Below are 142,619 nucleotides of genomic sequence, written 5' to 3'. Positions count from 1 at the left end.
TAGTTGTGTGGTTTTTCTCTATGCAAAATAAAACCTGACAATTGCAATTCACTGTGTTCAAATTCATTAAGTTAAAAGAGTTCTATGAAATTTGTTGGCTTAAAAATATCTTAACAAAGATATGAGATGAGAGATCTATACAAACCAAGATAGCTAACAAGCAATTTACATCAAACCAGATTTTATTACTGTTCCCTCACTATAACAAAATTTTGAGATAATCTACTTAAAAAGAGAAAACACAGCTGGGTGGTGGTGGTGCACACCTTTGATCCCAGCACTTAAGGAGGGAGAGGCAGGTGGATCTCTGTGAGTTCAAGGCTAGCCTGGTCAACAAAGCAAGTTCCAGGACAACCAGAGCTTTTACACAGAGAAATCCAGTCTTGAAAAGAGGAACCATTAACTTGGGGTCAGGGTTTCAGTGCATAGACACTCACTTGACCTGTTGCTTTTGGGCTTTGTGAAGAGACAACACATCACAGTGAAAAGCATATGATTCATCAGCGTCACTCGCCTAAAGCAGCCTGGGAGCAAAGTGGATGGGGAAGAGCTGGGGCCCCTGCTTTCTGTGACAGACACACTCCCAATGACCTCCCCTTGTCACAGTGCCACCTCCTCCAAACAGCACAAGCTGGTGACAAATCCTTTAGTACGCTAGTCTTTGGCACTTATTCAGAGTGTGACATTCTGTCCCTGCCCCCAAAGGCTTATGCCCATTTCATTATTTGTTTCTGCAAGAGTTCCCAAAGTCTTAACTGCTTCAGAATCATTCACTGGTTTGTGTCAGGTGTATTGAGACCCATGGAAACCCAGCTGAGAAGCTATAGATGTGTAGAAAGGATCAGACCAAAGATGGACTAAAAGGAAGCAGGGCTAACATTAAACTCTACATCTGCACATCTGGCACACACAGTGGCAGAGTGTGGAATCCCAAGGGCTCAGGCAGTCCTGCTCCTGCAGACTCGCTGACTGCAGCCATGCCCTCACACTCTGGGGCTGGCTGCATTCACCTCATGAAGTGTCCCTTGGCAGTTCTGTCACCTCTTGCTGGGGTCTCCATCATGGGATCTGCCTCACTCTCATGTTCCCAACACATTGCCAGCTTGAGAGCTGCTGATGGGGGTTCCAACTCCGCCATGCAGTGCTTAGCATCCCAGACTGACTTCTGGAATCTTTGTGGAACTCTCCATGACTCCACAACTCTTGCATTTTGAATGTCTGTGAAAGCAGCATAATGTGGATGATGCCAAGGTCTGCACAAGCTGGACTGCAGCTGCATTTGTCTTGTGTCTGAACATGAGGAAGGAGTTTCGGGACATTTTCTAGATGGCGCTGTGGGAGGAGGCTGCCCTGGGTCTCTTTAAGAAAAGTGTCTGAGTCCTCTGAGGTGGTAGTCTAAACAATTCTTGAGGTGCCTTCAAGGAATTCTAGTATCCTGATGCCAAGTACTGCACTCTGCTTTTTAAACATATTTTTATTCATCCTTTGAGACTTTCATATACATTTTGATCATATTCACCCCTCTTCTAACTCTTCCCAGATCCACTCTCCCTTCCAGACCACTCAACTTTGTGCCCTTCTAAAAATAATTAAAAAATACATATATCATGGCCAATTTGTGTTGCCCAAACTTTCTTGGGAGATGTGGCCTCCCACTGGAGTGAGGTCAACTTCACAGGGCTACACTCTTAGAGAAATAGGACTCTCTTCCCAGCAGCTAACAGCTGCCAACAGTAGTTCAGCTAGAGTGAGAGGGACTTCATGCCCAATGCTCCTTTTCATGATGAGATTTGATCTGTCTTGTGCACACTAGCACAAATGCTGTGAGCTCCTTGTTGTCATCCACCCCTCTTCTGAAGTGATCCCTGAGCCTTGGGTCCACTTAGGCCTGGATACTCTACAGCCTCTTATTCTCTACACCATGGCCAAATGTCAATCACTATAAAAGCATATAGAAGCTTCCCTGATGAGAGCTGAGAGATGCATTAATCTATGGGTGTTAACAATGAGTCATTAGGTGTCAGTTTACTATCATGTCCACTTAGCAGAGTAATAGTAATAGACACTCTGCTAGAGCCTATGACCTGTCTACCATAGCCTTGGTCTGCCAGTAATGGCAGGTATGGGCTTTATCTTGTGGAGCAGGATTTAAAGTCAATCAAAAGGGGTTGGATACTCCCATGATGTTTGCATACTATTGGGCCAGAGGGCATGTCTTACCAGGCACTCATTATTGTAGCTCATTAGGTTCACAGCCAGCTAAGTCTGACAACTACTTTCCTCCCTTGGTAGCCTGCTTAGCACCTTCCAGCAATATGAAATCTAACCAGAAGGGATGAAGCTTCCAAGTGGGTACCAGCTTGATTTTCTATGTTCTATGACTCAAATATGTGGTGCTTCAGAAATAGGGTCTTTACCTCAAGTTCTAGAGTATGGCCAGAGCATTGGTAATAGCCTGGGATGCCCAGCCTTGAGTCCTTACAGAAGCACCTGTTAATCCATATTTACATATCCTAGGCTTTCTCTAATCTGTTTCTTCAGACTTTTCTGTCTACAAATCAATTTCAAAGGCTTTGGAGCTACACCATCAGTTGTCATCACAGTAGCTATCCTATTGTGTGGCTTCCTCAATCAAATTGAAACATTCCCTCCTGGAGGGGAGACGGAAGCTCACCAGATTTATGAAACTCACAAAAGACTTAGCAGAACAGACAAGGTTCATTCCCGAGTTTATAAAAGACAGCAAACAATTGCCTGGGAAGAGGAAACTTCCTGCTGTTGTTACCTGCAAGTTGCACGGGGGACCCAAGTGATGCAGCTTGTATTAGCTGTTGCCCAGGCTAGGGTGGGCTTTCCATGATGCAGCTTCCCAAGTCATCTATGGTCCCGTAAGAAACCCCTCCCCCACATTCCTATAAGTAGAAAACAATAAACTCATTGGTTCTCCAAGTTGGATTCAAACAGAATTGCTTCTTTGTTCTATTCCCACCCTTTTATCTTGGGCAATTAGAAGTAGACTCCCCAGGAAAAGTCACAAAACAGTTTCCACTGTGGGGTACTAATATCCTATTAGCTGTCTATTCTACAGTCAATTACTTGAGATAATCAACTTAACCAAGAGAAAACTTTGCTGTAGCACATGGCTTCAGGCACCATGACTGGGTGGCCACTGCTTGAGGTCAGTGGCAATAGTGTACAATGCTGAGAGACACAGAGTGGAACAATGCTTTCTACCTCATGGCGACTGAGAAGCAAAAGAGCTAGGTTCTCAATGTCCTCAAGGACACACCCTAACATCCTTCCATTAAAGCCTGCCTGAAGATCCACTGCCTCCCAAGAGCACCACAGTGTTAGAAAATGTGAAGTCGACAGGGTCTGCCCTGCCCTCCAGAGAGTGCTTACTTGATTTTAAGCAGTTCATATGTTATCAATAATAAGTGAGGATTTTGCTAACTCAACAGCTAAGAGTTCTAAATCAAATACAAGGATTTGGGTTCTGGGTGAGTCAGGCCATTTGGCATGAAGTTTAACCATGAAATAGTATACTGTACTAACTGATGTAATAGCTGGTAATAGGCTAAAATGAAATTATATCTAAAGCATTTTAGCTGTAAGATTTTATGATTATAATTGTTGGGGTTAAAGGTAATTGAAACATTATTAAGAAAATGTGCTCACCTCAACTCAGAAGAGCAATTTTTGTTTAGTTAGCTTTTGAGACAGGGTCTAATAATGTAACCCAGGCTGACCTCTGTCTCCTGAAGTACAGATGACAGGTATGAGACACTATATGTAGCTTGGAAAACACCTTTAAGCTTGGAAGATGGTTCTTCCACAGAATCATCAAAACAGAGACATGCCATCATCCCATTTTGAGATGGGATCTATGACGCTGCAGTATGCTATTCTGAGGTCGGGGACAAACAATGTACCCAAATAGCTCTATTAACCAGAGGATGTGGATGAGGGGACTGAAGTCATTACGAAGGATATGCCACTGTATACCTGCAGTGCTTGCATGTTGTATGTTTAAAATGGAAGAGAGCTGTGAAATTGTTAGCACAAACACCATTCCATGTATGCATCTAAAGAATAAAGTGGATTTAAGGAGTTTCTAGTCACCATTTTTTGCTTATTAGGGGAAAAAAAACTTGGTAAAGAGCCAGGCAGTGATGGTGCTGCCTTTAATACCAGAGCTTGGGAGAGAGGCAGAGGTGGATGGATCTCTGCGAGTTCAAGGCCAGCTTGGTCAACAAAGTAAGTTCCAGGGCAGCCAGAACTTCTACACAGAAAAACCCTTTCTTGAAAAAAATAAACCAAACCAAACCAACACCCCCCCAAAAAAAGAATAACATCATCTTAAGTGTGGTGGTTTGGTAGTAATGGCTCCCATAGATTTATAGATTCAAATGTTTGATCACTAGGGAGTGGCACTCTTGAGGGTGTGGCCCTGTTGGAGGAGTAGTGTCACTGGATGTGGGCTCTGAGGTTTCAGAAGCTCAGCTAGACCCAGTAGCGCCAGCTGATCCATATATAGAACTCTGAGCTCCTTCTCCAGCACCATGTCTGCCTGCATGCTGCCATGCTTTCTACAGTAATGACAATGGATTAAACCTCTGAGCTGTAAGTCAATTCAATGTTTCCTTTTATGAAGAGTTGCTGTCGGGGCTGGAGAGATGACTCAGCAGTTAAGAGCACTGCCAGGGGTCCTGAGTTCAATTCCCAGCAACCACATGGTGGCTCACAACCATCTATACTGGGATCTGATACCCTCTTCTGGCATAAAGTCATACATGACAAAAAACACTCATATACATCAAACAAATAAATAAATAAATCTTAGAACAAAGTTGCTGCGGTCATGGTGTCTCTTCACAGCAATAGAACATTAACTATGACATTAAGTAACTATTAAACCAAGTAATTGGCTTACTTCATATAGAAGTATGATTATTACACATCCGTGAATATAGGACAGAGAGAATTTTAAACTATATACATTAGCTGGTCATATTGGAACAAGCCGGTAGTCCCAGCTACTCCAGAGACTGAGACAGAAGGGCCACTCGAGTCTAGGAGTCGGGGCCAGCATGGCATCTGAAAATTGAAAACCACACAAATATATGCCGTTGGTAGATTTGGGGAAAGTTTTGGGTGTCTTCAAATATAACTGTGTTCCCAGCACTCCAAGGTGAATGTCATCACTGATCCCAAGTCTTTTACCAGGGCAGCTGTCAAGGGTCTGCTGCATCTGCAGCTATCTCTTCAGCTCTATCGGACAATACTGAGCCAAGTTCGAAATTACTAATCTGTCACAGCCTATATCAAATTGTAAATAATTTTACATTTTCCTAAGAGACACATGGTTGCTAACTAAATTCATAGTAATTGCCTGGTTTCACTTAACTGTATTTCCAATGTGAACTGGGACTACTATATTGGCCCACTGATAAATAACAGGAACAAAAAGCCCCAGGGTCCCAATGACTGAAACCAGAAGAAAGGTCCACAGGAACATCCGATCAAGGACTTGTGCTATGAATTTCCAATCTTCGACAACCTGTTAAAAAACAACAACATTAAATATAAATATCAAAGCTGTAGACATACTTTAAGATAAAAAAAAATGTGTTAGAAAATAATCATTTGCTGTCTCCAAAGTGTAAGTGATCCCGTGCCCAGGTCTCTAAGATAGACTAGTATAATTTATTAAATTCAACTCCAGCCTAAATCATTGGCTAACAAATATCTTTACCTTTTAATAGTCTACTAATAGCTTAGACCCTTATAATGATAATTATACTACTACCATATAATACAATCAGCAAGCATTAGTTCGTTAGAAGTAAACTAGGATATCGTGGCACATGCATGTAGTATCAGTTTCTTGAAGACTGAAGCAGGAGGATCTGAAGTTCAAGGCCTGAACAACAGAGTGGAATCACATCTCAAAACAAAAACAACAAGTTCATTCACAGTTGTAACCTGGACATAGTGGTGTTCTCTGTAATCTCAGCATTCATCAGGCAGAAGTAAAAGGATTGATGGTTCAAGGCTAACCTGAGCTACACAGTGAAACCCTGTCTTAAAAAATAGTGTGTGTGTGGGGGGGGGAGACTATCAGTGTGGTGGTACATGCCTTTAATCCAAAAAGATGAATTTCTGCAAGTTTGAAGCCAGCCTGTCTACATAGCAAGTCCCAAGCTGGCCACATTATATAGTGAAACCTTGTCTCAAAAAAAGGAAGGAAGAAAGGAGGAGGGAAGGGAAAGAGGAAGGAAGAGAGGGAAGGAAGGACAGAGAGAGGGGCAAGGGAAGCTCAGGGAGAAGTAAGTTACTCAGAGAGATAGATAGATAGATAGATAGATAGAGAGAGAGAGAGAGAGAGACAGAGAGAGAGACAGAGAGACAGAGTCCTGGTTCAGACTCCAATAAGAAACAGTAGTAAAAGACAGTTATTTTGTCAGATTAATTTCATATATTATTCACATCTAATAAAAACTTTAAAAATTAGAATATGGGAGCTAGTGAGATGCCCAGCAGTTAGGAACACTCATTGCTCTTGTAGACCAGGGTTCAGTTCCCAGCACCATACCACAGCTCACAACCATCTGTGACTCCAGTTCTAGGAGCTCTAAGTCCTCTTCAGACCGCCTCAGGACCCAGGCATGCATGTGATACGCATACATACAGGTAGGCAAAACATTCATACACATATGAAATAAATAAATCTGAAAAAATAATTAACAAAAGGTAAATTAGAATTTATATAATCTTAATATGACAATTAAGTGTAATATATAAAATATTAAGCCGTAAATTTAAAACTATTATACCATAGAAATAAAGGAAAATACTAATGACTGAAAATTTGAATTTTGGAAAAAAAAAGTTCAACACTATACCTTGATAAAACACATATCCAATATTTGCATTTCAAATATCAACTAACCTTTACAAGCCAACCAAACATTTTTCTGTAAGGCTTTAAACAAATTTTGTTTTCTTCACATAAAAACCCTGAAGTATAAACATAACACATGAGAACACCTAACTCCTTTATTTTTATGTTTTTTAATTTCATTTTGCTTTTATGAGACATAGTTTCCCTATGTAGTCCAGGCTGACCTTGAACTTGCCAAGTGCCCCAAGATACCCCTTTTCAATCCTCCTGCCTCAGCCCCTGAATGGCAGGATTATAGATCTGCATCTTGTTCCTTTCAATTTTACTAATATTCTTTTGTAACTGAGCCACAAAAAGATGTTTTTCTAGAAAAGTATCTTGGTTGTACTTACTTATAAAGCCTAATTAGGCTTACTTTTAAAAAATAACTTTTGGCAAATTATAATGCCAAAATTCAGAACAAAGTTACTGAAGATAAATCTAAATCAGTAAATCATTCTGGAGCCAAAAACTATGGCAATATTATTTATTATCTCTTCAAATGCATATTGTTAAATTTTCTTTAAAGTCATTCAAGATGCTCTGGAGAAATGCAAAGGTCAGATTTGTGTAGTTGCCCCCATTTTGCAGGGGTTTGCAGGGGAAACACATTCAATACTCGCCACAGACCTCGCGGACGTCATTCTCCTTCATGACATGCCTTGTGATGTAGCGGATACAATCAAGTGCAGCTTCCAACGTGTTCCTAGATTTAGGTCCGTCATCATTCTCAGTTTCTTCTCTCTGAGTGAAGTACCTATCTACATGACTTCTCATGCAAAGCAATTTGGGAAGCTTGTGGAGAAATATCTTACGAACCCAAGGTGCCATAGCATTGTGCGTTGAGGAAGAGCGATGGTAGATGTTGATGACAAAGACAGTCACCATAATGGATAGTGTCACAAAAATCATGGTAAACACCAAGTACTCTCCAATCAGAGGTATGACTTTGGAAGATGAGGGTATGATCTCTTCAATAACCAGAAGGAAGACAGTCAGAGAGACAAGTACTAAAGTGCACAGGCTGATCTTTTCACCTTCATTTGAAGGGAGATAGAAGACAACCACAGTCAGAAAGGAGAGCCCAATGCAGGGTATAATAAGAAATAAGGTATAAAAGAGAGGCAGCCGCTTAATCACAAAAGAGTATGTGACATAAGGGTACCAGCAGCAGCTGTCAGTTCGGTTTCCTTTAATCCCCATTGCACTCATGATTTCCCATTCTCCATTGTCAAAAAAGTCTGTTCTGTCTGCATCTTGGTCCTCTAGGATTATATCAACCTGGGATCCATCATATGTCCAAGAGCCAAATTTCATGGAACAATTTTGGAGATCAAATGGGAAAAATGTGACATCTATAGTACAAGAACTTTTGTAGTTTGCTGGTTGTGTCCAAGTAACGGTGCCATTGTACCTGACAATTGTCTTTGTACTGGTCCCTTCAAAACGTCCATCTGCACTAAAGGAAACATACAATAATGGTGTCGAAATTAAACAACCCAAGCACACATTGTATAAGCCTAATACAAAAGGAACCTGTGGGTAATAGCATGAAATAAGTTTGAAATTACTATCTGCCCAAATGCCTGCTCAACCCATGGGGCCATGCTTTCTAGACATTCCTGACAAGTATGATTCTTCTGGAATTGAACCTACTCTCCTCTGTGTTTTATAAGATGGCCAAATCCATGTTTCTCAAAATGTTGAGATTTTATAGTTGAAAAAGACCTCACTTGTTGTACAAATAGAATCGAGCTGTTTATATATCGTGCATGCAGAGAGGCGGAGCCCAAATCTATATCCCCAGACTTCTTCCTCCACCAAAATAATAGATGCTTTCTATCCTAAAAGGAAAAGTTACACCAGGCAAGGCACACCTGGACCCTCCTGGGCTACAGAGGCACAGCTGCAGCAGCAGCCCCAGCACCGGCTTCCCTCACTTCAGGTTCAGGTGGGTTTGTTTGTTTGTTTGTGCACGGTTCTGCATAATATATCTATGTTTAATATAAAAATGTTTCAATCACAGAGAGCAGCCAATGCTCAGAGAGCTGCCTCATGCTATCTTACAAGCTTTCTTTATCCTTCCATATTGAGGAATATAGAAGTAAAAGGTTTCGAAAGATCGTTTTTGCACAGCATTTGCTCTGTCCTCATGCCAAAGCCTTTTTGCAAATAGGACAGAGTGCTTTCAGTTACTGAGAAGAAGGTGATGTGCAGGGAGCTGCCTCATATTACCTTAAAGCTTGTTTTGCATAGCATTTGCTTAAAAGCCATTGTGCAAATAAGAGAGGGTGCTTGGCATAATGCAAGCTTTCACATTTACTCTGAGATGGCCCTAGGTGAGGAAAATGCAGCTGGTACTGACAATTACCCTCAAAACACACTGAGATGTTAAAAATTAACCCAAACTCCTCACCACAGAAAAATGGCAAGATTGTGCTGACATGACAGAGTATTTAGGAAATATTAGGAGACAGTGTTAAACATAAACTGTAACCTCAACTAAAAAACAAGCCCCCCCCCACAAATGTGGAAGTCTGACTTGAATAAGGAAGTAAATGGGATGTTGCAGTGTCTTGGTGTGAAACCTTACTCTGCCACATGAGAGCTCTGTGATCATAGCATAGTGTAACTAACTTAGATCCATGTAAGATGGGTGGCACACCCTGCATACAAGGTTGCGGGGAACCCATAAAAGTTTCCCATGTATGTAAGTTAATAACGAGCGTGACCTCTCTCCCCACTCTTCCTTATTCCTTTCTGTTTGCCATGTCCTATTTTTCTTATTCTAGAAATCAGATAACGCTTTTATGATTAAGGGGGGGAAAACCGCACACCAAAAAAAAAAAAAAAAAAAAAAAAAAAAAAAAGGACCCACAGTATCCATGGCACAAATATGCACAAATTCAAATCATTTGATTTCATAGCTAAACAATTTGCAGATGAGAGGAAAAAATTACTAGTGCCTAGTAGCCATACAAGTTTTCTTTGGAAACGTAAAGTAATATTCAGAATACAACTTACTTATCAAACAAAACGATGTCTGGGATCCACAGAGAGTCTGAAGGGACACGAATCATTTTTATTCCGCCATAGTCTTCAGGGTCCCATCTTAGTTTAACATCTATCCATTCCTTTAAAGTGAGAAATTCACCCCCATTTCAATCAATAAAAATACATTAAAACTATACTTTTGCCATGCCCAGAACATTTAGATGTGAATTGTTTCTGCCTCTAATTCAGAAACTCTTCTCAACTAATAATACCCGGCCCCCTGAGCAGTGACCCCAGCTGGGTCTTGATGAGGCACAGGCAAGGACCTGTGCTGATGTATTTATGGTTCTCTACTCTGCAGGTATAAATAATCAGAGACGGAAAGAGTAAACAGTGGAAAATACTCAACGGCAGCTGGTGGTCCAGAATTAAAAAGCGCTCTGTACATTAAAGTAAGTCATCACAGAGGGATCACTAAGGAGTGGGAGGGACACAGGGAGAGGAGGGTGATAACATAAGGATGGAAGGACATGGTTAATGCATGGTGGATATGTGGATGAAAATATCACAGTGAATCCCAGAAATGTATACAGTTAGCATGTTAAGAATTATAGCAATAACTAGTTGCATTCCTGTCCATTCCTGTTGCACTCAAAAGCCAAAATCCTAAGGCTTGACAGATGGCTCAGTGGTTATGAGCACTTGAAGCTTTTGTAGATCAGGGTTCAGTTCCCAACACCCCCATGGCAGCTTAACAACCCTCTATAATGCCAGTTCCTGGGGATGCAATGCCCTCTTCTGGCCTCCTTGGGCCCTTCATGTATATGTGTATTTATACGCATGCAGACTAAACATTCATACACAAAGACAAATAAATCTTTTAGTAAAAGTACAAATCCTTGCAGGGTCCTATCAGTTACTATTTTACTGGCTTCTCATAGCTTCTTTGACCCCGTCTTCATACTTGTCCCATGACTCACATACCTTTAGCCACATTGATTTCCCTACTAGATGTGATCCACCCTCTGGGCCTTTTACTTGCTGGTCCTCTACCCAGAGCACACTTGACCCTTAGGTGTGTGTGCATCAGGCTTGCTTTATTTCCCCTGAAACTGGTTTGAACTTTGCCTTTTCAGTATGTTTCTGTGGTTTGTTTGGGTGTTTTGTTTGTTTGGTTGGTTCTTTTTGCTTACAAATCCAGACCCCAACACCCTCCCCATCCTCTTCCCGGTGTGGTCCCTCTCTCAGACTGTCAGTCTCTAAGGTGTTGTGAAACATAACCATTCCTTCTCTTCCCGCTAGAATGAAGTTCCCGGAGAATGAGTTTTTTCTGTTCCAGTCAGTCCTGGGGAAACTTCCCCAGGACTTAGCACATATTGGCATTCACCTATGATTCCAGAGCTTGGGAGGATGAAGATGGGAGTCTGAAGAAGTTAAGGTCAGCCCTGGTTTTATATAATAGAACCCTGGTTCAAAACATGTATGTATGCATATCATAGACATATACATGCATACATACATGTACAAGGCTCAAAACAAATACAGACATATGCATGCATACATATATACATACATGTACAAGGTTCAAAACAAATATAGACATATGCATACATACATACATGTATAGGGTTCAAAACAGATATAAATATATGCATACATACATGCATACTGAACACAATAACTCCACCTCTTCTCATCTGTGCCGCCTGACAGTCCTAAGAGGCCACACTCTTGTTCCTTTTTGCGCAGGGCCTATAATAAAGAGTGGGGGCTGCTAGCGGGGCACCTGTTTGAATAGTATACACACCTGTTTCAACCAGACGTTTGTTGTCATTAGTTGGTTTTTCTCATCCTATTTAAAAAAAAAAAAGGTTAGTTTGGTTCTTTCTGTTACACAGCAGTAGCACTTCTAGACTTTGTACGTTATGGCAGATGCTGATTGGCTGTCACTGCCAAGCCCAAATTCTAACTCAAATAAGGGTAACTTCCTTCCCCCTTTCTATTTCTTCTTTGAATATCAGCCAAAACCCCAGGCATGCTTTCCCAGGCACTCCAGCTTTCTCGGTTTTTCTGGAGACCCTGTCCACTTTCTGTAGCTGCTTGCAGTTTGCCCCTGCTGGCCCTAAGTCAAAAGGAGTGGTTTTAGTCTCCATCCCCCTCCTTGCTCTACCTGCTGAGATTACAGCCTGCCTGCCCTGCTCTCTCTCTCTCTCTCTCTCTCTAATAATATGGTCCTTAAGCTTAAAAAGATGTACATTTCAATACAAATGCTCTTCTCCATATAGAAGGAACACTCTGCTGATTAATCTGATTCTCTGATGAACATGATAAATCTCATATTATTCCTGTAAACATTCTGTGATTTTGGATAAAGTACCCTAAAGCATGGTCTGTGTCAACTACATTTCCTTACATTTAAGCGCATCTAAGATCTGAGTACAACATTATTCACTTTGCCCTAAAAGGATATGAAGGTATATGCTTTGTACTCGGCCTGCCTTTCTTAAAAGGAGGAGGAATTCAGGCGTTTGTGTATAAACATATCATCATTAGAAGAAAACTAGGCAATTTTCCACCAAAGAAATATGAATAAATTATATAAGAAATTTTAATGTATCCAGGGAGAAAAATCAGTCAGCAAAATTGTATCAAAAAACACATTCCAGGGGCTGGAGAGTTGGCTCAGGGGTTAAGAGCACTTGTTCTTGCAAAGGACTCAAGTTCGATTCCCAGCACCTACATGGAGAATCATCACTTCCTTAGGCCCCTGCCATGCATGTGATGTACAGACATAAATGCCGGCAAAGCACTCAAACACAAAAATAAATCTAAAACAATAAGAAAATTTTAAAAAAGGCCCACACACTCCAAGTTTGTAAAACTGGCATTTAAAAAAATGGCAAGAAATGCAACAATTTTTTTTTTTTATACAGGGTCTCAGTAGCCCAAGCTGGCCTCAAAATCTCTCTTTAGCAGGGGATAACCTAGATCTCCTGATTCTCCTGCTTCTATTCCCAAGTGCTGGGATTATAGGTATGAACCTCCCTCCCCAGAAATTACATCAGTCATCTGCGGATGGTAGAATTAAAACCACTTTTTATTTTATCTGTACTTTTTTTGTACTTTAAAAATTCTCTACAAAACCATGTGTTACTTCTGTAATCATTAAACAAATACACATTCATGTCATTTTAATATATGTAAATATTTGGTCACTATCCTAAAAATAATTATTGGCATGATCAGAACAAGAAGAAATTAGTTTTAAAAGTGTGATTTTCTTAGGTTAAATACCAAGAATCAAGAAAATCCCCCTAAGCAGGGTGGAGGGGCACATCTTTAATCCCAGCCCTCAAGGGCACAGACAGGCAGATTCTCTGTAATTCTGGTCTACAGAGTAAGTTCCAGGACTGCAGAAATACATGGAGAAACCCTGTCTTGAAAATATAAAAAAAAAGAAAGAAAGAAAGAAAGAAGGAAGGGAAAGGAAAAGAAAGGAAGAAAGAAATTCTCCTGATGAATGACACATAGAAAACTTTGAAATATTTATGTATATAAGTGTTGTTTTGCCTGCATGTATGTATGTGTGTGCATCATGTGTGCCTGATGCCTGTGGTGGTCAGAAGAGGGAATCAGATCCTCTGAAACTGGAGCTATCAATGGTTGTGAATAACTAACAACCACGTGGGTGCTGGGAAGCCAACATGAGTCCTGTGCAAAAGCAGCCATAGCTCTTAACCACTGAGCCCTCCCTCCAGCCCCTGGTGTGTTTGAAGTGTCATCTTGAGATAATCCTGGTCCTCAGAATCTATGATTCTCCTTTTGGACTATTACTCAAACCTTCCAGTGTATGCTTGCATCCATTTACAGGGGAACTTCAATATAAAATGTTAGCCAAACGTTGTTGGTATGCACCTTTAATCCCAGTGCTGTGAGTTCAAGGCCAGCCTGTCTACAGAGTGAGTTCCAGACTGTTACACAGAGAAACCCTGTCTCAAAAAAAACCAATAATCGAAGGAAGGAAGGAAGGAAGGAAGGAAGGAAGGAAGGAAGGAAGGAAAGAAGCAAAGAAAGAAGAAAATATTTTACTATCTTTGAATCTGATTAAGGATAGACCTAATATTAGCAAATGAGATAAAATAATTTCTAAGCTACACAACTACATATAAACAGAGTATTGCTATTCCTGTGGCATATTGTCATTGTTCCCTGGAGAGTTCCTTGAGGCAAAGGGCTACCTCTGGTGCCTGACACACGTTTGGGGGAAAAAAAAAAAGACAGATCTACTTAAAATGGGTGCAAAATGGAATGTGTAACGACATGCATACTTACCACATCTACTAACTGAGATATTGCAAGGCCAAACTTGATATTTATTTTGTCACTCAGGTGCTCCACAGGACGAACCCATCTCTCATAGTCTTCAAATAAATTCTTAAACAGACGGTCTGCATGTTTTGCAGCAGAAGACAGCTCAGGCAATCCTGCATTAACAAGCTTGAATAAATTAGTGTCCTGGCTGCTCTCCCCAAAATACCTACACTTGAAGAAAATCAACATTGTTAGTGATCTAATCAAAACTGAAGTTATAAGTTATTTAAGTTTTAGGTTTGTTTATAACAGGATTATCATGTAGCCCAGGCTATCCTTTCCTATGTAACCAAGTATAGCTTCAACTCCTGATCCTCCTGCCTCCACGTCCCTAGGACTGGAATTATAGGCATCCACTATTGCATCCATTCAGCTAATTTTTAAGATATATTTTTATTTTAAATTGTATGTGTGGGGGTGTGGTATGAGCATGAATATAGGTGCTCAAAGAGGTCAGAGGTGTCCAGTTTCTCCTGGAGCTGGAGTTGCAGGCAGTTGTGAGCTGCTTTAAGTGGGTGCTAGGATTCGAACTTAGGTCGTCTGCAAGAACAGTATGTAATCTTAATGAATGCACCATCTCCCCAGTCCCATAATGTGGCTTTTAAACTGAAATATTAATACAAACACTATGGTCAAATTAGAGACAATCTGGTTCAGATATAATTCTTAGTTAAATCAGATTACTCACTATAGAAATACGCTGAATTCTTTTAATAAATATTCAGTACTTAATACAGAACAACTTAACATAAATGGCCTGTGGGGTGTTTTTCTGTGGTAGACTGCAAGAGTTGGAATGCAGTTTAGGGTTCAATCCCATATACTGCCAAAACAAAGAGTAGAGTCTTTTCAATTGTCAGGCTAGAGGGGTTGATATAAAAATTCTAGAAAAGAAATATACTGAATAAATTATAACTGCTTCATAAAAAGCAAATAGACATACTGAAGTAAAATTTATTATTAACTAGAAATGTAAAGGCATGTACTTTAGCTGGCATGATTTTATATATAAAATATTGAATGGTTTGTTAGATTTGTATTGCTATATATTTGTATAAAACTACTTAGGCCCTAAGCCTTAAGGAGACTCAGCAATGCTGAAACATCTACTCATCTGTTTACAAAGAGAATCCCACAAGATCGTTCCCAAGAGCCCAATCGTATCTTCCCTGACACTGTTCCCATCACAGTGAGCAGGTCCACACCTGAGCTACACTTGACACCACTTTCTTCCTTCCCCTATACATAATCCACCAGCATGCTGCCGACCTTGCCCCTAAAAATTCTCAAATGTATGTATTTCCTACTTTCTCTGTTGCCACCCACCTTACCAGAAGCTATAGGAATCTCCCCTCCCCCTCCCCACCCCCCCAGGAATAGAAAAGGTCTACTGCTAAAAGTAGTCTCCAGGGGCTGGAGAGATGGCCCAGCTGTTAAGCATTTGTTGCTCTTGCAGTAGACCTGGGTGTGGTTCCCAGTACTCATGTGGTGGCTCACTACCATCCATAACACCAGTTCCACAGAATCCTGACACTGGTCTCTAACTGTTACAGATGAGGGGACTTCCCCATGCCCTGGGGTACTGAGTGGCACTAAGTGCTATTAAAATCAGTTACCACTACTAGTTAATGATAAGATCTTTAAATGTATATTGTAAACAACCCTTCTGCATTCATTGTCCAATTAAATAAGTACACAATGGGGCATGGGGATATCTGAGGCCCTAATTAGCAGCTCTTAGACTCTGCCTTGATCCTCTGGATGTCTTAAACAAAAGAATTAACCAGATTGCCCTGAACACTCCACAGATGACTTGAGGGTGTCCTTCTGTATGCTGTGATATATGTTTCTCTTGTTGGTTGATGGATAAACACTGATTGGCCAGTAGCCAGGCAGGAAGCACAGACGGGGCTACCAAACTAGGAATGCTGGGAAGAGTAAGAGAGAGAGGGAGTCGACAAAGAGAGGCCATGTAGCTGCTGAAGGAGTAACATATTGGAGCATTATGGGTAAGCCACGGCCTCATGGCAATACACAGTTGAATAGAAATGGGTTAACAATTAAGAGAGAGATAGCCAATAAGAAGCCTGAGCCATCAGTCAAACAGTTTATAATTAACATAAGTCTCTGAGTGTTTATTTGGGACTGAAAGCTGGCAGGACTGGGCTGGACAGAAACCCCATCAACGATACCTCAAGAAAGCTATAGGATGACTGCAGCTGATCACTCTGGCTGCCGATGGGGCAACCTCAGCGCTGTCTAAAGCAACTTGCACCAGACTGTTTGTTTCTATAAGCCTCAATGAACTCTAAACCACCTGTAGCCATTTCCACTTTGGCCAGAAGGGAAGAACTCCCACTGTTACTTTAGCAGAGGGATTTCTGTGACTGCTGAGATGCTGCCAAACATAAAGACCTGAGCTCCATCCTTGGGTCCTGCATGGTCGTAGAAGAAGAAGACAGGCTCCTGAAAGTTGTCTTCCCGAGTAGCCTCTACAAGCATCCCAAACAGTATCTCTGGAAGCAGGCACCCTGAATGGTCCCAGCAGAGGCTGAGCTGGGGCAGCCCAAACAAATCAAGAATGAGCAGGGAAGAAAAAAGAAAGGCAGAAACAGAAGTAACAAGAGAACAGAAAGCTGAAAGGAAGAATACAGGCTGTAAGGGGGCAGAGAGGAGAGCCTGCAGGCTCTGGCTGACAGAAGAGGTCCAGAGAGCTGTCAAGTCTTCAGAGCTAAAGATCTCCCATCCCCTAGGTTGAGAGCTGTAGGCACGGGCACTGCTGAGGACCAGGAGTTCTGATACTCAAAGCCTGAAACATGTCACACTAGAGGATGCCATCTGACTACTGCCACCAATCACTGCCAGAGTGAAAGCCATTGGGTACCAGCATTGGAAGGGCTTCTCTGCCTGCTGGAGGCTTCTGTCCAGGCAGAGAAAAGAACCATTAGCCAACCGAGCTGTGACAGGGTCATCTTTGCAGTACCTCGCCTGCTCACCATGGCTTGGTTCTCTGCAGAGACCCGGACAATCTTCTCAAATCATGTCCTAACAACCTTCTTGAGCTTTTCAAGGGTGTGTCCCTGGCACCTGCTCTCCTGGCATTGCTCCCCTTGGTCCCAATTGTACTGAAGTGTCAATCAGCTCTGCCCCATGCATTCCCATCTATGAGGGACATGTCCTCCCTTCCCCCACGTCTTCCTTATAACCTCTTTTCCTGCTCCAGTCCACACTGGCATCCCACATAGAGCCATGTTCCTCATCTTTACTGTAGCTATGCAGTCCTCGTGTGTATATGATTAAAGTCTGTCTGCCCATCACTCTCTCTCTCTCTGGCACTTAGCAACAGAGACAAATGTAGCTGTTGAATCTGTTCAATGAACAAATATGTAGCTGAATAAGTGAGTCAGTATTCACTTATTGCCATATACAAAGCCTCATTTTTCTCTAATGATTTAGAATGTTATCTTTGGTTATGGAACAACCTGCATGAGAGCTATCTTTATTTTCCCTGCAGTTCACTAGACTCATCTCAAAATTAGAGACCCTGTCCTACTCAGATTTGAACATAAAGAGCAACGTAACACAGTTGTTAAGAGTCCAAGTGAGAAGGGCATAGTGGTTCTCAACCTTCGTAATGTGACCCTGCAATACAGTTCCTCATGTTGTGGTGACCCCAACCATAAAATTGTTTTTGTTGCTATTTCATAATTTTGCTACTGTTATGAATGTAAATATCTGATATGCAACACTGTGAAAGGATCATTTGATCTCCCAAAGGAGTCAAGACCCACAGATTGAGAACTACTGCTCAAGAGTCTGGGACAGGAAGATCACTTGAGCCCATCGAGACCTCATCTCAAAAGCAAAACTCAGAATCTTAAAATGTTCAGGCCAGATCCCATTCTGGTTCCTAATATTTATAATGTAACTTCAAGGTAAGTTATCTAACCTGTTTACATCTTGGTTTCTAAACCCATAAAACAGGCATAGAACAGGAGTGCCTACCTTTAAAAGGCTATTGAGAAGGATACAAGTGTGTGTGTAAGTGCCTGCACCAGCTCACTCTTGCTACAGTATTAAGTAGAAAGCTATAGACCTACATAGGCAATCATACACAAACACTGCAGTAAAAGCAAGCCACCTCTGCAGAGCCTAGCCGAAGCCTACCAATGTCCAACAAAGATGATCTCCAGGCAGTGTTTGCCTGGAGTTGCAAAAGTACAGAGGGAGAATGTGTCTGTTGCACAAGGGCAAAGCTTTCCCAAATCTCTTGGGTGGTTGTTTAGGGTTTTTTGTTTTGTTTTGAGTCAGTGTCTTACTCCATAACCTATGCTAGCACCCAATTCTTGTTCTAGCTGACTCTACTTCCTGAGTGCTGGGGTTAGAGGTATGTGCTACCAAGGCCTCTACTCATTAAAGCTAGTAAGTACATTATTGGTGTACCAATGGTTCATAAATCACATGTGCCAAAGAAGAACAGGGAACCAAGTAGTTAAGCAGACTAGGAAAGGAGCATAAACATTTCATGGAGTCTTTAAAAGAACAACAGAAGAAAAACTAAGCTGAACAGGTAACATGTGAAAGTGTGTACCATTAACACCTTGAAGACTTATATTTTGGTTTTATACAATCAGGTCTAACTCTGAATATCTGTCTCAAGTTTGAAGTACTGGAATAATGACATTTAAATGCTTTAATAAAACCAGGGATGGTGGCATCTGTATGTCATCATAGCACTAGGTAGTTAAGGTAGGAACATCAGACTTCCAGTCCAGCACAGGCTACACAGCTAGTTCAAGGTCTAAAAACAAAAGCCAAAGTCATGCAATTTAGTAAAACTGCATTTATTTTTAAAGAAATAGTCTTGCTCCTTAATTTTACTGTGGTAAAGAAGAAAGAACAGAGGACTGCAGAGCCAAAAGCTGTCACTGAATGCTTGGCATTCTTCCAAAGCATGCTACAATTGCTAATCTATTTAAAATAGGGATATCTCATTGGAAAAATGTAATAGTTAATCATGTATGGCAAGAACTCTGAATTCATCATACTAGACCTTCCCTACCCCCTTCAAGCTTGTACTCCCCAGGTACAGAGACTTGAGCCTAAGGCCTTTTACTTGCTAGGCAAGTGTCTATCTACACCCTTACCCCTCCTCTTGCTTCCTGAGGCAGGCTCTCAGTGAGTTACTCAGGCTTAGCCTTAAACTCATTCTATAGCCCAGGCAGGCGCAGAAACTATGACCTCCTGCCTAAGTTTCTCATATGGGTGATACTACAGGCCTGGGCTACTTAGGACCGACTACACCGGACTAATTTTTGTATGTTTTTTTTCATTATAAAACATTAATAAGCTTGATGTGGTGATACACACCTTTAACTCCAAAATGAAGGAGACTGAGATAGGAGGATCATGAGTTCAAGGCCAGCCTGGGCTACAATGTAAGTCCCTGCCTCTAAATAAACAAAAAAAGGCTAACCTATGCTTAGCTGTTTCACTATTGTGCAAATCAAATCAAATAAATTTTCTTACTCTATCAGGTCTTATTTAAGTAGTTTAAATATTTATTTATTTATTTTTCTATATGGTTGCCTGTGTGCACAGCTGTGAAGCGTGTGTGTGCAGTGCCTGCAAAGGCCATATGAGGGCATCAGATCCCCTAGAATTACAGACAGTTGAGAGCCACCCTATGGGTACTGGAAATCAAGTCCCAGTCCTCTGGAACAGCAGCCAGTGCTCTTACCATGGAGCCAACTCTCCAGGCCCATGTCTAAGAAATTTCTTAAAACTTCCATCTTCTCCACTTTTAATACTATGTAGTCAAACAAACAAAAGGCAGTTAGGATTTTAAAAGTCACTTTTAGGAATACTTGAAAGTTTTCTCCATGAACATTTTTTTTTTCCATAAGGAATAATCATTTTTCTCATTAGAAAGTAAGAATTCTGGGGAAAGTCAACAAGATGTTCTGCAACTAACTATGACTATTACTAATTTTTTTCAACCTATAGACAAAAATTAAGATGTTTCTTCCAAAGGCTCTTAAGTCTTCAGCATCTGCTACAACTTGGAAATCCCAAGGTGGTACCTACCTCAGTGTATCCATTCAACAGATTCTTGGTGGCTGTGACCGTAGTAGCCTCTGCACTCGAGGCAGAACAGAACACAAGGACACTGTACCTGTCCTGGGATGCAAACTTGCACGTGCCATAGATAGAAATCTGTGGCCAGGCAGAGGGCACCCCACTGTGAGAATGCTGCTCTCTGGCATTTGTCCAATATCTACAAGCATAAATATGGCTGCAACCTTCTAATCCAAGCCTGAGATTTCTTGACTTGGCATTACTGACATTTTGAGATGAGTGAGTCTTTGTTGTGTAGGAGCTCTCATGGACCTGAGTATTTCAGCTTCTACCCACCAGATACACTGTCTCTATGCATCAACCAAAAGTGCACCTATACACTGCCAAATATGTAGCGGGGCGGGTGTGTGTGTGTGTGTGTGTGTGTGTGTCAGAACAGCCCTCTGAGAAGCACTGCTCTATCAGTGCCTAGTAAGAAGCAGAGGCAGGGCAAGGGCCCAGATTTATTTTCTCTGGATGATGCTTTTGTTACAAAAATAACACATGATCACTGTTACAATCCAAACCCAAAAGCTCATTTAGTAGGGAATCTTCCTGCTCTCTTCTCTTTCTTCCTGACTCAAGGGCTAACCATTGGTAAGTTTCAAGTGTGCAGATTTTAATTACAAGCACGCATGTATACCACAATGCACAGAGGATGGACAATCAATGCCCTTGCAAAGTTCTATGGCTTTAGTTTTTCCATTCTAATATGTCTCTGTTCTTTCTTCATAAGCACAAAGTGGTCTGCATTATGGGCATATGTTATACTTTAAGCTTTCATAGGCAGACATCTATGCAGTGTTCATTTTTGATTTTTACAATAACGGTACTATGGAAAATGCTGCAGCATCCTTGTGTGTCTGTCTTTCCCTTCTTATGCAGGCACTGACTCTTAGAAGTGGGACTGCTGAGTTAAGGGTATGCACATTTAAAATTGTGCTAGGTATGGCTAATAGCCTTCCCTAATTTCTTCAGGGGTCACCGTGAGAGTGAAATAAATCATGTTATCTAAAAGATTCCTAAGAATGATAGATATACTATAGCCCCAATCCATTACCAGGGCATCCCTGCAGTAGTTAATCTGCCCCTCTAAGTCTCCTTGTATCTTTTTTAAAGTTAACAAAAAAGTGACTTTAATACCTTTTTAAAAAGTTCTCCTCGATGTAGTCCTAGAAGAGTTACTTTGGGAAATACCAAGATAAAGCAGCGAACATAACCATTTAGTTAATTTAGGGAAATAAATACCTACTAACTCAGCACTTTCAATGTGTCAAATAAGGCAAGTATGCTTACTAATCATTATTTTAGCATTACAGATGAAATACAGAGGGTGTTGTTCTCACTCTATTTCATATTGATTTCTAACACAGAATTACAGCACTCGCTACACTCTAACTGCTATCCTTTACTAAGCTCAATCTTCCAGCTTTTCCTGACTCTCAGAACACGAGGAGCAACACAATGAATGACCTCATGTGGTGTTAAATTTAGGCCCAGTCGATAGTTTTTAAGGAGTCCAAAAAAAGTTAAAACATTATCAAATCAAATAAATGCAGAAGTCACTGTTTTAGTTTGGCATCAGAGATCTTTGGAGAGGTGACAAATATATATTTGAATCAGTACATTTACAGCATTAGGAAATAAAACATGCTTATATGACCTTGATATGACTTGCAGATTTCTTCCCAAGAGCCAGGGTGGGGCACACCCCTGTAATCAGCACTTAGAAGGTAGAGGCAGGACAATAAAGAGTTGAAGGTTATTCTTGCCTACATAGCTGAGACTGGTCTGTGTTACAGTAGACCTTGCCTCAAAAATAACTTTTCAGGGGCTGGAGAGATAACCTCAGTACTTACAGGGCAGAGGCAACATTGGCACCTGCCTATAACCCCAGCACTCATGGGGCTGAGGCAAGAAGATCTTCCAGGGTTTTTTGTTGTTGTTTTAGACTTTAAAATTTTATGTGTATGAGTATTTTGCCTGCATGTATATATGTGTACCATGTGAGTGCCCGGTCCCCTCATAGACAGAAGAGAAAGCTGGATCCCCTGGACCTGGAGTAAGAAGGTTGCAAGCCACCATGTGGGTGCTGGGAATTGAACCCAGAGCTTTTGCAAGAACAACTGTTCTTAACCAATGAGCCATCTCTCCAGCCCCAAGACCTTGAGCTTGAGGCTAGCCTTATCTAGCCAGTGAGTTTAAGGCCAGCCCCGGCTACAAAGTCATAGTGAGACCTTGTTTCAAGAAACAAAGAAGAAAGGGAAAGGGGACAGGCAGCTGATTTGTGTGTAAAGGGGCCGATGCTTATTTTCTTGGTTTCTATTGGTTTGTTCAGATTTTTAAAAACCTATGCGTATGTGTGTGCCACATTGTGAGGGGGCCTATAGAGGCCAGAAGTGAGCCCTGGATTCTCTGGAGTTACAAGTGGTTGAGCTACCTGATGTGGGTGCTGGGAACCAAGTTCATGTCTTCTGGAAGAGTAGCAAGTACTCTTAACCACTATACCATCTCTCCAGTCCAAGATTTGTCCTAAACTTTGTTTTTTGATTTTTTTTTTTTTTGAGACAGGGTTTCTTTGTGTATCCCTAGCTGTCCTGGAACTCAATCTGTAGGTCAGGCTGCCCTTGAATTTACAGATATCTGCCTGCCTCTGCCTCCCGAGTGCTGGGAATAAAGGTGTGGACGGCCACCACCTGACTCAACCCCAGGTTTGTATTATTAGTCTTATGTCATTTAAGAAAAAAATAAAACACTACCTGCATAGTTACTTTCATTGGATCCTGAGACTGACACTAATTGACACAAATTGGGAATTACCTAGATAGCTTTCCTGCTTGCTACAAATAAAAATGGTGTCAACCTGAGCTACAAGAGACCCTGACTCAAAAACAAGAAAGCAAGCAAACAAACAGAACTCTAGTATAGCCAGTACACCATGAATTCTACAGATTTCCCTTGGAAGCTTCTGAGACATTTGAGCCTCAGGCCTGCCTCTGACCTTCTGAATTGCCATGTGTCTTTAGCAAAAACCCAAGTTTTCCCTTCACACAGCCAAGTAGGAGAAGTCTTGCAACAAAACCACAAGTGGGACCCTACATGGGATGGAGAAGAACAATTCCGTCCACAGCAAACACCTGAAAAAAATCTCTGGAGACATTTTCCAGTGGGATACTGGTGGTAGCTCACAAACAGAGGTCAGGGATGCTGTAAACCCACTAGATGGCCAGGACCCTTTCCTCCAACAACAAATAACTGCTTCTTAAGTCCAAAGTTTCAAAGGTTGAAAAACTTTGACACAGAATAAAAGTTCTGCTTAATTCAACACATATCACTAACAATTTTGTTTTGTTTTGGTTTTTCAAGAGATTCTCTGTGTAGCTCTGACTGTCCTGGAACTCTGTATACCAGGCTGACCTTGAACTCACAGAGATCCACCTGCCTCTGCCTCCAGAGTTCTGGGATTAAAGGCATGTGCCACCGCTCTCAGGCTATATCACTAACAATTTTTAAAGGGATTTTTTTTTAATCCAAAAGTTCTTAATTATCCACTTTAATGGGGGATGACCTTCTGTATATATGTTTCTCTTATTGGTTGATGAATAAAACACTGATTGGCAGATAGTCAGACAGGAAGATAGGTGGGGCAAGGAGACAAGGAGAATTCTGGGAAAGGTAGGCAGAGAGTTGCCATGTAGTAGAGGAAGGAGTAATAGGTCTGGACCCTTCTCCAGTAAGATAAAACCACATGGAAATACTTAGATTAATAAAAATGGGTTAATAATTAAGACAGAGATAGCCAATAAGAAGCCCTAGTCATTGACCAACAGTTTAATAATATAAGTCTCTGTGTGCTTATTTGGGGGCAAATTGATTGTAGGACAAGGCAGGAAATAAAACCAAAATTATGTGAGGTCATAGAATTCAAGGCCATTGGAGAAATGATACCATGTTGTTTATTTAAATTAAAATCATACCTGGGCATGGTGGCTCATGCCTTTAATCCCAGCATTCCCAAGGCAGGTGGATTTCTGGGTTGGAGGCTAGCCTGTTCTACAGATAGAATCACAGAATATCCAAGACTACACAGAGAAATCCTGTCTTGAAAAACAAACAAACAAACAAACAAAAAATTCCAGAACCAGGGATTGAGTACTTGCAGGTCTCTCTCCTAGAGGACCTGACTGATTCCCAGCACCCATACTGGAAGGCTCACAACTGCCCATAAGTCCATCTGCAGAGGACATGACACCCCTGGCCTCTGTAGGCACCCACACTCATGTGCACATATACATATATACATACATACATACATACATACATACATGCATGCATACACACACACACACACACACACACACACACACACACACACACACACACCATACACACCACACACCATTGAAACTAGATTTAAAAAATGATTTTCTGGTCTGTAGAGATGGCTCAGCAGTTAAGAGCACTTCCTGCTCTCCCAAAGGTCCTGAATTCAATTCCCAGCAACTACATGGTAATGAGATCTGTAATGAGAACTGGTGCCCTCTTCTGGCCTTCAGGCATACATGCAGACAGAACACGGTATACATAATAAATACATCTATAAAAAATTATTTTCCATCACACTGTTTCCACTGCTCCAGAGAAAATTCCTAAAGAAACAAATTCTAACTTCTTTCTAAACTATTCTAACTTCAATATGCCTGTGTTATTTAATTTTAAACTTGCTTATTTAATTTTAAACTAAAAGTATCACATAAAGAATTTAATTCCAACTGTTTTAAAAGAAAAACAATGCTACCAGAAGAAAAAATGCTACGCTGAAATTACTAAAAATCAACCTAAGCCTTAAAATTTGTTGGTATAATTTGTAACTATGGATCAAAAGGAACCTTCTATTCTGACAACTGGTTGACAACCATATCAGAGTCCCATCAGCAGGTACTATGATAAACTCTGGCACAAGCACAGTGAAACACAGCATTGGGAAGTGGAGGTAAGATGAGCAAGGGTTCAAGGCTAACCTGGACTACAGGAAACCTGCCTCAATAAGTAGATACAGCTGCACCATCTGCTGACTTGTGACCCTACCTTCCAATGTTCACACTCCAGGTTGTACTGTATATTCAGCATTCTCAGGAACACAATTATTTTCTTTTAATAAGCCCAGGTCTGTTTAGCCCAACATGACCATGAACTTTTAAAAGATTGTTATTGGTGTACAGACATTGTGCATAGTGATGAGTTTCACAAAAACATTTTCATCCAAGTATGTCATGTGCATTGACCATGCTCATCTCCAAATCCTTTTCCTCTCCATCCCCTCTTGCTAACCTCCTTCCCCCAGACAATCTCATTTCTCTTTTCATGTCTATTTCTCTTTCTCTCACACCCAATTTTATGTAGATTTTATCTATGTAAAATTTAGAATCACAAATAAGAGAAAGCACAGTATTTGTCTTTGTGAGTATATTTCATATGCTCTCCGGTTCCATTCATTTTCCTGCAAATGACACAACTTTGTTAGTTTTTAAGGCTGAAAAACACTCGTGTGTGTGTGTGTGTGTGTGTGTGTGTGTGTGTGTGTGTGTGTATGTGGTGGGTATGTGTGTGTGTTGGGATCCCAGCACTGAGAGGGGTTAGTAGACAGGGCTCATAACCAAGAAGCTACTGTCTATAAATGTTTGTTTTCATTTAAATGGACTTTGTTATATAAAATAAATTTTAAAAAAATTAAAAAAAAAAGAAAAAAATTAACAACTTCTTTTAAAGAAAAATTCGTTTTCTCCAATGGAGTCTCACTGGGTTCATTAACCACACTTAAGGGTAGGCCTTGTGCCCAGCAATTAATGGACAAAACAAAACAAATTTAATGGTATTCTTGTCTCATATTTTTTGTTTGGGTTTTTTAACTGCCTTTTTGCTTATATAGTATGGTTTCTGATTTAGTAGTTTCGCGGGTTTTATGTGTGTGTGTGTGTGTGTGTGCTTCTGTGTATATTTTCTTAAATTTTGGTCAGTTTGCCTGTTTTCTAAAGAGAGGGTATTTTTTCTCAGAAAGGGCATGGGGTTGGGTGGGTGGGGAAGCAGGGAGGTGGGGAGGTAAGGATGGTCTGGAAGGACTTGGGGGAGGGGAACCTCCAAATGATCAGAATTTATTATATGAAAAAATTATTTTCACTAAAAATATACATATATATATATATATATATAATTTTTAAAAATTAACCTCCCCAAAATTAAAAAAAAATCTGATTTGGCTGCTTCATCTATGTTGACTGATTAAAATACAAGGTTAGCTGGGACTACTAATTAGAAGCAAAGCCCCAAGCAGACTACCCAAGTTCAAATCCAGATTTTCTCATTCATTAGCTGTGGCCTAGATCAAATCATATAAATTGCTAGTATGTCAGCCTCATCATTTGTTAAATCAAGCTCTAAAGAGGCAGAGGCTTTGTTTACTGCCACATCACTAGCATGCAAAACACTGACTTGTCTCAAATAAATGCTGCAGTGTGAGTCAGTGGAAACGTTTCACGTACTATGGGTTGTTTCGTTAAAACATACAAAGCCAGAGCACTAGCAGCATGCGCAATGAATGGCAAAACTTGCTTTAAAAATGAGTAGATGATAAAGGTAAAGCTGATGGCTAGCATGAATGCATTTCTGTGAGTTTCTGGAAGTATAAATGAAAACAACCAAAGGTGAGAAGAAAAAAAAAAAACTCCAGAACTCAAACTTTTTAAGGATTATTTCATCTTATATTCCAATATAAAATGTCATACAGCTAAGAACTACACCTAACTAATGACTGATTAATTTCCATAAAAGTCCTCATCACAGGCCAGTTCAAAAGACCCAAATTATCTTAATGTATTAGTAAATTATATTTCATTGCAGACAAAATTGCCTTCCAGGCTACTTTCCATAGCTCTGTGACCTTCAGACAGCCAAATAGGTATGGCCGCTGGCTGACTAGACAAGAATTCTTTTTGTCTGGGAATTGGTTTGTAGGAAACCATAAGAGAATCTAAGATAAATATGAAAACATAAAATCAATTTCTGAAAATTATCTACCTCTGCTCTATCATCTTAAAGGGTGAGAGAGAGGGAGTCAGACAAGTTGAATATGCCCCCCCCCCCAAAAAAAACAGCCAGCTAATAGGTCTCTCAGCTCCATGGGGTACTTCAGTCACTGTGAATTCAAGGGCATATTAGCAATTAGTTGCAAGTGTGCAGATAATCACTCCATGTCTGGTCTTCTTCATGATGCTTACTTGGAAAGCACAGAACTTAAGTTTAGAACCATGTTGGGGAATAATTAATGGTCTTTTCTTACAAGTGAGAGACTATCCAGGATGATATTATTGCTCCATTCATTCATTTATAAACATTTACTGGTCTCCTATAATAACCTAGGTATGAGGACACAAAGATAGACAGTGAAGCATCACAGCTCTTGGGGGCTGGAAGACAGCTCAGCCTGTGAAGTGCTCGAAGCACAAGCATAAAGACCTGAGTTTGAACCACTGCAAAATGTGAAAGACCTAGCAAGGAGGCCTTTTAATCTGGAACAGCTGCCTGGGTAATCCAAGCATTAGGAAGGCAGAGACAGGCAGGTTCCAGAAATTTAGCAGGATTGTCATCTCGCCTATCCTAATCCACGAGGCCCTGGGTATCAGTGGGAGGCTGTCACAAACAAACAAACACCAACCAAACTGGATGCCTCCGGAGGAACAATACCCACTGGCTGACCTCTGGCCTCGAACAGTACACGTGCATACCCCCACACAAAGGAAGTTCTTAAGGCACTCACATGGGACAAACAAAGCAAAAAACTATAATACAACAAGATGGTTATTATTGAAGAAGGGCTACTGTATGGGAGCCCAGAGGAGAAGGCCATCAACTTTGGATAAAAAAAACCAAACGCTGCAGAAGAGAAGCTATGTACACCAACGAAGACTCAGCAATAGTGGTTTATCTTAAAACTAAGAAACCTGTTCAAACTCCCAGCTCCATCAAAGAGATGGGAACCACCATGTTCTAGGCTGTGAGACACTGCCTGGCTTTTTATATGTACCAATCAATCCTGAAAATAGCTGGGAAAAGTAAACAGTGTTACCCTCATTTTCCAGAATAAGGAATGTAGCAGAGAGAATTCTGTCTTAAGGCACACTGGAGACATAATTTGAGACCAGGACATCCCTTTCCTTCTCTAAATTGTAACACTAGGCAAAGATTTCATTGCTTCAGGTAGACCCATCCTGTAACCAGAAATTTTAGTTCACAAAGTTACCACCTCCTAAAATATCAGGAATCACTATTTAAGAATCTTAACGAAGCTGGGCGGTAGCGGGGCATACCTTTAATCCCACCACTGAGCAGAGGCAAGTGGATCTGGTGGATCACTGTGAGTTCGAAGCCAGCCTGGTCTGCAGCGAGAGTTCCAGGACAGTCAAAGCTACACAGAGAAACCCTGTCTCAAAAAAAAAAAAAAAAAAAAAAAAAAAAAAAAAAACCCACAAACAAACAAAAAACAACAACAACGAAAGAAAGATAAGTAAGAGATAAGTAAGGGTCCTCCAGGCTTTCACTAAAACAGAGTTTCAGGGGCAGCGACCCTCTGCTCTAGTATAGAACACACCACAGGTGCTCCAGAAACGGTAGCATTTTTCTCCAAAGTACTGAAAGGGCTGACTAAAATATGCTAAAGCACTGGAAATTCAAAGTATTAGGCTTTGTTTGTCCCAATCCACAACATCTTGAAACATTGACAGGAGGGCACCATGCCCCAAAGGAGAAAGGAATCCAGGATGCAAGCAATGAGTCCAGAAGCCAGGGGTGTGGACTACCTAGCATTACTTCAAAATGTTTCCATCTTCTGGCAAAAGGAAAGATCTCAGGCGCTGCAGAAAGGAGGCAGGAGAAGGTGGACTATATAGTCTCAAAGGCAAGCATTAAGCCCAGAGTCTGAACTAGCAACGAAGTGGGAAGCCCGATGACAGCGGCACACTCAAAGGAGAAGAAAGTTGTTCTGAGGCACACCCTACACCAGCCGCGATCTACAGACCGCCCAAACTGGAATCTCCTTTGCATTTAGATGAACAGTCCTGGGCACTAACCTGGAACCTCACCCCGAATTCCCAAAAGAAAGGGAAAGGGAGCAGAGTCCCGCTGCGCGACCCCGAGGCCCGCGACCCCGCCCGGACTCACCTCCCTGCGCGCCCCGCGCAGCCCCGGCCGGCCGCCAGCGCCCCGCCAGCAGCTGCACCATCAAGAGCAGGCGCAGCGCGCGCCGCCGCGACCCCCACGCCGCCATCGCCCGCCCGCCGACGGCCGCCTGTCTGAGAACGCCCGGACCGTAGCGACCAAGCCGCCGCCGAACGCCTCTCGTTCCTCGGGAGCCACCTGCTTCTGGCTCTTCAGCTCCTGAACCAAACCCAACTCGCAGCGCTGTGTCGGGTCCGCGGAGCCCGAGGGCGGAGCCCAGGGTACTTGGCCCCGCCCCGACGGCCTGCAGCCCCGTCCCTAGAGGCCACACCCAGTTATTCTAGGCTCCGCCCCTGGTCCAGCCTCATCATCTCATAATCCCGCCTTTTCCACACTTGGCTCTGTTTTGTCAACCCATCCTCACCTCCAGGTGCGAATTCTGACAGGTGCGAAGGCTGTTGACTTTTGGTGAGGTTTTGTTTCATTTTGTACTGTAGCTAAGTCAGTTAGTGATACACAAGGCCACCGTGGTCAAATCGTCCTTCCTTATGGATCTATTTTTCTCTTCCTTTTAAATGAGATGGATAACTAGAGTTCTCTGAAGACTGACAGTTCTGACATTCCTTCAAATCATCCACTGAAATAATAGGCAGTCGCTTCCAGAGTAGGGCATGCTGCCCCTGCTGCCGCGTCAATCAGTATTGTAAATATTAGTAGTTTCGACTTTCATAGCCTCCTAGAAACTTTGATGGAGATTGATGCCGACTGTGTCTCAAATCCCTCCAGACCCTTATACTGTACCTCACTGCTTCTGTTCATAATTGATTAGGAAGCTTCATTTGGTTGGAGAGATTCAGACAAATTATCTTTAAACTTCAGTGGCAGAGCGTGCCAGATTTTTTCACACAAAATTATGAAGTTGGCACCTCTACAATTCATTATAGGCAGAAATCTCACTCTGAGCTTCAGCCTGCCTAAGTCTGTTAAAAGTGAGATCTGGTTGCAAAGAATCTCAAAGGCAAAATCCATTTAAGACTCTTTTCCTGTATACAAGTATAGCCAGGGAAGTGGAAACGACATCCAAAGGAGCTAGTCTGTTTAAGCAGGTCAGTGAAGGAGCCAGAAAGTAAAAGATGCACATTGTGCTAACAAGGCCAGTCGGTAATTACACCTCTGCACGGGAACGAGACAGTGCTTAACCCTCCCTACACTGTACATTTTATACTTGGAAGAATGTATGGAACTTACAACTGCTTGTGCCACTCGTCCTAGCCAGGATTTGGATGACTCTGAAGTATTGGTTCTACTTTTACAGCCACGGGATTTGGAGACAGAAGTTGAAAAAGTGGGACTAAATGGTTGTTAGTTCAGCCACAGTGAGCATGGTTGGAACTACTGGACCCAGCCAAAGTGTTACATCCATAGTCATGAGAAGACAGTTATCTACATCATCTCTGTAACACACCATTGTCAGTTGAGCAACAGTGTAGTGTGTAATGTCTTGGGCACTTGAAAGCCCAGGCAAATAATCGCAGGACAGAATGCATTCATCTTGGTTGGTTTCCGCTCTAGGATGGTGTGCCAATTCTTCACACATGCCAGGTGTGTGGTTGCACTTAATTGTTGACAGGCATCTCCACACTGCTAGGAGATTCTGGTTGATCAAATGACAATAAAAGCTGCTGTTGCCACAGCTACCACCAAAGTGCTGACATAGCATCTACCACCACATTTCTAGGATTTAGCTAAAGGAACTATCATACAGTTCATTTTTTTTTATTTTGTAATGCTTTTTGTTTATGTCTGTGTGTAAGTATTCGATTGTGCACATGGATGCTGGAGGAGGCCAAAAGAGGGTGTTGGGTCCCTTAGAGCTGGAGTTATATACAGCTTACAAATGGGAATGGGTTTGGGTGCTGTTGAACTCTAGTCCTCTGGAAGAATAGCAAATGCTCTTAAGACCTGAGCTTGGATCTGAGAGCCATCATAAAAAGCCTGATGTGGTTGCATGAATACTCCTAAGACTTCAGTACTGTGTGGGATGGAGACAGGAGAATTGCTGAGGCTTTCTGGACTCTAGCTCTAACTCTAGGTTCAGTGAGAGACTCTGTCTCAAAGGAAAAGGACAAAGAATGATAGAGCAGGACACCTGATGTCCTTCTCTGGCTTCTGGACTTCCAAGCATTCACACATATATTCACATGTGTACACCCACACCTCAGAGAAGATAGAGTTTAGTAATTATCATATTGACCCATCTAAGTATGGAGATGTAATTACTATGTTAAAAAATACAAGTTAGTTTATTCTTGAGGAAAAATACTATGGAGTATTTTTATTGCCCCACTTTGTCTTGACTAGCTCTTCCTCCCCTTGCATGCTCCTCCCTTTTAGAAGCCCATTGGTGTTGGGGCCATACAAGGGGACCAACAGGCAGCATTGGAACTGATGGAATACGGCTGCACCATTTGCAAAGACATGTGTGAGTGAGCCTTGGAGACACAAATCCCTGAGGACTGCATGTTCTGAGGACCGCATGCTTGTATTGAGCACAGCTCTGATTGTCTCCACAGCCCTCATACTCTATGGGTTGTATGAAAACTCTTAGGGGTTTCTAGCCCCTCACTGGGCAGTATTACTGGTACTTACAATAACAGTAAGTGACTTTTTCCAAGCATTGCTGCTGGAGCAGATTAATGATTCAACCACCACCCTTGGAAAGAATTTAGACATGCAAATTGTTAGTAAAGTTAGGTTAAGATGTTTTTCTTAATGGCTTTGAGATAGCAAATCTTAGAGAACAATTTAAAGTTTAGGAAGACATGTTCAAACAAGGAAGGGACTCTTTGAGGTCGGGGAACAGGAACAATGGCAGCCTGGCTATTGCTGGCTGACTTACCTTTCTTGCTTGAATGGTTCCTGATCAATAGGATGATTAATTCCTTGTATCCATTTCTACCCTCAGCTTCCTGGGCATTATCTGTCACTCTTTGAAAGACAACCAGCCTGTCCTTTGCTCCCTTTGGCTGTTAGTCTCCATCATGGTCCCATTTTCCATTTTTCACTACTGTGTAAGTCAGACTGCCAACCTTGTGGGAAGAAGAAAGGAAAAAGGAAGGAAGGAAGGAGAAAAGAAAGCCAACTTGGAAGGAGGAAAGGTTCTTTTGGCCCAGAGTTTCAGAGGCCTTGACCATGGCCACTTTGCCTTGCTGCTTTGGGTCTCAGGCAGCACCCCACCCCACAACAGAACTTTCCTTTAATTAGGCTCCCTCTCTGAGAAGGTCCACACCTCCCAAGAGCACCACCAGGTAGGGATCAAGCTTTCCAGAGTCTTTGGGGGACATTTAAGACTCAAACTATGACAACCATATTTGTTACAATTTGTAACTCTGTAAACTCTTGAGTGACTTCTGATAGGGAGCAGCTGTGCCTGGCTTAGTCCCCAGCTTATGCCCAACATAGCGAGCACATGCTAGACATTCCAAATGTTCATTGGGTGAATAAATGAATGCTAACTGGTTAATCCACTACTTTAGATCTGGTGAACTGGAAGGCTGAATCCACTACTTCAGAGCTGGCAGCATCTGGGGACTCCATAGGGAGTAGCAGTAATCAATTATGTGACAGTTATTTGCAGATGTGATTTTACACTTACCAAAACCCTGAGCAAAGGGAATTTGATGGTTTGGAGTTAAAACACAGTGAATGAAAAGGAAACTAAGAGGTAAAGGAGTTTCAAAATATAAGAAGTCAAAAATAAACATTGTCATCTGCAACTGGTATGACCTAATGAGTTGTCTTTTATATTGGTAATATTGTTGGTTTTCCCTCTCTATAATGGGGTCAACTGAGCTAACTCAGAGCTAAGCAGTGCCCTCAAATCTTCCACTCATTGTTTTCATTGCAGCTTGGTGATAAATTTTGCTGTGAACCTCTAAAATGAGAGCCAAGCTGAAAAGTTAATTAAAGATAAAAATGGACACTGTCAACTTTATTGCTGAAAGTATATGAGTTGTCCCAGATTAAGAGGAAAGAAAAGCAAGAATTGATGGGATATTAAAATTCAAACCCCCAAAATAGATGCTGTAAGAAGCAAAGGCAAAGGTTATCTCAATATGACAATAAAAATGTTAAATTCCAAGCATAGATTCATGTAGTGATCTTGGTTTTATTATATGTATTCTTGGTGTAGACGTGTGTTCACCCAGCACACATGTAAGTCAGAGGACAAATTGTCAGTTCCCTCTTTCCAGTATATGGTTCCCAGGGATCAAACTTATAGCTTTATTAGATTTAAAGATCTATATTTAATTATGTTTAATTAAATTATACATAAATATACTACATATTTATGTGATAAATATATGTGTATAAATTAAATAAATATATTTCAATATACATTTTATATATAAGGCATTCATAAAATTCAGCTGTCCTACTGGAATAAACCCATAATGAAGCATATTACCATTGATTTGATTGCCATTAGAAAAACAAGTGTTAACAAGCAAATGGTAATTCACCCACAAAAAAAACCCAGTAAATTATAATGATTCTTGAATAAAAGTCAGCTCTTGCTTACAATGAAGACATTGGGGCTGAGGAGGTGGCTAGGTGGGTAGAGCATCCACTGTGTAAGAATGAGGAGCTGAGTTTAGGCTCTCTGCCCCCACACAAGAAGCTGCACATGGTAGCACACATCTGTAAGCCCTGTGCTGGGCAGGCAGAGACAGGCAGATCCCTGGTCAGACAGTCTAGCCAAAAATGTTGAGTGGGAGACAGTGAGAGACCATATCTCAAAAAAGAAGTTGCAGAGAGATAGAGGAAAGAACCTGATATGAACCTCTGCCCTGTACTATCTAGTGAGCACACCTGAACATAGATGCACACACACACACACAGATATTATCCCCATGTTAGCAGGGTACAATATTTCAATATCTGTGTTAAAAACCTTGAAATTGGCAGTGATGAATCACATTATGAAAGATTTTTTTTTCTTTTAAGACCAATCTGGATTTCTGTAGCTGAAGTCTCTCAGCAGATCTGCTGTCACAGTCATGCACTGCTTAATGACAGAAAGCTGTTCCTAGAAACATGCTGTTAGATGACTTCCTTATTGTGTGAGCATCATAGAATGTGCTTTCACAAACAGAGGCAGCCATGACACCATTAACTGATATCATTTTGAGGGATTAATTTGTCATATGTGAAGTCCCTTGTTAACTTGGACATTGCTTTACTCAGGGCAGGAATATGTTCAGTACGCAAGAGCTAGACATTTATGATTAATAAAGGCAATTCATTACAAATATTTTGTGTTAAATGGTGATCCTCTGTCAATGATACTGTTGTAAATTTACACAAAGACACCAGGCCATTGTTTTAATCTGTATACGATTCAATTGTAAATATCAAGTCTGTGCAACGGATAGAATTTAAATATTCTTACCAAGTGTATATATACACTCTATCTCTTTCTCCAGCTTACTGTTCTAGCCATTACTACATATGTAGAGAGTGAATCCAAAGTAGCTATTATACTGCAGGTGTGAGCACAGATGTCCCAGGTGTTTGCAGTTGCACACCAGAACCGCCATCTCAGGATGCAACTCATTGAACCAGGCATGGTGGTGCATGCCTGCAATATTAATGTGTGGTGGGCAAGAGGATTAAGAGCTCAAGGTTACCCATGATGCTTCAGAGTAGCCTGGGCTACATGAGACCCTGTCCAAAATGAAAGACTGCCTGCAAGATGGCTCAGTGGGTAAGGATGCAAAGCTCTCTCCAACTTCCACGTGCATGCCCGCACACATGCCCCACCCCCTCAAAACAATAATAAGCAAGAATTTATTTATTTATTTATTTATTTTATATAACCAAGTCCATTTAAATGAAAACAAACGTTTATAGACAATATTTGGGAATTTGGGCGTCGTTCTTTCCAAACTACTTCCTGCTGGTAAGGGGCGCTGTCATGGGGGATTCGAAGAAGATTCAGAAATCCTGGCTGTAGTCTGTAAGGCTGCTTTGTCCAGCTGTTTTGAATGTAGGATCACCTGGTACTCTGTTTCAGGTGGTCTGGCTTGATCAAACCACATTAGTCTGGAAGGAATCCACAGCTTTTTATTTTCTGTGGAAACAAAAATAGAAATCCTTTTCCCCAGTAACTTGTCCTTGAACTTAAATTTTGGAGTCAAAGCATTTTTTTAATTTAATTTATTATTTTGCATGTCGATCCCAGTTCCCTCTCCCTCCCTCCCTCCCTCCTTCCCTCCCTTTTACCCTCTCTGCCCTCTCACATGCACTCTAACCACCCTCCCCTCCCATCCCCCCACCCCAATTCCATATGTAGGGGAATGCCATCCAGTTGGGGTCATGTAGATCTGACAGGTCATGTGAAGTAGGGACTAGGGTTTCTCTCCTGTCTCTAGGTTAAGGCAGTTATCCCTCCATGGGGGATGTGTTCGCAAAGTCCTGTTGTGTACCAGGGACAATCCTGGCTCCACTGTCTGAGGTCTCTTAGACTGCTCAGTCCTTCTGGCTGAGACCCATATTCAGGATTCAATTGACTGACAATTTAGCTGTTCCCAGAATATTCCCATGTTATTGATTTGCTCATTTGTTTATTTATTGTTTTATATTTACTTATGTTTGTCTGTGTTTGTGAGTGTGGGCATACACGTACCACCACGGCACATGTGCAGACCAGCTCTCCCCTTCCACCTGTTTCGATGCTGGCTCTCTCTTGGTTCTTCAGCAATGCATGATTCTCCTGTTTCCATCTCCCATCTCGCATAGGAGTTGCTGCATTTGCTATACATACCATTGAATCTAGGCTTGGGGGATTGAATTCAGGTTGCCAGGCCTTGGTGGTTGGCCTTTAACTTGCTAGACTATCCCCCTGGCCCTAAAATCTGATCTTCCAAAGGCCATGAAAGTCAAAATTAAAACGATTTCATTCACATGTGTAACTTGTAAACTCTCTGTATCAATTACTCTCTTTGTTGCTCTTACCAGATACAGACAAGGACCAATTGCAATTGTGTCCATCCATGAAATACAGTCCAGAACCACAGGGGAAGCATGGCTGTAGGCAGCCACACAGTGAGAACCCATGGCTGGGACTACTCACCCACTCACATTTCAGCAGATCAGGAAACCCAGAGAGCCCAATGCTGGTCCCCATCAGGCTCTCTCCTGTTCTCTACTGTATCCTGTTCCTGGCCTCCAATCTCTGGAACGCTGCCAGCCACATTTAGGATGATTCTTCCATCCTTAGTTAAACTTCTCTGGAAATGCTCGCACAGACACTATCAGAGATGTCTCGTGGGGGGTTATAAATCTGGTCAGGATGATGAAGAGTTACCGTCACATCACACTGTAACACTTCTAGGGAAGTCAAGAGACAACAAAACCCAGATATGCTGCTTCCCTAACATGCTTGACTCTCCTCATCCACTCTTCTAATTGATTTAGCCAGGGTTCCCTTCATATCTAGCTTCATTTCCTGTGGAATAGTAATTAACACCAAAAAAAGCAAAAGCTCCCTTGGAAGGTTAGATAAATGGATGGCATTAATCGTTCCGGTGAATTGATTATCTTTAATCTAATTCAGCCACCTGATCCGACCATCTTAAAATTGGAAATTATTTGGTAATTCCCAGCCCCACAGCTGCCTCACGGAAGACAGGCTCTTTTCTTGGTCTTCTGATAACATTCCCCATTAATTTGAGGTGTTTTTCATTCATTGTTTATTGAAAACTGAAAATTTCTTGAAGTCACCTGTAGGGAGAAGGCTATTTTAATCTTTGTTTTTATTTGGTATTTTCAGTTGTTGGTGAAACAGAGTTAAAAATTGCTTCACAGACACACACACCACCCCACACTATCTATCTATCTATCTATCTATCTATCTATCTATCTCTATCTATCTATCTATCTATCCATCCATCCATCCATCCCTTTCTAGCTATTCGTTCATTCATTCAATAAACATTTGAGGATCAGCTACACGACAAATTCCATGGAGGACACAAAAGCACAACAGGAAATGATTCTGTCTTCACAGGACTTATTGCCTATAGGAAAACAAACACTATGGTGTCCAAATTTGAAAATTACTGAGGAAATGCGTGGTGCGTGTGTGGGGGAGGGTGAGGGGAGGGGAGGGGGAGGGGAGTCTACTAGAGATTGCACCTTTTTGACAAGGTGACCTGAGCTAGAACTATAGATGAAGAAAGTGCTGGCCATACAGAATCCAGACATAAGAAACTTGACAGGAGGAAGCAGAAAATCTTGGGATATATGGTTGCAGGTTCAGGTCAGAATGAAGAGAATGAACTCTAGTCCAAGGACCATTCTGTTCAGGATTACATGGAAGATTGTGTTATTGGGGTGGGAGGTCCCTGGTGTTTGCCTTGTTCCTGTGAAGGAAGGGTTGTGAGGAAGTCACAGCAGCAGGAGTGTGAGGCGGCTTGTTACGCTGTGCACACAGTACTGAGGCACAGATGAATGTATGCTGGCTTTCCCTTTCCATCTGCCCACAGCCCAAGCCCATGCAAAGGGACCAACCACATTTACAATGGGTTTTCCCACCTCCATTAACCTAGTAATCTCCTATGGACATTCCCCAGGTTTGTTTCCATAGTGATTCTAAATCCTATGGAGATGACAAGATAAACCATTACACCTCTTGAAATGAAATGCAATACAAATAGGAAAGTTCATGTGAAACTGTATACTTATATAGAAGCAAAAGAACTCAACAAATTAGAAAATCTTGTTTTGTTCTTATTTTGTTTTTATAAAGACAGGGTCTTGCTATATATCCCTGGTTGTCCTGGAACTCACTATGTAGACCATGCTGACCTTCAACTCAGAGATCTGCCAGCCTCTAGGCCCCAAGTGCTAAGATTAAAGGCATGCACCACCATTCCCAGCAAAAACATTAGCAATTTTTAAAATATGACAAACCTCATAATATCTAGGAAATTAAAGTTTGGCTAATGGCCTGACACACCATAGAATTCTTCCTCACTGGCTGCCTACTTTTCTTGGCATTGGTGAGACTGAATTCTTGGCTTACAATTTTACCACCTACCTCAGCCTTGTTTCCAACTCCATCCATTCCAGCTTTGTTCTCCTGCACCATTCATAAATGTCCAGTGATGGGGCTCAGAGACGGTGTTCATTAGTGACACAGCTTTCTTTTAATATATACTTGTTAGTGTGTGTGTGTGGTATGTGTATGTGGTGAAAGAAAATAGCCCCAAGGGGACTATTAGGAGATGTGGCCTTGCTGGAGGAAATGTGTCACTGTGGTGGTGGGCTTTGAGGGCTCATACATGCTCGAGCCACATCCAGTGTGACAGTTCATATACTGTCCTGGGAGCCAATTTTACATGGAGATGAATGACAAACTCATTAAATGCAAAAACAACTATAGATAAATGTATTCCGTTTCATAATGACCACTCCAGTATCTTCCTAAAGGAGAAATTTGAACAGAAACAGTTCACTTATTAATTGTAGTTTAATTTCAGGGGCAGAAGAAATGATGGCTCAGTGGTTTGCTTCATACTGTTCCTGAAAAGGACTTGAGTTCAGTTCCTAGTACCTTGTTGGGCAGTTCACAATTGCCTCTAACTCCAGTTCTAAGGGATTTGACCCCATCTTCTGGACTCCACGGGCACCTGAAGTCTTACATTCACATACCCTCGCACATCTCCAGATATATAATTAAAAATAAATCCTTAAAAGGTTTTATTCTTTAAGCAGTGACTTTTCACTATATGGTCCAGGTTGGTCTTGAACTCCTAGGTTCAAGGGAACCTCCAGATTCAATAGTTTGTACTGGTGTGCACCACCACACTAGACTCAGAGGATTTTACTTCTCCAAATTCATGAAAAGTAGATGGGCATAAGAATACACTTTAGTGTTCTTTCCAGGCTACGGAAGGGGCTGAGCAAGGAGTTTGAACTTCAGCTTCAATTATTATAAAAAATGTGTTCAATTTTCTAATGGAAGGCCATCACCGTGTTTAAAATGTGTTTATTTGTTCTGGTTTGTATATTGAGACCATCCTTCTAGCAGTTAAAGAATGAGGTAGCCGGGAGGCAGAGGCAGAGGCAGAAGGATCTTTATGAGTTCAAGGCCAGCCTGGTCTACAGAGTGAGTTCCAGGACAGGCTCCAAAGCTACACAGAGAAACCCTGTCTAGAAAAACCAAATAATTAAATATAAAAATAAAAAAAGAATGGGTTAGAGAGTGAGTTTGAATTCTATGAGTGATAGCAATGGTTTGCATGGAAAAGTCTAGGAGTGACAAAGATGGTTCCAGGAGTTGCACATCTTGTCATAAGTCAACCTTTTTGAACTTTGTTTTACTCAGCTGCAGGGCAGAACTGTGAGGACACACTGAGCATTCACGAGGCTGTCAGTAACTGAACGCTGTAGTATTAATTCTTTTACAAGACTGTGTGAGAACGTGCACTAAGGATTTTGAAGTAACTGACACATGTTGTTTACCCAGTAAATGACAGCTTCTGTGCTGTTGTGTGGAGAAACAAGGCTTCTAAGGAAGCATAAGAAAAGAGCAATAAGAAAGAGAAAGCATACTTTAAGTCCTCCTTCAAGACTGTCTTTAAGACTGGGTATGGTGGCACACACACACCTTAACCCTAGCACTTCGGAGGCAGAATTCAAGGTTAGGCTGGTCTACATAGTTTCAGGCCAGCCAGGGCTACATAATAAGACACTGAAATAGCTTGCCTACAGTAAGCTGAAGGTTGCCGGGATAATTATTTAGCATGGAACAAAACTCAACCAGTGAGATAAATTAACTATGGGCATCTCTAGGCAAGATGTGATGGGTGATTCAAATGTTACTCATTGTGTGTCTTCCAAAATGACCATAGCTTCTTGCTATAATCAGAAAAAAATTAATTATTCCAGCCACCCAAGCATGGAATGCCACAAATGCAGCCCTTCTTGCTTGTGTTGATGATAGGAGAGGAGCTCTGGGCAGCAGGACTGCCCACAGGCTGCAAGCACAAACATCATGCCAGCAAGTAAAGGGGCAGCCAGCATCCAAGGCAGGGAGGTGTACAGCAGCCTAGAGCAGTCAAGGAACCTGCCCCAGGATGCTCTGCCCAGCTGCAAAATTACCCTGGCTCTGGGCAACAGCAGGATTGTAGTTGGTTTTTGTTTTGTTTTGTTTTATTTCATTTTCTCTTTGGGAACCACCATCCAGTTCCTAAATAAATACACAAAGACTTATTCTTATTTATGAATGCCTGGCCTTAGCTTGGCTTGTTTCTAGCTAGGTTTTCTAACTTAAATGACCCTGCTTCTCTTTAACTACATTTTTCCTCTGAGCTTTTTAACCTTTCTATATTCTATATATCTTTCCTTTTTATCCGTGGCTGGCTATGTGGCTGTGTGGCTGGCTCCTGGAGTCCTGCTCTCCTTCTGCTTTTTTTGCTCCTCCCTCTACTCCTTTTTCTCCTCACGACAGCCCCACTTATCCTTTCTCCTGCCTTGTTATTGGGCGTTCAGCTCTTTATTAGACCAATCAGGTGTTTTGGGACAGGCAAAGTAACACAGCTTTACAGAATTAAACTAATGCAACATAAAAGAATACAACACATCTTTGCACCATTAAACAAATATTCCACAGCATAAATGAATGTACCACTTATTTCCTTCTTCCTTCCTTCCTTCCTTTCTTTTTGAGACAGGGTTTCTCTGTGAAACAGTCCTGGCTGTCCAACTAACAGCGATTAGCCTGCCTCTGCCTCCCAAGTGCTGGGATTAAAGGTGTATACCACCACTGCCTGGCAAATGTGCCACATCTTAAACTAACATTCCACAACACAAGATATCTGAGATGAGCCTTGGTGATGGTCTAGTATTTACAGTGCTTCAGAAACCAGAAACCTTGAACCAGACCATTGACTCATTGCAATGAGTGTTTTCATGTAAAGCTGTTTGAGCAAAGGAATATATTTTGTGACACACTACAGTTTTGAATGCCAGCTTGATGAAAAAATACTCGATGGAGAGGTGGGGGAGGTTGAGTAATGGAGTGGTGGATGCGAGATGGAAAGAGGCGGTTAGAGATGCAGTGGTGACTGACATGCGTGTGAGACTGCTGTTGTGGATGGGAGAGCATGTTGTTGCCAAGCAGGGTCAGCAGGGTGGTGTGCAGCAGCCTGGAGTCCTCTGCCCTCAGACACACTACCCAGCACATGATCACCCGGGCAAGAAGAAGAATGGTTCATTTTCTAGACTGCATCTCCTCAAAAGACCTTCATGGCCCATGCTGCCCCAGAGGCAATGTTGACACCCATGGTCCACGCTACAGTAGGAGAAATGCTGCCTCCCTAGGCCACATTGCTGCCAAAGGTCTGTGTGGATGTCCGTGCTGCCCCCACAGGCCACACTCATGTCCACAGCCGGTGTTGCCTTCTTGGGCCATGTTAGTGACTGCAGTTTGTGTTGTCACAGGGGGCCATGTTGATGTGCATGGCCTATCTGCCATCTGAGCCTGTTCATGACCCAAGTTGTGGTAGAGGACGATGTTGGTGCCCATTATCCTGCTGCAGCCCAGGGCTGCGTGGATGTCTGTGGTCTGTACTGCCACCTGAAGCCATGTTGATGTCAATGGGCCATGCTGCTATCAGAGGCCACATTGATGTCTGTGATCTGTGCTGTTGCCAGAAACCATGTGGGAGTCCATGATCCACGCTGCCACTGACTGTAAAGGGCAAGCAGGCTTGGTTTGCAGTGGTATCAATGACCACACACTAACAGTTGAGAGTGAGAGACAGAAGACTTCTGTGATAACCGCCCACATCCCACCACTCAAAGAAACAGGCCAGACAGGAAGCTATTGAAGAGAACATTGTAATAGGGGTGCTTAAGTGTAGCTGTCCACAGCTGGCAGTTTCTGGTCAGAGAGGACTCAGTTTGCTTTAAGGGGCTGGCCATTGGGAGTTTGACCATGCTCCAGTGAAAATATACAACACAAATGAACTTTCCTCCTCCTCCTTCTTCTTCCTTCTCCTCCTTCTTCCTCCTCCTTCTTCTTGGAGATCACAAGAGTGGGGGTGAGCCTGAGAGGACTGGGAAGTGTGATGGGGTGCACAGTGTGAAATTCCCAAAGAATCAATAAAATATTATGTTGGAAAAAATAATTATTCTATTCTTCGGGACTTAGGAGACACATTCCCTTGGGTTCGCCCAGCTATGTGATTCTGAAATTTCAGAGAATGTCATTACATAAGGTTCTGCCACTTAACAACGCTCCCAGCTACATGAGGTTCTTCAGTGCAGAGTCAAACACTTGGCTTCCTCTAGTGCCAGGCATACAGGAACCTGGAGAAAGGATGTTCCTGCCAGTGTGAAAGGAAGTGTGAATCCTCTCCAGATCTGAGACCTACTCAAAAAACTGACAAAACTTAAGACACTTTCCCATTTTTACTGGCTATTGTAGAAACAATAAGGGAACACAAACTCATTTTATCAACTGTAACCCTAATATGAGTGTAGTGTGGGTTGAAAATAAACCAAGACAAGCTGGGCATGGTGGCACCCAGCACTTGGGTGACAGATAGCCAGATCTCTGTGAGTTCAAGACCAGCCTGGTCTACAGAGTGATTTCCAGGACAGACAGGGGTATGTTGAGAGAATCTGTCTAGAATACATAAATGAACAAATAAATAAATAACAACAAACCAAGATGGTCCTGTGAGATGGCTCACTATGTAAATATGCTGCCACCAAGCCTTCTGACTTGCCTTAAATTTCTGGGACTCACATGGCAGGAGAGAATAACTCCTACAAGTTATCCTCTGAGTGCTGAATGACACTATGGTACATGCACATGTGCCAAACACACACAATATAAATTAAAATGTAATAAAAATATTAGTAATTCCAAGATATGATCCCAAATTCCATCTAGGAATATTCTCCTAGATAAATAAAATACATGTCCAAATAAAAACTTGTATATTATTCCATTTATATGAAATATCTACAATAGGCACATTTGTAGTGACAAACGGTAGATTAGTATTTGTTCAGGGTGGGCAGGGACTTGGGATGATGGGCACAAGGTTTCTTTCTGCAGTAATGAAAACATTCTGAAGTTGGCTATGGTAATAGTTGCTCAATTCTGTGAATCTACCAGAAGTGATTGAAGTACACACTTTTAAAAGTAAGGGTATCATGTGTCTGGTGCTCTTGAACTGCACCTGTGGTGTAGGATAACCGTGAGCTTGTGGTCCCCCACCTCCCACCTCCCAAAGGCTGCAGCTATAGTTGTGTGCACTGCTCTCAACCGTTATTCAGTGCTGGGATTGAACCCAGAGTTGTGTCTGTGCTTAGCAAACCATCTGAGCTATCTCTCCAGCCAAAATGTACAGTTAGATATGTCTTACATTTATCTGTGTGCATGTGCACACCACGTGTACAGAGGTCATAGGAGAACTCGTCGGTCAGTTCTCTGCTTCTACCACGTGGGATTCAGGGATCAAGCAGGTGCTCAGGCTTGGTGACAAATGCCTTTACACAAGGATTCATCTCACCAGTCCATAACACATAGTAAAAATAAATACGATTGTAACTGGGCATGGTGGCACACACCTTTAATCCCAGCACCCGAGAAGCAGAGGCAGGCAGATCTCTGTGAGTTGGAGGACAGCCAGGTCTATACAGTGAGTTCCAGGACAGCCAGAAATGGCTCAGAGGTTAAGAGGACTTGTTTCCCTTTCAGAGAACCTGGATTCAGTTCCCAGCACCCACATGGTAACTCACAACCAGTTGTCACTCAAGTTCAAAGGGATCCAATACTCTTTATGACCTCCTAGGGCACCAGGCACACACACATGACCCACATAGATACAATCAGGCAAACTATCAATAAAATAAAACATATCTTAAACAAATAAAAACATGATTGCCACACATGCTTGTACAAGTAACTCTAATTAAACCATGTCTTAGTTACTTTTCTATTGCTGTTAAAATGACATGGCCAAAGCAACTTAAAAAAGAAAGCATTTAATTGGGCTTATTTTTCACAGGGTTAGAATCCATGAGCAAAGTCATGATGGTTGAAATAGCTGAGAATTCACATCTTGACCTGCAATCAGGAGTCAGAAAGCACACTGGGAATGGGGTACACTGGGAACGGGGCTCACTGAGAATGGGGTACACTGGGAATGAAGAAGCTCACTGGGAACGGGGCTCACTGGGAATGGGGCTCACTGGGAATGGGGTACACTGGGAATGGGGTACACTGGGAATGGGAACCCTCAAAGCCTACCCCTAGTGACACACCTCGTACAAGACCACACCTCCTGCTCTTTCCCAAACAGTTCCATCAACTGGGAACCAAATACTCAAACATGAGCCCTTTTCATCCAAACCACTATATCCCGCTCCCTGGTTCCCACAGGCTTGTGGCATATCATAAGGCAAAATGCATTTAGTCTAACTCCAAAAGTCCGCATAGTCTTTTCAGTCTCAACCTTTCTCTTCGAGGCAGGGTTTCTCTGTGTAGCCCAGGCCGGCCTCAGACCCAGAGACCCACCTGCCTCTGCCTCCCAAGTGCTGTAATTAAAGGTGTACAGCTCCACTGGCCAGTCTCAACATTTTTAAAGTCCAAAATCTCTTTTAAGATTCAAGGCAACCTCTTAACTGTAACTCCCTGTAAAATCAAAAGCAATTTACATCCTGGCGCATAATTATTATTCCAAAAGGGAAGAAGTGGGACCAGCGAGAAACTGTGAAGGAAGATTCCACAATCCCCTCACTCATGTAGCCCTCATGACCCTAAAGACACAAGGCTGACACTGCCAACTTGGGGTAAATCTTGATGCCCTTAAATCACATTTGTAGCAGCTTTGATTTGTCTTTACATTTTAGCAGCTAGAAATCCCTTCTGCCTTTCACAGGTTGGAAGCTTAGTTCGCTGGGGTCTTGCCCTGGGGAGGCCAGGGGGGGCACTTAGTTTGCTGTGGATCAGGCGTCACCTTCATATCTCTTTCAACACAAGCCTTGGCTCCAACAGTAAATGTTCTTGGTGCTCTTTGTCTTCAAACCGCACGTTGTGTATTTCTTTTTGCCCCACTTGTTGGCATTCTGCTGACCACAAACCCCTGACAACTCGCAGGCACACACACCGGCATTCAGGCAGATACATAGACAGCTCAAAGGGCCCTGTGTTGTGGCTACATCATGTGTTACGAGGCTGTGTAAGGACTGTGCACATGTGCAAGCTTTCCCTTTTAATTGAGTGCCTCCCACACGTTTGCCTCCTTCTCCCCCCCTTTTCCCTTCCCCCCTTCTTCCCCTTCCATCTCTGTTCCCGGTTGGCCAACACCTACCCCTCCCTTTGCTCCCTTTCCCCAATAAACTCCACATGGGTTTTGTTGAGTTTTGTGGTTCGCGTTTCATCGCCCACAGCTGCAGCAAAACATCACCACTTGCTTTTTTTCCACTGTAGACCTGCGTAAGATTGGTCACTAATAAGCACTCAACAGAGTCATGCTAAGCTGTCTTGAAAACTCCTCGGTAAATAGTCTATTACTCTTCAATCTGTCACAGGCAGATTCTTAGGACAAGGGCAGAAACTAACCACATTCTTTGCTAAAATGTCTCAAGAATGCACTACAGCCCAATTGCTAACATTGTTCCCCTCGGAAACTTTTAAATTTGAGACAAGGTTGTTTTACATGCCAATCCTCATTCCCTCACCCTCCCACCCTCCCCTAGCACCCCACCAAACCCCAGCCCATCCCCTTTCTGCTCTCCATGGAGGGTGAGTCTTCAAATTCTGTCATATCATTTGGAGCAGGGCCTAGGCCCTTCCCCATGTATCTAGGCTGAGAAAGTATCCCCTTGGAAACTTGAACTAGGTCTCTACAGTCTACATAGCTCTCAACATCCAAGTTCCTACTAGGATGGCCCATTGATCTCTGCTTACAGCAGTCAACTGCTTTCCTAATCCAAAGTTCTCCACATTCCTAAAAAAAAAAAAAAAAAAAAAAAAAAAAAGACAGGAAGGAAGGGAGGGAGAGGAAAAAGAAAAACAAACAAACAAACAAACAAAACAGCATGGTCAAGTCTGTCCCTGGTATCAGTTTCTGTCATGGTTTCTATCTGTTGCTGTGAAGACATTATGACCAAGGCAGCTTATAAGAGTTTAATTTGGGTCTTACAGATTCAGAGGGCTAGAGTCCATGACAGAAAATTAACCAGAAATATACTTGTTCAATTATTTAGTTTAAATATGTGCATGAGTGTGTGTATGTGAGCCATGTGTGTCTGTGGTCATGGAAACCAGGAGTCAGAAGTCAGAGCTCATGGAACTAGAGTTATGGATAGCTATAAGCTACCCAGGTGGGTGCTGGAAATTGAACCTGGGTTCTCTGCAAGAGCAACAAGTGCTCTTAACCACTGAGTCATCACCTCTCCAGACCAAGGGGATTTTTCTCTCTCCCGACTTCTTTTTCTTGTTTTTCCTGCGAAAAACAAATGCTCTCATGGAACTTTCAAAGTGCGAGACTGTAGAAATTCCAGAGACTTGTTTCTGATTGAGAAAACACCAGAAGTGAAATTCTGCACAGGAGCACACAAGTTACCACCACATGGCTATTTTGAAAATCATGATCTGAAACTCTCTAAAGTGAAGTCAAGATTTGTTATTTGAAGGTTTGACTAAGAATTTAAACCTGAGCTCCCTTTGGGTTCCTAATTGTTTCTCTGAGAGGGCTGCTGAGGTGGAGGTACCCTGTGAGAACCATCCAGTTCTGCACAGATGAGAATTCAGTGGTTGCTATTGGTGAAAGACTCCCATTAGAATGAGGGCAGCTAAGGCTACAATTGGGATGCATCAGGCAACACCCTAGAACCAGAAAGCTCTGCAACTGGGATAAAAATATGCCATAGAGCAGTTGAAAAGGAGGTTGGGTGAGATTCTAGGCTAGCTAATTCCAGCATAGGGAAAAGCAACTCAGTTATAGGGCGGCCTCAGCTGACCCTACCACTTTAACTTTCCAGCGCAAACTCATCAAGAGAGTATGCTGAAAACTGCCATTGTCTCCTGCAAATCCTGAACACTAGTTCCTAAGGTAGTGAGTGGCAGAGTACCCTGGGCTCCCTTATATGATAGCCTCTGAGGTGCACTTCTGGGGTGGCAGGGCACCTCATAAATGGAAAAGTTTTTCAGAATTTTGGACAGCATATCAAGAGGGGGCACTATTTATCTATTCATACGTGTTTATGTGTTGCTTTGAATGTGCAGTTCCTGTTTATGGATATATGGCTAGGATATGGCTACTGCAAGAAAACAAAGTCCTTTGTCTGGGAATGTATTCCAGGAGATGAACAACAGATATAGCTAGCTGGTGAAGAGTGTTATGGAGAAAGACTCAGCAGGGAAAGGGGCTTAGAGAACGGTCAGCACATTGCTCTCCTGGAGGCGCCAAATGAGAAGACATTTCAACAAAGTAGAGATGAAGGAGCAGAGATAGATAACGGGGTTGGGGGGTGAGGGTGGGGTTCCCAAGTCAGAGGAACTGGCAAATCTATGAGGCTTGATGTGTCCAAGGACTGCCAGGAGATCATCCGGATGAACATGGAGAGGGGGCACAGGGAAAGGCAGCACAGAGGCCAGAGTACAGTGTGCTTTCATAGGCCGGTGTGAAGAACTGGACTTGTACAGAGGCAGCTGACTGAGGGAAAAGAAAACCAGTTCAGGGCTGATGAAACCCAAGGGAGAGTGTCTTAGTCCAGACCATTCCTGATCCCTACAGTGCTAGCTGGTTGGATTCTGGGTATAAGCTGGAGATACAGCCAAGACAATTTATGGATTCACTTCTCTACCACTCTTTCAAGTGTAGCAAGATTGAAACCGGATCATTTAAGATATATAGCCAATCCTATCAAGATTTGGGGGCTTGTTAACTCACAAATATGTACTTATGACCCCAGTATGCTGGCTAGTTTTCTATTAACTTGACACAAGCTAGTGTCATTTGAAAGGGGGGAAACCTTTCAATAAGAAAAATGCTACCATAAGATCAAGCTATAAGCAGACCTGTTGGGCATCTTAGTGACTGATGTGGGAGGGACCAGCCCATTGTGGGTGGTGGTACCCTGGACTGCTGGTCCTGTGTTCTGTAAAAAAAATCAGGCTGAGAAAACCATGGGGAACAAGCCAGTAGGCAGCACCCCTCCACAGCTTCTGCATCAGCTCCGACCCCCAGGTTCCTGGCAACTTCCCTCAGTGATGAAAGTATAAGATAAAATAAACCCTTTCCACCCCAAGCTGCTTCCAGTCATTGTGTTTTATCGTCAAATAGAAACCTAACTAAGACATAATGTTGTTACTGCTGTTTGTGCAGCCCATTTTTGTAGTCTGAGGCATATGTTCTAGGTGAGGTCTAACAAGGTGACCCTTGACCTTCTCATATCAGCTCTCATACTGACATTATGATCCTTCTTCCATCATGTTCTCATGCATAAGTGCTGATTTTTGGTAGAAAATGATCTTCAGGCATTGTGCTTACTCATCACCACTCCTTAGCACAAGGTTAGTATGTGCCTTGAGAAAAAAACATTTATCCCCACTAGTGCTATTGGTTAGGCCTCTTACAACTGTGTATAGGGCACACACCTGTTATTATCTCAGCATGTAGAAAACTGAAGCAGAATTGCTGAGCTCCAAGCCACCCTGGGCTAAAGAAAGACTCAAACAAACACAAAACAAAACATGCAACAAAAAAGGCATCTTTTAAGTAGAAACAAGTATAAAATGGGTATAAACAGATGAATAATACATACATGATTTTAGCTAACAGCTCTCAGTGTGATAATTAGCTGTATGAATAACACAATAAGTATTTCAGGAAAGTCATTAAGACGACTTGGGAACTGGACAGATGGTCTAGCTGTAAAGAGACTACAACTGCTCTTGCCGAGGAATGGGGTTCAGTTCCTAGCATCCATGTTGGGTGGGTTATAACCACCTGTAACTCCATCTCAGGGGGTCTGGATGTCTGACCTCTGTGTGCTCACACACATATACAAAATTATTAAAAATAAAAAGAAACTCTATTACATCAATGTACTTCAGTGGTTTAAAACCAGGATCCTGACAGGCAGTGGTGGTATGCGCCTTTAATCCCAGCACTCAGGAGGCAGAGGCAGGTGGATCTCTGAGTTTGAGGCCAGCCTGGTCTACAGAGCACAGTTGCAGGACAGCCAGGGCTGTATGTGTTGTTCATACAGCTAATTATCACACTGGAGGCTGTTAGCTAAAATCATGTATATATTATTAATCTGTTCATACCTATTTTATACATGTTTCTACTTGAAAGACCCAGAGAAACCCACTGCAAACAAAACCCAAAACACTGTATCTGATAGATACCAGTATCTGATAGATACTAAGGAAATTGGTTCTCACCCCGCTGCCAAGGAATAAACCAGGTTTTTAAAGCCATGCCTATGTCTGGGTCTCCTGCCAAATGCTGAGGTAACAGGTATAAAGCCCAGCTTGTGCCAAACCATCCAGGTGATTCTAGTGTGCCAAACTTCACCTCTCCAATTTTAGCAAGCAAAAGAATCCCAATCTATGGCTTGTTAAACCAAGCAGGGATGCATCTTTGTGCTCAATTGTCAGTTCCACCCCAGTTCCTGGGGTGGAAGGTGGATGGAGTATGTGGACAACAGGGTAGTACCGTGCTTCAACTCCAGAGATTTCAATTCAGGAGATTGGGGTGTAATACCCCAATTTCTATTCCTGTAATTCTAATCTCGCTAGTAGTCCAGGAACCACATTCTTAACAACTGTACTCCTTTACTTCTGTCAAGTCACAGAACAAGTGGCAGCTGAGCCAAACCTAGCGATGGAGCTAGCGTCTATCAGCCTCACTGGAGCTGCTCTTCCTTGTTGGTCCCACTTCTCAGGCTGTATCTCCTCCACACCATCTTCTATGAAGTTGGGGCTGCTGACTGTGGGCAGCCTCAGGCCCAGGGTCAGGACTCTCAGCTTTGCTTACAGACACAGTCACACCCAACTCTGGCCCTGCTCAAGCGACTGTTCAGTCCCAAACCAATCTGGTAACAGGAGGGAACTGTCCATGTGTGAAATCCAGGTAAGCCACAGTATTCATACCTCACAAAAAGAAAGCAATAATCACCCTAGCAACCCTGGTGCCCTTTTCTTTACTCATTTTTAGTTATGTGTGCTGCGTGTGGGTATGTGCATGAGTGCAGATGTCAGTGGCATTGCATCCCCCAGGAGATGAACTTGTGGCTGTGACCCACCCAATATGGGTGCTGGGAACAGGTCTTCATATAAGAGCAGTGTGTGCACTCTTAATTACTGAGCTATCTCTCCAGCCACAACTGTGGTATCTTCAACAATTATTGCTACAGAGAAATTTTTCCTTCACCATAACCAATCTTTCCAAGTTTTATTCCAAAAAATTATGTGTCAAGATTAAGATGTCTATAAAGATGTCCATCATTACAATAAAGCATCCAACTGGACAGACACGACAAGGACCCAATTCAGTACGTAATGTCCTATTTCCCCGATGAGCAAGTTAAAGAAGAAAAAAAAAACAACAAAAAAACCTTTCCGGGGTGGAAGGCCAGGACAGCTTCTAACTGAATTGGTGCCTCTAAGGAGATATAAAATCCATGATTTTGTCTATTTGTCCTTTTCCTTCTGTTCTTTTTCCTTCTTCTCCCGCTCGGCTTTAGCTTCTTCCTCCTCATGTTTTTTGATCAACTGTTCTACTTCCTTCTGCTTGAGGACTCTGATCATGGTCTTTCCATTCTCTCTTGTTAGTGTGGCGATTTCCACTAGAAACACAAATACACACTGGTGTCAGGCAGAGGCACTCAACAGACATCAGCATGGTTAACTCTCTCTCTCTCTAGTCTTGGCTGTTGTCTTGCTTTCCCATGTTTTACTCTTAATGATACACTCACATTTTTACGGGACCAGAATACCTTTGATCTTGTGATACCGTGACTACTGTTTTACCTAGAGATCTCTTCTTCACCCACTAACTTTCTTAACAACCATTTGTGTCACTCAACAGTTGTGTGATCCACAAACTGTAATGATCAAAAGGAACAAGCCAGGATATTCAAACAAACAACACTTTTCAATGGTCTTTCTAATTTCTTGGTAAAACAATGACCAAAAAAAGCAGCTTCTATTAGACATGGCAGTGCATACATGAATCCCAGCACCCTGGAGGAACAGGCAGGGATCACTGCTAACTTGAGGCCAGCTTTGTGACGCCAAGACCAGCCAGAAGATTTCCAAACTAGGCTCAAATCCTCAAGTCTGTGCTATGGTGTAGGACTGTGGCTCTACAATTCATCAAGGCTGATCTTAGCCATTTAACAACATGGCACCCCCACTGCCTCAATGAACTAAAAAACATTAAAGACATAAGGCTGTAGCTACTCAATGAGCCCCCTCACTTAATTAGACAAACCAGGAGGACATGACATAGATTACCTTTCTCAGCTGACAGCTTACTGACATCCATTGTCTTATTTAGCACCTTGATAGCAAGAGCAAGTGCCGACTTCAGAGTCATTTCTCCTTCTTTGTAGTCTTGTTTCAACATTGACACGGCTGCCTAAAACAAAACACACAAAGAGTCAACACAGAGTTTCCTTCCCATCAGTGCATTTGGAGGGAGAGTATAGATTAGTCTCAAAGTCCAATTGCCTGATTTATACTGACACTGCAACCAGTATGCAAAACTTTGACAGCAGGGAAGAGGGAGACCAATGTCCTGAAGGATGCTTACTCTGGGGCCTCAGTCCCAAGAGAATCACACTTAAGAGTTCAGGAGTAAATTAACACATTAGAAGAAAGAAAATATGTTTCTACAACTTATAATTAAAAACTAGCACTTAGCTACAAATATCATCAATGAACTCCAGCACATAGCGCCAGAAATCACAGGTGTTTTCCTTCACATTGAGGCTGTTGTGAAATTAAATCTATGTTAAACACTCTTACACTCATCACTATTTCAACATTACAGGTCTTCTTATCCTTTCACTGAAATAAACAGTGTCACAAAAATACTCACAGCACTGTTGTTTCCAATACATGTGGCTTTCCATCCCCCGTAATTTCCACTTGGGTCACTCTGATACAGCTGAAAGCCATAGTGCTTATCCCAGCCAATGTACAGCAAAGAAACACCAAAGGGACGCTTTCCTTTAACAAAGAGAAAAAAAAAAAAATCATTAATCTCAATTTTAAAAACCAGCAATCTCAATTTAGAGCTGTCAGTGGATATGGCCCAAGCCTGTCTGTGAAGTTAAGCATGCATAAAATGCTTTGTGTTCTGGCCACTACAGATAAGCTCAGTCACAAATGCCACCTCTGTTTCTAGGAGCTGGACTCCAGCTGGGGGAAATGAGGACACAGAAGGTCAGTGCTGAATTTCATTATTATGTAAAAGGAATCTGTTTCCAGACTTGAAAATGTTACTTTGGCCATGCAGCATCCTGTTGTTACATGAAGCAGATTTGTTCATGGAGCAGGTGTTATCTGTACCCCAGTGTTCAGGAGGCTGCGGCAGAAGGATGACAGTGAGCTCCAGGTAAGTCTAGACTAATCACAAGCAAAAGCAAGTGTGGAGAATAAGACTTCAGAGTGCTTAGCCCTAAATGTGACATCTACATCACTCCTCCAACACCCAGGGACCATGGAAGAAGAACAGATAATGTAAGAGCCGGTGCGATGGGCGACAGGACAGTGCTTTGCAGATACAACAGGGCAGCCACAAATATGAGCTCGCAGCAGCTGTGACAACATGCCCAAGATCCACACCAGACAAAACTCCAACACAGAGGGAAGGTAGGCATGACATCCCACCTCCAACAGAGGAGTTTCTAGCAGATGGTAGCTTCTGGAAGGGTAAGTGAGTTTTCTTTGTGAGTGTGGCCCTTGGTAGAGTGACTGACTGTGTTACAGTGCAGGTTTTAAAAGAGCAAGTGGGGAGGAAGGAAAAAACATGAGAACATGAAGCCAGGTGGGTTGAGAGGTGAGGGATAGATATGGAAGGAAATGGTAGGTGAATACTTTCAAAATTCATTGTATGAAATTCTCAGAGAATAAAAACATTTTTAAGAATATATTTTAGAATGTGCAAACCAAGAGAAACCTAACAAAAACAAAGTAACAACCTCAAAAAACCTTAACATTGAACAAAACAAAGCAAATAGTTTATTCTTTATAAAAAGTTTAGAGTAGTTCCAAAGAAACTCAGTACCTCCAAACTGTGTATAAGCCTGTTTGATATCACACAATGCTGTAACCAACTGCTCACATGGAATTGGCTCCTGGTACTGTAACAAATACCTAAGGTAAAGAGATTGACATATTAACAGGCTTCTTAAAAATATATACAATGCAAAGAAAGGCCCTCTAAAAAGAAATACATGTAAGGGGGGTAAATGTAGTAGTCACTTAATAATTAGAAGAGGAAAGAGGAGGCAAAAACATCCTAGTATTCTCCTGTATACACATTATATATTTGATTAGGAAGAATATACTGTTCAATTAATGGATTCTTAAAACAAATGTAACTCTGCAAAAGCAAGCTTTCCTTGGAGACATCTGACTTATGTGTTGTACGTTATACTATTTCCATCCATACCTTTGAGCAATGAGCCTTAGTTCGTTAGTCAGAACATTAGCATCAGATGTGATACCTGCCACACTGCAAGCCATGTCCCTTGAAGGAAAAAGGAAAAAAAAAAAAAAAAATCAATGTAAGAGGGAAAGATGCTCAATAGAGCATTTCTAAGTATTAGGAAGTATCTAGATCTATTAGGGATTCACTAATTTTGTTTCACAGGACTACCCTCAGGGAAAAGGCTATGAACTATGATCTTCTTAGGGGGAGATCTAATGTCACTAATGTTACTTAATGCCATTCAGCACAACTGATAAACACATTCAGTCTCAATTCTTCAACAGATTTATTACTGACCCTCTGAAAACAGGGTAAGAAAGGAACACTAAGTAGCTAAAGAACCAAAGAAAAAGGCTTTGTTGAGTAGACAGACTGCTCCCACCACACTTTGGGGTGTAACTCTCAATACCTGGTCTGATAGGGGTGGGGATGAGGAAACTCAAGGGTCGGGGGATTCCCAGGTTGCCTAGGCATGCACTCCCTTTTTTGCCTCTTGCCCAAAGCTTTCCCTGGCTCTCTACAGTGTAGAGATACACTGTGCCTATGCCCAGACAAGCCCACAATTACTGAGTAGAGTCTAAAATGATTCTGTGGAGGAAAGATACTATTTCAAGTGAGTGTGCCAAAAGGCTACATGAGAGGTATTAGGCCCAAGCAGGGACTGCATTTCTGATGACTAACCTGACACACAACCCAACTGCATTCTAAACACCTATACCTTTACTCTTAAACGAAAGTGAATCCCAACCTTAATCAGAGAAGCCTCAGTTTACAATGACTAGGCAAGTGTGGAGACTCATGGGTGCCACGATACAGGAGATAAATGACAGCTGTGAGACAGCCCTAAAGAAGTCACTTATATACTCCCTCTCTAAGGCTTGTGGGAAAGGGGCTGGCAACTACCCAAGAGTAGGAAGACAGAGAAGGGCTGCAAAGCAGCACCCTCCACACTAGACTGAAATCATCAATTCACAGCTGCTTTGGGCAAAGGCAAGACTGGCTGTATGGGATATTTGTACACTGTGAAGATGTTTCACTGTGACTGGTGTAATAAAAAGCTGAACGGCCAATAGCTGGGCAGGAGGTATAGGCAGGGATTTCCAAGGAGACCTCAGGAGAAGAAACAGATGTGCAAGATGGAAGAGAAGTTACACTACGTGATAGAACATAGATTAATATAAATGGGCTAATTTAAGTTATAAGAGCTAGTTAGGAACAAGCCTAAGCTATAGGCTGAGCTTTCATAATTAATACAAAGTCTCTGTGTCATTATTTGGGATCTGGCTGATGAGACAGAAAAAAAGACTTGCTACAACTTTAGCAATAATCAGTCAAGAAGGGGCTCATAGGGCCCTACCTTTATATTGGAATGCCTGTTACTGATAGGAAAGGAAAGAAATTACTATCTTTGATTATATACCCACTGCTGAGCCCACCAGACTCCAACAAATTGTTCTCAAACCACAGTCACATGAATGGCCATGGTAATGTCAGTGAATCAAAACAGACAGACATAAATATAAGAAAGAGATTTGTGGAGAGGAAGAAGGAAGACAGGAAAGGCAGGGATAGAATGTGAAAGTGGTCAGAATGTATGGTGTATGTGTTCAAAATTATAATAAATACATAAATAATTAGATGGGCCCCAGTGACAAGTATTCATCAAGCCTACCCCACAAAGTAAAGACTCTGTGTAGCATAGCCAATCCTCCACTAACAACAAAGTCAGTCCAAGTACTCAAACTGAACAGAAATTAGACTATATATATTGTGTGGCTGAACTGTGCCCAGACCTCCAACACCTTGCTCTTTGGTAAGAGTCAGTATAATCCTACAGATTCCTAAATAGTCATTCTAAGCAATGCCTTTAGGGCCTGCTTTATGCTAGGCATTATGATAGTTTATCTCACTTGTTTATTTTGTTTCATTAGATTTCTACAACCACTGAGTCCCCAAAAAGTTAAATAACAGGTGTGATATCACATTTTATACTGACCGACTTTGAATTTTAAATCAAATCTGTGTGAACAGTAAATCCATGCCTTTATTGCACAATACTACTTTACACTAAGTGTTCAGCTTTGCACTCAAAGTAAACTACACACATAGTGGACATACTGAGACACAATACAACAAATGGGCTTCAAGGAGGTTTCAAGAAAAATAAAATACACACACTTTCACATGAAAAAAATAAAACTCTTCACTTCAATTCTACTACCTCACATAGAAGACTCCTTCCCCTATATGAAAATCCCACTTATGTTGAAAAGTGAAATAGTTCAAACTCTTCCCCAAGATCTCACTTACTCATTCAGTTTATAAATTTTCTCAGAAAAAAAGACTTCGTCAAGAAGCTTGTGGATGTTGCGCCTTTCTGCTGCAAGCAGAACTCCATCATTGGCTAAAATTCCCAAACAGGTGCCCGCATGTCCAATAGCTTCCATGGCATACTCCACCTGGTACAAACGACCTACAAGACATCGAGACACCAACGTTCCTCTGTGTTCTTGTACCACTAATCCAGAGAAACCAGCAGACACTGGCAAGGTATAGTCAGTTGCCCTACTTTTACCATTCAATGATGTATGCTGCAATCAACCTAGGGAGAACAGTTACTTCAAAGTACAAAAAGAACGGACATCAAAACATCCGTGAGGCTCCCCCCCACACTAAAACTGAAACACCAAAAACAAAGCAAAACAAAAATAAACTTTTTTGGAGCATGTTAAGTTTTCTAATTTACCTTCTGGAGAAAATATTGTGGTCCTGGAGTCATATCTTCGAGACTGCAAAGGAAAAACATAGAGATGATGCCTACGGTTGAAATAAGCCACCTTCTGGACGCCCACAAACCTACAACCATATCCTGGTGCTGAGTTCAGTGGAGGAAGCAGACAGCATTCCTCTCCCCTTCCTGCTTGTGCTTCACCTCTCAAGTCAGTCTGTTGGCTTCCAACAAGTCATGGCATTCAACAGGCAAAAGTTAAATGAAATGTCGTGAACTCACCATGGTTTCTGAATTTTACGTAACTCCTGTGGAAAAAAAAGGATCATTAAAATAAATAATCATAATTTAAGAAGTATCTCCTACCTTCTAAGCCGTTTGATCCACACTGTCATTCAACTAACACTATGTACCAGGCAGCCGTGGGGAACTATACTAGATGCCAGAACACCACAATAAAGGTGGAAGCCAAGTCTGTCTGAGAACTCGGAATCTAGCAGTGGGAGAGGGACACAGATCATAAAGTAACTGGAAGAGCGCAGAGGGAGGGGTGGGAAAAAGGGATGGACAATTAAGTTTTTAAGAATCAAATACAAAGAATGAGAGTAAATCGGATGGGCAAGGCAAAAATAAGTTGAAAAGCCTCAAATCGAAGAAGAAAAATTGGGAAAGGGTGAAGGGAAGGACATTCCAAGTAGAGCAGACTGAGAAAAGTTAATAAAGTGGATAATCCAACAGATACCGGGCAAATTGCTTAAGCTGATACGGTCCTAAATTTGGGGGGTGTAGGGACAGGTGGTAAACCTGGGCCTCATTTCTTTGAAAGAGAGCAATAGAAGCTCTGTCTTAGAGGGAAAATGACACCCCAAGTCCAGTTCCTATGCTGCCAGATAATGGGGCATGAGGCTAGAAAGCTAAACAGACAAATGAAGGGTATGCATGCTCAAGTGAAGAGTGAACTTTATCTCTTATTCATGACGGCTCCATGGAATGACTGGACGCAAGGACTGTAAGAACTGATTGATTGACATTTTAAAGTCGACTGGTCGAAGAGAGGCTGAGGGCAAGCTAACCTGCAGGGAGTCGATTCCAACACATAGGAGAAACAGAAAGGTGGCGGTGAGCAGAGCTGCCAGGCGGGTTTCGCACAGCTACCACCACGCCTGACGCCGGCGCCACAAGCTTTGGACTTTCCCCGCAGCTCCACTTTTCCAAAAGGACTCGCAGGGCCGCAAGCCGCCCCCACCCCTCGCATCGACCCGGTGGGTCCCAGAGCCCGGGCCCGCCGTCCAGGCCGCGCCGGCGTGCCCGACGGCGGCCGGCGGGGTCCAGTCCCCGGCAGGCCGGCCACCGAGGAGGCGGGTGGGTGCAAAGTCATCGTACCCACGGCTCCTCGGCGGCGGCTGCGGGCCTGGGCCGTGGTCTCCACGCAGACGGTCCCCGCCCAGGAGACAGCGACCTCGCTTCCGCGGGGCCTCGGGGACTGAGCCTCACCGGAGGAAGACAGTGAGGGGTGCAGATCAGCGCCGCTTTACTCAGCTGGAGAAGAACCAACCCGGATGGCCCAGCACCCGCGACAAATATGGCTCCCGAGCGTGCGCAGAACTGCCAGGGGGCGGGGCAGTGAGGACGCGGAAATCCTCCTGGTCGGGGGCGGAGACCATCTACCCACGTGGACAGTGGAGAAGCACAACCTCGGTTTAGGCTAGGGTCAGTAACAGAAGAGGTGGAATTGGAGGGAAGATCCTGTTCTGCAGCAAAGTGGAACAGATTCCTTGTACACATTGCGTTCCACTTTCACTTTCTCTTCTGTACCATTCTAACGAAGCCCAGACTAGCAACTGTAGACAGAACCAAATCGCTTAACAGCTTTTCCTTCATCCTTCCCTTTAGCCTTATTTTTCACTTTCTCAAATCCAGTTCTTTAATTATGAGAATTCCTCTTCATCCATCTCTACTTTTCTTATCTTACCTGATTTCTGTGTCTGTGTTGGGGTTTGAAGAACTAGTGAGTTGACTATGCCTGGTTTAATATTGTAGTCATCTCAGCCCACTGGACAGGGCCTTTGTCTTCTGTGTAGGGTGCAAAATGATTAGGACTTTTTAAAGCGGGAAGCTTAGAAATGAGTGACTTGTAGGCCGGGCCTGGCCATTACTCAGAAGGCAGAGGAGGGAGTGTTCTTGCAAATTCAGGGCCAAGCTGGTTTGCCTTGTGAATTCCAAGCCAGCCAAGGTTACATAGGGAGGCTGTCTCAAAAATGAGAAAAACAACAAAAAACAAATAGTAAAATGTCCATACAATATAGTATATATTTAATGCCATAACATAAATCAGCAATTTTTGCTTTAGGGATTTAGTGAAGAGAATCCATGTTAGCAAGAACAATCAAGAGAGAAGCCTGAAGGGTTCCACTAATTAACAGGAGGAACTCTGGTCTGAAGCAGAAACTGAAGTTTCAGTCTATTTTTCTGGTCCCTAGTTTCCTGATTAGCCAAGTTAAACAAAAACCTTCAATGTGAGAATCTTAAGTGTTTCACATCTGAATGATCTCATTTGGTGAGTGAGTGTGTGAGTGTGTGTGTGTGTGTGTGTGTGTGTGTAAGAAAAGGAAAAGAAAGGCAGAAGAAATAATATGGGGTTTTATAGTGATTGGGAGCAGGGATCATAGCCCAAAGACCTAATTTAAGATCTAAGTTCAAGCTTTCTTCTGAGTCTATTATTAATTCAGCTTTTAAAGGCTCTATTTCTTCCTTCCTTTTAAAAAAAATTTAAAATATTATTATTATTATTATTATTATTATTATTATTATTATTATTACTCAAGACAGGATTTCCCTGTGTAACAGCCCTGGCTGTCCTGTAACTTGTTTTATAGACCAGGCTGGCCTCAAACTCACTGAGTCATGTCTGCCTCTGCATCCCAAGTGGTGGAATTAATGGCATGTGCTAATGCTCTATTTCTTTATCTAAAAATGGAGATTAATAATCAAAATATCTATATGAGTCTGTTCTGGATTAAATAATGTTCAATAAATATTGGGTCATAGTATATACTACTAAAAAAATTAATGAAGCAGGAAAGACAGGGCTGCTCCAGATTGTTGCCCTAAAATCCTGATTTGTTAAAGTATCAGGGCTCAATGACTGAATGTAAGAAAGGCAAGCTGCATGTTACACTATTATTTTTGAGCTTGGGTAACCTGGAATATGACTCATTATTTAGTAACAATTTATTGTGCCTCTACTATGTGCCAGAGTCTATGCTAAGAGGTTGCCATGTTCTCTTACAAAACCCTCACAAATGACTCTCTGGGATAGGTAAAACCATTAATCCTGACTTTACAGAAAGGAAATTGAGACACAGAGAAGCTAAAAATGAATTCTACAGGTAAACTCAGAGAAATGCCTAGTTTGGGAAATTTAGGCAGGTAGCTAAGCAGGTAGACAGGCAGTCAGAGAAGCAGTTATGGTATCAGAGCCTACTCACGTAGAGTACTGACAAGGTGAGTGAATGACCAGGGTCCTAACCCTGAACTATCTGTAGAAAGTGTGTGATGTGCATGCCTACAGTTCCAGCTACTTGGTTGCTTGATGCACGATTATTACTTGAGCCTAGGAGTTTGGCTGAAAACAACACAGTGGAATCCAGTCTCAAAACAAGAAGAAAAGAAGAAGAAGAAGTCCACACTACAAGGATAAGTAAAAAGCTACTTACATTAAAGAAATCAGTAAAGGAAATACTGAGGTAAAACTTAAGATAAATATGCAATGGGCTTCATTTCACTAACTTCACAGATTCCTATAAAAAGGCAATCAGGTATAGAGAATGAAGAACATCTGGTATAGGGCTATGGCCCCGGCACTGGGAGGCTGAACAGGATGGCTGTGGGAACCAACAAGTTGAAGACAAGCCTCGGCAGTATGGTGAGCCCCTCTGCTGAGGAACCTTGCTGATATCAGGGTTAATGGCCTTCTTCCATGTAGTTCCACTGCTATCCAATGTCTGTCTCTGGAGTTCCAGGTGATCTACTCTCTCAATGTTCTTAAATGCTTTCTAATGACTCCTACGAGTGTTTCCCCCTAGACTTTTCTGTGGGAAAGGCACTATCACAGGTGCAAGAGACACACATTCTCATAGTCTCTGCCATGGTCAGATTTACAGGCTAGATAACTGCACAACCAGAAGCAGGTAAGACAGTGACATGATATGAAAAAGACAAAATGCAACAGTGTCTAGAGAGGTAAGATGAGAGAAGAGTACACAGAATTAGTGTTGTGGTTAAAACATGTGGATTGTTTAAAACATGTGAATATAGTTATACATATGTATTCTTTTCACAGTTTAAACATTGATTTAAGGACTAGAATAGCCTTTAAGACTGATTACAAGTCATATATCATCAAGTATGGTTCATATAAAAGACAAACAAGACCTGCAAAAAGACATGCTTCCTTGTACATGTGTTTTTCCTTTCTGTAGTGCTGAGGTTGAGCCCAGGGCTTTGCACTCTAGGAAAGTGTTCTTAATGTAGCACTTTCTTAAGTGTAAAATACAGTCCAAAGGTTGCTGTAAAAACTAGACCTGTCTTTGCCCCTTCATATTTAGAACGGATCTGTTTTACCATATCATTTTTTAATCCTGCAGGAAAGTTCTTCATGAATTTGATCTGAGCCTAACTGAGTTTTGATTGCCAAGGAAATACAAACTTTTCTCTGGTCACATAGAGATCGCAGACTCATAGGATTTGGCAGTTTCAAACCAGATTTCTTCTACAGCTTTCTGGCCCATGTCAAACAGTTGCTGTAAATGCTTCCATCCAGTCTTTGCTGTAATCATTAGGTACTCTTTGTTGCCTGGGTACAGCTGGCAGGTGTATGCAGCCATGACAAGCGACTGACTAAAGCGACTGCATACAAGCAAGAACAAAGCGCTTCTTTCTACAGCAGTCAGAGGGATCACACTCTCAAACCCTGCAAGGATGTGACCTCCTACTTGTATAGGATCCGTGTTTTCAATCATCATATACATGATGGTGATTGCCACTTCAAACACATAATAGCCATAGCTCATGTCACCAAAGTCTAAAATCCCAGAGACCTGATACACAGCATCTCCAGAGGATGACTTGCTGCAGTCTACTAAGATGTTATGGTCGTTAAGATCACCATGATTGATACCTGAAATTAGAAAAATCATGTTAAAAAGATATTTAAAATTAGCAACTCATTCTCTTTCTGTCTAAAGCAAAGCCATCTAAATAATCTGATGAGCAAAAATAAGAGATAAAATAAGAAACTGTTTTCTGAAAGTCATTTTCCCTTGAGAGGACACTGGCGGAGTTTTGGCTCCTTTGCTCTTGCTTCTCACCAGTGCAGAGGGTAAGGTGGGGACTGTAGTACTCACAAACACCCAAACACTCAAAGCCAGGGACATGCAAAAAGAACAGAGTCACATTCATATCATTATAGGAAGCAGAGGCTTACATGGAACGCATGTACCTTTATTTATAGCTAAGCCTCACAAGTTCTGATAGGCCTGGTGTGATGGCGCACACCTTTTATCCCAGATTCAGGAGGCAGAGAAAGACAAATCTCTGTGAGTTCAAGATCAGCCTGGTGTCTACATAGATCTACATAGAGAGTTCCAGGCAATCCAGGGCTGGGGACACACACACACACACACACACACACACACACACACACACACACAAAGAGAGAGAGAGAGAGAGAGAGAGAGAGAGAGACTCTGTCTCAAAACCAAAAGTAAACCAGAAACTGAAAGTGTTTAGAAAATGTTATAGCAATTAGACATCCAAGAGAATAGTACATGGCCTTGCCTGGTTGGTCAGAGTATAGTCCAATTGGAGTTATGTCTAGTGTTGTTAGCTGCTTGTGGTACAAGCTATGACCCAAGCATGCCCAGTAGAAGCATACATTGAATTGTAATATGTTGGGAGAAAAGAAACCCCCAAACTTGTCTTTTTCATGGACAATTTGAAAAATACTGATTTAAGCTACTGTTTAGAATTCAGACACTATTAGTTTGTTCACAAGCAACAAACCTCCGGGAGTCACATACCTTATAATAACTAGGTGACATAGAACATGTAACTTACAAGTTCATTCTTGAGTCAGGATCTGACTCTGAAGCACAGACTGACCTATATCTCACGACAATCTATCTGTCTTAGTCTTCTGTGTGCAGGAAATAGAGGTGTGAGCCACCATGCTCAGCTTAACTTCTATATGATTAGGTTTGTCTAAATTATGCTCAGTTAACTTGTACCACAGTGAATGATACTAATGAACATTATTGTCAACCATACATTTTAAATTATACATTTTTTAATAGAAATGTAGCATAAAATTAATTAAAAATATATATACACATATATATATATTTATATATCAAAATTAGAAATACAAGGAAAAACAGAAATTCCACATCACAGAAGGATATTAAAGTATGTTTTACTCAGTTGTTGTTAGAACAGACAAAATGATCACTAAGAGATATGGAAAAATTTCAACATGTTTGACAAACTTGACCTAATGGGCATACACCCCAAAATGACACATATGTTTTCACTTTAATAAAACATGAATTTTTTACAAAAATGTAACAAACATCACACCATAAAGATTCGAGTATTATAAAATAAATGTCAATGACTGCAGGCATATAGACCTGTCCTGTTCAAACTCATAGCCATTAACCACAGGTGGCCATTTCAGTTCATTAAGATTTGAGGCTAGAGAGATGGCTCAGCAGTTAAGAGTACTGACTGCTCTTCCAGAGGACCTGGGTTCACTTCCTAGCACCCACATGGCAGCTCATAACTGAGACTCCAGTTTCAGGAGATCTAATACTCTCATATAGAATATATATATATATATATATATATATATATATATATATATATATATATCCAATTCACATGAAATAAAACCAAATAGATAATTTTTTAAAAAGATTATATAACATGGAATGGCTCAGTTCCTTTGTTGCACAAGCCATATTTCAAGTATTCACTAGCTACATGATGACTGTTTCACTAGAAAATACAGATACACAATATTTACTTTATGAACTCCTATTGGACAACAGTGATAAAGAGTATGTTTCATTTTGTTTGTTTGTTTGTAACAGGATCTCTCCATGTAGTCCTTGCTGTCCTAGAATTCCCTATGTTGATCAGGCTGGCTTCAAACTCACATAGATTCTCCTGCCTTCACCTCCCAAGTGCTCAGATTAAAGGTGTATGCCACCATGCCTAGCTAACATGTGTTTCTTAACCAAAATACAATTACAGTAGAACTCAGCAGTGAAGTGATAACTAAATAATCCCTCATATTACAGAGGAAATAATTTATCTCTCTAAATATGATGAAAAGAACATATTCTAAAATGAGTTACAGAATATCTAAAAGTAAATGAAAACATTTATTAGAACTTAGTGTGCACAGTTTCTCTTATAGCTGTACACAGCTATATTTCCAAAACCAGTGCTTCAAATGGTAGCTGGCTAAGACATCCAGGCTAACTGAGGAAAGGGGGTTCAGCAATAATGGAGAGCACATAATGGTAGCAGCACAAAACAAACAGAAACAGTAAGAGACAAAGCAGGAGGAGTAATCTAATATCACCTCCCTGCTTGGACAGAAAATGAGCAAACAAAAACGGACTCCCACATTTTCTAATTTAAAAGCGATAGAACTGACTGCTACAGGGCACAGGGTTCCTCACTGCGGAAATAAAGTGTTCTGAAATTAGATAATGCCTGCACAACCCAATGGACATATAAAACCATAGAGTTGTAAAAGTACATGGATACATTGCGTCTTCTGTGAATTATATCCTAATTAAGCTGTAAAAAGAATAATGGGATATATTATCTTCAATCTAAAAACTAACAAAATATTCTTTGATAAATAACAAATATCTCAAAACAGAATAAATTTTGCTTTGGTTTTTGAAGCATGCTCTTGCCATGTATCCCAGGCTGGCCTCAAATTCCCTATCTCTCTTCCTGTCTGAGCCTTCCAAGGGCTGGGATTGTGTCATGCCCCACTATCCCTAGTTGGAATAGATTTTTATAAATTCTTAAGCCAAATAGATCTTTCCCCAAACAAACTTTAAATCTGAATATCAGAAAGAAAGAACTGTGCATGGTGGAGCACTGGGGGGCAGAGGTAGATGGTCTCTGTGAGCTTGAGGCCTTTATGGTCTACATAATGAATTCCAGCCAAGGTTATATAGCAAGACTCTTTCTTCACACACACACACACACACACACACACACACACACACACACACACACACACACACAGGAGGAGGAAGAAAAGCTAAGGAAAACAGTGTCCATGTTTGAAATAAAAATAGGTACAAGCCATCACAAATCAAGACTTATATTTAATTTTGTGTCTGTAGTCCAAGTAAGGGCAAAGAAAAAGAACACAAAATACCATGAGTTAAGCACCTCTTTCAAGAAGTTTCTTTTTTTTAAGGCAAACAGGAAACATTTAGGGGAAAAAAAAAAAAACAGCTAATAATATGAGTAATTTAAGATGCAATAAAGAGGGCCTGGAAAATTGAAAATGCCCCTCCCCAAAGGATGGGTCTGTGGTAAGAGCCACTGGGAAAATCAAGGAAAGGGGCTAGTAATCTGCATTCAGAACAAAAGGACAGATGTCACTAAAGACCTGATTGGTATCAGAAAAGAAGTAAGAAGGCTGGAAAATGGCTCAGGGGTCAAGGACACCAGCTGCTCTTCCCATGATTCCAGGTTCCATTCCCAGCACCCACATGGTGGCTCCAGTTCCAGAGGATCAACGATCCTCTTCTGGTTTCCTTGGGTACTGCAGGCATGAAGTACACAGACATACATGGAAGCAAAACACTCATACATAGAAAGTAAAAGTAAAATCTCACAAAAAAGCAGGCAGTGCAGTAATAAATGATAAATACAATTTTAAAAGGTGTTAAAGGCTTATAGTTACAAATACAAAATTTTAGATGAATTAGGTAAATTTCTATAAAAATACAACTCATTAAATATGGCAAAAATCTAAATGGTCCTATATAAACTAAAGGAATCAACTTGCTAATTTTAATAATTTCTGGGGTTTTTTGTTTGAGACAGGGGCTCACATAGCTAAGCTGGTCTTGAACTAGATACGTAGCTGAAGATAAGCCCAAATTCCATATCTTTGTGTCTTCATCTCCCAAGTGCTGGGATTACAGGTGGGTGCCATCATACTCAGTCTGCTAATTTTAATACTTCCCTAAAGAAAGATACGGTACTAAATTGACCAAGTAGAAAATTACTTTAAGTAGTACAAAAAGAAAATGTTGTCTTATTTCATATATATATGTATATATATAGTATATATATATATAGTAAATTTGTATTTGAGAGTGTGTATGGCACATATGTGTAGGTGAGTGAGTGCACAGGTCAGAAGAGGTCGTTGGATCTCCTGGAGCTTGAGTAACAAGGTATTATGAGCCACCTAACATGGGTGCTAAGAACTGAACTCCAGTCCTCTGGTAGAGCTGCAAGTGCTCTTAATAGCTGAGCCATCTTGCCAGCCCTACTCTAATCTTATAATCACGGAGATAGAAAAACTCCCTTATATAAATAATTTTATAAGTCTAAACCTATACAAGGATATTATAAAGGGAAAAACTGTAAGGAGATGTTTCTTAGGAATGTAGATGTAAGTTATAATAAAACATTAGCAAACTGAAAAGATAATATATAATAAAAAGAGAAATGGAAACAATACAATGACCATATTGGGTTTAAATTAGGAATGCAATATTGATTTAATGTTAGATACAACTAAAATAATTTGACACACCTACAGATGTAAGGAGAAATAAACAAGGAATACAGAAAAGCTTCCTTAACCATGTAAAAGATGTTAACAACAACAAGCTAAAGCCACATCCCAACTAATAGGGTTTTGAGACAGTCTCTCTATGTAGCCCTGGCTGTCCTGGAACTTGTTTGTAGACCAGGCTGGTGTCAAACTCACAGTAGTCCCCCTACCTCTGCCTCCCGAGTGCTGGGATTAAAGGTGTTCACCTCATGCCTGGCTATCACAGTCAATAGTTAAATACTGAGGGTTGGCAAGAAGGCTTACTAGGTAAAAGTGCTTGCTGTGCAATCCTGATATCCTGAGTTCCATCCCCAAGGAAAGATCACTCTGAAAAGTTGTCCTATGGCTTCCACTTAATATACTCCAGCACATGCATGTCCAAAACCATAATGCACATGTGTACAAATCACAATAAATCCTTAATTGAACACTGAAAGAGTTTCCTTGGTGAGATAAAACAAATACAAGGACTGCCTCACCTGGCCTGGTTTTACATACTCGTAACCTGAGTTTGGCAGGCTGAACCAAGAGGAATGTGGGTTCAAGGCCAGGCTGGTCTATATGGAAAGACTGTACTTGAGAAAAGAATTTTTTCTTCCTTTATAGAACATTTCAGATGATTTTGTTGTCCACATATAAGTTCTGAAGCATTTTGAGATAAATTACTTAATTGATGTATTTGAATTTGAGCACTTGAGAGAGAGCTCAGTGGTTACAAAGCACTTCCTGCTCTTCCACAGGACCTGAGTCCAGTTCCCAGCACCCACATGGGTACTCTATCTACAGGGGAATCTAATACCCTCTTATCACCTCCATAGGTACCTGAATGTGGCTTTCACACACACACACACACACACACACACACACACACAAATACAAAGTGTAAAATAAAATGTATGAATGTGTTGGGAGCATAGCATGAAGACCCTTATGCCCATAGATCTCCAGGGAAACCAGGAATGTAAAGTATGCACGATTGTTTTTCCAATGGGAAAGATATAAAATCTGTTCTTTCATCCAGAAAGCTAGTTATTAGAAGTGTTTAATAGCCAGGTGATCTGTGTTATCTATTGGGCCAGGCCAGGTGATCTGTGTTATCTATTGGGCCAGGTCATATCAAACTCCTACAACCAGAACTGGAGGTGGCTAGTATTCTAAATGAGCCTTACAGCCAGCCCACCACTGCAATACTGAGCTACAACCAGGACCAGAGATAGCTAACATATTACATTATTTAGTCATTACATTATCTCTATAGCCAGAGGCTCCCGCAGGCTCCCACAACCTGCACCAGAGGTGGCTGGCTAATAGCCCAAATGATTTCTGTGCTATCTGTAAGACTGAGACCAGACCAGAGCCTTCCTTAGGCCCTTAAGCTAGTACAGGTAGCCCATCTCTAGATCCCATCTTCAACCCTGAGTTGAGTTTTGATGTAATTACGCTTCCTTGTCACCCGAGATAGTATTACACCAGGACATTTTTTCCAAATTATACTGTGTTTAAATATACTGACTATCTGACTATAAACTGCCTGGCATCAGACTCTCTTAGGTTTTATCTAGGTTGACAAAGTCAATCTAAACCGAGTTTTCTTTCTTTTCCTTTTTGTTTTTTGGTTTTTGTTTTTTTTGAGACAGGGTTTCTCTGTAGCTTTGGAACCAGTCCTGGAACTCGCCCTGTAGATCAGGCTGACCTTGAACTCACAGAGATTCACGCGTCTCTGCCTTGTAAGTGCTGGGATTACAGGTGTGGGCCGCCGCCACCACCCGGCTTTGAACTGAGTTTTCATCCTCACCTATCTTGGCTCATTTCCCTGCCCTACACCTGAGGAGCCCCCCTTCATGGATGCAATAAAGTATCACTTTGAAATATCAGCAACAAACAAAAAGTGGAACCTGAAATACAATATTAGTATTTTTAAATCAAACATATTAAATGAAGAAAAGAGTATAGTATCGTAGGCTTGAGTACAGGAGTGGTAGAGTATTTGTCCAGCATGTGCAATTGATCCGTGGCATTGTCAAAATATATACACAGGGCCAGTGAGCTGGCTCAATGGGTAAAGATGCTTGGTGCCATGTCTGACAAGCTCTGAGTTCAACCCAGGGGCCCACAAAGTAGGAAAGAAGGAGAGAGAGAGAGAAAAAAAACCCTTTAAGTTGTCCTCTGACCTCCACATATGTGCTACAGCTTGTGCATCCCAAAATAAACAATACAATTTAAAAAATGTTTATCATGTAATTCCTCGTTAGGGACATTTATAAAACCCAATGTCTATGTTACTTATCTATCTACATCTTAGGGATAAAGATCTCTTATGGGTATATGTAAATGGAGACATTGACTTTATTCACAGATTAGACTAGTTTTAGAAACATACTGTAATAACCATTCCCTTCAAATTTAACTACAAACCAATTGAAATCCAAAGTATCAACAGACTTTTTTTAAACCTATGTCTTGCTGATCCTAAAACTGATGTGGAAATACAAAGGGAAAAATAGTCAATATCTTGTTCTGTTTTGTTTTTTGAGATAGGGTTTCTCTATGTAGCCCTGGCAGTCCTGGAACTCACTCTGTAGACCAGGTTGTCTCCGGACTCAGAGATCCACCTGCCTCTGCCTCCACCTTTGGCAGTTAAGATTCTTATATAAAAGAGCAAGATGGAAGATAAGTTCTCTTCTATTCAAAAACTAAGTTCAAGAAATTAATATTGTATAGTAATATTTGGGGCATTCACAAATTCTCCTATCTAAGAATATGCTGGACTATACTTAAAAAAAAAAAAGGTATTGTAGCTTGTGATCTTTCTTGTTTATTGACATGTGAATATAAATGATTGTTGCTTCAAAGTAAGAAACTTCAAAACCAGTGTACACAAGGGTACACTCCATGTCTATTGCTGAACTATTCAAATAGCTAGGAAATGAGACCACCCTAGATATCCATTAACAGATAAATGGATAAAGAAAACATGGTACACATGCATAATGGAATTTTATTTGCCCATATGTAAAAAAATGTAATCATGGTATTTGCTAGGAAATGGATGCACTGGAGATTGTTATGTTAAAATGAAATAAACAATACTCAAAAAGACAATGTGGCATGTCTTATATGTAGACTCTAGATTTAATTTGTGTGTGTATGTATTTGTTGCAGGGCATGAATGTAGAAGAAAGCCCAAGAGAGGGAAGAAGAGACCTTAAGAAAAGCATCTGGGGAAAGAGAAGGTAATGGAATTCATGTTTCATGGAAGCAGAAGGTGAACTAGTTGCAGGGGGGAAGGGCATCAGGAAGAATGGAGCAGAGACATAATCTAAACTGATATTTGTTGTATAGGTATAGAGATAGACAACTAGACCAGAAGAATAAAATAATTCAAATCACATTTGGTTCATAACAGCAGTGGTATTGCAAAACATATTGTATGTAAAACCCCATGTGGATTATAGAAATAATGTAAAAAGCAAAAGAATACAAAATATAGGATGATAAAATATGTTACTGACCATATGTAAGATTAAAATATTTGAAACCATTAAAATTGGCCACAGAATGGGAGAAACATCTATACACATATAACTATTAATTACAAAGGATTCATCTGGAGCATGTTTAGAACTTTCCTCAATCAATGAGACAAAAAATACTAAGAAAAATAGGCAAAAGACTTGAATAGCACGTCACAATGGCCAGCTAAATGGAGAAATGTATTTTAAAATGACAATAAGAAACTAGAATATGAAAATAAGATAGAAAAATATGTGTCAAAAGTTAAAATGGTAGTGCAATAAGGATGTCTACACCCTGACATAGCAGCGTGAATTCATACAACCTCTTTTGGAAACTGGCATTATTTGGTCAAGTTTATGTAAGATTGATACAGGAGGGTTTCTGTGAAACTACACAGGCCAAACAACAACAAACTTCAAATAGAGCAATTTTAAGAATAGTAAAGTTGGGCTGGAGAGATGGCTGAGAAGTTAAGAGCACTTGGGTGCTCTTCCAGAGGTTCTGAGTTCAATTTCCAGCAACTACATGGTGGCTCACAACCAACTATATTGAGATTTGGTGCCCTCTTCTGTCATGTAGGGGTACATGCAGACAGAACACTGTATACATAATAAATAAATAAATCTTTCAAAAAAAAAAAAAGAATAGTGAAGATACTATTCTTGTAAAAATAAAAGGAACAAAAACATCTTATGGTATGATTAATCTAAGTATTACCTTCATATTTCCCTGACAATATGAAATTTGCCAATTTAAAGGGTGAGAAAAGTACATACTTTGGTTGGGGAAATACTCACATTCTCGAAAATGACTTAGTTTGGTCATTACTTCTTCCTTGAACAGCTGAATGACCTGTTCAACAATCTCCCGGTTTCGATTCTGGCTCAGGGCACCTATATACTTCTCTAGAAGAGGGACATTTTTCAGATTCCAGATGAAGTTCTCCCGATGAAGAAGATTTAACTTTGGATGATGGAATTCCTGAATGAAAAGCAAGAAACAGAATAGGATGCAGTTTAAACAGTAGAGTGCTCAGCACTCACAGTGTCCTACTCTCTATCCCAGTGATAAAACTAGAAATGGCACCATATGCCTGTAAGCCCAGCACCTGAGAGGTGGATACAGGCAGATCAGAAGTTCAAAATCAGGCCAGGCAGAGGTGGCACACATCTTTAATCCCAGGACTCGTGAGGCAGGCAGATCTCTGAGGTTGAGGCCAGCCTGGTCTACAGAGTTAGATCTAGGGCAGCCAAGGCTAGACAAAGAAACCCTGCCTTAAAAAAAAAAGTTCAAAATCATATTTGGCCACATAGTGAGTCTGGGCTTGCCTCAAAAAAATAAATAAATAATTTTTTAAAAGCAAGAAACAGTCTCTTGATACCCTCTGACTCTATGAGAGATCTGTCTTTTGCCACTAGAGGAGGCAGATGGCACTCTCCCACTCTCTTCTGGCAACTGTCCTGCCTCATTTATGGTAACCCATAAAGCAAGATAGATAAATTGACACATATCTGAATACTTGGAAGGCTGAGATAAGAGGATCTTTCCTTCAAGACACATGTCTCTCTTTAAAAATCCGCAAAAATCTTAAGTTACTTTTCATTTGATCAAGACCTTATAGTTTTGGGAGCATAGTCCCATCTTACTTGATCTTCCCTGATATGAAGACAGAATTTCTTTTTTCTTCTTTTAAGTTTTTTGAGACAGGGTCCTACATTGCCCACTCTGGCCTTGAACTCCCTATGTATGAAAGGATTACTTTGAACTCCTGATCCTCTTGCCCTTGCCCCTAAATGTGTGCTAGAATTAGAAGCATATGTCACTGTGTCAGGCTCATAGACAGGGATTGCTAACTAGTGCTTACAAAAGGAACTGGAGACTGCTCTTAGCATGGTGGCTTACACCTGCAATCCTATCATTCAGGAGGCTGAGACAAGGGGATCACTCCAAGTTCAAGGTCAGCATGGGTGGATATGATGGTTTAAATAAAAATGGCCTCCATGGGCCCATAGGGAGTAGAAGTCTTAGGTGTAGCCTTGATGGAGTAGGGGTGGCCTTGGAGGAAGTGTGTCACTGGAGAGTGGGCTTTGAGGTTTCAGAAGCTCAAGCCAGGCCAGCTGCCTGCTGATCCAGATGCAAACTCTTGGCTCCTTTTCCAGCACCATGTCTGCCTGTGTGCCACCATGCTTCCCACAACAGCAATAATGGACTAAACCTCTGAACTGTAAGCCAGCCCCAATAATACGTTTTCTTTTATAAGAATTGCTGTGGTCATAGTATCTCTTCACAGCAACAGAACCCTGACTAAGACAGTGAACCACAATGAGTTCCAGGCCAGCTTGGGCAAAAACTAACTAACTAACTAACAAACACAAAATAAATTAAAACAAGACTGGTAAGATGGCTAGGTGGGCCCAGATGCTTGTTAATAGGTCCAATGACCTAAGTTTTGATTCCTTGATCCCACCAGGTAGGGGAGAACTGTCTCTAGAGAGAGAATCGTCATCTGCCCTATATACTTCTACCCTTGCACTGTGACATACAACACAGAGAGAGAAAGAGAGAGAGAGCAAATAAATAGTTTTGTTAAACAAACAAGTCAAAATATCTGTTTTCCCCCACTCGCCAGACAAGGCTGGCCCCTGTCAGTTTTCACTGCATCCTCCCTCAGTTCCATCACTCTGGCCTCCCTGGAACCTCACATTCTTGGTGTATGCTGTTTCTCTCTTCCAGGATGCCCTTTCCACAGTGATGTTATGAGGGGAAAAAACACCTCTGCACAGACTTCCTGATCACTCCACTAAAATTTCAACCCCTTGTCAGTATTTCACAGCCCTGTCTATGGGGATGTATGCATGGGAGGTACTGCCTTAGGATGATTTGTCCTCTCACTAAGCTAACCTCTGCTTCTCCATCAGTGCCCCTGCTGTGGGTCCATCTGTATCAGGGTACATTTCTGCTCTGCATCCCCCCAGGCCTGGAAGCTGCTTAGAGGACAGCACACCTGTGCCCTCAGCATCCTCTCTTCAGCTGGTGAAACCTCTCCAGTTCTTTCAACTCTTCCTCCTGAGACCATTTTCAACCTCCCCACTTTCTGGTGAGTTAAATACCACCACAGAGGGTTAGCACCAAAACACCAGGAGCTATAGCTTTGGAGATAGAGTGACTCAGAATAGAGGCAATAGTAGAAGGAAAGGTCTCATTTCCGGCTCTTCAATGTTACTCCACTCTTCTTAAATCTCATGTTACTTTTATTTTTATTTGGTGTGTACAGGGTAGGCAGGTGTGTGTTTATGTGAGTGCATGTGTTTATGGGTATATGGGTTATGGGTATGTGCACTGGTCAGTAGAGGTCAGATAGTCTGGAGCTTGCCAATTAGGCTAAACCAAAGCTCCAGACATCCTCCTGCCGATCCCTCCACAGCACTGGGATTATAAGCTTGCCACCTTGCCTGGTATTTTCATGTGAGTTCTGAGGAGACAACTCGGGTCTTCATGCTCCACTTACTGAATTCTTTCCAGCCTCTTTTCTTATTTTTAATTGTCTATTATATGTGTGATTGTGTATGTGTCTTGTGTGTATATGTACATGTGAATGCAGGTGCCCACAGAGTCCACAGGCAGTTGTGAACCACCCATGTGGGTGTTAGAAACTGAACTTGGGTCCCCTGGAACAATATATGCCTTTAAGCACTGAGCCATCTCTCCATCTTTTTTTAAAAGCAAATTAACAAAGCCAGGTGTGATGGCACGTGCTTTTAATCCTAGTACTTTTAGGGCAGAGGCAGGTGGATCTATATGTATTCCAGGACAGCCTGGTTTACATAGTGAGTTCTAGGACAGTCGGAGTTACATAGTGAGACCTTGTCTAAAAAAATAAATAAATAAATAAATAAATAAATAAGTGCTTAGAGCTGGTGAGATAAATCACCAGTTAAGAGCACTGACTGTTCTTCCAGAGGTTCTTAGTTCAAGTCCACAACCATCTAGAATGGGATCTGATGCCATCTTCAGGCCTGCAGGTGTACATGCAGATAGAACACCCATACCTTAAAAACAAATTATTTAAAATAAATAAAATAGAACACTCTTGTTGGTTTTCCAACTACAGTCTACTCAGGTAAGGTTTAGGGTGAGCTACCACAATGCTGGCACTGTAGTGCCGGACACCCACATGATGTAATCTCAGCTCTCACGGCTATAATGGCAAGAAGACTGCACTGAGTCACACAGACAATAGTTCCAACTCCCTCTTCTACTTGCAAACAGGCCACAGAACATCTCAGATCTTAGTTTCCCCAGCAGGAAAATCAAGATGTCAGCCATTCATGGATTGACTGAACCAGGAAAAACAACCCTCATACATGATGGGGTTTCACACATGCCACATTTTTAGGTTGTTTGTTTTGTGGTGCTGGAGGTAACCCAGGAAGCAGTCTCTCTCTGAGTTATGTCCTCAGTCCAAAAGTTTGACTATTCAAAAATATAAATTTTGCACCTAACCATCCTGACTTTTCTGGCCTTTCCTTCAATCTGAATTGGCAGTAGTTTATTAATTCATGGCACCCACCTCTCAGTCATCACCCTCACGCTTTCCCTCACCAGGGCTCCCATTTCCTAATAACTTTGCTTCCTCTAGTACAGAACTCAGGTCACAGACATATTCACAGGTTGCTCCATGCTTTCTTCTTCCCTGTGCTTGAATCTCCTGAGTCCAACCACCAACCCATCTGTCAATCAAGCTGCAACCAAATTCCAGTGTTATTCAGTCCTATGACTTATAAATGTCTCGGTTTGGGTGCCTGTGATGTCAGGGCTCCTGTCTACTCTGGATCCCCTAGGTCTGGAAGCTGCTGGAATCTTCAGAGGCCCAACGACATCATTCACAGAGTAGTCTCAGCCTCTACTGCAGGGACAGGACTGAAAGAAACAGCACACTTAAGCAGTGTCACAGGCACTGTAGCTCAGTACATACAGGAAGGTTAAGGGTCTTTGCCTGTTACAGCATGGTAGGAAGTCAGTGAGGACATAGGCAGTGGGGATAAAGTATGTCAGAAGGCACTGTGATACCAAGCAGGGAATCATTCTCTGTGTCCCCCAGGGCACCCCTGTTTTCCACATGACAACCTAAGACAGGTAGCACAGCAGGGCTGCAGGTGACCAATTGAACAGCTGAGTATTTGTCATGTGGGGATGTCTCCTCTGAAACTGCATTTGCCATCTCAAGCTTCAGGAGGAAGAGGCATGCAAGTGAACCCATGAACAGGCCGAAGGGAGGAACAGAGATAAATGAGTTCATGGAAGCCCTGGCAAAATCCCAATAGCGTTCTTTGCAAAAATAGAAAAAAATCTTGTATAAAACTATGAAAGACTCCAAATATCCAGAGTGATTCTGAGGAGAAAAGCAAAGTTAGAGGAATTTAATCTGATTTAAGATTATATTACAATGTTATCATAATGCAAACAGTATGAGTGTTGAGGGTATATTTCAGAGGTAGAGCATGTACTTAGTATGAAGGTTGCCCTGGGTTCAATACCCAACATCAGAAAACAAATAGAAGCAAAAATAGCATTTTACTAATACAAAAGCAGATACAAGGACTTGAGGAACAGTGCAGAGAATCTATAAGTAACCCTCAAAAACTCAGTACCAAGTAGTGTTCAACAAGGGCACCACACAGACACCATGGGGAAGGATCAGGTTCTTGAACACAGTTCTGGGAAAACTGGAATTCAACATGAAAACAATGATATTGGACATGTATCTTACACAAAAATCAACCCCAAATAGACCAAAGATCCAAATGTCAAGATCATAGAACTCCTTGACAATGGCTCTGTGAATGTTTTCTTGCCTGTCACACCCAGAGAAAATATAAACAGATGGAATTATACCAATATAAAAGCATAGAAAAACCAAGCCCTGGGACTGGGGAATGCACTCAGTGCAGTGATCTGATGACAGGCACAGGCCTGTAACAACAACACCGCGAAATGGAGACAGGGGGATCCCTGCGACTTGCTGGACAGCCAGTGTGGCCAATTGGAAATTCCCAGGCTTGGTGAGAGACCCATCTCAAAGAATAAGGTGGAGGACTAGTGAAATGGCTTACCAGGGAAAAGCACTTTGCCAAGCCTGATGATTTGAGTTTGATTCCGGAACCAATGTAGTAGAAGGAGAGAACTGGCTCCTGCACACACACTCTAAATAAATATGAAAAATTTAAAAAATAACAAAAAATATGGAGAGCAATCAAGGAAGACATTGATATCAACCTCTGCCCTTGACAAGCACTTGCACACATGTAAGCGCATACACACACAACATGTACATGCATGAACATAATCACACAAACTCAACAGTTTTAATCTCAATCAATAGTTCAGAGAGATACAGAGAAAGGGCTAGTATGCAATATTTGTAAAGAATTAGTAAACTCAGTAGCAAGAAAAACAATGTAACTCAATTTTAAAAGTGAACAAAAGACTAGAACAGACATTTTTTTCCAAAGACAATACAAAAATGCTCAATGGGCACAAAAAGGTGGTGACCATCAATAACCATCAGGGAAATAGAAACTGGGAGCACCATGAGATGTGGTGGAACATTATTTTAGGGTGTGTGACTTTTGTCTATGCTGCATTTGTTTAACTCACTGAAGCTGTGATCCATTGCCTGTCTAAAACAACTGATGGGCTAATAACGAGCTGGATGGCCATTAGCAAGGCAGGAGCAAGGACAGGAGGGGCTGGCAGGCAGAGAGGATACATAGAAGGAGAAACAAGGAAGGAGAGAGGAGCAAGAGAACAAGGAGAGGATGTCAGCAACCACCCAGACACCCTGCCAGCTACGGAGTAAGAAGGAAAGAAAGATATACAGAAGAAAGATAAAAGCCCGGAGGGGGAAAGGTAGACAGGATAATTTAAGAAAAGCTGGCTAGCAACAAGCCGAATTAAAGCCAGACATTAGTAAGTAATAATAAGACTCTGTGTAATTTATTTGGGAGCTGGAGGGGGGGAGGCTCAAAAGACCAAAAAGGCCAAAGAGCAAAAAAAAAAAAAAAAAAAAAAAAAAAAAAATTACAAACAATAATGAGATGTCACTTCACACCTGTAAAGACAGATACTATCAGAAATATGAGTGATAACTAGTGTTGGGAGGGTATAGGGAAAGAGAACCTGGGTATATGTTGACAAGAATGTAGAGTCACTATAAAACACAGCATGGAAAATTCCTAAAAAATTAAAGCCATAACTATCATGTGACCCCTTCAGTTCAATCTTTTTTGGGCACAGACCTAAGGAAAATGAAATTACAACCTCATAAAAAAATATTTGTACTAGGCCAGCGGTGGTGTTGCACACCTTTAATCTCAGCATTCAGGAGGTAGAGGCAGGTGAATCTAGGTGAGCTTGAGGCCAGCCTGGTCTACAGAGCTAGTTCCAGGACAGCTAGGGACACACACACACACACACACACACACACACACACACTCCACAAAACAAAACAAAACTCTGTCTAGAAAAAAAATCTGTACTATTATGTTCATTGTAGTTAGTCATAATGGCCAGGTTAAAAAAAAAAAAGAGGGGTGTGTAGTATGCCAACATTTACATGGTAGCAAATATTTAGCAAAAGGCAAACTATTTACAGCCTCTGGAGAGAAATGCAGAGGAGTAAATGTTTAAGACTAACAAGTTGAATGATCTAACAACAGAAATACCAAGGCTGCTACGTGTCCTCAGCATTTTTGCTAAGTGAGACATGGGAAAGGAGGGCTGAAATACAGGAGTTAAATGAATGTCTCCAGATGAGGGAAGGATAAGGGTCTTCCACACAGTTCTGGGAAAACTGGACTTCAACATGAAAAGCACTGGTATTGCACATGTACCTTGTACCACATACAAAAATCAACCCCAAATAGACAAAAGATCCAAATGCCAAGATTTGAAATCATAAAACTCCTCGAGAATGGCTTTGTCAATGTTTTCTTGCTGTCATATATCATTTCAGAGAAAGAATAAACAGGATTATATCAATCTAAAAGCTTCATAGGGAAAAAAATATCAACAATTATTGGGGCTGGGAATTGCAGTGATCTGATAATAGGCATTATAGACACTATTTTATAGTATATGCATTTTATAACATGTTTTATACCTCAATTATATCACAATACATTTATTTTAAATGATAAAGGAGAAAGATAAGAAATACTTATTGAAACAGCATATTTGTGAGATATTTTGATGATGCTGTAGGGACAATATAGATATAATACTGGATAATATACCACTAAAAAGGTTTTTCTGACTAAAATTAACATATGAAGAAAAATCTTCTAAAAATACACTTAAGCCAGGTATGATGGCATATACATGTCATCCCAGTAGGAGGCAGAGGCAGGAGGATTGCCATAAGTTTAAGGCTATCACAGTCTACATAGTGAGTTCCAGGTCAGCCAGGGATATGTAGAAAGACCCTGTCACAGGGGCTGGAGAGATGGCTCAGTGGTTAAGAACCTGATGCTCTTGCAGAAGACTGGAGTTCCATTACCAGCATCCACACACTGGCTCACAACCATCAATAACTCTAGTTCCAGGGGATCTTCTGGCCTCGTTGGGCACCAGGCATATGAGGTACACTTACACAAATGCAGGCAAAACACTCACATACATACAATAAATAAATCTATTTTTTAAAAGACCCTGTCATAAACAATGTAAAATAACTAATTAAATTCCAAATATATTGACATTAATAAGTAGATATTGTGTGTGTGTGTACATGTGTATACAAGTTCATGCACATGTGTGTATACCTGGAACCCACAGGTCAACAGTGGCCATCTTCCTCAGTTGCTCTTCATTTTATTTTACTTTTTAAAATTATTTATTTACACATGTATGTTATGCACACATGTGCATGGATATGGATATATGTTGTGCGCGCACACACACACACACACACACACACACACACACACACACGAGAACATTTATGTATGTATGTGTGCCAGGGAATGAGTGTGGTGTTTGGAGAACAACCTGTGAGAGTCAATTCTTTCCTTTCACCATGTGGGTCTCAAGCTTGGTGTCGAGAATCTTCAGTACTCAGCCATTTTGCCAGACCCTCCATCTTATTTTTTGAGACAAGGTCTCTAACTGACCTTGGGACTTCCCTCTTTGGCTAGACTGGCTGGCCAGAAAGCCCCCTCTCTCTTCCTCCCCAGTTCTGGGAGGCAGGCTGCCATTCTTTTATGTGGGTATTGGGATCCTAATTCACATCTTTGTGTTTGTGCCAATGGAATCATCTTTGTAGTGCCATAAATGGATATTTTAATGAACATCCACAAATGAATTTGCTCAAACTAAGTTTAAAGTGTTCTGACTGAAATGCTTAAAAAATATGTGTACTACCCAAAGCCATATGCAATACTATTTGTTGAATATGTGAACAGAGTGCTTTAGAAAAAAGTTTATAAACACTTGTTGAACATCAATTCCAGAGGATGGGATTACTGATAACTTTTGATTTTTCTTTGCATTTCTACTGGGTTTTCTTAAATAATGAGTTACTAAAGGGTTTTTTTTTTAACCAGAAAAGAAATGAGTTACTTCTATTTTGGGATAGCAGGGTAAATTAATACTGTATAGATGGTCACATGGCCTTGACATTCTGGCCAAGAGGAGTAACAAACTTGGTTTGCCCAGTTATAAAAGTTAAACTACTGAATAAAATTAAATCACTGGCATTAAGTTATGAAGACAGACAAATAAAATGAGTTTGTTCCCACTCACTACCTTGACAGAGACTCTGCAGAGGGAAAACCCAGGAAGAGCCCAGAATGCTCAATTGAGTTGAAGAGAGAGAGAGAGCTGAGAGTCCAGGAAGACCAAGGCTGCTAGAGTTTGTAGGACAGACTCCAAAGGTCAGAGCTGCAGAGAGAACAACAAGCCCTCCTTGAGAATTTGATGCATTGGTACACGCCCCACAAGTTAAGTCTGAGGGAAGGACCATCTGAAAGGTCTGGAGGGATTAGATGGGGCACATACACAAGGCTGGAAACAGTGTCCATGGCTACTGACCACTCTGGCAAACATCCAGTTTATAGGATGTTGGGCCGAGAACTCAGAAGGGGCTTTGCATTACATAATTCTTAGAGTAAACCCAGGCCTGACCCCACCTCTCAAAGTTTACAAGCAAGACACAAAAGAGTCAAATGGTTTCCAATTGACCTAACTGTGTCTACTCCAGGGAGTTCAGTGGGTATCAAACATAAGACACATGTGGGAGCTGTACATGGTCACATATACCCCAATGGGGAAAAAAGTAAACTAGTCTGAATATGTCAATTAAGTGACAGAGACTCTTGGTTTCGTCTTTTCTTTTTTCCTCCCTCCCTCCCTCTATCCATCCCTCCCTCCCTCTCTCCCTCCCTCCTTCTATCCATCCCTCCCTCCCTCTCTTCTTCTCCCCTCTTTCTTTCTTTATCTTCCTTTTTTCCTTCCTTCTTCTCTCCCTTCCTTCCTTCCTTCCTTCCTTCCTTCCTTCCTTCCTTCCTTCCTTTCTTTCATCAGGGAGTCAGAATATAGCTAAATCCAGCCTTGAATTTTCAGCAACCCTCCTTTCTTAGCTTCCTAAGTGCCGGGACTACAGACATATACCACCATGCCTTGTAAGCATAGACTGCATAAAAAACAAAAACAATTAAAAAAAAAAAAAACAAAAATAAGACCCTAAAAACTCTTCCTATTAGGAAAATTTCAAGAATAATGACTGCCACATAGATCAATGTTCTGTTTTCTGTTTGCTAACTTTTAGCAGACTACACATATGTTTCTGAGAATGAAAGAATGAGTCCCATCCCTTTCCTCTCTTACTTCATTCTTACTTAATTGCTTTTTGCTTCAGAATAAGCCTAGGTTAGAATCCATGCCTTGCTCAAGCCTTCCCCAGCCGGAACTTAACATTAAAACAAACACTAAATATGGCTGCGTTCTCTACTAAGCCTCTTGAAACGTTAAAATTGTTTGTTTGCTTGTTTCTTGTGAGACAGAGTCTAGCTACAGAGTCCTGACCTAGAACTCACTAAGTAGATCAGACTGGCTTTGAACTTGTGGTGACCCTCTTGATTCTGCTTCCCAAGTGCCAGGATTGAAGATGTGCACCACCACGTCCAACCTTTCCCTAACTCAAGCCCTTAATCGGCTTTTACTATTGCTTATCTGACTGCTGAATTAGCTTCCTAGATGTGCCTCACCTTTCTAGCTCTCAGAGTGCTACAATTAGGTTTTGCACAAAAAAACCAAACCAAAACAAAACAAAAAAAAAAAAAAAAAAAAACCTCCCAAGGATCCCTACTGCCTGTAAAATACAGTTCAGATTCCTTACTTTGGAGGGTGGGAAGACAGGGTCTTACAGTGTAGTCTAGGTGGCATCAGCCTCCCAGTGTTAGGGACAAACCAATTCCTTACTGACACAGAATGCATATCTTATTATCTGACTCCACCTTATATACTCAATTTTATCTCATCTGCCTCATTTATAACCCTTATATATCACAGCCACAATAAATTACCCAGAGGTTCCTGAATATGGTCCTTCATTGTCTTTCATGTGTTCTGTCCTTCACCTGGAATGTCCTCCTTCCTCCTTTGCTTTTTAACCAATGCACTCCTAACTTTAGAACCAGTTAGGTGCTACTTTTGAACAATGAAGTCTTCCAGGGTGTCAAATGTACAGTGCTAGGTATCAAGAATAAAAGATGGATAAATGTACCAGGGAGGCAGTATAATTGGTGGAGTGCTTATCTAGCGTGCACTGAAGCTCAATCTCCGGGGCCATATAAACTAGGCATGGTGGTGCATGCCTATAATTCCAGTACTCAGGTGATAACGTCAGGAAGATCAGAAGTTCAAGGTAATCTTTGGCTGTACAGTGAGTCTGAGGCCACCCTGTACTGTAAGAGACCTGTCTCAAAGAAGAATGAATAAATAAAGCATAATGTTCATAAGATTATCATGGCTAGCCAGACATGGTGGTGCATATCTTTAATCCTTTAGCCCAGCCCTTTCAAGGCAGAGGCAGGCAGATCTCTGTGGTCAGCTTGGTTTACATAGTTAGCTCCAGGCCAGCCAGAGCTACCCAGTGAGATTCTATCTCAAAGCAAACAAAATAAAACAAAACAAAAGATAAACAAACAAAAATCCCTTACAAACAAAATAAGACCCCCAACTCTTACCTCCAATGTTTTATCCAACTGGGCAGCTAGCCTTCCTATTTCATATAATTGCTGGTGGCTGACAGCAATCTCAGCTATGGGTCTTCCTGGGAGGTAAGTGAGCATTCTTACCAAGTAGCTCTTGATTTCAGATCCACTATCTAGATTGAAGGAATGACACATCTTGTCAATCATTCTTGAAAAAAACAATAGAGGCTATTGCACATGCTAGGCAAGCACTCTGCAAAGTTTATTTTCCAGCCTCAAGTACGTGCTTTTATTTATTAGACTGGCTGCATATGCTAGTACTGTGTTGTAGTAGGAAGAACATGAAACTAGCAACCAGGCATTTTAAACCGGATTGTCATTACAATGTATGTGACCTGAGGCACAGCACTTGAACACATCTGAGGGACTTGAGGCTTTCCCCTTTAAAGAGTGCTGAGATGTGCCTCAGTTAGCAAGCAGCTGCTTGAGATCAGTTTCTTGGAATTTTTAAAGTGTGAGGTCTTCACCATCTTCTTTTCTCTTATCTATTCTTTTTAGGAGCAATACAAATTTTAAAAAGGCTCCAATCGCACAGATGAGAGCCTGCATGTGCAAGGGTCTGGGTTTGATTCCGAGCAACACATACAATCTTTTTGTGTTAAGAAAGATCAGAACATGTCCTCCTGATTTTCACAGGTACTATTTATTAGGACATTTATAAAAAGAAAATTTAAATTTATACTAGATCTCAACTCAAACCATTTCCAAACCTGTAGCCAGTGTACAGTAATATGACAGTATAGGAATCTCTTACCAATGGACATGAGCGAGATCGTGTTGTCCCCTTTAGTTCGGCACACAGAGGCTGTTGGAAATCCAGCTGCTCTCAAAAACATGATGATATGGTTCTGCATTTCAATCAGGTCCGGAGTTTGGCTAGACTCTGTGTTGCTTATTTTGAGGACATATTCGACGGGGTCATCTGTAGTGTCTTTGGTTCTTGATATGTGAACATGAAAGTTTTGGTCATCATAGCTAGGGAGTGGCTGGATCTTAGAAACTTTGAACCCAAATACTGATTCTACCAGTGCAGAGGCTTGTATCTCAGTAAAAGTGGGCTTGGTGGAAGCCTGTGACTGCTGGCCATCTCCATTTGACATTATGTCTAGGGGGAAAATAACAGCCAGAAAAGAGACATATTACAATGACAGACACTTATTTGAATGATTATTATCAAGGCAGACCACTGTTTTTATATGTTGAGTCTATGCTTCTAGATTTTTATTTATAAAGTTAAAAAATCAAATTAGTGAATGAGAGAGGTGGCTCCACAGTTAAGAGCACTTATTGCTCTTTTCAGGAGATCTGAGTTTGGTTTCCAGCACTCACGGTGAGCAGCTCATACTCACCTGTAACTCCAGGGGGATCTGACACCCTTTTCTGGACTCTGTAGGCATCTGCAGTTACATGTGCATCATAGCCACACAGAGACATTTAAAAATTAAAATAATCTTTAAAAGAAACAAATTGATGTTCTACCAGGGCACAATGCCCCATGTGTATAATCCCAGCACTTGGAAAGCAGAGGGTAGAGGACTGTTTGGAGTCCAGGCCAGCTTGGTCTACCTAGCAAGTTCTAGGGTGGTGAAGGTATATAGGGAGACCTTGTCTCAAATAAAACAGAAAATACAGAAACAAAAACATTGGCAATTGAATCCTTGTGTCATAAATTATTTTTAAATTTTCTTCCCAACTGGAAGATAAAGTTCTAAGGACAAATGCAGGGCACAGAGGCATTTTTGTTGTCATCTAATTCAATCCTTCCTCTTGTCTACCAACTTTAGGTGGGAATGTAGGGCCAAAGAAATTAAGAGATGTGTCTGGAGGCTTGGAAGATGGCTCACAGGGTAAGGTGACCAATATGTGAGTATGAGGTTCGCATGAACAACCACCATAAAAAAGCCAGGCTTGGTACTGCCTGTAATTCTAAATTGTTGCATTCATTTATGTTTTTGTTTTTTGAGACAAGTTTCATGGAGCATAGGGTAGCCTTGAACTCATCATATAGCCTTGATCTTCTGATCCTCCTGCCTTTACCTCCCAAATTCTGAGACTATAGGTATGTACCACTGTTTGGCTGATTTGGTGCTGTGTGGATCAAACTCAAAGCCTCATACATGCTAGGCAAGCATCCTACCAAGTGAACTAAGTCCCCAGCCAAGTTGTTGTGTTCTTTTTTTTGGGGGGGGGCAGAGGCTCGAGACAGGGTTTCTCTATGTAGCTTTGAAGCCTGTTCTGGAACTTGCTCTATGGACCAGGCAGACCATGCTGGCCTCAAATTCACTTACATCTGACTGCCTTTGGCTCCTGAGTGCTAGGATTAAAGTCATGTGCCAGAACCGCCCAGTTTAAATTGTATTCTTGAATATCACTTCTCATGTTTACCTTCTGACCATAGTATTTGCTTTCAGAAAGCAAATTAAACTCTTCAGATTTTGTTCACTAAACATATTGTCACAAAGACTAAACAGGGTTTCAAAACAATCTTTGCACCTGAAACTTCTGGAAACTAATACATCCTGTCACACTGCTTTTAGCCTTAAGACTTTTACAAGGAGGTTTAAACATTTCATGTGTGTGTGTGTATACTCCAAGATGAAATCCTCTCAACTCTGGAAGAATTTAAGGGTATTAGAACAGTGTTGAGGGCTGGAGAGATGGCTCAGAGGTTAAGAGCGCTGACTGTTCTTCCAGAGGTCCTGAGTTCAATTCCCAGCAACTACATGGTGGCTCACAGCCATTTATAATAAGATCTGGTGCCCTCTTTTAATGTGCAGGCAAACATATAGATAGGACACTGTATACATAATAAATCAATCTTTAAAAAAGACAGTGTTGAATTTGATAGGAATTTGATAAGGAGCTGGGTGTGATGGAGCACATCTTTTGTCTCATCAATCCAGAGACAGGGACAGAAAGATTGCTGCTTGCTGAAGTTCATCCTGGAATACCTACTGAGTTCCAGTCTAGTCCTGGCTACAGCAGAAGACTTGTCTCAAAAAGAAAAACGTTCTTAAAGTTAAAAATATTTTTAGAGGCAATAAGTGAAGGCCAATCTCCAGAAAATGTTCCCATGACCTTAAATGGGGTTTGTTAAGCATCCTTCTGCAGAGCTTTGTTTGCTAAGCAGGGCAAGGTATTATTGGCAGGTTTGGTCACAAGACAACCTGGTGCACTAAACAGGTGCTCAGCTGCAGAAAGTTGTTCCAGCCACAGCTGGGCTACCAACCTCTGAAACTTCAGTCATGTGGCCTCTAAGAGTTCAGCCATGCCATCTCTAAAAGTCCCTTTGGCACCGATAGCTAAGCTGTTAAAAGTTCTCATTTGAGCTTGTATTTGTCTTTTCATTGTACACACAAAGAACTCCACATCATGAGAGAAAAGGCATGCATTGAAACCTGCTACCGAAAGTAAATACACACAAAGAAATGTTTTTATCAGAGATTTCCATTTTAACCAAACGTGTGTGGAAAGGATGGAGGGCGAATCCAAATCCTATATAGGTGTTAGTGTACTTCTTGCCAACAATATTTAGGTCCTGGAAAATCCCTCAATCAGTAAGGGATTCTAACCAGGAGGTTGGCACCAGACTCCATAATCTTTGCTGAAGAAAAGGGGAATGAAGAGGGAGTGAACCTTCCACTTTGCACTTTGTACAAGGTACACGTGAAGAGAGAGAGAGAGAGAGAGAGAGAGAGAGAGAGAGAGAGAGAGAGAGAGAGAGAGAGAGAGAGAGAGCAAAACCACAGAAACCAGTCTTTCCTTTCATCCTTTCCTAAAGTATTACAAGTCTCGTGAACTCTGCCCTAGCACTTCTTCCAAGTCGGTCTTCTGCGACCCTTATGCTATGAGCTTCCAAGGCTGGGAAGCAGGCACTTGTATTCCCTGAATCTATTTAGTGAGACAATGCTGGCCACCACTCACAGTTCACAGGCTGCAGGGACTCTAGACAGCAGTTTTCCAAGGGCGATTGGAACAGCACTTCCCGCTGCTCCAGAGGGTCTAGCTGCAGAAAAGACAACGGTGGATGGGAGGTGACCCACAGCTGGGTTCCCGGCCTTGTGTTGGTTAGGCTCTGGGGAGCCTCTGGGATGACATCCACCCCACACCAAGCAGGCCCAAGGAGGGTGGGACCCTCGGGATTGCGCTCAGTGATTCCAGCCCCAGCAGGGCTGGACAGAGAGCTGCCCGGTCAACAAGCAGCGAGTGTGAGGGGCACGAGGGCAGCAGGAGCCTGCCGCTCGCTCTTAGGGACGTTCGGTCACGGAGACCCCGGGCCGGTCTCAGCCTCCCCCCCATCCTGGCTCACCCGCCGCGACTGGACCTCCCAAAGCAGATCTGCTCTCCTCACTCAGCAAGCAAGACGCTGCGGTCCTGGAGCGCTGGAGGTGGAACCAGACCCGCTGCCGTCAGCCCCGCCTTCCTACTGGCCCCGCCCATATTCCTCCGACCAGTCAGCGCACGCTGCTGGCCGACCATACCCAGCCCTTTCCCCGCCCCCAACAGAGTTCGGGGACCCAGCCTCTGATTGGCTGTCTGCAAACCGACGAACCTGTCAGTTTCGGCTCTCTAGTCAGGATTCAGAACTCTTGTTTCTGATTGGCCCTCGAGTAGCCATTTAATAGGCTTTGGGCCCTTGAGCGGCTCCTGTCAATTCTGACCTGGTCAGCTTAGTCCAGGCAGCGACTTGGAGCTTGTCTGTCAGAAAGCTGCCTCCTGAGAGTTCTCATCTTGGCTTTCTTTCCTTACTCCTTCCCGCTCTTTCTGGAAGCGCATATCCTGGAAGCCATCTTCATAGAGCGCGGCCAGAATTGTATTCTCCCCAGAAGGGAATCCTGGTCCGGAAACTGCAAGGGTCAGTCCAACTCTTTGAGGGAACGGGCTCGCTCTCCAGGTACTGGAATGTTTCAACCTGAAACGACTGTATAAACACGCCTACACGTCAGTGCTGGCGGGAAAACTGAAGTCTAGAGTGCACAGAGCGATCAGACCGTGGTTACCAATTCCCAGTTCAAGACCTTGGCCCCATCACCCTTATTCAAACTAGGTAACTCACTCAGTACAGCAGAGGGAGAGAAAGCTTCACCAACAGGGGTGTAAGCACCACAGTTCCCATCTGGGGTAACAAAGGACTCTTACACCAAGCAACAGAGCTAGTAATTGGGTTAGAATCCCTATCGAGATAGGACAGTTCAGTCAACGGGAAAGTGCTCAAGAGCTTGCCTGGGATTCTGGGACAAGACCACACATCTGGATGCCCTTCTCCAGCTAAGCCGGCCTTCTCTGATAGGTCAGAGCACTCCCTCCTGGAAGAGTCCTGTACATCTGTCACTCGGGTTTGCAATTGGTCTCCTTCTGTAGTTTTGGTGTATGCACATCTCACTTGTTTTTTCCTGTCCAGGCACAATCATGGGTGCGATAGTTACTCTGATTTCCTTATTAACTTGAATGTTCTCCCCAAGCCCCAACAACCATCATAATGAGAAATTTGTTTCCCCTACTTTAGATAAATGGTTCTTACCTAATGCGTTTTTAATTTTCAAGAAGCAAGGGTGTTTTTCTGCACTGTAGGATGTCAATGACTTTGACTTGGATTTTCTGTAATCAGAAATGGACTCTTGTGTGCTTTCTAAGGCTCCTCTGCAATATCTGAATTCTTCTTACCTCTCACTAGTCTACTTCTACTGGTCCGTTTTCTTTCTCCTCATAGGATGAAAAAAAAATGTGAATTAAGATTGAAAATGAAAAGTGTGAGAACTGAAGGCACAGACAGACCAACAGAATTCACAATCACGTTTGGTTTGAGGCCATTTCCACTCCTTGGACATTCCGTTTGCTTGTGTGTGTGTGCATGTGTGGTATGCATGTATGTGTTCATACACACACACTGATGAAAAGGATGTGGTGTCCTTTCTGGTAACAGATCGTTGCTTTATTCCATTGAGAAAGGGTCTTTCACTTGGAGCTCATTACTTTTTCAGCTAGACAGATGGTCAGAAAGCTCTAGTGATCCTGTCATCTCACCACTCCCTGACCCAGCACCAGAGTTGCAGAAATGCACAGTAATGTCTGGCTTTTTACATGGGTTCTGGGGATCCCAATTCAGGTCTTCATGTTTGGGCAGCAAGGACTCTTAACCACTGAGCCATCTCCTCAAATCTCCTGGGATATTCTTCAGGATTGCATAGCCTGGTATAGTGATGGGTGTGTAATTGTAGCACGTCAGAGCTTGAAGCAGGATTTTGAGTTCAAGGCAGCTAGGCTGGATTACATAAGGAAACACTGTTGTAGAGGAGAAAAACCAGGAAATAAGCTTTGTGCAACTTGCCATTTTCACATTAAGTAGATATTTTCCCACTTTTAAGGCTATCTTTCTACATACACTTTTTATACATCTTAAGATTTTGGTTGAGACAATCTCATGTAGCCCAGGCTGGATTCCTGTTGTCACCTCCAAGTGCTAAGATGACAGGTGTGTACTACCTTGCCTAGCTTTTGTGTACTTCATCTTTAGGATAAAATATTCTGTCTTTAAAGATTCCTAATGTATGCTGCCAAACCATTTTTTCCCTCAACACTGGAGATTTTACATACATATGTGTGTGAGAACACACACACTTCCAACGTGAAACAACAATTTGCAGAGATTACACAATTTTGTATTGTTTGACTCCATGTCATGGGTCAGTATTTAGCATGTATACTGCTTTGGGTTCAACTTCAGCAGAAAGTGTGTTCTAGAAAACACAATCTTGTAGTTTAAAAAATATATTAAAGCCAGGCATGATGGCATATACTTTTAAACCCAGCACCAGAGAGGCAGAGGCAGGTGGATCTCATTGAGTTTGAGGAAAGCCTGGTCTACAAAGCATGTTCCAGGACAACTAGGGCTGTTACACATAGAAACCCTGTCTGGAAAAACCTATGTGTGTGCACATGCGCATGCACCCGCGCCCACATGTGTGCTCCTGGGGTCAGTCAGTCATAAGCAATCTTGTGGAGTCAGTTCTTTCCTTCACCTTTGCATGGCTCTGGAGATAGACCAGGCTTGTCCAGCAAGCACCTATTACCCAAGCCACCTCATTGGTACAGTCTTGCAGTTTTGTTATTTCCTTTATATAATAGACATTCAAAGTTCAGTGCTAACACAGTGAATACATAAAATTCAGTGGTCATATGAGCAGACTGTGAGGATTACATATACATCTGCTTTTGCAATAGATGATTCATTTTTTCAGGTATTAATATGCTACTGGTGAGACATGTTCTGAGAAATGCATGCTTAGGAGACCTCATTGTGCAAATGTCAATATAATCACACAAACTGAAATTGCCACTGGGTGCCATTTTATGAACCAGTTACATGTGGTCTGTCATTGATTGTTATGTTGCCCAAACATATCCTGAACACCAGAGTGTAGTTTAGCAGTTGTAAAACTTATTCAAACAACTCTCATCAAAATAGGAAGACTAGCAGTAGTTGGTAATTAGGAAGCAAAACTGGTATCAAGTGATAAGTGCATCCATGAAGTCTGGATACTCAAACTATCAGGATGTGCTTATGTTGGTATTTGCTTTTTGATACTATCCTTGAATCTGAAATTGTGACCATTTTAGCCTTTGGATAGCAAGATTTATTATGCATACAGTCTTCTGCCTGCATGCCAGAAGAGAGCACCAGATTTTATTATAGATGGTTGTGAGCCACTATGTATGTGGTTGTGGGGAACTGAACTTAAGACCTCTGAAGAGCAGCAGCCAGTGCTTTCAATCTGAGCCATCAATTTAGTGTTTTTTAGTTTTTGTTTTTTTTGGTAATCTAACAAATAAAGCTTGCTTGAAGATCAGAGTGCAGAGCTAAGCCATATGTTAGATACACACACACAGCCACTAGTTAGCCTGAAGACAGTGGTGGCCACACCTTTAATCCCAGCACTAGGGAGACAGAAGCAGATAGATCTCTGTGAGTTCAAGGCCAGTCTCTGGGACATGAGAGTGAGTCTGTCTAAATGAGAAACAGCTCACACCTTTGATTCCAGCATTAGAGAGGAATATAAGGCAGTCTCAGAGTCTGAGGTTTGGTGGAGAGCACTGCAGTCTGCAGTCACTCTGGGACAGGATTGCCCCCCTTTGCTCTGAGCCTTGAACTTTCTAGTGGCTGGCTGCTTTGCTTTCCTGGACTTCAGCTTGAACCCCAATATCTTTCTCTGGGTTTTTATTAATCATGCTACACATCTCTCCAACCCTGAATGCCATTTTTAATAAACTTTAATCACTTAGTTAGGCTGCTACTAACAGTGGGAATAGGAGCTTTTGGGGGAGGCAACACAGGGGTTTGAATCCAAGGCCTTATCCTGCTTTGACCTACCACTGCTCTAAACCCTAATCCTAGGGGCCATCTTCTCCAATCAGTGGGAAGCTGACCCCATTCTTTAAAACCATACAACACCACTGTGCTACATCAAGGCCATCTCCTCCTGTAATGCACAATTCATTATCAATGAGCTCTCTAATAATTGTCCTAAATGTTAGCAATTACCATAAATAAGACCTATGGTATGAAGGTGATATGCAATGCCATTTCTAGTCAGTTCAATTTATATAGTATATGTATTTAAATTATACAAATGAAGAACAGACAGTTTAGGGAGAAAGAGAATCAGTGAATATCAACTACAAACAGGAGATTTCAGCTTGAAAATTTTTTTGAGACAAGGTGTTTGCCACAGTAAGTAGCCTTAGCTTTAGCTCAGGATGGCCTTCAACTCAATCAATCCTCCTGTTTCAGCTTCCTAAGTTCTGAAATTACAGATATGCAACATCAAGCTTGGTGAAAAATAGTTTTTAAACATCCAAACTTCAGCCTCCATCACTTGAGTGCTAAGTTGCCTGACTTGTGTATGGACAATAGGTTCTAGTTTAAGTCAGATTAGACTTTCACACTCAAATGACTCCATAATTTGACTACCTGTTGGAACAATCCCTTAATTAAATTCATTTACTGTTTAAGTGAATCCTAACCGTATTTCAGACTGTCACTCTCTTCAGTTTTCGCACAGATATACAGAGGTGGATTAACTGGTTCACATGCTGGATGTTATGTCTGAACATTTTAGAATATATTTAATGAGACATTTCTGATAGCATTTCATGATGTTTTACCCTAAGTTACTACAACATGAGTCAAATGTGATAATACAAGTTTCTTTATTAAAAATAATTTACAGCATCAATAACATATACACAATTTCATTAACTGAACTTTACCTTCAATATATTTCTATACAATACTTAACATTATTGAATTTAAAATTGTTATGCTATTTTGTTGGCTTCAAATAACAATGATTTGTAGTTACTTAAGAGATATATATGGTTTTATAGCCACATATTATGCATAAAATTGATCAAATAAAAACAAAACAAAAAGACCACATCAGCATAGCCACAGTCCCCCTTGAAGGGAAAAAAATTCCATTGAAAAAAGTCCACATCCTTCCCTTGTTTTTTCCCCCAAAATAAAATATGTATCATTATCCAGTATCTTAATATCTTCTCCCTAGACTCAAAGGCCAAAAGGAAGGTAGTTTCAACCCTTGAAAACTGTCATTTTTCTCATCCTGTCACCACGGAGAAGAGGAATGCAGACCACATTGTTATCTCATATGCAAATAACTGACTCTGGCTGAGCTCTTAGCTTTACAGCTTTTAGTTCCATACCAGTGAAAATACAAGCAGTCTGGTGAAGAGATGCCTCTCATCTGAGTTTTAACAGAGACAGGGCAGTACCTGGTGGAAGTCTTTCCTTTCCTTCATTTATATGAGGAGCACAACTAAGGCACACAACAGCACAGAACACAATATTCTTGAGACTAAAATGCTGCTGCTGGTAACTGTGCTACGTTCACAATACTGATTTGCTTTTCTGTGTTCACTTTTCCCCCAAATATTGATGTTTTGAAAATAACACAAAAATACTAAAAATAGTCAATAAAGGAAGTCACACATTAAAAACAGGCATCACATTTTTGTAACATTTGGCTGGAGGCAGAATTACAAAATATATGCATTGAAGCATGCGCTTAATTTTCTTCCCCCATTTAAAATCATGCCTATCGGGATTAGTTCACTGTTTCTAAGCAAGAGATTAAGAGAACCTTGATTTTGTTTCTGAAATGCAATTTTTATACCATTACTGGACTAGATGGACTGGAAATGTAAATGCTTGACTCATAGCTGGATTTATTATCTTTCAGACTGTTTATGTTCATACCTTTAACTCAGACTTTGGACAAGGGTATGCTTTCAAAATAAGTAATTCCTCCCATATATACATCCTGAATTATCATTTCTTCAAAGCACATACCAGTATTTTAATACTCAACTTGTAGCTTCTCCATTCCTAACTCAGATTAATACATATGCACAGACAGACACATGACTTCTACGGAACACAATCTGATTTCAAAGTAAAAACAACAACAATAACAAAAAAACCAAAACTGCTTAGTACAGAGACTTTGTTTTGTCAAACTCTAGTTCAACTAAGTACATATTTGAAAAATATTCTTAACAGACTGTATGACTGAGTATGTGCAAAGCTCTCAGTGCTCTTTACCCACTAGTTTGGTAGTTCCTGAATTTTAGCATGAAACAAGTACTTCTTGTTTTGTGCTATGCACAAAAAGAGATCAGATGAAGAAAACATTTTTAAAAATCATTACATTTAACATTTTGCTGCTAAGTTTAATTTCTTAATGAAAATGTTACTGGGACTTCTAAAACTAATTTCCAACCCTTCTAAAAAAAGATTTAAAATACAAACAAAGCATGTGGTGTAATAGATATAAATAAATGCAACGGGAAAACATGACAAGCAGACAGCAATGATCACCAAGAGTCTTATCCTTATGGTCAGTTTTGATTAAAAACAAACAAGTCATAATGAAATGAACAGACTCATATATCCCAAATAAAGACTCAAATAGCAATAAGTCAACTTAAAGGACTGTAAAAATAACACTAAAAAAAATACTCAGGGGTACATACCATATAATTTTGGGTAGAAAAATTGATAAGTCTAGGGGAAACCTAGAGTTGATTGATTCAAGTTGTTTTCAGTATTCATAAAAAGAGTGTGGAATGTCAGCTGGTAATACCTAATTGGGGTTATAGAAGTTACAGTATTATGTAAAATGAGCAAAATCTAGTCCAAATTAATACAAAAGCATTCAGGGCTTGCCAGAGTCACAGTGGCACATTACTGAAAATTTACAGGGCTGTACCATAGGAGATTTTTTTTTCTTACTAATACATATACCATACAATCATCTCATCTATATTTTGCAGTTATTTATCCTCAGACATGGTGTAAACTTTGCCTGGATGGATGGTCAGAGGGACTGTGATCTGGGGCAGGTTCTATTACTCAGACATACTGAGACTAAGAGTAAACCTGACTTACATTACAAATTGGGAATGCCAACTGTGTCCAATTCAATCCTGGAAAGGAATACACTTAAAAATTCATTTATAAATTAGGTAATCATTTCCATAATTTTAGAGTCTAATCTGGATTCTTGTATTTCAACTTGCTATTCTTAAACCAACACACAATAGTCCAATTTTATAGGGTAAAACAAAACAAACTGCTTCAGAAAGGCTACTCATATGAATCTTCAACACAAGTTCAAATTCTGTCTTTATTTACAAAATGTTCTGATAAAATATAACCCCATACTTACAGGTCTCTTCTACAACACACTTCACACGTTGATTTTAGCAATGTTAATAGCACCATTCGTATATTATTTAAAATTAAGATTTCATTTCAGTCACTACATTGATTCATAATCATTTACATCCATCGATGAGATAAACAAGTGTACTGGAATTATCTGCAGGTCCATGAAAGGTTCCTGGATCCAGCACAAAAGGCTTTGCAGTTACCAGTCACGAAAGATACCATGGTAAGTAGATACTATGAGAATTTTCGAGCCACAAAGTTTAATAAGCCTCCATGTTTGTACAAAGTTATCTCCACATCATTTTCAAATGATGCAATCACGCTGAATTCTTTTCCAGTATTTGTCTTTAAACAAACAAAAAGACATGTGAGTGTCAGAGCTTCAAAGTGTTACTTGAATAAGATCACCTGTATTCACATCTACTAACTACCCGATTTGTTGCTTCACTTTCCTGGTTCTAAGTTCTACATTTTGATTACCCCAAACCCTCCTGTTAATTAAAAACAATGAGCCAAGTAGAAAAACAAGTATGTTGATCTCTAATTCTAAAGGACAAGTATCAGACTCTGCAGTTCTATAGCATGACTTAGATTTTGCTTCCCTTATGAAAGTTATCACTCACTATTTATTCTTATTATACATATAATGTCTACTGTCCTTTTCTATCTTCCCTTCGTTATAAAGGCTTACTCTAACACTTAATGGTGAACTTCTGCTTCTCTTTGAATGGATTATTACCTGGGTCAAATTTAGATCACAACAGAAAGAGCTGAAACCTGGTATAAGTAACTGAGCCTCAATATTCTACCAGGTATCTTTTTCGAGGCTAAGTAGTCAATTCCTTCTCCTTTTCTTCAGACAACATGAGCTCTACTAATAACACAGATTAACAGGAAAGAGCTACAGCATACATGAACTGACATTAGCATGCAACCAGACAATTCTTACTCAACTTACAAACACCTATTTGAGTACAGGGTACACAATTATGTATTTAGAAATCTTTGGATACCTTCATATTTAATGTAATTCCAGGAGAGAGTTCTTCAGGAAATGATAAAGAAAATACTTCTCTACCAGAGAGTCCCAAGGAGCCTGCATTTTCTCCTGGGAGAAACTCAAGTGGAACGATGCCAATTCCAATCAAATGATTTTTGTGGATCTTTTCATAACTTTCAGCCAAAACAGCTTTTACACCCTGTAATGAACATGCATTTGATTTCATTCCTTTTATTATTATCACCCCCATCATTGTAATTATTAGTTTTGAGACAGATCTTGGTTCATAGCCTAAATTGGCTTCAAACTCATGGCAATCTTCCTGCTTTCTGCCCCTGGGATGCTGAGTTTGCAGGGTACACCATCATGTCTACCTTATAGTGTGTATTTTAAAGGGAAAAATAACTACTTTGGGCTTTTAATAGTTGTTTTTGATGTACTATGCCACTACTGAGATTGGAGTTGTATAAGGTATCTACAGTAACCTTTTATAGACAGTTCTAAAAAAATAAAAAACAATAAAAAAAAAAAAAAAAAAAAAAACCTGTCTCAAAAAACAAAAAACCCCCCTTACATTATTTTGATCACCAACACAGCTCCAGGATTAACACTTTGACTCTAAGTAGAGCTTTGGTATACTTGGGAGAAATAAAGGGGGGGGGGGGCGGCGGATCTCTGTGAGTTCCAGGCCAGACAGAGCTAAACAGAAAGACTCTGTCTTAAAAATAACAAATGAAAAGGTAACCAACTTGCAGACTGACAAACTAGAATTAATACAATGCTATCAGCCTTAAGGTCTTGAGTCAATCTGTAAAGAGAACCCAGGAATCTTCGGATGTAGAAGTGTAAGACCTCTAATCTAGCTCTAGCTCTACTTTGAGCAAATGTTTACAGAAAATGAGCTAGAGAAGCTGTTCTCAACCTGTGGGTCATGACCTCTTTGGGGCTGAATGACCCTTTCACAAGAGTCTCATATCTGATACTTACATTATGATTTATAACAGCAGCAATATTACAGTTATGAAGTTGCAATGAAAATAATTTTATGGGGTCACCATAACATAAGGAACTGTATTAAATGGTCACAGTATTAGAAAGGTTGAGAACCACTAAGCTAGAGGTTCCAGACCTGGTTTCTCCACTTTAAAAAAATACACTGACTCAGAAGCCTTTTAGGACATTTCCCTCCTTAATCATGTAGTCTTTACCCTCTTTGTTCCTCCAAAATTCAAATTGTACAAATGTGCTGTATACTTTTGTCCAAGTATTGTATATTTACCTTGTACTTATATATAACTTTTTGTTTTGTTTGAGACAGGATCTCTACATAGCCCTGTCTGTCCTGGAATTCACTTTGTAGATCAGGCTGGCTTCAAACTCAGAGATCCTCTTGCCTCTACCTCCAGAGTGCTGAGATTAAAGGCATGACTACCATGCCTAAGACCAAGAATAACATTTTATAAATAAAACAACCAAATAAGAGGCACACTTGGGTGTTGGGGGCACATATGACATGAGACACAAGACAGGGAATGACAGGTGACCTGGTAACATCAGATTGAAAACAGAGAAGGTGCTAACCTGTGACTCCTGTATAAATAAATCACTGTCTCCGAAGAAACTAAATAACTTCATAGAAAATCTAGACAGGTTTCTTTTTTTTATCTGAGTCTCTTCACAGAGATGAAGTGAAAGGGAGGTATTACACATGATAGTTTAAGATAAACCTCTCTTTGCTCTTTATTACTCCCATACAAATTTCCTTACATAAGAAAAGATGAGGTTTAATCAAATTCAGAGTAGCAAAATAAGAACAAAAATATATCATCTAATATCACTAAAAAAAAAATTTAAGATCTAACTAAGAATATAGAAAATTCAAATAAACAAACTTTGAATAGATGTTACTGAGAAAAGGAATATTGAAAAGTTCAAGAATATAAAATTTAAGATCAGTACCAGCAAATAGGGTCCTTTGGCAGCCCAGTCTCTGGAATTTCCTGAACCATATTTTTTCCCTGCTAAAATTATCAGTGGGATACCTTCTTTCTGGTACAGTTCTGCAGCTTCAAATACATCAAGCTGTAGATTAAACAGACAGGAAAATATTTAATATAGAAGTTGATCCTGTGAGCAATAGCTCAATCACTTTGTGTACATCCTTACCGTCTGTCCTGATGGAAAATGAATTGTTTTGGGGGCTGGTTTCCCAATAAACTTATTAAAAAGTTTGATGTTTGCAAACGTGCCTCTTGTCATCACAGCATCATTACCTCTTCGGGCTCCATAAGAATTGAACTCTCGAGGAGTAAGGCTACAAAGAAGTTATGAAAGACAGATTTCATGCCAGACAGAAAATAACATTATCGAGTTGTAAAAACCTGTTAAAGGCTGTTATCCACCTCCCCAAACTTTAAAAGATCTCAAGCTAGTTTAAAACTTGAAAAGATTTCATGAGTTTATCACCGATCTATAAACTCATAGTTTCTTAGCTAAGTGCCCCTATTAATCTTAAGAAAATCTCAGATCTCATTTTCCCTTTAAAAGGCAAGTGGAAAGGTCTTAGGTATATAGCCCAGGCTGGTCTCAAATCAACAATACTTCAGCCCAGAAAGCAGCCACCACATCCAGCAGTTTTAGAGGCCAGATACTATTAAACAAAAATATCTCAGCAATCAACAACTGATTTTTAATCGATCTCTGATTTGATCTTTTATACAGAAGTATCAATACTCTGAACTTGTAGACTTAAAACAAAACAAAACTTGCTTTGTTTTTCAAGGCAGGGTTTTACTGTGTATCCCTGGTTGTCCTGGAACTCACTCTGTAAACCAGGCTGACCTCAAACTCAGATCTGCCTGCCTCTGCTTCCCAAGTGCTGGTATTAAAGATGTGCGCCACTACTGACCAGCTTAAATTTTTTTTTTTTACTTCAGGATAAAATGGTGTAGACCCATGGTCTTCAACCTTCCTAGTGCTGCAACCCTTTAATACGATTCCTCATGTTGTGGTGACTCCAACCATAAAATTATTTTGTTGCTACTTGATAACTGTAACTTTGCTACTGTTATAAATTCTAATGTAAATATCTGTGTTTTCTGATGTTCTTAGGTGACCCCCACAAAAGGGTTGTCTTGACCCACAGGTTGAGAAGAGCTAGTGTAGATTTTGAGTGTCATACTTTTAGAAAATTCTAAAATAAGAACTACTAGATTAAAATAAATATATAATACAATACTATATATTTAAAAGAAGTGGTAACTGATTTTCTCTGTGGAAGATACATCACTATTATGACCAAGACAGAAATCATAGCATAAATAAATAAAAAATAAAAGAAACTAGAATAGGCCAGCAAGATGGCTTAGCAGGTAAAGGCACTTGCTGCCAATCCTGGCAAGAGTATGGATTTCCAGGGTAAATGGAAGAGAATTGACTTGCATGTTTATACATACATATATATTAATTTGAAATGCAATAAAAAATATGAGGAAAAAAAACCAAAAAACTTTGTAATAAAAGCTATGGTATGATTCTGTCAAATCAAGCTTCATAGCTCCAATTTTTATAAAGTATTTCGATGAAAAACATTTGAATTGCTCAAGCAACAAATAATGTTCAAAAGCTAATCAACACAGCAAATAAACTTTCTACCTGACACCAGGACAGCTCTTTAGAGAGAGCACCACCATATTATTACTCATATAGAAATGAAAGAATACCTTTCTAGTCTTCAATTTATATCTCTTAGGGTCAGGAGTTAAAATTGTGTACTGTTCATACGGAGAACCTGAGTTCAGTTTCCAGAACCCATGTCAGGCAGCTCACAGCTGCAGCTTACAACTCCAACTCCAAGGGATTCAAAGTATCTTCTTTCTGACTCCACTGGCAAATACAAGTGGTGTATGCACAAGTATGTGCACGTGTGTGTGCGCATACACATACATACACACCTTTTTTAAAAAAAGTGATCCCCTATAATATACACTATTCAAATTTGATTCTGTCAGTCTTCTTTGATATTGACACATCAATCATAGTCCCTGATACATATTTTACAACCTCATGAAGCACGTATTTGTTACACTTTAATGATGGGAAGCTGTTTAAAATCAAATGGTCAGGCTCCATTTGATGTGTCAAACTAAGCATGATTATTGCTTCTAATCAGTTATTTCTTTAGGCTATAAAGGCTTTTTTGTTTGTTTGAGTTAGGGTTCAGCTAAAAATAGTGGCCTCAATTTCTAACATTATAAGAGGGTCAATGGGTGCCACTTAGTTCTTGCTGAAGACATACGTGCTAACAATGAGATCCCTAAGATAGGATGTATTCAATAGGACATAGGAATATGACAAAAGACTTTTAGTAACTGAGAAAGGAGGGAAAGTAACACCCTGGAACCTTGGACACATACATACCCTCTGTTTGTCAGATACTTAGCGGCAGCACTGCTCCTAGCAATACTTCCAGCAGGTGATATATGATCTGTAGTGACAGAGTCTCCCAAATACAGTAAGACATGGGCATTTTCAATAGGCTGGAGTACACCTGGTTCTTTGGTCTAAAAAGAAAAAAAAAAAAAAAAATCCAAACACTGAACTCTTCTTTCAAACTGTATCAATCTTTAAAAGATTGAGCAGTATGCTAGTACTTACAAGCTTATCAAAAAATGAAGGGCATCTGATATAAGTAGACTTCATATCCCATGGAAACAGCACTGACTCTGGTGCTTCTAAGGAATTCCATCGTTTATTTCCCATCTGCAAATGAAGTTGGGATGAATGGACCAAAATAGAATCAGAAAAAGAGACTTTATAAATATCCACAATAATAAATAATACTTAGATAAGATTGAAAGGAAAAGAAGCCTTACCCACTTGAAAAATCATGACATTTCTGGACAGAATAAATAGATTTACTTTAAAACTTTCAACTCACCAAATTTTCAGGAGCAATTTTGAGAGTTAAGTTTCAATGTAAACAATTATAGACTTCATAGAGTCACCCATCCCCAAACTTAAGAACTCATAAAGGTATATATGTGTATGTACTTACACACTGAAAAAAATTTAGTATGTAAGGTACGTCGTCAATCTTTAGAAATATCACAAAGAAACATGTTTTGCATTTTCCAATATATTTGCTCCACACCACCACCTGTTAGACTTGCCTTTAAACAGAATCTCATCAATTTCTCATCAATTTTCACTGCTACCTCAATGGTCCATTCAACCAACAGCTTTGACTATAAGAATTGAACTATTTTGATTTTATCCTTATCGAATTCTCTCTTTCAAAATAGTAGGCTGAATGGGCAGGAGAGACAACTCAGAGGTTAAGGGCACTAGCTACTCTTCCAGAGGATCCAGGTTTAATTCCAAGCACCCACATGGCAGCTCACAACCATCTGTAACTTAAGTTCCAGGAGTTTTGAGCTCCATCTTCTGGCCTTTACAAGCACCAGGCATATACATGGTGCACAAACATATACACAGGCAAACAGTCATATACATATACAAAGTGAAACTATATAAATGTCATCTTTTCAACCTTCTTGTATAAAATAGCAAAGAGAGCAGGACATAGTATATTCCAGAACTAAGGAAATTATAGTGGGTTACTGAATTTAATGCTGCTCTAGTGCACAAAAAGAGATTGTCTTCAAATATAAAACATGCTCCCCTAAATTTGCACAACTAATCCTTATTCTAATTTTCTTTTCTCTGTATACATTTAGCAATAATATGCAACTTATGTAACTCTTTTCTTCTTCTTCTTTTTCTTCTTCTTCTTCTTCTTTTGGAGACAGGGTTTTGCTATGTAGTCTTGGCTGACCTGTAACTCTCTATACAGAGCAGAACAGCCTCAAACACAGTGACCCACTTGTCCCTGTTCTGATACTGCAATTAGAGGTATAAAACCCGTACTTGGAAAGCAGTTTTCTGTGAGTTCAAGGCTAGCCTGGTCTAGAGTTAGTTCTAGGACACCTAAAGCCACACAAAGAAACCCTTCTCAGCAAACAAACAAACCAGTGGATATCACTACACCAGTTTTCTTCCCAGATTGGCCTAGAACTAACTCATGATGTAGGCCAAGTAAGCCTTAAACTTGTGATTATCCTCCAGCCCGAGCTTCTTGAGTGCTAGGATTACAGGAAGCTGACTCCTAGTTATTTTTTCTACAGTTCAGTGCCTCTCTGCAGGAAAATTCTTTCCTTTGTTCAATGACGTATCTACTACCTAGAAGAGCAGTTGCCACATAGTAAGGTATTTTTTGAATGCTTAAGTTTAAAGGCTACTTTGAACATAAAAGTCCATATAAATGTATTTGCTCATTTGTGCACAAAGGTAATTCTCAAAAAAAAAAAAAAAAAAAAAGTTAAAAAGACACTGCTCTCTGTTCTGTAGAGGCAAAGCAATGGCCAGGATTTTGGTGACAAGTGTCCAATATTTGCTCTTACTTTGATTTTTGAACCATTTGATGGGAATAACAAATATTTTAATAACTCAAAATCAATTAGAATATTCTAGGTCTTTCTCTTCATAGTTAGCAAATCCAGATATAAAATAGCATTCAAAGCTACAAACTCACCAGAGATATTTGCACATTTATGCTTACTGAAACTCAACAGTAGCTTGTTTATAGAACCAGCTTGGATGACCATCAACAGATGAAGAAAGTATGTTTTATATAACAGTGTTTTTATTCAGGCATTTAAAAAATTGTTAGTTGTGGAGAAAATGGATGGACTGGTGATCATCATTTTAAGTAAAACGAGGCAGGCTCAGAAATGTAACTACCAGATGTCCTCTTTTACATGGAGACTTTAGGCTCAAATAAGTAGTAGAAAGAGGACTATGTGGAACAGTGCATAAGAGATGTTAAGATGAGAGTAAAAATAAAATAAAAATAAATATCAGACATGGGAAACATAAGACGTGTGTTGTGAGAGACAGACAGAAAGAGAGACAGAGAAACTAACATTTTAATAAAGTGGAAATGGAGACCATTATGTTAAGAAAAATAAGCCAGATTCAGAAACATAAATATTGCATATTTTTTTCTCTTCTGTGGAATCTAAATTTGAAAATAAAATATATATGCCAAATGTATGATATTCAGCCTAGTTGAAGGGTTCATCAGATAGAAGAACATGTTATACTGTCCATGTTTAAAGCTCTAAAAGAGAAGGCAGAGGTAAGAGTAGAAGATGGATTAGTAGGTAAAAATCACTTGACACTGTTTCTGAGTTTGGATCCTCAGAAGCCATGTAAAGCAGGACACAGGCAGCAATCCCATCAGCCTTATGAATAAAATGGGCGGTGAAGCAAGGAGAATCCTTAGCTTGTTGGTCAGCTAGGATGGCAAAGGCAGTGACAAACTGAGAGCTTTTCTCCAACATGGTAGACAGTGAGGACTAATACCCAAGGCTGTTCTCTATCCTACACATGCCATGGCAGGCACATGAATATACACACATATGAAAGTGGAAGAGGTACTATTTGTGAGGAGGAGGAGGCCAGCAGGAGTGGGGACAAGAGTAATAAATAAGTAAAGTGCAATGATACAAACATGAAAATGTCATAAAGAACATCACCTGCCCCCCCCCCCCCAACGGAGCAGTCTCATTGTGCAGCCCAGGCTAGTCAAGGACTCAGAGCTCCACTGCCTCTGTGTCCTGTGCTGGGATTAAAGGTGTGTGCCACCACCTTTGTTTTTAATGGTTTACCCACACACATACTTTTTTTTTTTTTTTTTTTTGTAAAACCAGCCATAAAAACGTATATTCAAAATTTTAAGTATACACTGTGTTTAGAAAGCAAGGACACATGGATCATGCCTATAACCCAGCACTGAAAGGGCTGAGGATTGCTGAGTTGGTGTGGGCTATAAGGAGTGATTTCCCAGCTACCATGAGTTAGTGAGACCTTACTTCAAAACAAAGAACAAAACTAAAAGAAACAAAGCCCCACAAGACTCTTACCTCTACCTTCTCTTTCAGAGCTTTAAACATGGACAATACAACATGTTCTTCTTCTATCTGATGAACTTCTTCTCGACTAGGCCAAATGTCATTCAGGTAAATTTCCTTGCCGGTAGAGTCAGTACCTGCTCAAGATTTTAACGTCGTATTCAGTACACACATTAAAACAACACCTCAAAGTATTCCTATTTATCAAAGACAAGTCACAGCTATCAAGTAGCTGATTTAACAAGGGTGTGCTTCAAGGTTAAGTATTGAGAACTGATGCCATGTACAGCTTAGGGTCTTCACATCAAGATACACATTAATAACAGAATGGATGGTGTAAGGAAGTTATGAGTGCTGCATGCTTTCTTTCACATCATCTACTTTTAACAACTCTGGGAGGAAGTATGCACAGTATACATATAGACACACAGATAATATGTAGGAAAACACACCTAAAGGCTCTGTCTGGAAATCTATATTCACTGTGCCTGCTATGGCATAAGCCACCACTAAGGGTGGAGAGGCAAGATAATTGGCACGAACACAATCACAAAGTCGACCTTCAAAATTTTTGTTTCCAGATAAAACTCCACAGGTAACCAAATCACCCTGAGGGGAAAAACAAATATACTTGATTCAAGAGCTTATACACACTCATACAATTACATAATCTGTCTTCTTGTATAGTACTGAGAGCCAGACAACCAGAAAACATAGTTTTAAGTACACAACTACAAATCCTATAAACTTTAATGGTTCCTTACATTACTAAAGAATTATTTTAAGAACGCAGAAGTAATTCTTTGTATTTAAAGATCCACAAGTTACTCATCCCAAGAGTTGCAAGTCTAAGCATCAACACACACACTGATGTACACTTTCTGTAATTTACTAACAAGACATAGTTAAAACAAATTGGGGCAACTCTCAAAGAAGCCCACACCCCTGCTCTTAAGGGTGTCTTACTTTTTCTTTTTTAACCAGCACCCCTTTCTTAACCTTGGTGCTTAAGCAGACATTAAAGTATCCTCATTAAAAAAACAATTTTTAAAACAGCACTTAGAAGTGCTAATCCACATTTTACCTGCTTTACTGCATTCAAAACAGCTTCTGATAATGGTGCTGTATTTCCCACACATGTTGAACATCCATAGCCAACTATTTCAAATCTGCATTTAAAAAGTGAAACATTACTGGAGAGCACATATTTGTAAAGAAAGGACAAAACTACTCAAAAACTGCTTGCAACCCAAGAAGTAACCATCAACACATTAATTTCACATTTTAAACATTCAATCCTCACTGTTGTATGTTCTTTATACTGAGTGTAAATCTTAGAAAAGCCCATATATCTACAGCATCTGTACTAGATCAAAAGCACTTATCACACAAAGCACTTATCACACAACACCAGACAATTCCTCTGCTATAACTAGAACCATAAGTACTTCAATCATATTATTTCCACTTGAAAGGCATACTTAAAACTCTGAAGTGTCAAGATGACATCACTATAGTAGGTTCATCAAAGGACCCAAAGGGTAAAGAGGCACTCCAGTAGCAGTAAATTATTCAACTGTCAGTCAATTACACCTAAAAAGAATACCTGACTGTAATTCCAATATTAAGATTACAAACATAAGCCTTTAAGTTACTTTATTTGTGAAATAAAAAATCTAAAATTTATGAGGCTTTAAAAAGGACCGATCATTTACATAATATTGTGTTCCAAAATTAGACTACTGTCAATTTCTTTAACTATGGAAGAAACATAAAAATTAAGTTTCTCTTAAAGCTCACTGACATATTAATCCACATATTATAAATCCAATAACTTTGTAAAATCTGAATTAAGATAATCTGTTCAATTAAAAAACAAAACAAAAAACCAACTCCCCCCCCCCCCCCCAGATAGGGTTTCTCTGCATAACCCTGGCTGTTCAGGAACTCAATCTATAGACCAGGTTGGCCTCAAACTCGGAAATCTGCCTATCTCTCCTGAGATTAAAGGCGTGGGCCACCACCATCTGGAGACAATCTGTTCAATTAAATCAATGCAACTTATATTATTTTACTCTTTTCTAAACTTCACATTACTCATGAGAATTAGGTACACCTTCACACCACTCTAACAGTACGCCTCACCGTGACTTGGTTTCCCCTGTCCTGAAGCTACAGACCATGTGCCTGACTTCCAAGTGCCTTGCTCACCAAATATTCCCAAGGAGCCTCTGAGTGGTAGGTGAGACTGTGTGAAGGGCTCTAGCAGGCAAGCATGGCAAACATGACACATCAGGCTTTGTCTTTCTCATTTCCTTCTCTCCCTTGAGAAAAACCATTAGATCATATTCTTAAAGACAGCCCCCGAGGTCCGTTCCCTTATACAGCCACTGACTCATTCCTAAACACCAAAGTCCAAGAATCAAAATTCATTATTTATCGAATACATACAATCAGGATTTACCAACAAACACTAGGCACAGAATCCCTCTCCTCCTTAAGAACCCACTATTGCAAACAAACAAGCAAACAAAAAACGCTTACTGCTGCTTGTTGTCTGCCTTTGCAGCCCCCATCCCCACCATTTGCCCTCCTTTGTGCTGAGAACTTGGGAGTCTGGGTGCGCCCTGTGCCTACTCAAGGGGGCCATCCACTCTTACAACAATATTTTTTGTCTTTATTTTCTCTCTTTCTTTCTTAACAAATAATATTTAATACTTGCTGAATACCAATGGTGAATGTCACTTACCCTAGCTTGCTAAGATAGGGTAATACTCCACTTGAACTGAGGTAATGTGTAACCATTCCACTGCCTGGAGATAAACTTGTTCTTATGTAAGGTTTAACCCGTAGACCAATTTCAACAGCCTTCTTAGCCAAAAGACCTGTAAAATCAACAAACAATGACTATGACAATGTACCCTTCCCCTTCTTCACATGAGAATAAAAAGCAAGAAAAGAGTGTGTGTTTAATATCACAAACTACAATTTATAGTAAAAAACTCAAACTCAAAAACTTTAAATCATTACTATTGTGCATTTTAATCAGATTCAATTCATTGAAGCCAAATTGAAATTTTTAGTAGGTAAAGAAGTCATCACCCTGCAAATTATTAGGCTGACATCTTGGCATCACACAAACAGAAAAAAAGAATATTCACATACAGCTGTTGACTGAACCATAAACGGCAAAAACATAGTAGACAAAGAGCAATTTAACATCAATTATACATAATTTCGCAGACATTAAGAACTGTCACACCACAAGCTGGGTGCTGGTGACCCACACTTTTAATCCCAGCACTCTGGAGTTTGAGGCCAGCCTGGTCCAAAGAGAAGAGTTCCAGGACAGGCTCCAAAGCTATAGAGAAAACCCTGTCTTGAAAATAAGAATTGTTACCGTGTGTACAAACTGACATTGTATATACTTGTTAATGATCCCTCACTTGCATAACTTTAAGTGGGACCTAGTATACTGTGGTATTACATAAGCTGGTGGGAAAATTCCAAGCAATACCTGCTGATAAGTCATACTTCTAAATTTACTGAAGGCAGATATAATTTAAAATTAATAGATATATAAACTACAGTTTTTTTCAAAAGCTACCTTTTGTGTAATAAAAGTAATATAAATCAAACTCAAGGTACTAACAACTAAAAATTTCAGTGCCTCTAAATATGAAATACAAATATGGATACATCATCTAAGGAAGAGAAATGAATGTAACAGAAAAACAAATAGTAATTTACATGAGAGAATATACGGTCATAAATATCAACCTACCTGCAGCAAGCATGACAGACGGATTGCAATTATTGGTACAACTGATAACTGCAGCAATGACCACGGATCCATGGGACAGCTTATACTCACTTCCATCATAATGAATAGAGACAGTGTCACTTTGTTTTTCTGCTGCAACTTGAAAACCTTTAAATCCAACCTATAAATTTGCATGTAAATATTACACTTTGTAGAAGACTGATAGAAACCACAGCTTGCACACCTGACACCTCATCATTTAACAGTTCTACCGTGATACAGAAGGTCTACACCATCCAGAAGTGCAATTCATCTTAAGCATGATTTCAATAGTTATAAGAGGAATCCAGTGACGTTCAGAAGCAACATTCTCATATAAGTGACTGCAGCCAACCTCCCAGAATCAGACCTAACTCGGATGTTCCCTATTCATTTCTGCTTAGAGGAATTCTCAAAACATGGTAGAAACTCTTCCTATTCTAAAGATCTGCAACAAATTACTCAAGTGTTTGAGTGCAGAAGAGATGAACAGGATTTGCTGAGTTAGGAAGTGCAGATGTTGCCTGACAGGTATACAGCAACTCAGAGACCTTTCTTCTGAATGAACTATAAAACAAGGTTTGGGAGACAAGGCCAACTCTGACTTTCCCTAATAAAACAGAGTAAGTGGCAAGATTAAAGCTGTAACTTTCAAAACAAAAACTAGAAACCTCCAAAGCCAAGGTTATTCAGCTTTTGTTGTTGTTTTGATCAAACTTTATGAGAGTAACTATACAGTGTAGTGATTTCTTCCTAGTGGTCAGAAGGCTATGATGATGCTGCCCAAACACCATCCACTGATGTAGATGCTCAGTCTGTGCTGTCAGATCCAGGAGCAGGCCACATGTAGCTGATTAACATTGAAAGGAGACCACTGTGACTAAGAAACTTAACTTTATTAACTTTTGATTACTTTCAATAAATATAATCCAAACTCTGATCCAAGCTCTGAGTGGAGCTGAGCAATAAGCTCACCAAACGACAGACAGAAGAAAAAAGAGGCTGTTGGCATATGCCATAATGTACACACAATTTATGAAACAATCCTAAACCCTGACGGTTCTTTACTACTTAGCACATAGCATAAAAGAAACAATAATTTACCTTTTCATTTAAGCAAGCCTGAAAATCACTTTTCATGTCTGTTATAGCAACTCTATCCTGAGGCCTTTTTGGACCACTGACGGATGCAACTATTGAATTCAGATTAATCTGTATCACCTAGGAAAACAGAGTAGAGGGGAGAGGTCAGAATGTCTAAGTAGAAATACAAAAGCAAACATTACTTTTTAAAGCAGAATGAGTACATTTACATTTTTCTTGAGACAGTTCATGAAATCATGGTTCTTCAATTTTTTCCTTATAGATACAAATGCTGTCAAAGTGGCTAGGGATGCAGCTCAGTTGCTTGCCTAACATGCATGAGGCCCTGGGTTCCACCCTGAGCACCACACAAGATCAGACCTGATGGTGCACTTTGCTGGTAATCCCAGCACTCCAAAGACAGAGAGACCAGACAATCCTAAATTCAAAGCCACCTTCAACTATATAGTGAGCCAGCCTTGGCTACATAAGACTATCCTAAAAGAACAACACACACCACTGTCACAACAGATGCCCGCACAATAATGAAGCAAGCAGAAGCTCTGCTAATCAACTCACTGCTTCTGAGTTCTAATTACACCCATACCTTACTCTGAGATCACGAAGTTAATGGTGAGTAAACATCTCACCCCAGTCACCTCAGATGTGATGTCTAGTCAACAGAGTGTGCAGGATCATAGCAGAGAAAGGTTTTCTTTCTCTTTCTGGTTCTAGATGATCTTGCTGGCTACGTTCCTATGAGAAGGCTTTTATTCCTTGGTTTAAAAATCATTATTTTTGTTAAAATCTCAGTTCCCGATTAACTATTTTTTCTCTAAATATTTATCATTTCTTGTGTGCATTTTATGGGGTTGGGTAGAGCAAATTTGAAACTTCCTCTTCATTACAGCCTCATCACTGTTTGACAGACAAACTTACTCTGACTGATCCTATTTTGATTTAAAGGATTCAACTGATACTAATCTTTCACCTAAATAAACTCTGAAGGAATTTATTATTTTTAAGAGATTTAGTTTTATTTTATATGTATGACTATTTTCCTGCATTGTATGTATGTGAACCACATGTGCCTACAGAGGCCAGTAGAGGTGTCAGAGCCCCCTGGAACTGGAGTTACAATTATGAGACATCTTATGGCTACACGGAACCCACCTGGGTCCTCTTATGAAAGCAGCAAATGCTTTTTATTCACTAAGTCAACTCTCCAGCCCCAAGAATTCCTTTGAAATCAACAACTTGATACAGTTTAGCATTATTTCCAACTACTATCAGAGTTTACATGGTGGAAGATTTTAGTTTGCTTTTTGTAATTTAATTTAAACATGACACCCTATATAGCCCAGGCTGGCCTTGAACCATGTAACCCAAAATGGCTTTGAATTTACAATCCTCCTGCTACAGTCTCTAGAGTCCTCAGATTCCAAGTGTAAACCAGTCAGTAAGTATCCTTGACACAGAAAGGGTTTTTTTTTTTTATATGTTTGAGGTATGGTTTTGTGTGTTGGCTGACCTTAAGCTTACAATATAGAGCTGAGGACTGCCTGATTCTCTTGTCTCCAGCTCTTTGTAGGTGTGGGTAACCAAATACTGGGGACAGAACCAAGGGCTTCATGCATGATAAGCCCTCTAGCAACTGAGCTACATCCTGCCTTTGGCAGGATGGTGTTTGTTTTGTTTTTTCAAGACAAGGTTTCCTCTGTGAAACAGTCCTGGCTGTACTGGAACTCAACTCTGTAGACCAGGCTGGCCTCAAACTCACACAGATCTGCCTGCCTCTGCCTCCCCAGTGTTGGCACTAAAGGCACACCACCACTGCCCAGCCACTAGGGTGTTTTTTTTTTTTTTTTTTAAGTAAGCAATCATTCAATTTTATTCTACCAGTCATTTTTAAGAACTGGACAATGCACTAGATTCAACAGAAATCAAAGGTACAAGAAAATGTTAAAAAGAGTTTAAAGATTTTTTTTCCAGAATCTTGAAAATTCAATGTCAAAGACTTTTATTCGGGCATTCAAGACTGTTCTAAAAAAGCCAGCTATGGTGGCTTACACCTGTAATCCCAACATTCAAAAAACTGAGGGAGCAGGACAGCCTCAAATTCCAGAATAGCCTGAGCAATTAGTGAATTCCAGGTCAGTCAGTTCAGAGGGAGACCCGACTATAAACAAATGAACACTCCCATGCACATTCTTATATTCTGCCCAGCCCCTATCTGTCTCTGTCCATCTCTCAGTTCTACAAACTAGGAATATATACCAAAACAAAGTTCCTGCCTTCACAGAAATTACTGTGTTCTAGTTAGGGGAAAGGCAGATATGTAAGTATCCAAATTAGTAGATTACGTGAGATAGGAATATGCTAGCAAGAAAACAAAGCAGGATGAAAAAGATCCCCCTCCCCAGGGAAGGCAAAACCATAATTCCAAATTGTTACAAATCCTTGGTGTATTGTCCTGGAATATAACTATTAAAATTTAATTTCCGGAATGTGAATTCTACCTATGGCAAACACAGCCACTAGGGTATCTTTAAATTTAAGACCACATAAAACAGAAAGGTTCCAAAATAGTCATAAACTAGACACAGACATAAAAATTGAAATAGGTTGAAACAGTGGGAATATCACAGTGTTCATCATAAAGCAGAAATAATTAGAATTAGGAATTGATATTTTGAATACTTAAAAAGCTAGACTGGGAGGCAGACGCAGGCAGATCTCTGTGAGTACAAGGACAGCCAGCCTGATCTACAGAGTGAGTTTCAGGACAGCTAGGACTACATAGGGAAACTCTTGTCTCAAAAAAACAAACAAAAAAAAGTAGCTAGACTGGCAGCTAGGGAGATGGTTCACAGGTTAAGAGCATATACTGCTCTTTTATAAGACCCAAGTTGTGTTCCCAGGATCCATGAACTTTAGCTCCAGGAGATCTGATGTCCTCTTCTGGCCTCTGTAGGCACCTGTGTATATCTTGCCCCCATAATTAAATATAAATCAGAATAGTAGGTTTCACAAAATACTGAAAATTTACCACCAAAATCTATGTAAATGTCATTATAAAATAAAAATAATGGGCCACATACAGGATTTCTTATTAACAGCTATCACTCATTAAACTACAAGTGGCATTTCTTATTAGTGTAAGGGAAAAGGGCCAGCTAAAGAAACACATCCTGAACAGAGCCAAAGAAACACACTTTGGCCCTGCAATCAGAACTGAAGAAATGTACCCTGACCCTGAAACCAGTGCCAGAGAAACACACTTTGGCTCTGGAATGAGAGCCAGTGAAAGAAATACACTCTGGTCTTAAAACTAGAGCCAAATGGCTAAAAAGGACCAGTGAAAGAAACACACTTTGGCCCTGAAGCCGGAGCCAAATTTGACCCTAAACCTGTGCAGAAAACCAACCAATCCCTGAGCACGAGATCTAGTCAGTCTGAGCCCAGGGATTAAAATCTGAGCAATCCCACCCCCTAAGAAGCACTATATAAACCCTGTGTCTGTTTGGCCTCCCCGGTTGCCCTCTGCCACTCTCCTGGATTCTTCCCTCCCAATAAATCTCCTGAATGTGGTTTGGGTGAGGCCTTCTTTCGCTGCTTTTGCTGGAGCAGAGACAACCCTGAGTGGAGTAGCAAAGTGAAGTTGTAACACTCCACTGTCCACTCTCAGGGGGTTTGGAACAAACTGGACCACTTCGATGGGGAAGCTCTCTCCTGCCGGAGCAGAGCAGAAGCCTTTCCCTGAAGCAGGGCTTTAAGCTGCTAAGCTTACTGTGACTGTGGTATTCCTTGGCTCCCAAGTGCCAGAATACCTTTCCATCTGAGCTGTAACACTCAGTATTCTGGCTCCCGAGTGCCAGTCCCTGTCTATCCCATCCGAGCCATCAAAATGCTTACAATTAGCAGCTGCCACTCATTAAGCACTTACTACATGGTTGGAACTATTCTACAAAACTGCATTTAATCTAAGAATTCTAAGGGGTACACTGCCCTAATACCTAGCCAGTAAGTACTAAGAACTAGATTCAAACCTAAGAGGTCATGTACAAGCACTCATTCTTATTACTCCTAGGTGAGTTACTTGCATATACCTGAGAATATTCAGGTTCTGAAGAATTCTCATCATTTCGAAACAATTTCACAGCTTTAAGGTATTTTTCCATTGACTCAAGTTTGGTTTTGTCAAAACCTAAAAGAGAGGAACAGCAAAAATAAAATGTAGTAAGGAACTCTGAGATCCTGAGGCTAGGGATGTGAAACTACAGTGGTCAGCAAGGGCCACTCACTTACATGTCTATTTAAGTTTATCTTTTGCTCTACTTACCCCTGACAGGCTACCACTTACCAGAGTCCAGACTGTTAGTGTTCAGGAATCTGTACTGGCCTGCCCTTGGGGTTCTGACAGGATACACCCTCTGCTGCAGCCACTAAGAGCACCACTGTGCACACTCACCATGTTCCCTTTTAAAGGACCTGCCCACCTCCTACCCTCCTTTCTTTCTTTCTCACCCTCTCTCTGTTGTGTCCCATGCCCCCCCCCCCCAACTCTCCCTTTTCTTCTCTCCTACTGCTCCTATCCCTGGAAGCTGGTCTCCCCACTCCCCTTTTTACCATCCCTTCCTCTAATTAAAAAAAAAAAAAAAAAAAACCCTCCGCTTGAACTGTCACATGGCATCTTTCTCTCTTGCAACTTTTTAAAAATTACAACACAGACTACATAAGGAAACCACATGGGCATACCACACTGATATATACGAATGGATATGTTGACAACCCTCCCTGAGGGCACAGCTGACATTCATTTAAGTAAAGCTTCAGGATTCCAGGCTTGTGAGTTGGGCAGTTAAATCCCTAGACACAAAGGAACAAGAGTTCTTCCTGTTGGGCCGTCAGAAATCCTTGACCCACTAAATAATGAGGCAATAAATGATTATTGCTATGTTTGCTGTTGACTGGCCAGGACCTTGCAGTATAAGACTAGTGCTCTAACAGAGCCAAATAGCCCTACCACTGTTTTGTAAACCACTGCATTTTAGGCTAGCCTGCTATACCAAAAGAACTAGTATCTTAACTCAGATTAGTATGTGAGTAATGAAGTGAAACAGAGCTGGGGTCAATACAGACAGTTCAACACAGACAAGAGTTAAGGGGAAGTGCTCATAAGGAACACAGCTGAGCACAGGGTACGATCTTCTCAAAAAGTACTGGTTTTCTTGTGAATGCTCTACCATCAAATCCTGATGGAAAAGTTTCACATTTTAGAGAAAACACTTTTCAAGAGCATCATTTAAATTACAATTTGCTGCCTGATTCACTCACTGTATCATTTTGTAGGTGGCTTCTATAGTGATCAGAGTTATCAAAGACCCTAGCCTATCAAACTACACAAAGATCTTGAACCTGGATCCCTACACCATTTCTTACTCAAAAAACTCTTATCTGGTTGCTCCTCTACTATATATATAGGCAGATAGGCTGTTCTTTGTAGGGGAAAGGTAAAATGAAAATCAAAGGTTTAACTAATTCCTTATATATGTGGTCAGTGAATCACAAGGACTCTGAGAGACATCCATTAAGATATAAGAGTAACCATTTCATCAATATCACTAGCATGTATGACACAGTTTGCTACAGTGGAAAAACAATAATTTACATTCTCTTACCTGTATGTTCTAAATGTCGTAGTGTCACATTGTCAACAGGGAAAAAGCTGAGAATAGCACCATATTCTGGACACATGTTTGCTATAGTAGTTCGATCAACGATAGATAATTGTGAAACTCCACTTCCAAAAAACTCAACAAACTTTCCAGACACTCCTACTTGCCTGAGGTACTTTTAGGGATATGCAGAAACACAAAATCAGCAATGATAAAATTAGCATTGATTACTAACCAATACTAATAATAAGGTCTTTTATTGTATGGAACAAATTCATTTCAGTTTTACTGGAATTTTAGAATAAGCAGTAAATGGAAGAGTGATCTGTGCTAGTTGAGGCTCAAAAAAGAAAAAGAAAAAAAAAAAAAAGAGGAGCTGGGAGTGGGCATACCCCTTAAATTCCAGCTCCTGGGAGGCAGAGGCAGGTGGATCTCTACAACAGCCAGAGCTACATTTGTTTCAAAAACAAAACAAATCCCTGAAGGCTCAGAAAAACAATTTTCATATTAACATCTCTGAAATCAGAGACTATCTTAGACTCTTTGGAATGCCTACATAGCTGGCACACTTTTCTTCAGCACAGCACATAAAACAATGGTGTTCTAACCACTGTTGGCCTCCGATAAATTTATGAAATACTAATATACTTATTTAAAGTTATACACCACTATATGAAATTCTTCAAATTATTAATATTGGCTCAAATATTTATAGTAACATTATTATAGATAGGTAAAATCATTTTGGTCAGATTTAACATATAATTTAAAATTGAATTCCTCAAAAAGTTATTCTTCATTACTACCAAGTAACTAAAATAAATTCTAATCTTGGGGGAGGGCTTATTTATGTTATTTTTACTTTACATGTATGGATGTTTTTGCCTACATGTGTGTTTATGAACCACATTCATGCCCACTGACTGCAGAAGCCAGAAGAGGGTGTTGGATCTCCTGCAACTGAATTCTAGGCCTCTGTCTTAGTTTTTAAAGATAAAAAGGGGAGCTGAAAATGTGGCTCAATGGTTAACAGTACTTCTCTTCCAGAAGATCTGAGTGCAGCTTCCATCACCCATGTTAGGTGGTTTACAATGGCCTTTTAACTACAACTCCAGACAACCTGACACCCTTTCCTGTCCAATGTGGGCACTGCATTTCTGCATTCATGAGCACAAATGAACAAATGGATACACATACATAATTAAAATAATATAAAAAATATAATCTTTGAAAAAGAAAAGGATAAATTAAGTTTAATTGCTGCCATCATCAAATTCATGAAGTGCCACAATATGTACTTGGGAAAACAACATGGTTAATTCTATAAAAAACATAAAAAGGACCTCAACAGAGAAATAATATATCCAATAAGTATACATAATAGACAAAGATTCTCTCAAAAGCTGTCAACCACATGAACAGTAATACTGTCAAGCAAGAACGGCCAGAGGATCTAAGAAGTCGTGTTTTTAGGACCTCTGAAGAGGTAGTTTTTTTAAAAATCAAAGTAGAACATCTCTGTTCCTTTAGGAATAAATTGTATACTTCTAATTTAGAGAAAAAGAATCATTATTATTATTCCCAAGAAGGTGGCACTACTGTTTTACTGTGTGGAATATCTCCAAAATCATCACACCTGTAATTTAACAAAAATGTTGAGAAGCAACTCACATTGTAATTATGTGTGATGCATGTCTTAAGTACAACCATGTTTTAAATGGAACTTAAAGTTAGTGAAAGCTAGAAAAATTAGATTGCAGTATTAAAACTTACTATTCACTATACTAAACATATACAGCCAGTACTACCTCAAAGTAATGCTACACTATGGACAAGTCTAACACTATCACATTTCTACCACTGAATGTTTCAAAGTATTACCTAGTAATGTTTTTTGTTTGTTTGTTTTTGGCTTATTTATTTATTTTTGGAAAATTGGGGAGGAAGGTCTGATGGTTCAGAGTGTTGAGGTACTTGCCACCTAGCCTGATAACCTGAGTTTGGCTCCTGAGATCCACATGGTAGAAAAAGAAAACTCCCAAAAAGTTGTTTTCTGACCTCCACATGTAAGTCATGGCGTCCACATGCACCCACATACATACACAAAATAAATAAATATGTAAGTATAATAAAAATGCTCTTTAAAACTGGGGATAATACTGGGCATTGGTGGTGCACGCCTTTAATCCCAGCACTTGGGAGGCAGAGGCAGGTGGAGCTCTGTGAGTTCAAGGCCAGCCTGGTCTACAAATCGAGTTCTAGGATAGCCACAGTGGTTACACAGAGAAGACCTGCCTTGAAAAACTAAAAAGAAAGAAACAATGTATATGTAAGTATTTATATTAAAACAAACAAACAAACAATCAAACAACTGGGGATAAGGACTGGAGAAATAGCATAGTTGGTAAAATGGTAAAACTGTTGACCTTGTAAGCATAAGGCCTCAGCTTTATACCCAGCACTCTAGTTCAAAAAGTCAAGCTTGGCAGCGTGTGCTATGACCCTAGTACTGGAAAGCCAGACAGGTGGATATTTCTAGTCAGCACAGCCTACTTAGAGTGGTCCAGGCCAATGAGAGATTCTGTCTCAAAGCAGAGACAACAACAGAACTATGGGTGTTGCCTCCACCTGAACTTGCAAAAGCTTGATATATACATACACATGCACACACAAAACTTACTTTTTGGAGGCTGGCTTCTTATTTTATGATCCTCCTGTCTCAGCCTCTTGAGTGCTAGAATTATAGGTATGTGCCACCACACCTGGCTTCTTAATTAAATATACTACGTATCACATTTTGTTGTTTGTTTTTTGAGATAGGGTCTTTCTACGTAGTCCTAATTGTCCTGGAACTTGCTATATTGAACAGATTAGCTTCCAGCTCACAGAAATCTGCCTCCCGTGTATTGGGATTAAAGGCCTATGCCATTACCATCTGACTTAAATATAACATTTAAAAAAATCTAGATGGTAAACAAGTTATTGAGGCAATAATGCATAACTGTTAAGGGTATGGACTCCTGGGTCTGAAGCCTTGGTCTACTACTTGGTATTCAGCCCTGTACTCCTTTGACAAATTATTAGGCTGCATGTATTTTCTTCCCAATTAAAATAATTACAATAGTAACTCACTCATAAGCTTATATAATAAGGTTATTTAATACTTGTGTTGACAGATAAACAAGTACACAATGACTTTTTTGTATTTACAAGTATATATTATATGTTACATTTGTTATAATTACTTTGATAACTTTATGATATAGTTAATAACATGAGAATTAAGGATGGAGGCATCCATTAATTCAAATCCTGGCTTATAGGGCTGATCTACATGGGTAAAGATGTTCAATAAGTAGCATGGAACAACTAATGTTTGAGCTTACCTTTGTAATGCCAAGGACAATATCTATGGACGTAACACAAGCATTGGATGACCCAGTTAGCTCACATCCGACCACCTCTGGTAAAGTAAGAGTAACTGGCATGCCAAGCATGACTGCTTCTGTTTCAATGCCTCCAACTCCTATTGAGAAAGACAAGTGTATCAGCAAAGGACATTTAACAACAATTCAAATTAGTTATGTTCCATTTTAAAATCTCTCATGTTTTCATGAACATGGCCCATACCATCTTACAAGAAGCTGCCAAATCACTTTCACTGTGGATCCTGAACCTGAACACCTTATAAAGGATGACTCTACTTATATGAGAAAACTAGTATTTTTACCTTTATATTAACTATAATCAGCATTTTCTGAGTATCTTATGCATTCTTCAATGACCAACAAACACCTGGATGTGAATATAACCCAGTCTATCCCTACCTGAATCTTATGAATTAAATTGAAGAAAAACACCAACAGTTACAATACTCCATTAACAAAAAAAAAAAAAAAAAAAAAAAAAAAGAATACTCTTACATTGATAAGAAAGATTAGGGATTTCAAGAAGCAACTGTGCTTAATCTTGAAACAATTGTAAATAGGGGTTATGGACAAGGCTGTGAGACCCAAGAGATCATGAAGGACTAAATCTACAAAGGCAGGAGATGTGAAAGGGTTCTGAGAGTGATACCACAGTTATCATCAACACTGACACAGACCTCACCATCACTCACAGTAGTAAATGCTTGACAGTAGTGCTGTGCCAGCAGTGTGCAATTGTTTTTCTATAAATCATCTTTACTATACTATTCAATTCACAAAATTTTAAGTCTGTCCCTCTGTTGCTATAATGAGAAAACAGCCTCAAAGAGGCTCTCTGACCTCTGATAATATTCTTGGTAACCCTTCTTAAAAAGAAACCAAATTATATGGAGGCATTTACTTACCCCACCCAAGAATCCCCAATCCATTCACCATGGTTATATGAGAGTCTGTGCCAACTACGCTGTCTGGGAAGAGCAGGTCCTTTTCTTCAAAAACTACTCTTGATAAATATTCTAAGTTCACTTGATGAGCCATTCCAGTTCCAGGAGGGATGACTGCCACATTCTTAAAAGCTCCTGAGCTCCACTACACATGTTTGGATTTAAGAGACACAAGTGTTAGTGTATTGTGTAGCTTTGTAGTCATAATCAAGATACAAATAACAGTGACACTAAAATATTAGCCAATATTCAACATAGCCAACTTCAAATTCACAATAAATACTAACAATACAGATATTGAGCCTATACATTCTGAAGATTAATAAAACCAAATCAAGCTGGGCAGAGTGGTGTATACCTATCATCAGTTATTTGGGAAGATAGAGGCAGGGAAAATCAGTTCAAGGCCACTCTCAACTGTGTATCAAGTTCTAGGTCAGGACCTGTGCTCTAAGACTCCAGGAAAGACAATGAACAGGACTGCCCATGGCTTACTTAAAACTGTTTTCATTATTATTATTGTTTAAAATATGCCACATATGAGGATTTCCATAATACAGTATAAGAAAGTTCCATGACTATAAAGCTTTTGTTAATCACAAGTTTAAATATTACAAATTGAACTATATCAGCATTTTATAAATGTTAATGAAGAATTCCCCCAAATCATTTATACCTTAAAAAATTGAAGCCTCTCTCGATTTCTGCCGAATTCTACTTCTTGATTTTTTAACACTGTCTCAGGTCTAAAAGGATGAAAATCTGGTATTAAATACATGTATTAGTAAAAAATCACTTGCCTCATATATAAGTCTTCATTCTTATACATTAAAAAAAAATCCCTGTAAGAATTTTCAGTTCCTTTTTTCAGATTATTTTTTCCCAACAAGAAAGCTCTTTCTGCCTCACACAGCACACAAGACAGCTTCCACACCAGTGCTCAGAACTCTGCTCAGACTGCTGTGGGAAGCCAGTCAGGTCAGGATGGGAGGAAAAAAGAGCAGCAAAAGGGTGCGTGTTCTCACCCCCTTGGCTCTTGTGCCAGCTAAGACAGACAGATGGGAATTAATACTGCTGACATATGAACATAGCCTTGTAGTTGAAAAGGACCTTTTCACAAAAGTCTTTTATTCAACTCTCACCTAAAACAGAAGGCTCTGCTTTATGTTTAAGTAGATCACGAGGGTTATCAATATAATTTACGTGAATTATTTAAAATAAAACAATTCACTTCTAGATAGTAAACAATACCACTTTAGCAAACTAATTTTAAAAATCTAATGGGCATTATAAAAAAAATCTCTAACTACTCAAGTCATTTACTTTACCTAACAGCTGATGACTTTACCAGAGTATCAGTAAAAGTAAATTTTTTTTATGTCATCTAGGTTCTAAAAATAATTCTTTGTGAACTTTTTTTAAACCAAAGATCATTTTAATAATTCACAGCCAAGTGAACTTTATAGCCACAGCACACTGTAGAGATTTTACCCAGTTCTTAGGGAACAGTACTCTAAAAAGTTACTCCTATTATTTTTACTTTCCAAAGCACTTTGTGCTACAAAATGTCCTTTGTGTGTTGGATCATAATATGACTTCAAATTAGACTGATTTTAAGGGCCAAATGGTAAACTCTCAAACACCTCACTCTTCTATTTTGTCTTCAAATTACAATTAGTACTTTATTGATGCAGAAAGTAAGATTCACTATTTTTATATAAGCAGAAACTACAATTTAATATCCTGAAATTTAAAATCAAATTTGAGTTTAAATGTTATACCAGGTTACATCCTTAGAAATAAAAACACCACAGTTAAAGATAACTTTAAAAAAATCAGTTATCTGGGGGCTAGAGAAATAGCTCAGTGATTAAGAACACTGACTATTCTTCCAAGAGGTCCTAAATTCAACTCCCAACAACCACATGGTGGCTCATAGGCATCTACAATGAAGATCCGGTGTGCAGGCAGAACACTGTACATATAATAATTAAATAAATGAATAAGTAAATGGATAAAAATCAGTAATTTGTGAGGATGGATGGCTCCATACTTCAGACAGCATACTGCTCTTGCAGAGGACCCAGGTTCAGTTCCCAGCATCTAATGGCATCTCACAACCACCTGTAACAACAGTCCTAGGGGCTCTGATGCCCTCTTCTGGCTTCCAAGGGCTCCTGTGTGTAAGTGGAGCATTTAAAGTCATGCAGGTATACACCTTACATACAAAATAAAATTGAATTTTTGTATCAGTCATTTTGAATCAGTAAGCAATCAGAATGTTACTTTGTACATAAAAGGTGATACTTTCTCAAGTCAACACACTCTAGCAATCAGGAGAAATGGATATTAATAATGAGTTATTACATAAAATTATTGGACCCACACAGCAAAGGAGTCAGAGTACATTTAATCCTTAGGAAGGGTATAGGATATCACTATAACCTAAAGCTTTGTAAAAATACTAAACCAAGATTTTAGAACTAGACAGAACTTGAAAGATTCAATTCAAAGAAGACAAAAATCACTGCATCATTTGGCATTTATCATGCAAATGTGTAAATATTTTTCTTAGTTACTTAAAATCTTACATGTTTTAATACCTCTTAAACCAAACGTATTCTTATTATATTTGTTTTTATTTTATTTTTATGTGTATGCAGGTGAACATATGTCTGTGTACCACACCCATGAAGAGCCCACAGAGGTCAGAAACGTTATCTGATGCCCTGGAATTGGAAGTTATAAATAGAGGTGAACCACTGTGGGTTCTGGAAATCAAATCCCAGCTCTCTGCAAGAGCAGCAAGTGCTCTTAACCATTAAACCATCATCTCTCTAGCCCTGTTTACTAATTTTTTAAAAAAAGTTAGTAACTGACTAACAAAGAGCAACAAAATAACTTTGAAGCTTTATAGCAGGTAGGAATGGTGGCACACATTTATTTATTTATTTATTTATTTATTTTGTTCTTTTGGTTTTTCCTTTTTTTCAGTGTATCCTTTGGCTGTCCTGAAACTCAGAGGTCACCAGTCTTTGCCTCCTGAGTCACTTTTTTAATAACAACACCTGGAAGGCTGAGGGAAGAAGAATGCCTAGAGCTTCAGGCCAGCCTGGCTATAAAAGCAAATTAGAATACAAGTTGTGAAGGCAATGCAATAGGACTCAGACATAAGAAGTATGATTTTCTTAACTGAAAAATAACCTGGCACTGAAAATATTAACAGAAGCAATGTCATACTCAGGCACTGGTTGCAAATGAAAAGGACACAGGATGGGTGTATTCTCAATCTGTGAAGAAAATGTTCCTGAGTTTCGGCTTAGGTCTCCAGAATCACATGATCCTCGGCAGGTAGTCTGTCCTCGGCATGGAAGCTTCTTAGGCTGCACTTTAAGTGGGGAGAGCTTTCCTACTTTCTGCAGGTCACCACCTCCAGGATTTGGTGCATTCTGTATTGCACTATTATTTCAGAAAGGAAACAAAATAATAATTTACAAATGAAAGAAATGTTAGCTTAAACAAATTCACATCAGCAACACTATCTGGAAATGAATGATGTCCAAAGGCTTTGTAATACTTTAAAAGTAACTGGCCTCCATAATTTCATAGGGACTGCCACTAGGTATGGCCTTGTTGTATTAGTGTGTCACTGTGGGGGTGGGATTTTAAATTTCCTATGCTCAAGATACCACCCAGTGTCTCAGTGGACTTCCTGGTGCCTGCAAGATGTAGGACTCTCAGCTACTACAGCACCATGTCTACCTGTGGGCCGCCATGCTAATAATGGACCAAATTTCTGAAACTGTAAACAAGCCACCCCAATTAAATGTTTGACTTATAAGAATTGCTGGATAGAAACCATAAGTAAGAGAGGCTTACATTTAACTTGTTATTAAAAGAATTATTTCAGGTTATAAAAGAGAAAAAATAAGGTAGGATAGTGGCACACCTATAATCTGAGGCAAGGGGATTGATAGGAATTCAAGGCTAACCTTGGTTATACAATAACCAAGTATCTTATGAGACACTGTCTCAACCACCCAAATGGAAGTAGTTTACATTCATGAAGGTTAAAAACATAACCCCCAACACCTCCTATAACCACACACTTCCCTGCTGCCCTAGACAACGTGAAATTTCTTCTAATTTGACATGCTGGAAAAGGAGAGAGGATTTTTGAGACAGAATCTCACTATGTAGCCTTGGTTGGCTTGGAACTCCCTATGTAGACCAGGTTAGCCCTGAACTCAGAGATCCACCTGTCTGCCTCCTGAGTGCTGTGCTTAAAGCCACTCTGGCATAATCCTTTTTTTATATTCTATACCAATATGAATAACTTTGAGCAAGTACAATATACTTTTTTATATAACAACTTTAAAAGAACATACAGTTTTGGTTTTTTTTTTTTCCGAGACAGGGTTTCTCTGTGTAGCTTTGGAGCTTGACCTGGATGGAACTGGCTCTGTAGACCAGGCTGGCCTCAAACAGAGATCTGCCTGTCTCTGCCTCCCGAGTGCAGGGATTAAAGGTGTATTCCACTAATGCCCAGCTTTTTTTGTTTTTGAAAGAACGTAAAGTTTTAATATACGGTATTGATTTTTCTCAAGAGATAGAGTAAATTTCAGTATTATTCCATTATTCTACGGAATGTAAAAGGAAGACTGGAGTGGGACGGTGGTGGTGCATGCCTTTAATCCCAGCACTCAGGAGGCAGAAGCAGGTGGATCTCCGTGAATTCAAGACTAGCTTGGGGTTATAAGAGTGAGTTCCAAAGCCACAGAGAAACCCTGTCTCAAAAAACACAAAACTTACTTCAGTGTAAGTAAAGAGAGCTTTAGTGGACTCAGTACTTTCAATCACTAGTTTAAGGCAAATCTTTAGATTCTCTCTAAGTACACTAAAATTCAAAATGGAACTGAAGCTGGCTGTGGTGGTGCAGGCCTGTGATCCTACCACTTGAGAGAGGAAGAAGAGGCAGAAGTCTGAGGCCCGCCTGGTTTATAAATGGGGTTCAAGACCTATCAGAACTAAATAACAAGATCCTGACTCAAAAACAAAAACAGGAGAGAGAAAAGTTAACGTAGATATCCATTCCAAAAAGCAAGTTATAAGCATAAACACTTCTATCAAAGATGGTAACAGAAATACACAAATAGGAAAATAGCTTTAAATTCAGAATAGTAAGTACAAAAATTACACTAATCCAAGTCACAGTTTTTTCTTTAATGTACCAGTCAGTTCTGAGCACAACAGGATTTACTCTGTGCCAGAGCCGCTATTTCTCTACCTCCACACTACCCACTTCCAGTCTTTATTGTGGTACCATTTACTGAAGTCGATCTGCAAAGAATGGTCAACTGTGAGATCTGTCGGACAGGCAGGGTGGACTTCCTTAGGATCTCCTCCAAGACTTTTCACTGCCTCTCTCATAGCAGCAAAATCTACCATTGCCGGTATTCCACTAAAAAATAAAGACCAATCAAATTATAGGTTCAATTCCTTAATATGCATTTGTTTCCATTTTTAAAAACTACCTCTTTTTAGTTTATTTTTGATAATGTACTTATGATCTAAAGTTAGAATCAACCCTAATGGTAGCTGAGAACTTCAGGGGTAGAACTACCAACAACAGAAGAGATGACTTTTGGAGGTCTAAGTGAGCACCAGAGCTGGCTGTGTGACTCTCTCCTCTAGGTCCTTTCCCTCAGGCATGATCTCGAAGCTATTCATACTAGTGTTACCTGTGTGTGTGTACACAAATATGGCCAAATGACTTCAATATCCTTCATATCAAAGACATAAGGCAAATATGACACATTGATGATACTATATATCAGTGGCACATAAACTAGGCTCGTGTGAGTGGATGAGGGGGATGTTCCATTTAGTTCAAGATTCAGACTTCCAATAAATATCCCATAAATGGCTAGAACAGGAAGGGTCAGTCTTTCAGGGTACTGGAAAAAAATCTGTATTTTGGAGCTGGAGAGGTGGCTCATAGGTTAAGAGTACTGACTGTTCTTCCAGAAGACCCAAATTCAATTCCCAGTACCTGCATGGCAGCTTACAACTGTCTGTAACTCCAGTTCTAGGGGATCTGATACCTTCATATCAATGCACATAAAATAAAGTTAAAATAAAAAATATCCCTACAAAAGAAAATCTGTATTTTATTCTGGAATGGGAGGCTACATATATGGAGGACTGTGATATGATTAAGAATTTTAATCAAATCATCCCATACTGAGGATTCCCTCGTGGGAGTAAGGGCGTCAAGCTAGAGACAACTACACTTGCAATACAAGTAATTTAAGAATGAGGCTGTCACTCACGTAAAATCTTGAAGAACAACACGGGCAGGGAAAAAGGGCACTTCAACATTGCTTTGTTTGGTTTTCCAGTCCAAAATGTTCATAACATCTTCCTTTTTCATGAAAAAGCCATCACAATTTCGTACAGCAGCTTCCAACAGAACCCGTATTGAATAAGGCAGAATATCTGATTCAAGACAAAAATATTACTATAACCAAGAGAAGAGTCATATCTATACATTGAAAAATTACAATAATAAAATCTCTAGTATAAATATTGAAAAGGATGGAGTCTCAACTAAATACAATAATGAAGATACCCCTGTTGTCTCAGTCATAATTGTGAACTTGAAATAGCCTGAGGGTATACGTGTAGGGAATTGTCTCAATTATCAATTGATGGAGGAGGGTTTAGACCACTATGGGCAGTATGAGATCCAGGGGTCCAGGCAGGTAGTCTTGGGTTGGAGAATAAGTGAGCCAGAGTGCAACCAGAATACTGGCTGTGACCTGAAAGTGTTAAGCTAAAATAAACCCTTTCCTCCCAAAGTTACTTTCAGCCATGGTATTTGTCACAGCAATCTAATTAAACTAGAATGCCTATTACATCTTAAAATGCAGGCACCAAGCAGACAAAGTGAACTAGAAAGGAGGGTAAGGCTACATAATCTCAAAGTCTGGCTCCAATGACATACTCCAGTGACTCCAGCAAGACTGAGCCACCTCCCTAAACAGTGATAAAACTGGGAACCAAGTGCTCAAATACCTGAGACAATGGGAGACATTTCTCATTCAAACCACACACACACAAAATAAATATATGGATAGTTTTTTAACTGCAGTATTTATAATCCACAAAAACCAACAGGAAGGAGCCAAATCAACATAATTTTAAACAGTATGATGTTCACACAAATATCTGGTTATGGGCTAAGCAGACCAAGCACTTGAAACACATTAGCAATCAGGACTGCCTGGGGCTTCTCAGTGGGCACGGTAGAAGCTGGATGGACAACTACATAGCAATGCTTCAAAATTCCAAGCCAAAATTATTTTCAGTCCTGAAATGTATAAACCGGGTGAACAATCAATAACCCTCCCCCAGGTATCTTCCTTTCTTAAGAAGCTTATAGAAGACATGCTCCATAAAGCAAATATAAACAAAAATTAGAAAACTATAAAATCTAGGAAATAGTCTCCAATACAGGAAGAAGGGTAAAGAGACTCAGGACAATGGTTGACAGAGACAGTGTAACCAGTATCACTCAACTAGAGTGAAGATGACGTCTTAGATTCAGTGCTAGAAAAGGGGTGTGGGGATAACAACAGATTACTTGATTGTCCATCAGGAGCACAGAACTTTTGGAAACCAGATGGGTAAAGACGTACAAAACTTAGAAAACTGAAAAAGGCAATCATTAACTTCTGGCAAAATATCTCCCCAGATCCCCCTCCCCCTTTTTTATAAAATCCAATCAAAAACACCTATCCCGATGTTATATTATCTCCAAATCGAAATACTGACTCCTTGAAGGACAATGGGGGGCTGAAAATAACTAGGAAGTTTATGAGACTCTTACAAAGCTAGGTCTATTGGTTGCCCTGTCTGGGCAAATTGACTTCATGTCTCTCCAGGAAAAGTCATACAATGCTACTGATGTCAGAACAGGACCAGGGACTGACAAAAACAAAGATGAGTTGGTAAGGAACTGATATATGGCTCTTGAGTGATAAGGAATGCAACAAAGACTGACATTTCTGACATTCTAAATGGAATTTGAAATTCCAATATGGCTCTTTGACTCTATGGCATAGGGCAGCTCTTTATATGGTACAGTATGTTCCTTGCTGTAGTGGCAGTTGCATGCTCTCTTCTATGGGTGATGAGGCATGCAACCAAGCTAAGTAGGCTGCTCCAGGACAAAATTCCAAGATGGCTGGCCTTCTCTACATGTTGTGGAAGAATATGCCTCCTTGATAAATGTGATCTGACAAAGTGCAGGGATGCCCTCAAATATCTGCCCAACTACAGAACACAATTCAGTCCCTGAAAATAGCTCATACTGAGATGGGCGCTTAAAGAGATTGGCACAGGAGTTACAGGTCTTAGCACCTCAAATCCAACTGTCTGCCATGAAAGAACTTGACCATTTACAGAAAATTTTTAAGTAGAAAAAAAAGACATTTAGATACTATTTTCCACATTAGCCAGATTTGACAGGAAAACGGGGAAAATGGAGGATGACATGGAGTATTGGCATGCCACTTCTTAAAGTTGGTAAGTAAATAGCATAAGAAAAGAAGAATAGAACTAACATCTGTGCTAAAAATAATCCTTTATGGGATCCCAAGACCTGGAACCCATGGGAAGAATCAGTCACTCAGTGAGAAGGCAGAGAATGAGATGAAATTAAGACGGTACCCCTAAGGTTTGACCTTTAGTGTCAAGGAAGGAAAATCCATGATTCAATGAAGAACCTGTGATAATCAGGGAATCCTTAGCCTCCGAATTGCTTGAATCAAGACAAACTTTTTAAGATGGTTGAATGGTTAAGAAAGACTTTTTAAGCAAATGAAAGAATTCCTCACCATCTGCCTTGTGATGAGGCTGTGGGATATGGATGTGGCTGGGAATCTGAGTATCATGAAAGCAAGGCTGAGTAATAAAATTACTCGTTCCCTTCTTCAAACAAAAGATGCATAACCTGAGGCATAAGGAAAATCAGTCCCAGAGAATTTACTAATATAAACCATGAAGGACACTAATGTACCATGATAGTCCAGTCCCATCCATAGCCGTCATGAAGACAATAAAGAAAGGACAACCATTACTGAGGAATCTGGACTTGTGAACAGCAGTATGTGATGCTCAGCTCACTGGTCCTGATAAAATTGTACAGACAGTTAAGAAGTTTTAGTGGTTCTGCTGAGCCCTATGGTAAGATGTGGTCTTTAAGAAACAGAAGAGGCTCTAGGGGATTTGAATGACTTAGAATAACATGCAAATCAGGTTTATAAAGTGCTAAAGCAATCAAGAGAGGATGAAAGGTTAAAGCAGATAAATGGCCTCTTTACTTTAAAAGCAAATGTGCCCAGTTTCATACAGAGTTGGTATTCTAGGGGGGAAACTGACAAGAAGCCAAACAGTACTTGTGAGACTCTGGAAGACTTTAAACTTGAGCAGTGTGGGCACAGATGAAAAGATTCAGTTCATGTTATGAGCATACTTAAATCATTTAAGTTTTCTGTGCAAAATACTAGGGTGGAAACTGCTCAAGAGTCCAACTGTAGCAGAAAGTGCAGTAGACAAAAGTTAAGTTCCACTTTCCTTTCCCTGGGCAGGATGAACAGCAAAAGCCAATGCCATCTAGTTCATGAGGTATGGGGAGATACCATAGCACAATGAATGACAACATTCAAGATGAGAAAGTAGGATGACTTATAAAGAATAACTGGATTACTTCTCATCCATCATGTTGTACCCAAGACTGCTGTTTTGAGGAAACAATGGATAAAAATAATGGGGTAATTCCATGGGATACCAGAATTTGCTTATGTGTTTGGTGTCTCTTTAGCTGTTGAATCTAGAAGCAAACTGTCAATTTCTTGGAAAGATACAGGTTAAGCCTTCAGAGATCCTGTCCATAGTCTTAAAAAAAAAAAAAAAAAATCATTACACAAGTGTCTTCAGAAAAGCATCAGGAAAGACAGTAAAATCAGCAGTTACGGAGTTTGACCAAACTCTATGTGGGTGAAAAAAAATGAATGTCCAGAAGCCATAATTATTTAAAAATATGCCACAGGCAAGTTACCTCCCTATAAGTTGCTAGACAGGCCCAAGTCATAAAAACTTACCACTGCTGTTACCTGCCACAAATAGATGGTAAGTCCTGCCGATGGTTTAACTGTAGGACATGAAGAAATAAAGCTGGAACTGAAACAAATGCTCTATCCCTATCTCTGTCACTATATAGGCTGCTGTGAAAACTGTCACTGACATACCTGCTTAAGTGTAGACAACTAACATGTCACTAGTAACAGTGAAATTCACTATCACTGATTACTGATTTGATTTAAAGCCCACTCCAGAGGGTAGGACCTGTGTTTGGTTTGTAAGTCAGGACAAAGATCTCTGGCTGTGGAGGCCATATACCCTAATGGGAGGCTGCTGCTATTGTTTTGTTAAACAGATGATATGTGCCCGTCTAAGACATTTGTATTTATTCCTGTACTTAGTACTGCTATCAGTTGTAGAGGGACTCCTTTTTAATTTTTTTGCAGTGGGTAGCAGTTACTGTATAGACTCAACCAGTCAAACTCCCAACAGCAAGTGACTATTCCTATAGAGTAGTGGCCCAATGCTAAACTATAAATGGGAGAAAATGAGATATTTATATTATACCCTCCATTTCCATCCAAGGCTCAAGGAATAGTGCTACAGAGGGTGTAGAAGAAATGTAAGAGCGGGAAGAGGAGATGGAGTGTTATGTAGCTTCATATTATGTTACGTATGTTATGTATCCTACATATTGAAACATTCTCTCCTGTAAAGTGGAGAGTGGCTGAGAAGATTCAGGGAGGAAATTCAACTTACAAGAGTCACAAGGCCTTTCCTATAAGCAGTAATCAAGTGCCAGGAGGGAGAGAGGAGGCTCTTTAGTCTATCAGCTTTTATGAACATCCCATGTCCCTGTAAATAACTCAAATTACCCCCCAAGTTCACTAAACATAACTGGAGTGGTCTCATTGGTCTGTTGCCAGTACCCTATCTGGAGTGGAGATGAATTTGTTCAAGTTTCCCCAAGAAAATTCATATAATACACAGCTTTTCTGCATTTTTAGTTAGTCTGTATCACTTCCCTAATTCAAGAACTGCTTTTTTAAAAATTAAGACAGCAATTTAATGTTTTTTAGTAAATATAACAGTTTTGCAATTAGCATCATGAATGCATTTTAGAACATTTTCATAAGTTCAACAATTTTCTTCATGCTCATTTACTGTTAATCCTCAACTTTAATCTCCAACTCCAGGATTGTCTATCAGAAAATCTATTCTTCATCTTTTCTAGACAAATGGAGTAACACAATAAAATCTTCTGTGTCTGGCTTTTTTCCTCCATTGACCATGCTTTTAATGTTCATTCCTACTATACTATGTATCTATAGTTAATTTTCTTTTACTAAATGGCACGCCATTATATACCAAATTGTATATACCAACTGGAGGACATTTAGGGTTGTACAATTTTTAGCTCATACGAACACTGCTTCCTAAGATCACTTGCTTTGATTTTTCTTGGGCACATACCTAAGAATTCCTAGGACCAAACTGTGGCTCACAACCATCTATGACTATAACTCGAGGGAATCCAACACCTTTGGTCTTCACAGGCACCAGGCACACACATGGTACACAGACATACGTGCAGGCAAAATACCCATATACATAAAATAATAATAAAAACATAAATACACATAAGTCTTTTAAAAGAATACTGTGTACATACAATAGGTAGGCCATATGATAAACATATGCTTAACCATGTTCATTCATTCACTGGTGCTAATAAGGGGTTGAAACCAGGGACTTATATGTGCTAATGCTATGGAGCTGCATTCCCGGACCCCTAACTTTTTATGAAACAGCCCAACTATTTTCTAAAGTGATGGTGTCCCTTTATCCACCAGCAATAAATGAGGTTTCTATTTCTCCATATCTTCCCTAATATTCATTTTGTCTCTGATATCACACCCACCATGGCTAGTTAAGAGTTCTAATAGTTTCTCAGTAAGTCAACAAAGTCAACTATTCCCTCTTTGAAACAACTCTTCTACAGACTCACACTTCCCCCTAGCATGTCATTTAAAGACAAGTTTCCCATGCCTTCCATAAAGCATGCCAAATGGCACTAAAATCTCTGTTTTCAACCTCTATGTTGAGACCCGCAAACCTCTACCTCCAAAAATATTTACATTATGATTCGTAACAGTAGCAAAATTACAGTTATGAAGTAGCATAGAAAACAATTTTATAGTGGGAGGCACCACAATATGAGGAATGTATTAAAGGGTCACAGCATTAGGAAGGTTGAGGACCAACCACTGCTATAGAGCAAAGAGGAGACATGCTTACTGCCCACTTTAAAGACTGAAGTTTCATTAGTTCTCAGTTTTGTAGAGCCACCCTGTATTACAGGTATTCATGCCCTATTCAACACCATGCCTGTTAGGAAATCAACATAGATAAAGTCACCTCTTACCCAATCTTAAACGTAGCAGTTCTTAACTAGGCATATTTCTCACACATTAGTACTCTTCCTAGAAGTTCCAGTTACTCCAATCTACCTACCTTCACCCCCAATGGGGATCTAACCTATCCTACTCCATCGATAACCCTAAAATATCTGCTGCAGACCAGAAACTACATGCCTAGTTGCCCTCTGAACACCTACTGGTAAGTTCCCCTGCCTGGTTTTGATAAGACTATATTTTTTTTCTCCACTATCTTTGTATATCTGGAAGCTATTATATTTTCTATAGACACATTTTTCTTTATAGCCTATGGTAGAGACTGGAACAGCATATACAAAGAACATGAAAATAAAAGTATGTGATGCAGGTAGAAAGAATAGCATACTTTCAATCTAACAATACTATGTATCAATAGCTTGAATTTAAAATGTATCTATGTTAGAAGCCAGGGATGTAGACCAGTGGTATCACATTTGCTCTGAGTTCCATCTGCAAGGGAAGAGGGGACAGAGTAATCATAAAGAGAAAAGCTAGTAACAACTTTATTGTGTAGCCATTAAAAGCTGTAGCAAAGTACAGATAGCCATTTCTACTGGGACTCCTGATCCCTGACTCAGAAACCAAGCACATCCTGATAGCAGGAATACCTGTATTGAATGACATGGAAAAATGTGCATATTATTATTAGGTGAAGAAAAAAAGGTCACAAAACAATACACATTGTATTTTCACTGTAAGAATATTCATGTTTTTTATATGTACATAAAATGTGACTTTCTATTTTATCTGTGAAGGCCTTATCTTATTTGTAATTCTTATAAACCACAAAAATTCTCCTAAAATGTTAACAGATTTTCTTTCAGAGACTGCAATGTAGGAGTTGGTTTCTGGTTTGTTTTTTATAATGTTAGAGATCCAATCCAGGGTTTTGTGCACGCCCTATCACTGAACTATACCCTCAGCCCTTGGTATTTGGAGACAGAATCTATGTAGTTCAAGTTGGCCTTGAACCCATGATCTCTTGACACTGAATGGCAGAGAAGTGCTACCATGCCAGGCTACAGGGTAGGATATGAACATAGTGCTGGCTATGTTTCTATTTACTATGTTTAAGAAAGTAAGTAGTCAGGAAGGAAAAAAGAAAAGATAATGCTATGACCTGAAATAAAGGGTCTGAGGCTTAATACAAACTAAAAATGTAAACTCTACCTAGCGAGTCTCTTCACTGCCTCCCCATTCCTAACTACTTCCTTTGTGCTTCTCTAAGACTGCTCGCTTTATTCTGAGGCTGACTGCCTTCCACCTGCCCTTTGTTCAATGGCAATTCAACTGCTTCAGAATGTACCCTCTCTAAGCAACAGACTGTTCTCTGCATTGGGAATATGCATATTCTTAATTCATGGAAGAGAGTCACCAAGCTCTCTTAACTTTCTAGTCAATATACTAAAAAGTACCAAAGAGGCAATACAGAACTTTAAAAAAGCAGTTTTCCAGGATGTAAATTGTGTCAGTTCAAAATGTAGTCAAGTCAACGTCTCAGGAGTGTCTGCTTCCATACTGCAAATAAAAATTTGAGAAGCAAAAGAAAAAGCAGACTCAATCTGTGATTGAGGCTACCATGGTCTACACAGTAAGTTACAGGACAGCTACAACTATGTAGGAAGACTGTCTCCAAAAATAAAGAAATTATAAAATAATTTATTTTAAAAAAGATAAAATGACACTGAAACTAAATCAATTTCTGTTACACCCTGTCTAAGGACTAAGAAAGGGCATTAGGCTGGTGAGGCAGATGGTATAGGCTGGCTTACTCATCATTCATTCTCAGCCATTTCTACCTTTTTTTTTTCTTTATCAAGAAATCTTAAATTGTTTTTGAAGGTATTTTATTTATTATGGTTATAAAATAACCCTTGTAATTCTGAGAAAATGATACATATAGATGCCCATAACAGTCCATCTCCCATCAGACAAATTAACTTTTATACTATTAATCATCACCTTTCCTTATAACTGCTTTTGATTCCCAAGGGTTCTGTGTTTATAGGTCATCTTCAAGTGAGCACATTTCCAAAAATTACCTGTAAGAGATTATTTATTCTCAAATACAAAAAAACTACACCTGTATATGATATTTTATAAATTGTTCAAATTGGGTTTAAAAAAATTTTATATGGATGAAGTTGCAATTTCGTTAGTAAAGTACTTACTTGGCCTTTAAGAGGCTCCAGGCTTGACCTCTACCCCTGCCTAAAGCATGTGTGGTGACACACACCTATAATCTCAGTACTTGAGAGACAGAGGCAGAAGAATCAGAATTTTGAGGCCAATCTGGGCTACATAGTGAGTTCCAGAACACGCTAGGCTACATAAAATTCTAGCTCAGAAATAAAACCCATCAAAACCAGTTCTTTGAGGCCGGTGTGGTGGCTTAAATGAGAATGGCCCCCATAGGCTCACATACTTTAACAGTTGGTGCCCAGTCAGTGGAACTGTTTGGGGAGAATTAGGAGTGTGGCTTTGTTGGAGATGGTGTATCACTGGAGGCAGGCTTCCAGGTTTCAAGAGACCAGTCCAGTGCCAGTGCTTTCTGAGTTGTGGTAGCGTCTCAAGATGTAGGCTCTCAGCTGCTGCACCAGCACTGTGCCTGCTGACTGCCTGATGACATGCTTCCTGCCGTGATGGTTATAAACTTTTTTTCTCTAAGTAGTCTTGGTCATGGTGTCTTATCATAGCAACAGAAAAGTAACAAGACAGACACAATCAGATATATTGGAAGAAAAAAATTTACAACAGAGATCAATGTTGGGTTCATTATTGATTTCCACCTTATTTTCAGAGAGATAGGGTCTCTCACCTAGAGTGCTTACCATTTTGGCTAGACTGGCTGGGCAAGTAAGCCCCAAGGACCTGCCTGTCTGCCTCCCCACAGCCGGAATTACAGATATACATGACTATGCTCTGCTTTGTACGTGGGTTCTGGAGATCTGAACTCAAGTCCTCAGGCCTATGTGGCAATCATTTTATCCACTGAGCCAAAGACCCGTAGCCAAAGACCTCTCTCCCTTTTTTGGTAAACAATTTTCTAAAACCATTGCAAAAGCATCAGTTAAGGGATAAAATAAATGTGAAAACCATGAAGAATAAGGAAATAACCAACCTCTCTTACCTACAAAATATTGCAACAGAAGGTATAAAGGCTACTACTGTCATTCTGGGGGCTAGTTAATTTTTAAGAGCAATCTAAGATGGGGAATCTTCTAAGATATTAAAAAATACCTATATTGTCTCACAATGCACCCAAATACATTGTGCATAACAATCTAGAATATTTAAATTCATAAAAATCTACATTATTTATAAAGGAGGACTAAAACAGGATTAAAGAGAATCTCTACAAACTGTGTGAGGCTGATCTTTTTTTTTTTTTTTTTTTTTTTTCATAAAGCTTTTACAGAAAAGTTCACTAGCAACAATTCTTCCTAACAGGTCTTCAGTCTGGTTGCAAAGTTACTCAACTTTCAACTAAGTCAAAAAGCTGGGCTTGATGGGGCATTCTTTGGATTCCAGCACTTGGGAGGCCAAGAAAGGAATGACAGACAGTTCAAGGCCAACCTGGGACATTTATGAGACCCTGCCTCAAAACAAAACACAACTATAAATCAAAGTCTAGACTCCATCCATCCAATGGTCAAGAGGTTAACCACGTTCATTCTTCTGAGAACCTGATGAAAGGTTTGATCCTGATTAGGAATGTGCAAATGTTTACCCATGTGTCAGAGAACCACAATTAGTAGTGAAGAACAACCCAAACCAGGGGACTCAACTGATAATTCCATTTAAAAAGGATGTAAAGATTAATCAGAGGCTCTGAGCAGTGGTGGCACATGCCTTTGAGCTCGGCACTTGGGAGGCAGAGGCAGGTAGATCTCTGAGTTCCAGGACAGCCAAGTTCTACAGAGAAACCCTAACTTGGGGGGTGGGGACGACGACAAAACACAAAAACAAAGAAATAAAGAATAACCCCGGGCACTTGAAAAAGTTAACACACGCTTTAAAAGGGTAAACTAAGGTATGGATTTCCAGTTTCCTCAACCCAAGGGAAGGTTTCTAAATAAGAAATAATGGTAGGTGTACCTGTTACCACACGAAGAGATAAAATGTCTTCAGCTCTGACTGACCAGTGCATTATAATTACTAGAAACTAAAGTCCAAGAAAATATAAAGCAACATTACCATACTTGGTGCCTCCAAGTTTAGGTAAATTGAAGAACTTCTTATGTGGTTCGCCACCTAATGTTTCAATAAGGTACTCAAAGGTGTATCCTAGAAGAGAAAAAAAAGAGCAAACTCTTCATCAAACAGTATCTTATTCAAAGAGAAAGACCCAAAAGTTCGATCGGAAAAACTTGGTGCAGTGATGAAAATGTTAAATCTGCATAATCCAGTGAGGCCCAAGTAGCTTAACTATGGCTGCAGTGATGGAGGAGCTGACCATGACACATTATACACACAGGTTAGCATGTCTCCACCATACCAGGACAGCACAATTCTAAATTGTGACTTGTCAAGCAGAAAACTGGTAAAATAATTTACTATTTTGTCACTGAAACATGGAATGCCACTGAAGCCCAGACTGGACTTAAGCCACTGGGCGACCCACGAGTGCCTCCAACTAGAGGTAATCATCTTCTCTCTTATCTCCTAAGTGCTGGCATAATAGGGATGAGCGAGCCACCATGCCCACTTACTGGCTTTTCTATTTTAAAAATATGTTAGATGTCCGGAAAGAGACAATAAGGATGGTTTAAATGGTGTATAAGCATTCAGAAGGCATGCCCCGAAAATTGCTTAAGTACACAGAGAATGCTTTGAGGAAACCATGTTAGGTTTTCAAAATAATCAAAAGACAATTAACAATCCAACAATAGTTAGAACACTAAAGATTTTCTTTAAAGCGACCATCAAAATATCTAGATAAATCGGTACATTATATTCTCCTAAGAGATATGCCCTTATGATCGTGCACTGATTGAATATGCCCCCACTCTCAGTGTTGTGGGGAAGGGTGAGGCAACCTTGGAGTTGAAAAGATTCATTGTGCAGACTCATTACGTGGATGGGCGGGACCCCTAAACACTGCTAATATCTTCTTCCAAAAAGAGAGGAGATAAGCACAGTCCACAGTGTTTTTCTTTTGTGGAAGGAGGTGGATGGGGGAGGAGATTCAGCGCTGCAATAAATAGTATGGGAACCGGTCGACTAACGTTCAGCCCCGACAGCCCCCTCATTCCACTTCCATAAGCAAAGAAAGAGGGAGGGACTCCAGGCTGCTGAGTGCAATGAACACCCAGCAGCGTGAAACCCAAACGAGGGGACCCAGGTCTCCCTCCTCAAGGCTCACAAAAGGGGGGCGGGGAGAGGGAGACGTGGGCTTGTCCCTGCCCCAGGAGTTACTCCCGGGGGCCTGGAGGCTGCCGGCACCAAGCAGCGGGCCCCGGCCAGCGGCGGAATTACCGCCCCGCTCGAGAGCGGGACGCGGGCGGGGAGGCCTAGCTGTCGCGGCCTCGGCCCCGAAGGGAGAACGACCAAGCCCCGAGGGCCATGGGAGCTCCCGGTGACCGTAAGAAAAAAAGCCAGGGCCAGGGCGGGCGGCAGCGCACGTCTCCAGCCGCCAGCGCTAAGGCAGCGGCCAGGAACTGACCTGCACTTGGGGAGTCCATCGCCGGAGACCATATTACCCCTGCGGGGAGGGGGCCGGCGGGGGAAGGAGGGGGAGGCCAGCCGGGAGGACAGGGAGGAAGGCAGGCAGGCGGACTGGCAGGGCAAGGAGGAAGGAAGCAGTCTCGCGCAAACACCGCGAGAGCCGCAGAGCTGGCCCGGGGTCTGCGTCCGCGCGATTTGCCGGCTAACTATCGCGAGATCTTCGGGCAGGAGGAAACAAAGAAAAAGAAGGGCGGAGCCAGCGAGTAGGCGTGTCCCTGCGCGCTCTTCGCAGTTCTTCTAAGCGGGAGGGGGGCGGAGCCTTGGGAGTTCGTAGGTTTGGGTACAGGGCGTTGTAGGGTCCCGTTATTTGGGTGTAGCAGGAAGTGTCCAATCAGGTTTTGAGGTTCAGCGACGTCTTCAGGGTGTCTTCGGAGGACAAAGTCAAGACTGGAATTCTTGGGAAAAACAGCTTAAGGAGACCCAGTTCTGCCCCCATGGTTAAGCCGCGATGTATGGGGGCGCTCACTGCGGATTCTCAAAAGAAGATGGCAGGGCTGATGGGACACATCGGCAATCAACTAATTGAAAGAATTAAAATTTCCTTGCTCTCCTAACTTCAGTCTTTCTCACTCCAGTAGCAGTTATCATGATGGTTTCTTCAGTTCCTCTGCCCCAGCCAGGGAGAGTCCTCTTACATCTTCCCCACTCCCATTCCTCCCCAGAATGGTTTTCACTTCCAGAAGTCCCACACCTTTCTTTAGCCGATCTTTCCCTTTGTTGATATATACTCCATCAGCTTCCATAATGCCAAACTATTCTGTACTTCCTGCTACATCTCAGTCGTCTGCCAGGGCCTTTCTCTGCCCAGCCATCGAATGTACTGGCACTAACTCTATCTCATATGTTTTGCACCAGATCTTATTTTCTCTGGCTCACTTCACCTCTCCATTGGCTTCAGTTTTTCGTTCATATGTTGATGCTTTCTAACCTACCCATAACTCAAACCTGTTCCCTAAGCCTAGAGGAGAATATCCTAATATTTTTTACTACAAGCACCTCATGTGCAAAAGCCACTCCAAAAAAAAAAAAAAAAAATCACCACCACCACCCAAGCCGGTGATTCCTTTTTGCTGCCCAAACCAGTGAATGGCACTGCCCAACCACACACCCGTACGTTGGCCTTGACTCCCCACCCCCTTCTGCTAATGATTGATAGATGTCCACTTGATCTATTTGCTTTCGGATTATTTCCCTTGTTACCACCTTGGTCTAGACAACTGTGTCAATCTCCTCAAAAAGTCTTTGGGGCATGGCTATTTAACCAAACTCAGATACCAAGAAACTGATTCGAGGTTTGAAATCCCTTCAGATGGAAGCAAGAGCTCATGCTTAACTTAGACGTCCAAGACCTGGTGTCTCACACCTATGGTTTATACCCTTGACCTGCTGAACTTAAGGCTGAGTTGCCTAGTGCCTCTAGAATATCTGTTTCCTTTTTTTCTTGGAACACTTACTTGTGTGTCGGGCTAACCCTTACTCATTCTTTAATACTCAATTAGGTTTTTCTTTTTCTCTTTTTAAAATGATATTTTTTTATGTACATCAGTATTTTGCCTGCACTGGTGTGTCTGTGTGAGGATATTGGATTCTCTGGAACTGGAGCTACAGATAGGTATGAGTTGCCATGTGGGTGCTAGGAATTGAACTCCAGTCCTCTGGAAGAGCAGTCAGTGCTCTTAACAGCTAAGCTATCCTTCTAACACCTTCTTTTTTCTTTTTTTGTCTTACAATTTAATTATGTGTATATCTATGTTCTACATGTTATGACATGTGTGCATGTCATGTATGCAGGTGGTCAAGGAGGCTAGAAGATGGTGTGGAATCATCTAGAATTAGAGTTAGAGACATCTGTGAACAGCAAGCGGTCAAAATTGCCAACCCATCTCTCAAATCTCACAGTTTTTGTTATTTAGTTTGGGCTTTTAAAAATAGTTTGTTGTGGGATGGAGAGATGGCTCAGCCATTAAAGGCTAGGCTCACAACCAAAAGTATAAAAATTGTTTGTTGTGGTCCTGGGAATTGAACTGAGGTCTTCTACAAGCGCAGAAAGTGCTGTTAACTGCTGAGCCATCTCTCCAGGTCCGGGACAGTCTCTTTCTTGTACAATCACACTACAACAATTAAATTCAAGTTACTTAGCATTGATACAGTACCATGAATATTTACATCTTATGCATTTGAATAATCAAACATTATTAATATTCTATAACCAAACACTGATGTAGTTTACAATCTATACTCAAATTTTGCCAATTGTTTTATTTTTGTTTATTTGTTTTGAGATACAGTCTTGCTATGTAACATTAGCTGATCTGCTGTTACCTCATAGCCCAAGCTAGCCTCAAACTCATGGCAGTCTTCCTACTTCAACCTCCCAAGTACTAGGATTACAGATATGTGACACCATGACTAATATTGTTTATCTATAAGCTTTTTTTTCACCTCAAAATCTAATCCTGGCTAGTCTATAACTTGGAACAGTTTCTTAGCTGTTTATTTTCCTTGGCGCTATTGATATTTTTCAATGCACACTAGCCAGTTCTTTTGCAAAATGTTCATTAATTGGAGCTTGCCCAATTGTTAGGTGAGTCCAACCTTTTGACATTGTGTCACAGTGTTGTCATTACAAAGTTCATGAAAATTTATGCAATCAAGTCAACAACAACAACAAAAAAATCAAGCTTAATTTACTTACAATTTTAAATGTTTTTCAATGGCAAAGAATGTAAACTAGCACCACCACTTAGGCCACTGGAATGACATCTACTAAGTGTGTCTCAGCAGTGCTACTCATGACTCTATGTATATGTTTGTAGGAAAAGCACTAGATTGATTACTGCTTATAATAGAATTTGAAGCAGTTTCCATACCTACCCATGGAGCATGGGTTTAAAGTGCAGAACACTCACACAAAGGTATGCTACAAGATGTTAAAAGTAACTTTGAGCCATATGCATTAACATACAGAATAAAATGATATATTTTGTTTTTAGATTTATTTTTAACAATTTTATACCTGTGTATAACGTATACCTCTCTTATACCCCCAACTTCCTCTGAAATAACTCCCAACAAGTCTCCTCCAACTTCCACCCTCCCTTTCATAGACCAGTGAAGTTAATTAGCGTTGCTTTCATGTACGTGAGGGTGGGTTTATGTACAGGATCATGGGCAACATATCCATGGCTATACCCCTGAAGAAAAATAGCCACCCCTCCCCCAGCAGCCATTACTCATAATGCCACGTATGGCCCAAAGGTTTTGGGTTGGACTCACCTGAGAGATGAAGCATTTGGGGTAGGAATGCTATGTCAACAATGCTGTGATACTGCACTCTTTCTAGAAGTAAGAGGAGGTCTGAGGTTTGGTAGGGGTGAGGCTGGAAGCTCGCTAAGCTTTTGGAAATCTAGTATGGCCATAGTGGTTTAAGCCCTGAGATCTGTTATGATCAGTCAATGCATAGTTTATCTCCATTGGCAACGCCTTTTTGATTGTTGATATTTCCAAAATAAGTAGTGTATAGTAAGGAAATAAAAAGCAGGATAAACAAGTACTTGCCATTCTGTGGGTTACAGTTGAAACCACTGCTAAATCTATCCATGGGTAAGCTAAGAGCAACTGGTTGCCAGCCCTTGTGTGAAATCAAAGAACCATGTGCAACCAAAACAGGTGTTCTGCCCATCTAGCAAAAGGAATGCAAATTCAGGGTTTTTTTTTTCTCTTCACTAATAATAGATAGCTAGTAGTTATTTTTTTTTTTTTTAGAAAATAGGAAAAATCAAAATGAAATTTTTAAGCTTTTAGAAAAGGAGGTAGCTAGGATTATGCTTGGGAGGCTGAGGAAGGAAGAAGGAAGGAAGAAGGCCCTGCGTTTCAGTCTAGCCTAAGCAATAGAGTGAGAACTTTTCTTTAAAAAGGGGGGAGGCAAGGTTTGAAAGTCACTGAAATCTCTGATGAGAGCAAGTAGTAAATGTTGATGCAGGCTTACACCTCCCTTGGAATTGTTCTAAGATACAAGACAAAAGCAAAAGAATATATATATTCATTCCCAGGCTCCTATGGCTTTTACTCCTCTTTCTAAGAGAAACAAAACAAAACTCAGACCTGCTATTAGTAAAAAGAATAAGAACTTTAAGATACAAAAGTAATATTATGTAAACAAGGAGCTAGGGGTGTGGCTCTATTAGAAGAGTTTGCTCAATCCCTAGCACCATATGAAACAGGCATGGTGGTACACACCTGTAGTCCTAAGACTAAGGCACATGCCCCTGTACACAAGTGCACAAACATGTACATACACAAGCATACAAGTAATATAAATCTTAAAAAAAGAATTAAGGATCATCTGCTGCCACAGACCTGAAATACATGAAATTCTGTCAAAATAATGACAGCAAGCCCCACCCTTAATGGATTTAATTTTCCCAACCCCCCCCTCCCCCGGGATGTTGCAGGTTTGATTAGTTGATAACCTACAGGAACAGGATTGATCATAAAGAAATGAAATGATCCATGTCACCCATAATATCTGCACTCAGAAATGGAGGCAGGAGCGGGAGGATTTTGAGTTCAAAACCTGACTGGCCTGGTATCAAGACCCCATCTCAAAATAAAACAAGAGGAAGAGAAGACGCAGGAGGGGAGGAGAGAGCAAGCATGTAGACACAGAGGGAACTTAGCCCTGTGAAGAAAGAAATGGTCCAGAGTGAGAAATGAGCACGAGATGAGGTGATCAATCTACAAGCAAGGGCAGACCTGACTGAATCCTTCCTGCAGCCTTCACAGGAAACCAACCCTGCCAACCTCCACCTAGGCTGCTAGCCTCCAGAACTATGTGAACTTCTGTTGTCTTTGTGTCACAGGAAACTTAAACTAATGCCTTCTTTGATTAGCTGGGGTATAGCAGAGACAGTATAGTCAAGAGACCTGGGGTTAATGCCATCTTAGGGCTGAACGTGGTGGCCCTTGCTCAGGCCCTGGCTCAGAATTCTTTTGAGAAGATGTCTGAGTTTTTGTGTTGACACATGAGTACTGGTGAAGGCAGAGAAAGGAGGTCTAATTAATCACTGTGACCACACTGGGCAGGAAAGATAAAGAGATTCAGTGGCTCTGGCTCCTCCATGTTTAGGGCACTGATATGAGCTTAGGTGGTAGAGTAATTGTGGCAGGGGGAGACCTATACCTAATTAAGCAGGCTTGGTCAAGCTGTGCGTGCTCTGGTTATCGAAGCCCTCATTCTGCTTGGCTTCCCAAGGCATTGCTTTCCACTTGAGAGAAAGCAGTTTGATTCCCACAAAGATCATCACTCCTGCTCTAGGAGCCTCACCATCATAGATTAATGTCCTCATGACATTTAGGTTATTTTTGGAGGTCTGGAACAGGACAGTGTAAAAGCTGACAGTAATGTCTGGGCAGGGATAAAAGTACGGAAGAGACTCCTGTAGCTCGCTTTGACTATCAGACGTTTGAATCAATGGACATTTCCCCAGGAGTCTCATGCTGAGAGAATGAAAAGGTAGAAGTCTCATACCAGTCAGACGAGGACTTGTCTTTTGGAAAGAGTGTTTACAGTTCTTTCTTGTCAGACCACCTCGAAGGAGACTGAAACAGAGACAATGGTGGATCACTGGTGACTGAGGCCATAACTTGACCAAGAATGCTTATTTATGCATACTTCTCGTCCTCTATTTAAAAACCCAAACTTGCTGGGTGGTGGTGGTGCATGCCTTAAATCCCAGCACTTAGGAGGCAGAGGCAGGTGGATCTCTGTGAGTTCCAGGCCAGCCTGGTCTATAAAGCAAGTTACAGGGCAGGCTCCAAAGCAAGACAGAGAAACTG

The 142,619-nt window shown here is 40.5% G+C and overlaps 4 protein-coding genes across 5 annotated transcripts; all 4 read right to left on the bottom strand.

Annotated features, from left to right (window-relative positions):
* Positions 1-5,355: 5,355 nt before the first annotated feature.
* Chrna5 (cholinergic receptor nicotinic alpha 5 subunit) lies at positions 5,356-29,780 on the bottom strand. Its single transcript, XM_051197506.1, has 6 exons — positions 29,639-29,780; positions 14,270-14,421; positions 11,745-11,789; positions 9,968-10,077; positions 7,574-8,402; positions 5,356-5,560 (listed from the first exon to the last, which is right to left on the bottom strand). Exons 1-6 carry the CDS (start codon positions 29,742-29,744, stop codon positions 5,399-5,401), a joined length of 1,404 nt encoding a protein of 467 aa, XP_051053463.1. The 5' UTR covers positions 29,745-29,780; the 3' UTR covers positions 5,356-5,398.
* A 21,335-nt stretch (positions 29,781-51,115) lies between these two features.
* Psma4 (proteasome 20S subunit alpha 4) lies at positions 51,116-57,271 on the bottom strand. The gene is made up of 7 exons (XM_051197504.1): positions 57,143-57,271; positions 56,707-56,869; positions 54,358-54,435; positions 53,971-54,059; positions 52,780-52,910; positions 52,194-52,317; positions 51,116-51,523 (listed from the first exon to the last, which is right to left on the bottom strand). The coding sequence occupies exons 2-7, from the start codon at positions 56,841-56,843 to the stop codon at positions 51,369-51,371; spliced, it is 714 nt and encodes a 237-aa protein (XP_051053461.1). The 5' UTR covers positions 56,844-56,869; positions 57,143-57,271; the 3' UTR covers positions 51,116-51,368.
* A 4,118-nt stretch (positions 57,272-61,389) lies between these two features.
* Hykk (hydroxylysine kinase) lies at positions 61,390-87,172 on the bottom strand. 2 transcript variants are annotated; one of them, XM_051197502.1, is made up of 5 exons: positions 86,723-86,865; positions 83,553-83,903; positions 82,772-82,911; positions 71,324-71,507; positions 61,390-62,303 (listed from the first exon to the last, which is right to left on the bottom strand). In XM_051197502.1, exons 2-5 carry the CDS (start codon positions 83,896-83,898, stop codon positions 61,843-61,845), a joined length of 1,131 nt encoding a protein of 376 aa, XP_051053459.1. In that variant the 5' UTR covers positions 83,899-83,903; positions 86,723-86,865; the 3' UTR covers positions 61,390-61,842. The 2 variants fall into 2 exon arrangements, with proteins under 2 accessions (XP_051053459.1, XP_051053460.1); XM_051197503.1 differs by lacking the exon at positions 86,723-86,865 and adding an exon at positions 87,108-87,172 and having other exon boundaries at positions 61,393-62,303.
* A 4,816-nt stretch (positions 87,173-91,988) lies between these two features.
* Ireb2 (iron responsive element binding protein 2) lies at positions 91,989-136,885 on the bottom strand. The gene is made up of 22 exons (XM_051197500.1): positions 136,720-136,885; positions 135,252-135,341; positions 124,785-124,950; positions 123,776-123,913; positions 121,693-121,911; positions 119,129-119,198; positions 118,414-118,597; positions 117,467-117,606; positions 114,084-114,255; positions 112,512-112,609; positions 108,424-108,540; positions 107,302-107,461; positions 106,267-106,402; positions 104,602-104,686; positions 103,970-104,126; positions 103,530-103,654; positions 100,201-100,305; positions 99,964-100,106; positions 97,711-97,858; positions 97,504-97,626; positions 95,558-95,743; positions 91,989-94,889 (listed from the first exon to the last, which is right to left on the bottom strand). Exons 1-22 carry the CDS (start codon positions 136,736-136,738, stop codon positions 94,779-94,781), a joined length of 2,892 nt encoding a protein of 963 aa, XP_051053457.1. The 5' UTR covers positions 136,739-136,885; the 3' UTR covers positions 91,989-94,778.
* Between the last annotated feature and the right edge of the window lie 5,734 nt (positions 136,886-142,619).

The sequence above is a fragment of the Phodopus roborovskii genome, unplaced genomic scaffold (genome assembly GCF_943737965.1).
Source record: "Phodopus roborovskii unplaced genomic scaffold, PHOROB, whole genome shotgun sequence".
NCBI lineage: Eukaryota > Metazoa > Chordata > Mammalia > Rodentia > Cricetidae > Phodopus > Phodopus roborovskii.
Note: the sequence above shows the minus strand (reverse complement) of the source record. Positions and strands in the feature narration are given on the sequence as shown.

Coding starts and splice junctions, on each gene's coding strand:
- Chrna5 (XM_051197506.1), bottom strand. CDS start 29,744: ATGGCGGCGTGGGGGTCGCGGCGGCGCGCGCTGCGCCTGCTCTTGATG. Junction 11,790..14,269: donor TATCTCAGTTAGTAGATGTG/GTAAGTATGCAT, acceptor TTTTTTAAATAG/GATGAGAAAAACCAACTAAT. Junction 8,403..9,967: donor GACATCGTTTTGTTTGATAA/GTAAGTTGTATT, acceptor TGTTTCCTTTAG/TGCAGATGGACGTTTTGAAG.
- Psma4 (XM_051197504.1), bottom strand. CDS start 56,843: ATGGAAGCTATTGGACATGCGGGCACCTGTTTGGGAATTTTAGCCAAT. Junction 54,436..56,706: donor AAAATTTATAAACTGAATGA/GTAAGTGAGATC, acceptor TTTTCCTTCAAG/GGACATGGCTTGCAGTGTGG. Junction 54,060..54,357: donor CTAAGGCTCATTGCTCAAAG/GTATGGATGGAA, acceptor TCTTTACCTTAG/GTATTTGTTACAGTACCAGG.
- Hykk (XM_051197503.1), bottom strand. CDS start 83,898: ATGTCAAATGGAGATGGCCAGCAGTCACAGGCTTCCACCAAGCCCACT. Junction 71,508..82,771: donor AGTTGGATAAAACATTGGAG/GTAAGAGTTGGG, acceptor CTTTTCATTCAG/GAATTCCATCATCCAAAGTT. Junction 62,304..71,323: donor ACTAAGTCATTTTCGAGAAT/GTGAGTATTTCC, acceptor TTCTAATTTCAG/GTATCAATCATGGTGATCTT.
- Ireb2 (XM_051197500.1), bottom strand. Junction 121,912..123,775: donor CAGATCGACTTCAGTAAATG/GTACCACAATAA, acceptor CTGAAATAATAG/TGCAATACAGAATGCACCAA. Junction 104,687..106,266: donor CCCTATCTTAGCAAGCTAGG/GTAAGTGACATT, acceptor TTTTAAATGCAG/ATTTGAAATAGTTGGCTATG.